General features: G+C 41.9%; 2 protein-coding genes, 1 non-coding gene and 1 pseudogene across 6 annotated transcripts; 3 read left to right on the top strand and 1 right to left on the bottom strand.

Annotated features, from left to right (window-relative positions):
* Window positions 1-14,526: 14,526 nt before the first annotated feature.
* Window positions 14,527-20,838, top strand: LOC116554909 (annotated as a pseudogene).
* Window positions 20,839-42,516: 21,678 nt separating this feature from the next.
* On the bottom strand, window positions 42,517-42,588 carry TRNAD-GUC. The gene has a single exon. It is a non-coding gene; the product is annotated as a tRNA-Asp (tRNA).
* Window positions 42,589-42,965: 377 nt separating this feature from the next.
* Window positions 42,966-79,012, top strand: LTA4H (leukotriene A4 hydrolase). Of its 3 annotated transcripts, XM_032298559.1 has the most exons (19): window positions 42,966-43,271; window positions 49,355-49,485; window positions 51,314-51,434; window positions 54,176-54,244; window positions 56,141-56,245; window positions 57,281-57,333; window positions 58,836-58,908; window positions 59,170-59,310; window positions 60,855-60,878; window positions 61,315-61,385; window positions 62,448-62,559; window positions 63,155-63,299; window positions 64,284-64,387; window positions 65,097-65,167; window positions 69,515-69,569; window positions 73,921-74,016; window positions 76,404-76,486; window positions 77,148-77,252; window positions 78,735-79,012. In XM_032298559.1, the coding sequence occupies exons 1-19, from the start codon at window positions 43,113-43,115 to the stop codon at window positions 78,850-78,852; spliced, it is 1,836 nt and encodes a 611-aa protein (XP_032154450.1). In that variant the 5' UTR covers window positions 42,966-43,112; the 3' UTR covers window positions 78,853-79,012. The 3 variants fall into 3 exon arrangements, with proteins under 3 accessions (XP_032154450.1, XP_032154458.1, XP_032154465.1); XM_032298567.1 differs by lacking the exon at window positions 76,404-76,486; XM_032298574.1 differs by lacking the exons at window positions 77,148-77,252; window positions 78,735-79,012 and having other exon boundaries at window positions 76,343-76,965.
* Window positions 79,013-83,726: 4,714 nt separating this feature from the next.
* On the top strand, window positions 83,727-110,032 carry HAL (histidine ammonia-lyase). Of its 2 annotated transcripts, none has more exons than XM_032298545.1 (20): window positions 83,727-84,056; window positions 84,729-84,789; window positions 84,896-84,923; window positions 85,566-85,640; window positions 85,731-85,803; window positions 85,890-85,956; window positions 86,241-86,278; window positions 86,904-87,029; window positions 89,456-89,595; window positions 90,008-90,055; window positions 90,832-90,979; window positions 91,872-91,967; window positions 92,064-92,122; window positions 94,323-94,403; window positions 97,842-97,907; window positions 97,984-98,149; window positions 100,945-101,079; window positions 108,007-108,098; window positions 108,215-108,284; window positions 109,631-110,032. In XM_032298545.1, the coding sequence occupies exons 1-20, from the start codon at window positions 83,810-83,812 to the stop codon at window positions 109,657-109,659; spliced, it is 1,845 nt and encodes a 614-aa protein (XP_032154436.1). In that variant the 5' UTR covers window positions 83,727-83,809; the 3' UTR covers window positions 109,660-110,032. The 2 variants fall into 2 exon arrangements, with proteins under 2 accessions (XP_032154436.1, XP_032154429.1); XM_032298538.1 differs by having other exon boundaries at window positions 108,007-108,115; window positions 109,631-110,031.
* The last annotated feature ends 464 nt before the right edge of the window (window positions 110,033-110,496 follow it).

Here is a 110,496-nt window from a genome sequence, read left to right as displayed (position 1 = left end):
CTTCCTTCCTTCCTTCCTTCTTCCTTCCTTCCTTCTTCCTTCCTTCCTTCCTTCTTCCTTCTTCCTTCCTTCCTTCCTTCTTCCTTCCTTCCTTCCTTCCTCCCTTCCTTCCTTCCTTCCTTCCTTCTTTCTTTCTCTGTTTCTCTGTTTCTCTCTTTCTCTCTTTCTTTTTCTTCTTTCTTGTCTCGCTCTGTCGCCAGGCTGGAGTACAGTGTCATGATTTCAGCTTGCTGCAACCTCTCCCCATGGGTTCAAGCAATTCTCCTGCCTCAGCCTCTCTAGTAGCTGGGACTACAGGCATGCACCACCACGCCCAGCTAATTTTTTTTTTTTTTTTGCATTTTTAGTAGAGATGGGGTTTCACCATGTTAGCCAGGATGGTCTTGATCTCTTGACCTCGTGATATGACCACCTTGGTCTCCGGAAGTTCTGGGATTACATGAGTGAACCACCATGCCCAGCTTGCCTCCAGAAGTTTCTACTGAAGGCAGAGGCGAAAGGAAACCCGCTGCGAATGCTAAGGTCTTGTTCACTAATTAGTCTTTGAACTCTTCTGGGGGCTGGCTGTCAGAATCAAAGCATTGTTTGCTTATGGGATGAGCATCCTAATGCAGGGAACCTGAATGGCCAGTTGTCATCAACCTGGCCAAAGAGACTCCGCAAAAAAAGGAATGTTGTTATTCTGTAATAGGTAAATGTCAGGTAGTTCTATTCTTAATGGCAAGCTGGTGAAGCCCACCCCAGTCCATCCACTTTCTCCCCTGTTCAAAATCTGCTGCCGTCTCAGCCTCTGCACTGGGGCTGTGAGGAGCCCAAACCTCATCAGCTCTTGGTATTTCCTCATTCCTCCATTCAGAGTACTTCCCTGAACCTGTTTGCCTGAGCATCCCGGCCAATATTTGGTGGGGAAAGTGATTTAATTGTTTTAACTGAGGTGAAATTCACATAACATAAACTTTTTTTTTTTTTTTTTTTTTTTTTTTTTGAGACAGAGTCTCACTCACTCTGTCGCCCAGGTCGGAGTGCAGTGCTGCGATCTTGCCTCACTACAACTCTGCCTCCTGGGTTCCAGTGATTCTCCTGCCTCAGCCTCCCAAGTGGCTGGGATTGCAGGCATGTGCCACCACATCAGGCTAATTTTCATATTTTTAGTAGAGATGGGGTTTTACCATGTTGGCCAGTCTGATCTTGAACTCCTGACCTCAAGCAATACACCTGCCTTGACCTCTCAACGTTCTAGGATTACAGGCATGAGCCACCATGCCTGGCCAAATTAACCATTTTAAAGTGTAGAATTCATTGGCATGTAGTACATTCACAATATTGTGCAACTTCCACCTCTACTCAGTTACAAAGTGTTTCCTTCACTCCCAGAGAAAACCCTGTACCCTTAAGCAGTTGGACACCAGCAATTTAAATTTAATTTTAAGTTTTCCCATTTTTAATTAAGCAAATTTAATTTCAAATTTCTCTCTTTAAAGAGCCCCCCTCAAGCCTCCCCCTGTGAGGCTGAAGTGAGGGGAATGAGAGAAATGGAAGATCAACTCTTGGGTTGAGTCAGTGGACAGGACTGGTTTCCAAACCTAATTGCAGATCTCCTGCTGGTTTATAGGATTGAAGGCTGTGGATTAAAAGTCTCCAGAAAGACAGGTGAGTACATGAAACGAGTCCCTGTTGGTTGACAGAAGAGGGTTCACTTTAAGGCAGGGCTTACCAGGGAAAGTGGCAGAAGGTGCCAAACTATGCAAACAATGGAAAGGGAGGCGCAGGGCACGAAAGGGTCTCATGAAGGGCGGAACCTGCTCATATAGCACATTCTGGGAAACCAGAGTAAAAGAAGAGACTCCAAAAAGGTGCACAATGGGATGCACTTGAGCTTCTGGGTTCAGAGGGAGCCGATGAATCCCCGCGGGGAGGTGTCCCATTGCCCCTTGGCCAGTGAGAGCCTGCGGCTTCCTGATTTACAGGGGTGAGTTCCTTTTCAGAGGAACACTTGACTCCTCTGGAGAGACTAGTCCTCCTTATTGTATAGAAAATCTGGTGCAACTGCATTTTTGGAGACCACTGGTACTTCCTGCAGTGACTTGCTTGCAGCAGTTTCTTCTCCAGCTGATTCCAGCTTCCTTTAATCTCTTGCTGTTGACAGCAGTCCCTAGCTTACCACAAAGCCAGAAGCTTCCCAGCTTGGAACAGAGTTGCAAGGGGATAAAATCCCCTTTGTTCAAGATTCAGGAGTTAACTGTTGTGCCCCCTTTATTGCAAAGATTGCAAGAAAAGAACAAACGAAGAGGAAGATCTGCCAGGACAGTTGGAGCTGCCAGGGGGCACAGAGTTGTAGAGTCCTTCATTGAACAAACGTCTGTTGAGTGCATGCTGGCACAGGGCACTGCTCCAGAAGACGCTGGTGGTTACAGCTCACCCTGAGCGATTGCATTTTATGTGGCAGGCACTGTTTTTGGGGCTTTGCTTATATTCACTGATATTGAAGGACAACAGCCCAGTGATTATCTATGGGAAAGTGAGCTTTTCTCAGCCTTGCCTCTGGGTGGGGGTTGCCCAAAAGTGGGGTTCATCCTGTGTCCAGGCCTCCTCACCTGCCATCTCAACCGCCAAGAGGAACTGAAACTCCCCTGCTACCCTAGCTCATGTGCAATAATCACAGGACACAAGGAAGTTGTGGTAACAAGAGCAGAAAAGTGGGCTGGGTGAGATGGCTCGCGCCTGTAATCTCAGCACTCTGGGTGGCCGAGGCGGGCAGATCATGAGGTGAAGAGATTAAGACCATCCTGGTCAACATGGTGAAACCCCGTCTCTACTAAAAATACAAAAATTACCTGGGCATGGTGGCACGCGCCTGCAGTCCCAGCTATTCAGAAGGCTGAGGCAGGAGAATCACTTGAACCCAGGAGGCAGAGGTTGCAGTGAGCTGAGATCACACCACTGCACACCAGCCTGGCAGCGACAGAGTGAAACTCTGTCTCAAAAAAAAAAAAAAAAAAAAAATGCAGAGCAGTGGAAAAACACAAATACCTCTACCCCTCTGCACAGATGCTGTGTCTGCCCCACAACTATCTTTAACCTCCATCATCTCGTCATTGCTCTCTTGCTCCATGGCTGGAAGCAGTTGTGTCCTGTGTCTAGCTTTACAGACACTTTGCTCAAGCATCAGAGAAGATACAGTATTCAAATGGGATGCCCTGAATAATATGTCTTCTTTAGGCAGCAGGCAGGAATGTATGAAGGTGAGAAGCCCTAAAACAAGTGCACAAGGGTCTTGTTGATGTTTCTAAGAATAGCCCTGGAAGGATCTCCTTGGCCTAGCCTGGAAGGTCATCATTCATCCTGTGTTGGGGGATGGAGAATCCTGCCAGTATCGTTATATATTCTCTTTTCTGATGAAGACACGTTGTCAAATGTAACTCAATGTAATTTGATGTTATACCCTTAAAAGATTTCTTTCATTAGAACAAATCCACAAAGTAAAAAAAAAGTTTTGGCGGGATATGGTGGCTGATGCCTGCAATCCCAGTACTTTGGGAGGCTGAGGTGGGTGGATCACCTGAGGTCAGGAGTTCCAGACCAGCCTGGCCAACATAGCAAAAACCTGACTCTACTAAAAATACAAAAATTAGCCGGATGTGGTACTGAGTGCCTGTAATCCCAGTTACTGAAGAGGCTGAGGCAGGAGAATCATGAACCTGGAAGTCGGAGGTTGCAGTGAGCCGAGATTTCACCACTACACTCCAGCCTGGGTGACAGAGTGAGACTCCATCTCAAAATAAAAAAAAAAATTTTTATTTAATTAAAAAAAATGTTTTTGAGACGGAGTCTCACTTTGTCACCCAGGCTGGAGTGACAGAGTGACTCACTGCAAACTCCAACTCCTAGGTTTAAGTGATTCTCCTGCCTCAGCCTGCCGGGTAGCTGGGATTATAGGCACAGGCCACCACGCCCAGCTAATTTTTGTATTTTTAGTAGAGACAGGGTTTTGCCATGTTGGCCAGGATTGTCTTGATCTCCTGACCTCGTGATCCACCCACCTTGGCCTCCCAAAATGCTGGGATTACAGGCGTGAGCCACCATGCCCGGCCTTAAAAAAAATTTTTTTATTGTGTCCTCAGTGGGGATCAGAAAATATAGTTACTGTGTTTTTCCTTCTGCATTCCATCTGAAATTATGTCTTACTTTTAAATTTATTCTTCAATGCTGCATACCATTATTTTGTTTCCTATCTTGGATCAGATTGTAGGTACCCTGTGAGTGTGGGTGTGTATGTGTGTGTGTTTGAGAGAGACAGAAAGAGAGAGAGAATGTTGAATTGAGGTCTTTCAAGGAAGGGTTAAAGAGCCATGTGTGAATGAGATTCTGTTCCGTGGTGGGCATTTAGAATCACAGCACTTAGAAGAAATGGGATGATGATGGGCTGCTGGTGATGAAATTGCTTCCCTGGGAGGCTTCAGGAAGGGTGAGGAGACTAATTGGCTGGTCTGGCAAACAATTCAAGATGAGACCAAAAGGAGGAGCCATCTGCTGGCAGGAAGTAAATAGAAATGCACCTTACCGCTGGCCCTTCCGCAGTGGGTGCACAGATGGTGACAGGCGGAACCCTTAGGGAGAGAGCAAAGGCCCTCATCTGCCACGAGAGGAACAAAGGGGATTTGAGATTGCCTCCAGGGAACAGCCTCTGCTTTCATGTTGAGATCATCTAAGGAGTTTGCCCACATCATAAACCTGTTAGTATGAGCTTGCTGGCCTTGGGGAGTTTCCAGGCAGTGTTACTGTGTAGAACTAAGAGTGAGGCTTTAGAGGAAGCAATGGAGATGGAAGTAATTGGTTTAAGATCTTGGACATGGGCACCCTCTAATCTGGGATGACCTCATGTGGCTGTGCAGCACAGAACAGCAAGGGGGCACCAGTGACATGCAAAAGGCATTTCCTCGACACTCCCCCTCGCCGACTGCTGCAGAGCCCAGCCTGAACATTGCATCCTACTCCTGCCTTCTTGGAAGCTGAGCCTTCGATTCAACTTTATTCCACCTGCTCCACATAGTCCTTCAAGTCTCCAAGCAGGAAGCATTACAAGGGTGAGTAGCTGCTGCAATAAGCCCTCGTTTTTGCAAAGGAGTGGTAGTGTATGTTTTCCCAGTGTACCCACCTCAGATAGAATAGTTTCTAAACATCACTCTAATGTAATTTTATCACAATGGAAATAGAGTAAAACCTCTCAGATGCAAATTATCTTGGTTGCAGAGTAGGGAGTAGGGGGAGAAGCGATATGAGTTAATAAAAGAACTGAACATACTTAAAATGACATGCAATTTTTTTTCTCTAATTCCACGAGAGGTTAGACACATAATTTCTATACAGTTGAGTACATTGAGAGAATCAGTTAGGATAGGACTATTTTTTTAATTTTAATTTTCTGTCCGAAAGCCATCACTGTAAGGACTATTACTGAAAATTTAAAGGTCAAATATTTAAATGATATGAAAAATTTACCATCTTGCTTAATAAGAAGTCATGAGAGAGAACAGATGCAAAGTTTGTCAATTCAATGGCTCAACAAGGTTAAGAAAGATTTGGGCTGTTTGGAAAGGCCAAAGAATGGCCTTTCCATGCCATTCTCACTTAGTAGGGCAGTTTTGAATCACCAGCCACCTCCCCTCAAGGTCACAAGATAGCAGCCATGGTTCCAGCCATCCCACACAAATCCTACAACATCTACATCCTTTAGATGAATAGTCCCTCCTTGTGTGTGTGTGTGTGTGTGTGTGTGTGTGAATGTGTGTGTGTGTGTGTGTGTGTGTGTGTGTGATCACAGAGGAAAACCTTCCCCAGGAGTGCCTCATATACATACAGCTTAAACTGCTAAATAAAAAATAAAAACAAAACCCAAAAAATTTGATGATTCAAAAAGAAAGCAATTTATTTTCTTTTCATGTATCGGTCCCAATGTACGTAAGTCTTTCTGTCTTGCTCTGTCATTCCCTGGGGTCATGCGCTTGCTTGAAGCTGGCTTAGCAGTACCACCTCCCAGTTTGCAGAAAGGTTAAGAGAGAGAGTAAAGAATAAACATTCTTCTTAAAAACATGGTCTAGAAATTAGACTCATCATTTTTTCTCACATCCCATTAGCCAAAACTTGGCCATACCTTGCAGCCACGGAGGCTGGGAATTATAATCTGTAATTGGGCATGTGCCTAGCCAACACTGATTGTAACTTCCTTTTTTTCTTTTAATTTTTTTTTAAAGATGGGGTTTCACCATGATGGCCAGGCTGGTCTTGAACTTCTGACCTCAGGTGATCCACCCACCTTGGCCTCCCAAAGTGCTAGGATTACAGGCATGAGCCACTGAGCCCGGCCTGTGACTTCTTTAGAAAAGAAAGGTGAAGTGAATGTGGGAAGAAATTAACATTCTCTGCCATGCTCCCCTTGTCAGTTTCTGCTCATGTCTCATTGATCAGAATTACTTAACATGATGAGATCTAAACCACTAACAGCTAGGGAATGAGACCACCATGATTGTTTTAGATCAGGGTTCTCAACCTCAGAACCACTGACATTTTGGACTGGATGCCTCTCTTTGCTGTGAGGGCTGTCCTGTGCATTGCAGAATGTTTAGCAGCACTCCCGCCCTCTACCCACTAGATGACAGTAGCATAATGCCATCCCGCTATGACAACAAAAACTGTCTCCAAATATTGCCAAATCACCTTCAGTTGAAAATCACTACCTTATGCAACCAGGATTTTGCTGTGGAGCAGGAGTAGGATGCCCCTTTCCCTGAGTCAAGTTTTTAAAAGATGGATGCTACCCGGTGTGGTAGCTCATACCTGTAATCCCAGTGCTTGAGGGGTTTAAGTGGGAGGATCACTTGAGTCCAGGAATTTGAGAGAAGCCTGGGAAATGAAGTGAGATTTCATCTCTGCAAAAAATAAAATAATTAGCCTGGCATGGTGGTGCGCACCTCTAGTACCAGCTACTCAGGAGGCTGAAGTGGGAGGATCACTTGAGCGCAGGCATTCCAAGCTGCAGTGAGCTATGATCACGCCACTGCATTGTGCCTGGGTGACAGAGTGAGACTCTGTCTATAAAATAAAATAACAAGCACAAAATCAGGGTTATTCTAACAGGAGTGATGGGAGCAATGGCTGCTGGGCAGGCAACCAACAGTCATCGATGTACAATGATAAAACAAATGTCAAATAGCATGTTATTCAGTGAAGACTGGATGTGGTGGCTCACTCTTGTAATCTCAGCACTTTGAGAAACTGAGGTGGGAGGATCACTTTAGCCCAGGAATTCAAGACCAGCATGGGCAACACTGTGAGACCCTCTCTTATTAAAAAAAACAAAAACAAAAACAAAAAAAAGGAAAAGAAAGAATAATGTTATCCAATGAAGGTTCTGTCAGATGATCTTTCAGTCATTTATTTATTCAATATATATGTAATTAATAGCATACCTAGTAGTCTGGGTGCTGTGACTGTCACCTGTAATCTCAACACTTTGGGAGGCTGAGGCAGGAGAATTGCTTGAACCCAGGTGTTCAAGGCCAGCCTGGGCAATACAGCAAGACCCTGTCTCTATAAAAAATACAAAAAGCAGCTGGGTGTGGTGAGGCATACCTGTAGTCCCAGCTACTCAGGAGGCTGAGGCGGGAGGACAGCTTGAGCCCAGGAGTTTAAGGCTCTACTGAGAGATGATCACATCACCGCACTCCAGCCTGGGTGACAAAGGGAGGCCCTGTCCCTAAAAAGTAAAATAAAAAATTTGGCTGCTGAGGCTTAGCCAAAAGAAGAAGAAAAAGAAAGAAATACTTTTTAAAAAGAAAAAAATTTGTAATTAAAAAAATGATTTATGAGTAAATTGCTAATATCAAAGGTTTTTAAGTGCTTAAAAGCCATTCGACTTCTTCAATAGATTATTTACATTACTTTCCTAGTAAACCCTTTCCCCCATTGACTGGAAAAATAAACTTTAAACCAATTCATATCTAAATCATGGGAAATATGGGTAAGAGCCAAATGAATTTATTTGGGTTGTAATTTTTTTTTTTTTTTTTAGAGACAGAGTTTTGCTTTTGTCACCCAAGATGGAGTGCAATGATGCGATCTTGGCTCACTGCAACCTCTGCCTCCTGGGTTCAAGTTATTGTCTTGCCTCAGCTTCCTGAGTAGCTGGGATTACAGGCACTCACCACCACACCTGGCTAATTTTTGTATTTTTAGTAGAGACAGGGTTTCACCATGTTGGCCAGTCTGGTCTCGAACTCCTGACCTCAGGCCATCTGCCTGCCTCGGCCTCCCAAAGTACCAGGATTACAGTACCCGGCTAAGTTTAAATTTTTTAAAGTTATCATGTTAAATTCATAGACTTCATCTATAAAAATAGATTTGAATTTGTTTAGAACTTACTTTGGCTAAAGAAGTGGAAACAGAGTATAACAAACAATAATTAAACAAACTCAAACAAATTATTGGTGGCACCATTGGCCATTCTTCCAATTTGTTTATAATTATTCTATTCTGACTTCTTTTCTTTAGGTAATTGAGCTCTTTTCACTTAGATAACCTCGGGCTCTCCGAATGTAGATGTATTTGATATAAATTGGGGGGCAACTGAAAAGTTTGAGAGAAAACAGAGGTCCAATTTAATGTCATGCTGTCGGGTAGAGCTCTAGGGGCTGTTATCACATGCCTCATTTCTGCAAAATGTTTCACTTGAATCTGGGAAAATGAAAAGGCACAGTGTTTGTTAAATGCCTGAGGGCAGAGATGGGAAAAGCAAAGGTAAACTCTGTAGAGAAGTAAGGTTGGCAGGAAATTGCATGATGAGATTTGGCTTGAAACTAGAAGCTTATTTATCAAGACGAAAACTATAAAGAGATCAAAATACCCAATTCTCCTTGCACATTCTCCCAAAGGATCCTGTATATGGTTAACCACTACTGTATTAAAACTAGGGAAACTTGATATTCTCCTGTTGCTACTTTGCCTGAAAAAGTGGGTCATTGACCTAACATGGGCAGGACTCACCTTATAGCTTTTATCAATTAGCTAGGCTTTTGCACATATAGATAATTGCATTTCTTTTTATATCCTGTGATCCAATTATATGTTTTTCCCTTTAAAATATCTGTTGAGGCTGGGCGAGGTGGCTCACGCCTGTAATCTCAGCACTTTGGGAGGCCAAGGCGGGTGGATCATGAGGTCAAGAGATGGAGACCATGGTGAAACCCTGTCTCTACTAAAAAATACAAAAATTAGCTAGACATGGTGGTGTGCGCCTGTAGTTCCAGCTACTCGGGAGGCTGAGGCAGGAGAATTCCTTGAACTTGGGAGGCCGAGGTTACAGTGAGCCGAGATCGTGTCACTGTACTCCAGCCTGGCAACACAGCGAGACTCTGTCTAAAAAAAAAAAAGAAATAAAATATCTGTTGAAATAAGAAGCATCAGTCATAATCCCTAAAAGCATTTTTACATATTCAAGACAAAGTAAAATCTAGAACAAGAATCGAAGACACACCAACAAGTAGGTATATTCAAGTTCCTTCTTCTTGAATTAAGTCAGCTGCTAATATTTTCTGGTTTGACCTCTGAAATTCAGTGAGGAAGTCATTATGAATATTTTCTTAGAGGCAAAAGTCCTTTATAATTTTTTTCTTTTTGAGACAGGGTCTCGCTCTGTTACCCAGGCTGGAGTACAGTGGCATGAATTCAGCTCACTGCAGCCTCAACCTCCCAGGTTCAAGTGATCCTCCTACCTCAGCCTCCCAAGTAGCTGGGACTGCAGGTGCCAGCTACCACACCTGACTGATTTTTAAAATTTTTAGTAGAGATGGTGTTTCGCCATGTTGCCCAGGCTGGTCTTTAACTCCTGGGCTCAAGCAATCCGCCCACTGTGACCTCGCAAAGTGCTGGGATTACAGGTGCAAGCCATTGTGCCCGGCCCTTTATAAATTATTTTCCCCATTGGAATTTACTGTGCATAACAGACACCTTTGGGTGATCTGTTCAACCCACAGTCCCACCTTTGTGGTCACTACTGTACTTCCATTGGGTGGCCTCTGGCATGACTTCTCTCACTGGTCTCCAGTAACACCATTCCTTTCCTTTTGCTCTTCGAGCCTCAGGGAGGTGCTGGTTCACTGCTGCTGCTAATGCCTTGGTGGTTTTTCATCCTGTATGTGTGCCTTTAACCCTGCCTGGGCCTCGGTAAGACACAGTGTCTCATTAAACTTTTGTCAGTTACGTCCTATATGTGCGCCGCTTGTTCCCCACAGGGACCCTGTCACACTCTCTGTATTATTTCCTGTTGCTTCTCTAACAAATTACTACACATTTGATGGCTTTAAAAAAAAACTAGTATTTTATAGGCCTGCAGGTCAGAAGTCCAAAATGAATTTAAATTAGCTAAAATCAAGAAGTCAGCTGGGATTCATTCCTAGGGAGGTTCTAGGGGACAATCTATTTCCTTGCCTTTTCCAGCTTCTAGAAGCTGCATTCTTTGGCTCAGGGCCCCTTCCTCCCTCTTTAAGGCCCACAGTGTAGCATCTTCTCTCTCTCCTTTGCTTCCACCATCACACTGTCTTATCTGGCTCTCGCTTTCCCACCTTCATCTTTCCCTTAGAGAGCCCCCTGAGATTTGGTGGGGTCCACCCAGATCATCCAGGACAATCTGCCCATCTCAACTTCCTTACTTTAAGCACATCTTCAAAGTCCCATGTGCCAAGTAAAGTAACATGCTCATAGTCCCAGGAATAAGGACTTGGACGTCTTTGGGAGGCCAGGGTGGACATTATTCCACCTGCCATCCTTCCTTCAAGGCAAGGGGTCCTTCTGTGTTCTTTCCCAATGCTCTGTTCCCCCAAATAGAAATACAATCATGTATCACTTAACAACAGGGATATGTTCTGAAATATGTGTCACTTGTCAATTTGACCATTGTGTAAACATCATAGACTGTATAGTACTTACACAAACCTCGACAGTAGAGCCTACTACACACCTAGGCTATACGCTGTAGCCTATTGCTCTGGGCTACAAACCTGTACAGCACGTTACTGTACTGAATACTGCAGGTAATTGCAACACAGTGGTATTTGTGTATCTAAACATATACAAACATAGAAAAAGCACAGTAAAACCATGGTATCAAAGGTTTTTTTTCTTAAAAAAAGGGTACCCCTCTCTAGGACACTTAGCATGATTGGTTGCAGGATGGGAAGTTGCCCTGGGTGAGTAGTGAGTGGGTGGGGAGTGAGTGTGAAGCTTCCTTCTAGTGGTTGCTCTGCCCTTCCCCAGCTTCCTGTCCTCACCCTCCTGGTCAAAGCCGGCTCAGTACACCCCTATCCCTGTCCCACCTAGGAACAAGATAAAAGAGGACATAGAGGGCAAGCAGCTTCCTTTGAAGGACGGAACTCGGAAATTGCAGACATCGTTTCCACTCACATGCAGGTGTCTAGCATGTAGTCACGTGACCACATCAAATTGCAAAGGAGGCTGAGAAATGTAGACCCTCCCTGGGCAGCCATGGGCCCAGCCAAAATTCATGAGCTCCTGTTACTTAAATAAAGGAAAAGAAAATGGAAGTTAGGAAACAAGGAGGCGTCTGCCACATTCTCTGCAGCTTAGTTTTCTCATCTACAAAATGCCAAGTCAGTTTTGATGATTAAATGTCATGCATAGAGAGGGATGAAAACTGTGTGTAGCACCCAAGGGTTCAATAAACATTAGTTTATGTTACTGGATTACATTCTCTTCTCTTCTCCTCCATGCTGGAGTCTTAATATCTGTTACAAGATAAATGAAGACCACGAATGATCCAAGGATGTTAGAGGCACATTCCATTGACTATTGACCGCTAGGGTGTAAATGGGCTGATTCCTTTAAAGGTGCAAGAATAGGGGGAACCATCTGGCACCCACAGAGGGCCTGGCCCAACAAAAGTACTGGATGACTGTGTGGCACAATGAATTAAATCATCTATTTATGGACGTGGAGCAGGTGCAGCCTGAAGAGGAGAGTTAGGAAAGGGAGAAGCTGAAGAAAGAGAATGATGAGGAGGAGGAAAGGAAAACAACAGAGGGAAATGAAGGGGCAGCACCCCTGAGTGAATGAAAGACTCCCCTTCCTCCAGACATGTTGCTACCATCAGCCTCAACATTGTCATAACACAGATGCAAACCTATGCTGACTATGGTATGAATGGTGCCCCCTGGAGTTGTTCAGTTTACAGCTAGCCCTAGAAAAGCCATACAAAGACTGAAGGGTGGCAGATGGGGTGGGGGGGGTTGGGAGGGGAATAATAGAGAGTAAGAAAGAAAAACTACATTGGTAGGAAATGTGAGAATTAGGGATTGAAAAATAAAAGGTGCGTGTTATAAACTGAAACATGTCCCTTCCAGATTCACACAATGAAGTCCTAACTCCTGGTTTGACTGTATAAGAAGACAGGGTCTTCAGGGAGGTCATTAAGGTTAAATGAGGTAACTTGGGTGTGGATAATACCATAGGACTAGTGTCCTTATAAGAAAACGCACCAGATCTCCCTCTCTCTCTCCCTCCCTAAAAACCCTATTTGCAAATACAGTCAAACTGGCGGTTAGGGCTTCATTGTGTGAATCTAACATCTCTCCCTCTCCCACTCCCTCTCTTTCTCCCTCTCTCTGTGTGGTACCCCGTGAGAATAGCAGTGGGAAGGTGGACATCTACAAGCCAGGAAGAGAAGCCTCACCAGAAACCAGCCTGGACGGCGCTTTGATCATGGACTTCCAACCTCCAGAACTGTGACACATTAAATATCTGTTGTTTAAACTACTGAGTCTGTGGTATTTTGTTGTGGCAGCCCAAACTGACTAATATGTATTAAGTGGGAAAGAAAGAAGTGGTTCATTACAGCAGAGAGTGAGCAGAGATGGGAGAGAAAGGAAGGACAAGAGAGAAGAGGAACTTCGCTTCAAGGCCTAAATGAGGGTCAGTGCTTGTTTGTTTTTTTACAGTGTATATCCGGACATAAGAGTCCAGTGTTTGGGCACTGCCTTTATAAGTGAGGCTCTTCTGCCACCTGGTGGCAACATGCTTAATCCAGTCATTCATTCATTCATCATTCATTCATTTATTCAAGAAACACCTGTTTCGTGCCTGCTCTGTGCAAGGTTTTGTGCTAAGCAAATGATATAACAATGGTGAACACGGCTTAACACCTACTCTGTGCTGAGCTCTGTCCTATGTGTTTACCTCTGGGCTAAATACTATTATCTGTGCTCTATAGAGACACCAAAAATTTAAAAACTTGCCCAAAGGCCTATAGACAGTGAGCAAGTGAGATCAGGAAGGATCCCAGGTCTAGAAGGCTTTACAGACATACTCCCTGCCCTGAGGACCTTACAGTTTCCTTTTAAAAAGAGGTAAATAGCTGGGCGCGGTGGCTCAAGCCTGTAATCCCAGCACTTTGGGAGGCCGAGGCGGGTGGATCACGAGGTCAAGAGATCGAGACCATCCTGGTCAACATGGTGAAACCCCGTCTCTACTAAAAAAAAATACAAAAAAAAATTAGCTGGGCATGGTGGTGCATGCCTGTAATCCCAGCTACTCAGGAGGCTGAGGCAGGAGAATTGCCTGAACCCAGGAGGCGGAGGTTGCGGTGAGCCGAGATCGCGCCATTGCACTCCAGCCTGGGTAACAAGAGCGAAACTCTGTCTCAAAAAATAAAATAAAATAAAAAATAAAAATAAAGAGATAAAGAACCAGTTTAAAGGATTTGTATTTACAAGAAAAAAAAGAATAACGTGAAATGGCAGCGTACCATTTTATTCCATATTGACAGGGACAGGAGGCAGAACAATTCTGGGCAGAAGAGGGTGGGGCCCCAGCGAGGGCCTTACCCTCAAGCTGAAAAGCCTAAAATACCTCAGCCCAAATGGAAAACTTACATCCCTGTTTTCCTGCTCCAGTGTTGCCTTTTCCAAGACCATCCATGGCCTGCCCAGCCCCCCGTCCTATGTCTATAGAAACCCCAGAACTCAGCCCGCAGAGAGGAGAAGCAGCTTGACTTCAGAAGGACAGCTTGAGGTTAGCTTTGGAGAGGAGTCCAGCAGGACTTCTGGACTTCAGGGGAAGATTACTTTCTTGCTCCATCCCCTTTTCAGCTCCCCTTTCTGCTGAGAGCAACTTTCACTGGCAATAAAATCCCCCATATATGCCATCTCCAATTTGTTAGTGTGACCTCATTCCTCCTGGATGCTGGATGAGAATTTCGGTGCTGATGCAAAAGGCTGTACACTGACTTTCCCCTGAGTTGTTAACACTTAAGCCATCCACAGAGGGCAATGATAAAAGAGCGCTGTAACAGTCTCTCTGAGGCTTCAGGGGTCACTGGCACCCTCCTAGACACTGCTGCAGGGCTGCATGGAGTTTTGCTCCTGCTGGTACCCAAAAGCAGTTGCCCCAGATCCTACACCCACTCACCTGCACTCCCCCTCCTCCAAGGGGTCAGGGAAAATTTCCTGCTTCAGTATGAATTCTAGTTTTGATTAACTGTCAAGAATCTTGGGGTCTTCATCCCAGCTGAGGAGATCTGGCAGCCACAGATCTCATCAGCACTCAGAGATTTTAGAACGTCAGCTATAAAAATGGACAGAATTTTCCTTGATCATATTGGTGGTACCCATCTGTGTTCTTGTGCAAACTGACATGATCCTGACCAACTGCTCAGAACTCATCTCCCCTCAGTTCACAGGCACCACTGGCCTTTTAAGAAGGTAGTTAACTTGCTGTGCAGTGAACTTTAAGATCTGGTCATGCTCACTGGTGGCCATAGGGTTCAAGATGTGAGCTGCAAAAATTGCAATAGCAAACTGGGATGGATTTATGAATTTGCCACTGAAGATAGCCAGTGTTATAAAGAAGGCCATGTGATCCTGGAGACTGCTCTAGTTCAAGAGAGTGAGGGCTTTGAGGAGCACGTGCCAACTGATAACTCTCGAAGAAAAAGAGATGAATTCATCTTTTCCCAGGTCACCCTTACTGAAAACAAAACAGGCTACATTCACTGCCATCTTAGCATCAGAGTCAGATTCATGACCTGCAGAACAAGAGGTTGTGAGAATCTAAGATGGAAACTTTTTTTTTTTGAGATGGAGTCTAGCTCTGTCATCCAGGCTGGAGTACAGTGGCACGATCTCGGCTCACTGCAACCTCTGCCTCTCAGGTTCGAGCAATTCTCCTGCCTCAGCCTCCCAAGTAGCTGGGATTACAGGCGCCCACCACCACGCCCAGCTATAGGGAACATTTCTTAAAAAAATGTTTGTATTTTCCATCCAACAGCAGTGTACAGAGAGAATACTAGACAGATGCCATTCATTTTTTCCCCTATGTTTACATCTTGAGGTAGAAGAGTCTGTCCACAGCTACAAGGTGGGTTATGTAAGAAAAAAAAACCATCTGGGCTGCTAGCATGAAAAATGTGTTTTAAGTGAATTTTGAAAGGAAAATATGACAAGAGTATGGTTTTTTTTTGTTTTTTTTTGTTTTTTTTTTTTTTGAGACAGAGTTTCGCTCTCGTTACCCAGGCTGGAGTGCAATGGCGCGATCTCGGCTCACCGCAACCTCCGCCTCCTGGGTTCAGGCAATTCTCCTGCCTCAGCCTCCTGAGTAGCTGGGATTACAGGCACACGCCACCATGCCCAGCTGAATTTTTGTATTTGTAGTAGAGACGGGGTTTCACTATGTTGACCAGGATGGTCTCGATCTCTTGACCTCGTGATCCACCCGCCTCGGCCTCCCAAAGTGCTGGGATTACAGGCTTGAGCCACCACGCCCGGCCTAAGAGTATGGTTTTTAAACTTATCTGGGCTTCATTTTAAGCTTAAAAAAAGTTCTAGCCATTTCACTTGATTTGCCAACTTCAGAAAGTTGATCTGAATCTGTACCCGGCGCTGAAGGCACAGTGTTAGCATGGCCGTGCTGGCCGGTGTGCCACGTTCTTGTTGGAGACGAACGGTAGTACTACCAGAACCTCCTTGTTGGTCTTGACCCAAAGTTGTCACCATTCCTGGTTATAAGTTTCATAATTGAAACTTTTTCTGAAACGGGCAGAACAGCTTAGTTGTCTTTTTTCATGTAACGTAAACATAAAGTAATAATTGGAACAAAAAAGAAAGAATCTTTCCCTTCGACTAAAAGAGGCCACATTCAACTGGTTCATTACGCATCCACTAGGTTAGGGCCCTGGCCCAGACTGGGAGGAGTTTTAAAACATAGGAAGTTGGCCAGCACAGTGGTTCACACCTGTAATCCCAGCACTTTGGGAGGCTGAGGTGGCAGGATCACTTGAACCCAGGGGTTTGAGACCAACATGGGCAATATAGCAAGACCCCAGTTGTTCAAGACCAACCTGGGCAACATATGGAGGCCATAGGAGTTCAAGAGCAAAACAGAGCAAGATCCTCCTCTTTACAAAACACTAAAAAATTAGCTGAGTGCAGTGGCTTGCACTTGTGGTCCCAGCTACTCTGGAGGCTGAGGTGGGAGGATTGCTTGAGTCCAGGAGTTCAAGGCTTCAGAGAGCTATGATCAAGCCACTGCACTCCAGCCTGGGTGACAGAGTGAAACCTCCATCTCTTAAAAAGAAAAAAAGTAAGCTGGCTGAGCTTGGTGGCTCATACCTGTAATCCCAGGACTTTAGGGGTTCGAGGTGGGCGGATCGTGTGAGGTCAGGAGGTCGAGACCAGCCTGGCCAACATGATGAGACCCCGTCTCTACTGAAAATACAAAAATTAGCTGGGCATGATAGCGCATCCCTGTAATCCCAGCTACTCGGGAGGCCGAGGCATGAGAATCACTTGAACCTGGAAGGCGGAGGTTGCAGTGAGCCGAGATAGTGCACTCCAGCCTGGACGACAAGAGTGAGGGTCTGTCTCAAAAAAAAAAAAAAATTACATTCCACAAGAGCATTTCTGCAAGAGGGGTGGTAAATACGTAGAAGGCAGAGCAGGAAAGGGAGGAGAGCAGGAAAGAAGCCATCGAGCTACACTATCCAATATGGTAGCAACCGTTAATTAATTTTTTAAAATACAAAGTCAGAGGGCAGAAGTGCGACAACCCTGGAGTAAAGCACATGGTGCCTCTTCTCCTGGCCTGTCTCAGGGACGGGCTGAGGGCGAGAGGTTGAGCTTGATTGGGACTTAGTCCTTTTCTATGTGAGGTGATAGGATTTGAAGAGGGACCTTATTCCTCTCTTCCACTGAGTCCTGGAGCTGGCTGTTGGGTGCTACTGCTCACACCTTCCAAGTGTCCTCTTGGCTGGTGGTTAGAAAAAGGAAGGACAACGTCCTCTTCCAGTCTCCATTTCACTTGGGACTGTTGCTGGTCTTTCATGCTCCATTAAGTTGCCCAGGAACAGCCTTTACTGCAAACTGAGTTATGTGGGTCTCTGAACTTCCACCCCTATTCTTATGAAGACCTGAAGGTATCGTTTAATGAAAGCTATTTCTTGTAAATATCATGCTTATTTGCTCATATGTGAGTCTCTGATTCTCTATCATTAATTTTTTCAGTTGTGCAAACTAGCAGAGACAGGCAATACTCAGCCAGTAGAATAAAATTTTAATTTAGGCTGGCTGCTAAAGAGACACTTACCAAAACACACAAATATGCAGAACAGGGTAGCACTCAGGCTTTAATGTAACTATTGTTCCACCCCATTCTGTATCACTGCCTTGTGAAATCTGTCTTTGGTATTTGTCCCTTCCCTTTCAATCCCACTCTTCAAATTGGTTGAGTCCCATGACCATATCTTGCACTGACTAAGTTCATTAGCCTCCATAAAGTTGTCCCTTCCCTAGGGTCAGTCTCCTTCAAAACAGCCTTCAGCTAAATTCATTTGACAAATATTGAGCATCTACTGCCCTCAAAGAATTATGGTTAGTAGGGAGACACTTTGGTAAAATGTAATACATATAGATATATAGACACAGATATATAGTGAAATGTATGTATTGTTAATGTTCCTTTGGTTGCAAATGACAAAAAACTCAAGCAGGCTTAAGCTCCAAAAGGGAATTTGTTAATGCACAGAGTCCAAGAATATATCTTAAATTTAAGCGAGGCATGATTCAGAGGATCAAAGATCGCCAGCAGACTCTGTCTCACTCTCATTCCTTTCACTCTCTTTATTTTTGCTTCATGCTCAGGCAGTATGCGAAGTCTGCTGGTAGCTCCAGGCTTGTAATAAAAACTTCTGTGTTTCTTCCCTGCTCAGTCCCAGGATTCACTCTAGTTGGATGGACCTGGGTCACATGATCACCTCTGAACTGTAGCTCCTTAGAGCTCTGATTGGCTAGACTTAAATCACATGGGCTACCCCTAAAGTAGGTGGGTGTAGGATGGGTTGCAGAACTGTTGTGAGAGAAGGGAGAATAAAAGCTAGTGTTAAAACGCTTTAGACAAATTAAATTTAACAGAGTTTATCTGGGCAAAGGATGATTCATGAATCAGGCAGCACTCAGAACCAGAAGAGGTTCAGAAAACTCCACTAGGCGGTGTGAGCAGTGAGCTTTTCTAGGCTGAACACAAAAGCAATGTAGAGAAACCACTTGATTGGCTACAGCTAGGCATCTGCCTTATTGGGCATGGCCTCATCACTTGGCTGCTTATCATTGGCTGAAGCTCCTTTGTGATTGGCTGAAACCAGGCTATATGTTACAAAAATATAGTCCTATATTAGGTTTCAGTTTATTTACATCCTTTAGGTTGCTGTTTGTTCCACAGAAACTCAAAATATGGAGAGAGCCTCTGGCCAATGCCTCATGCTTATTTAATTTAACACTACGTAGATAAAAAACAACAAATATCTCGATAGTAAGAGTAAGACATACTGAGAACACAATAAACAGGTGCCTAAATCTGTATGTGAGTCAAATACTTCATAGTAGAGGGTAAATCCCAGTTGATGCTTGAAAAAGGAGCATGAGTTTGCTGACAGGCAGGGAAAACCATGAGGATTGGGAGGGAAGGGGGTCCCAGTGGCAAGAATGGGCTATGCAGAGTCACAGAAGAGAATAAACTATGTGTCCATCAGACACAATTTGGGTGTGTGTCCCCATCAAATCCGTGTTGAACTGTAGACCCCAGTGTTGGAGGTGGAGCCTGGTGGGAGGTGATTGGATCATGGGGGTGGATTTCTCCACCCATCACCTTGGTGCTCTTCTCGTGATAGTGAATGAGTTCTTGTGAGATTTGGTTTTTAAGTGTGCAGCACCTCCACCCTAGCTCTCTCTTGCTCCTGCTCCCTCCCACAATGTAAGGCACCTCGCACCCTCTTTGCCTTCTGCCATGATTGGAACCTTCCTGAGGCCTCCCCAGAAGCAAAAGCCACCATGATTTCTGTGAAGCCTGCAGAACCATGAGCCAATTCAACCTCCTTTCTTTATAAATTACCCACTCTCGGGTCTTTGTTTATAGCAGTGTGAGAACGGACTAACTCACCATCTTTTTGCACAAGGCAGAGAGCCTGATTAAAAAGGTTGGTTCTGGAGCCAGAATGCCTGGTTTGAATCCCAGTTGAATCTTGGCTGGTTACTTAATTGCTCCATGCTTCAGTTTCCCCATCTGTAAAATGGGAATAGTAATCGTACCTACCTCCCAGGCTGTTGCCAGGATTAACTGAAATGTGTTAATACGTTAACAGTGCTTAGAAGAGGACCTGGGATATAGGAAGTACTGAAAACAGTTGTTAAATAAATACAATGAGGCAAAATAAAATTGGTGTGATTATTAATTCATGACGTGCTACAGCCTACTTTAAAATAATGGCCTACAATTGTTTGGTGCAATGCTCTATAAATTTGGTTTAAAAGATCACAACAAGAGAACAACATGACTTTCTCTTTCTCATGATCATTTATACAGGTGACATACAATCCAGTTCCTTCTCATATATAAATTTCCCCTTTGTAGTCATAGTGTTGTAACACTGTTATCCCACAGTTCCACATTTTATAGGAAATGTAGTTTCTCTTTCCGGCTTTTGTTGCCTAAGGTCTAATCTTGCAGACTTATTATAGCAAAACGTTGCTCAATTTAGCCCACCCAGTCTCATGAGACAACAGACTGACCCAAACAACCCCAAAGGAGAGAAACATAACGGAATGCACACGCCACCCACACTGCCTTGCGTTCATTTGGTAAACGTCAAGCCCTGAAATTGGGTCAATGGTCTTGTTATCCCTTGTCTGTGTGTTACATTTTCTGAATTGTATATGTGTTAGGAACTTTGGTTGGATATTCTCTGCATATTTTATTCTTTGGAAATGCTCCAACCTCCACCCTTAAGTAACAATGACTTTTGAAATGGTCTAAGCAAAAGGAAAAATCTCATTTGCAATGTTTTGTGCGATGAGGGGAAGAGAGGAAGTTAGAAAAAAAAGGCCGTGGTGAGGCCAGAGTATAGGGCAGTGCTCTGAAGGGATGTGTTCTGGGGCCTCATTGTCTGGGTTTAAACCCCAGCCCTCCTTGTTCCAAGTTGAGTGACTTGAGCAATTATTTGTTGGAGCTCCTGTTTCTCCTCTGTAAAACAGAGATAAGGATAATGCCTGCCTCATGGTAGCAGCCGGCTTCCAAGGAGTCTCCCAGTGATCACCCCTCCTGGTACTCATGGCTATGTGGAATGTCCTCCTATTGCATTGGGGTTGCTCTGTGTGACCAGTGGAATATGACAAAAGTAGTTGTATATTATTGTCAAGGCTCTATTGTGTTAGCAAAAGGCAGTTTTCCCATGGCTGCCATTTCCTCCGCTTTCAGAGAATGGGAAACTTCAGTGACTCCCGGGCCTGATCACCAGGCCAGGGCAGACTAGACGACCCCAGTGCACACATGCATCTTGCGTAAAATGTGATGCATTTATTCTTTGGAAAAACACATGGGGGTTCAAGAAGTATGTCTTAGTCCATTTACCATAGACTGGGTAGCTTATACACATCAGTAATTTATTTCTCATAATTCTGGAGGTGAGAAGTTCAAGATAAAGATGCCAGCAGATGTGATGTCTAGTGAGGGCCCATTTTCTGGTTCACAGATGGTGCCTTCTTGCTGTGTCTTCACATGGTAGAAGGGCAAACAAGCTCTCTGGAGTTTCCACTCCATACCCCCCGCCTTTTTTTTTTTTTTTGCTTTTTTTTTTTTTTGAGATGGAGTCTTGCTCTGTCACCAGGCTGGAGTGCAGTGGCGTGATCTTGGCTCACTGCAACCTCTGCCTCCCGGGCTCAAGCAGTTCTCCTGCCTCAGCCTCCCGAGTAGCTGGGACTATAGGCACATACCACCATGCCCAGCTAAGTTTTGTATTTTTAGTAGAGATGGGGTTTCACCATGCTGGCCAGGCTGGTCTCGATCTCCTGACCTCATGATCTGCCCACAATGCACAACCTCCGCCTCCCAGGTTCAAGGGATTCTCCTGCCTCAGCCTCCCGAGTAGCTGGGATTACAGGCATGCACCACCATGCCCGGCTAATTTTGTATTTTCAGTAGAGACGGGGTTTTGCCATGTTGGACAGGCTGGTTTCAAACTCCTGACCTCAAGTAATCCACCCGCCTCGGCCTCCCAAAGTGCTGGGATTACAGGTGTGTGCCACCTCGCCCGGTCTTGAGCCCCTTTTGTAAGAGCACTAATTCCATCCACCAGGGCTCTGCCCTCATGACCTAATCACTTCCCAAAGGCCCCATCTGTCAATACCATCACCTTGGGGGTTAGGATTTCAACATATAAATCTTGGGGGTGACACAAACATTTAGACCATAACAAAATATGAGTTATTTTTCAGAATTTGCTTTTTGTTCCTAACTTTGCTTATAACTGTCAAGCTCATAAGAAGTATTTTCCCTCTCAGTTACCCATCCAAACTTTACACATTCATTCATTAGGGGTTTCCAGAGTAGTATGGACATAGGCACACGGCAATTATTTGGATGCAGGCGGAAACGATTACATCTTTAAGATTTTTTTTTTCGGCGGGGCATGGTGGCTCATGCCTATAATCCCAGAACTTTGGGAGGCCGAGGCGGGTGGATCACTTGAGGTCAGGAGTTTGAAACCAGCCTGTCCAACATGACAAAACCCCGTCTCTATTGAAAATACAAAATTAGCTGGGCATGGTGGTACATGCCTGTAATCCCAGCTACTTGGGAGGCTGAGGCAGGAGAATCGCTTGAACCTGGGAGGCGGAGGTTGTGCAGTGAGCCAAGATCGTGCCACTGCACTCCAGCCTGGGCAACAAGAGCAAAACTCCATCTCAAAAAAAAAAAAAAAAAAAAAGATTCTTTTTTTTTTTGTATTTCATTGTTGGTTTTTTTCTTTAAGGTTATTTATATAACTGGTTTCACAAGCATGATTTGTAAGACTGAATTATAAACAATTATATTTTGTTCTTCTACTGTCCCTTTTGATTTTTCTCAGTGAACTGGTATTTCCTCTGCCCCTTGATAAACCTTGTGCAGGTTCATGATTTTTCTGGACCCTCAGATAATTACAGGTTCTATGATCATATTTCATACATTGCAGCCTCAATTTAGTAGGTAGAATGTAAGCATAAGTGAGTGCCTGAGTCAGCTAATGCTGCCAAAACAAAATATTATAGACCGGGTGGCTTAAACAACAAATTCAATTCTCATAGTTCCGGAGGCTGACAAGTTCAAGTTCAGACTGCTGGCAGATTCAGTGCTTGGTGTGGCCCCTTTTCCTGGCTTGTGGATGGCCACCTTCTCGCTGGATCTTCACATGGCAGAGAGAGGAAGCTCTAATCTCTCTTCTTATAAGAGCACTGATTCCATCACAAAAAATCTACCCTCATGACCTCATCTAAACCTAATTACCGCCCAAAGATCTCACCTCCTAATACCCTCACGCTAGGGGCTAGAACTTCAATATATGAATTTGGGGGAGACTTAAACATTCAGTTCATAATATTCTGCCCTTTGCCCCTCTCAAAATTCACCCCCTTCTTGCATTTAAAATACATTCATTCCGTCTTAGTAAAAGATGTCTCAAAAGTCAACTCGTTCCAGCATCAACTCTAAAGTTTAAAGTCTCATCTAAATATCATCTAAATCCAATATGAGCAGGACTCAAAATTCACCCTAAGGCAAAATTCCTTTGCAACTGTGGATCTGTGAAATCAGACAAATTATGTGCTTCCAAAATACAATGATGGAACAGGCTTAGGATAGATATTCCTATTCCAAAAGGGAAAAGTAGAAACGTAGAAAAGGACAAGGACCGGGGAAATCTGAAACCTAGAAAGGCAATCTTCATTAGGCCTTAAAACTGAAATACAATCCTCTTTCGCTCCATGAATGCTCTGCCCCGTAGGCCCGCTGGGGTGGTGGTCTCTACTTCCAGAACCACTGGAAGGTATCACCCCCATATTTCAGTGGGGTGGTCCTGCTTCTTCAGCTCAGTGTAGCACTGCCCACATGGCTCTCTGTGAGGGCCCCACTCTCATGACTGCTGAGTAGCAGACCCACTCTTTGAAACCAAGATGGAGGCAGTCTTGTTCCCAGGGGCCTGTGCACTCTGGGCCTGTGGTGGGAGTAGCAGCTCTGATGATGTCCGAATTGCCTTTGAGATCCTTCCTCTCTTTTCCTGAAGGATAATGCATATTGGCAGCCTTACTTAATTCCATCTTGTTTTCTCTTTTCCTTTTAGTCCCAACTGGCAGGGGACTAAAGCATCATTTCTTCTGGAATAATTCCATCTCTATTTCTGGCTTCTGCTGAGACAGCTGATTAGGTCCATAGTTTATACCCTACTCTCCCTCTTAAATGGTTGACCACACTCTTAATAATCTCTTTTTTTTTTTTTCTATTTTTATTTTTTTAAATAGACATGAGGTCTCACCATGTTTCCCAGGCTGGTCTTGAATTCCTGAGCTCAAGTGATCTGCCTGCCTTGGCATCCCAAAATACTGTGATTATAGGTGCCAGCCACCATGCCCAGCTGAATTCTTCTGAACATGGTTTCTAATTTTTTTTTTTCAATAAAGACAGGCTAATAATTTTCCAAATCTTTAAGTGCTGGTTCTTTTTTTGTTTTTGTTTTTTTGTTTTGTTTTCTTTTGTTGAGACGGAGTCTTACTCTATTGCCAGGCTGGAGTGCAGTGGCGCGTTCTCAGCTCACTGCAGCCTCGGACTCCCTGGTTCAAGCGATTCTCCTGCCTCATCCTCCTGAGTAGCTGGGATTACAGGCACATGCCACCATGCTCAGCTAATTTCTGTATTTTTTGTAGAGACAGGGTTTCACCATGTTGGCTAGGATGGTCTTGATATTCTGATCTCGTGATCTGCCTGCCTAGGCCTCCCAAGGTGCTGGGCTTATAGGCGTGAGCCACTGCACCCGGCCGAGTGCTGGTTCTTTTTTGATTAACAATTTCTTCTTCAGTTCTTCGATTTTACTATCAAGAGAGAGACAGTAAAATTCTCTCTTCTTGAATTTTACTATCAGTAGTCAAGAGGAACCAAGCTACTCTTTCAACACTGTTTAGAAATGGCCTCAGCCAACTATCCAATTTCATTGCTTGAAAGTTCTACCTTCCACAAAACACTAGAGCATGAACACAATCCAGGAAGTTCTTTACCACTTTATAAAAAGGATTTTCTCCATTGTCCAATAACATGTTTCTCATTTCTGAGGCCTCACAGAATGGCCTTTGCCACCTATATTTCTGCCAACATTCTGTTCATGATTATTTATGCATTCTCAAAGAATGAAGATGGAAGCTCTTTTCGAGTCTTCACCAGAATCATCTTTGGCAATTCTTTCACAGTAACCTTGGCTTTTTCTAGCATGTATCTCAAAACTCTTCTAGCCTTCACCCATCCACCCATCACCCTGCACCATGACTGCTTCCACATTTTTAGAATTTATTTTAACTAAAAAAATGTATATAAGGTAATTCAGAAGATCCCAAGATATCCATTATGCACTGTATGGATGTCAATTTCACTATGCAAGTTTCACCATGCAAATTATTCCTCCCTCTGAAATACTTTAGTCTTTTAAACATTTTTTTTTTAATTTGACATTCAGGAGATACAGGTACAGGTTTGTTATGCGAATATATTGTGTAATGCTGAGGTTTGGGCTTCTCTTGAACTGCCACCCAAATGGTGAACATGGTGCCCAATAGGTAGTTCTTTAACTCTTTCCTCCCTCCTTCCCTTTCCCCTTTTGGAGTTCCCAGTGTCTGTTGTTTCTATCTTTATGCCTGTGTGTGTTCCGTGTTTATCTCCCTCCCATTTATAAGTGAAAACGGCTAGTATTTAATTTTGTTTCTGTGTTAATTCACTTAAGATGATGGCTTCTAGCTCCATCCATGTTACTGCAAAGGACATCTTTTTTATGGCTGTATAGTATTCCATGGTGCATATGTATCACATTTTCTTTTCCAATCCATCATTGATGGGCACATATGTTGATTCCACGTCTTTGCTTTTTCATAGATTTGTTATAGCAGCACCCATCCTGGCTCCAATTTCTGTCTCAGCTTGAGCTGCCATAGCAAAACAACAATGAGCAACAGGAAAGATTAGCAGATTTAATAATTCTCCTACTCCAAGATAAGATGAGTGCATTAACAAACAAAACAAAATAATGATGACAAACAGGATCTGACAAAAGCTGCCCCCCCCATGCAAATCATAATTATAAGATGCTTACTTAAAGGAAGGATTGACATTCACCATTGTTAAGAGTAAACCTTGCTCTCAACGTTTCTTGTGTCTTGAGATATGATTAATTAGCACATGTAAAGAATTAGCACATGTAAAGAACATTTATTGAGGGTGTGCACACATTTTTTGCGGATATTGGTGAACAATAACAAAAATTAGAAACCTTTGTTTTTTTATTTCTATGCAAGCCTCGCTGCTTCCAGGAAGATGCCTACTGAGGTCTCCATTGAGCTCATACAGCGTTTGTGACTGGTCCCCCTAGATATCCTTTAATTAGGTCTCCATACTGATCTTTGGTGGGTTCGTTTTATAGTCCCCATTTTCCCAGTATGTTTGCAAACTTTCTAGGGACAAGTGGGCATCCCTGCTATTTAATACCCACAAAAAGTATCTGATAATTCTCCATAGGTATGTTTATGCCTGCCATGAGTGCCCGCTTCCTTTTGGCCTAGAGTTTGGGAATCCTAGAATTGTTCCTCTCCAAGTGAAGACCAAGGAGTAGAGGATGAGGACAGGGAGAAGAAAAAGTTGAAAAAAAAAAAAATCAAAGAACCTAGAAGGTTTATTCTGTTGGATTTTGCAAAGAGCAGCAAGAAAAGCCAAATCTATCACAAAATATAACTTGATTTCTGATTTTATATTTAGTTCAGTGTTTCAATGAAATAAAAAGGAAGCATTTAAGGAATAAGAGACTGAGAAGTTCTAGGAAGCCATGCCCGCCTAGATAAGCAGCACCCTCAGCATCCGTGGTGCGTCTTTTCATGCTGCCATATTTCCTTCTTTTGTTCCTTCCTTTCTCCACTCCTGTCTTTTATTTCTTTTGAATCTTTTGAGGACCTACTGTGTTGTTTGTACTGAGCTGGGTGCTGTTTTAGAGACAACAGAATTGTAAGGTATACCTAGAAGAAACTGCCCCCTCCACTTCTTTGGGAACAGAGTGAGACAGGAATAAAGAAACAAATACAAACTAACCAGAAGGATCAGAAATTTATACAGTCGATCTCATGATTTGCACTAACTATTTCCTAGAAAGTTGCCATAAACATTGCATTAGTGAATTCTAAACCTTCACTCCCAGGGGAAACATAGTAGGTTCCCGAGAGCCTCTGTTTACATTTTTTTCAATCAATCAATACAAAATCTCATTTTATATGTTTTCCTGTTTAAAGACACTTTTGTAATATATAGCTGATTCATTAACATTGAACTCGCAGCCAACAGCACTGTAACTCATGCTTGATGCAGCTTATCCAACACACATGCTTTCTCCCTAAAGCACACTGCAGTCTTCCTGAGCTTAACCCTAGGCAGCGCTTAGCACTCACTTGGGGAACATTTTAACCCGCAAAATCACCAAAGAAAAGCATACAAATGTGAAAAAAAGGTGACACTAGACTGTAAAAAGGACGCTCGTTTACAGTGTAAGTGCAGAAACAAGACGGTGGTGTGTGACTTTGTTTAACCTCAGTTGACACTGTGTGCCTCTGGAGACTCAAACTTTTCACAGCTCTGAGTGTGTCCAAGAGTGACCACAAAAGCTCTGTGAATATTGATTTTGGGACAACACATAAATTTTGGCAAGTAGGCAAATTTGTAAATGCCAAATCCATGAATAATGAGGATCAACTGCATATATACATATATGTATGTACGTATACATACACATACATACATACATAGATATGTGAAGTTCATGTTCAGAAGAATTAACTACCAAAATAGAGAAAAATTGCCAAGTCTGTCCCACAGACTCTGGCTGAGCAACGGATGAACGGAGTACGCAGATGCAGGTGTTTTTGCCTGTGAGCACAGCTAGGGGACCGCACGGCTTAGCACAGCTGACAACGAGTAAGTGTGCCCCACCTCAGAAGCTGGAGACACTTGCAATAATTTAGTACAGATTTAATGACAAAGGCCTAGAGCAAACATCATTTGTGGGTAATTAACATTGTCGACCCCCAAGTAGAGGGCAGTCCTGCGCTTGGATAAACAAACCTATCTAGATAAATGCCTTTGCACTCCCTTGATATCTGCCCTTTGCCATTTGTCTCAGGGTAAGAACAGCTGCCTGCAGCTCATTCCCCAGCCCCACCCCACTCCCGCCACCCCACCCAAGCTTTGCAAAACCTCCCAGCCTTCCAAGAAGGTTTGCATCTTTCCTATAATTGTTCCTTCCACCCTGACTGATATCCTATATCTCCCCCTTTTCTGTTTTTTGCATCAGGTTTTGTAGATTGAAGAACACAGATGTGAGCAGCAACAGGTTTGTCAGGCGCAGCAGTTATAAGTTGTTTTCTGGCTTTGTATCCTAGAATTAGTAAATAACATGAGATAAACATGAGTATAATCGGCAACATTTTTTTTCCAATCAAGGAGTGATACACAGTGTTTCTTGCCACCTCAGTCTAATGTGTGTCATTACTGAGGGACCCACTGGGGGTATGTCAATTCCTCCTAGTCAAGCAGTGCGTCATTAGAGGCTGGGAGGGCAGTGTCTGCCTAAGTAACAGGGTGGAAAAAAGGCAAATTTAGAAGATGGGCTCAATAGAGTGTAGCAGACAAAGTGAGAGAATGAAAAAGGAACAAATTGTCTTGAGTGAATGGTGTTTTGTTTGGAGCAGAATTCACTTAGCCTTCTGAGTTGTCTTCTTGGGCATTCCCCGGGTAATGTCCGGGACTTGTGTCGTCTGAAGAAGCCACATCGTCTGGGGCTGTGGGTCCTGCAGGGTCATTTCTTTAATTTCTGGTAATGGGTTGAGTCCTAGCCACGCCATAGTGTGGTTTGATGTATTGTGCTGAAATCCAAAGAGAGCCTGAAGGGGTGTGAACACAAGCATATCCTCTTCCCCATGTTAGCAAATCATTTGGACCACACCATAGATTACTATTCACATCTTCCCATAAAACAGCAGGAAGGTCATGTTCTATCTGGCCTGCATAATATGCTATCTGAAGATCTAGAGATAGAAGCAATACTGCTTCCAATTGCTTTTTACTCAAAGGAATTCTTATGACATCAGGGTCATAACCTAGCAACAAATTACATCGTCTTCAGCCTGTATAGATGACTTTACTAACTAGCTGGATATAGGGAGATAGTGTTTTAGTCCCGGTATGTGAGCTAAAAACCTATTCTGGGGAACATAGCACTGGGGCTCTCTGTCCTAGTAATCACGTTGGGGGAATGTTTAGTAGGAAAAATAAACAACTGGACTGAATATTTTGGGTCTATGCAATCTAGTTGCCTCTGAGAAATAGCTTGCTCTATTTCCTCAGTTTCCTTTTTTGTTGCAGTGGTTAAACACCTGGGAATATCTAGGCCTGTATTACTCTTTAGGATAGAAAAGAGGTTTTGCAATTTATTAGTAGTTATGCCCAAGGTGGGGCAAAGCCAGTTAATATCACCCAGTAATTTTTGATAATCATTTAAGGTATATAAGTTGCTAGTATTTAATTTAACCTTCTGGGGTCTTACTGACTGGAAAGTTATATTTCCAAGGAGCGGATATTTGTACTTTTTCAGGTGCTATGATTAAGCTTCTTAACTGTGTATTCCTTTGGACAGAGGCACATAAAAGTACTGGCTCTGTTGGGGCTGCTATAAAATATCATCCGTAAAATGAATAATCTTGCAATGAGGAAATTCTTCTCTACTGGGGAGCAAAGCCTGATTTACATGATACTGACCCATGGTAGGACTATTCAGCATTCCGTGAGGAAGCACTTTCCAGTGAAATTGGTGAGCTGGCCTTTCATTATTGATAGCTGGTATTGTAAACGCAAATTTTTCTCTGCCCTGCTCTGCAAGGGGAATGGTATAAAAGCAATCTTTTAAATCAATAATGACTACAGGCCAATCTCAAGGAATCTCGATGGGGGAAGGCAGCCCCAGATGAAGAGGCCCTGTAGGTTGCAGATTAGCATTAATAGCCCATAACTCATACAAAAGTGTCCATTTGCCAGAGGTTATGGGAATGATGAAAATGGGTGAATTCTGAGGGCTGTTAGATGGTTCTATACGGCCGGCTTTTAATTGCTTCTCAACTAATTCATGGGCTTGTTTTAATTTCTCTCCCTTTAAAGGCTACTGTTCTATCCAAATAAAATTTTGAGAGAGTCATATTAGGGGTAAGGGAGGAATAACAGTGGCCATTATCAGAAAAGGGTTTGCTGTTCACATAATTCATCAAATTCTGCCCTCCACAAGAGGTACTGACTGGCGTCTAAAGTTGTTTTAGCTTGTACTGGCCAGTCCCATGGAGTCATACAGAAGTTGTCTGCTATGGCTTCAATTGATCCTTTCGTAAATGGGCTAGCAGCTCCATTTTCTCTAATGCTTTTTCTTATTTCTTTATAAGTGTCAAAATAAATGGGTTCATATACCTGATTTCCTTTTGCTCTTGCATTACTGGGCAGGCCAAGAGGTTCCCTCCTAATGCGCTTGCCTAAGACAGGGTCCCATAGCTGTAGCACATCCCTTGTCTTTTTCACAATTTGTTGGGGGAGGGGGCGCAGGGGAAACCTCCCTTTCCTCTGTGGCACTTTTATGCAGTAATTGGGGGCTGAGGGAGAAGGAGGAGGCAGTAAAGTAGGTGACAGTTCCTCCTTCCTTCCCTTTTTAGGCTCTTCTGTGTAAAGCGGGGCCAAAGCAGCCCTAACTAAGGCCCATAATGTTAAAGATGTTACTGGGATCCGTTGCCCTTTTGTATGATGTCATTTAAGATTTCTCCCCACTTGTTCCCAGAGCTCTGTCTAGCATGCCTTCTTCCGGGAACCAGGGGTTATGGGAAACGACAGTCTGCATTAGGTCCCTTAACTGAACCTGCGAAACTGAGGCTCCGCTAGCTTTAAGCTTCTGTTTCTAGACTTCTATATGCTGTTTCTGTTGTGCTGATAACTGTTGTCCCATGATGAAACCATAGCTTAAACAATTGCCTTGAACTTGGAAATCCTGAGCAGGCACCAGTGACTTACTGACTGTGCAGTGTCTTCACCTTCATTTTCGAGTGTTCCATCATGATCCATTGCAGCGCTCCTCACACAAAGGCACCAGCTGCTGCGTCTGTCCCACAGACTCTGGCCAAGTAATGGATGAACGACCTATGCAGACACAGGTGTTTTTGCCTGTGAGTGTGGCTAGAGAACTGCACAGCTTAGCACAGTCGACGAGAAAGTGTGGCCCCAATAAGTCGGAGACATTAATTTAGTACAGATATAATGACAAAGGCCTAGAGCAAACACCATTTGTTGGTAATTAACATTGTTGGATCTCCCCGCCCCCCCTCGACCCCCCAAATAGGGGGCAGTCCTGTGGGCAGATGATCAAAGGCTGGTTTCCTGGAAAAAATGTCAACAAACTTAGCTAGATAAATTCCTTTGCACTCCCTTGTTATTTGTCCTTCGTCAATTGCCTCAGGGTAAGAACAGCCGCCTTCAGCTCATTCTTCCCCAGAGCTTTGCAAAACCTCCCAGCCTTCCAAGGAGGCTGAGTCTTTCCTATAATTTTCCCCACCACCCTGACCATTCTCCTACAAAAAGTACACTGAGGATATATCTATGGAGAAAGGGGACAGTGAGTAGCAGTAAGAGAAGTGGGTATGGAGGGCCTTCCAGGACCGTGCATTGGCTGGATAGAGCTGAGTCCGGTGCAGGGTATGTGTGAGGATGAAAGGAGAAGGGGGCTGCTTTGGAAGCCAAGGGGAAGCAGCTTGGAAGGGAGGAGGAGGCCAGGTCTGGGAGGTATGTGGAAGTGCTCGTCTGGGTTTAAGAAATCCTGAGACACATGCACAGGAGAGGGCAGAGAGTGGGTCAACCATGAGTCTCTTCCACGGGTTTGCTCAACTCTGAATTTCAAATAAAAGAAGTTTTGTGTAAGAAATGACAAAATAATAGTTCCTCAAACAGGGATTTGTAGATGAGAAGAACGTTTAGGAGGAAAGCATTTTAGGTTGGTCTTTTCTCATGAAAATGTTATTTGTAAGCGCAAATAGGGATAACCTGCTCTGTTGGCAGAACATGAGAAACTGGGCTCAAAGCCAATGAATATGACACAGAACTAGGACTGTTGAAAATGAAACACTGCAAACACTTATCAAAACCTACTTGTGCTTTAAGCTATCAGAACAAAAGGTGTAAGTACCTGCTATGATGAAATATCACTGGCTACTTAGTAGGAAAAACGTAAGTGGAGCCGGAATCTCTGAGTCACACAAAAAACTGGTATAGCAAAGCTTTCAATCAGGCTTACCTGGAAATGCAACGGAAGTGAGTGAGGGAAAATAAAATATGATTAAGGCCAGCAGTTGTAAAGAACTTTTTCTCATAACTTGAAAACCACTTCCCTCCCTACTTCATCCACTTTTTAATTATTTTTATTTATTATTTATTTATTTCCCCCCCAGATTAGCTATACTGCATTATACTTCATCTACTTTTAACCCCTACATGGAACACTATACAGCAGTGAGAATGCACACACAGCCCAGACGTACACAGAACATCATAGAGGAATCTCACAAAAGTAATGTTGAGCCAAGGAGCCAGGCATGACAGTAGATACTCTATGTGTCTGTTTATGCAAAGGAAAGATAAATAGCCAAACAGGTCAAGGTAATATGCTATTGGAAGCCAGGCAGTGGTTACCCCTAGGAAGCAGGATTTATAGAGACTGAAAGGGAACTTAAGGGAGGCATCTAGTGGGATGGTGGTAATGTTCTGTTTTTGATCTGGGTGCTGATTGCACTGGTATGCTCAATTTGTAAAGCTCAGTGAGCTATACGCTTATATGTGTACTTTTATGAATAATGGAGAGTATGCTTCAATAACAATGTTTTTAACAGGGTTTACCACTGTGAGGGTGGGGCGGTGGGCAAGGGCATTCTATATCACAAAGAAACATATTGCCTGTTGGCATCAGAGGACAACGGTGGGTGCAGAAGGTGGCATTTTCTTTGCCCCAAAGTCAACACAGAGTGAAACACTGAATAAAAGGATGCCTGGAACCTCATGTGAAATCTCATTGGCTCGTTTACACATTTGTTCATTCATACAACAGACATGTGCAGAGAGGGAGAACAGACAGTCTACAAGATACACCGTCTAGCAGGGAAGGCTGAGAAGTAAACTGACAGTGATGCAGTGTGGTAAATGCTTTGTTGGGGATAACACTAGGGTATTAAGAGAGTACTGATTTGGGGGTCTGGGGCAGTGGACACCAAGAGAAGGAGTCCTGACAGGTTTGATTAACACTTGAATGAATTTTCTCCAATGCCAAAAGTATTTCTTGAGCCTCTAAGGCAGTGATCTCATTTAAAATGTACACAGATCACCTGGGGATCTGGATAAAATGTGGATTCTGATCCAGTAGGTCAGGGCAGGCCTGAGATCTACATTTTGTTTTTGAGATGGAGTCTGGCTCTGTCACTCAGGCTGGAGTGCAGTGGTGTGATCTCGGCTCACTGCAAGCTCCACCTCCTGGGTTCAAGCAATTCTCCTGCCTCAGCCTCCCAAGGAGCTGGGATTACAGGTGTGTGCCATGCCTCAGACTCAGCCTCCCAAGTAGCTGTGATTACAGGCGTGCACACCATGATGCCCAGCTAATTTTTGTATTTTTAGTACAGACAGGGTTTCGCCATGTTGGTCAGGCTGGTCTCAAACTCCTGACTTCAAGTGATCTGCCCACCACGGCCCCTCAAAGTGTTGGGATTACAGGTGTGAGCCACCGCGCCCAGCCAAGATCTGCATTTCTGATGAGGTTTCTAGGAGGTGCAGATGCTGCCGAACTTCAGACACACTCTGTGAGGCCTAGGAGAGAAGGCCACGTGCCGGGGGCACTGTCTCCAACTCGGGACAGACCAACAGCCTATTTGGTTCAGGCCAGTTCCTCCCAAGGACACAAGCAGAGAACCTGCATGGGAGGAGACACGGGTGGCTGGGGAGGCTTTCCAGACTCTGTCTGCGGTCAACCACAGGGTGGGGTGGGGCACCAGAAAGGCATCTGGGAGGAGATCACTTACACTGTTTTACAAAATTGGCAGAACTTTGTCCTTCCTTCATCTCTGGCCTTCCCAGCTGCCTAAAACCTTTTCTTGACATGAAGAACAGACTGGAGATGTGAATATAAACATAGAATTCACGTACATAGTTGCACAAGGAAGAAGAAATTTCATAGAAGATAGAGAAACTGGTCAGGGTTGCCTCAACCATGTTGTCAGGTGAACATAAAAAAGGTGTCCGAAATCATTTCTTCTATTTGCCCACACATCGAAGGGAGGAAGAGATGGGTGTCACGCGCACCTTGTTCCCTTAGGGAGGGAGATTCTACTAGACTCTACACAGACTGAATGATGTGGGGGCTGAGTACTGAAGGGCAGGAGGAGAAACCTGGCAAGGTTGCGGGGAGGAAGAGTGGGGGCAGGAAGGGTGTGCAGGCTCAAGGAAGGGCAAGAGAGTGCGGAGAGCTTGGACACCTTGGTTTAGCACTGCTGATGCAGGGTGTGTAAAGCCATTTAAGTAGAGGCTGCAGAGCCCCGCGGGGCCCATGGTAGACAGTATGACATCCATAGGAAGTTAGCAAGTGCTGTTTTTGTTTGTGGTGTGGGGTTCCAGTAACCTTTATTTTTTTCATATCAATAAATAACCTTTGGACCCAGAAATATATTCACATTAAAATTCAAAAGGCTTTCAAGATGATTGAGTTGAAATATCTACTTCTCACCCCTGTTCCTTGGCCTTCCTTCTTCTCCATCCCCACAGGCAAACAATACCATGAGTTTCTTGAAAATCCTACCAGAAATATTATATGTAGATATGAACAATTTTTTTTTTTTTTTTGAGACGGAGTCTTGCTCTGTCACTCAGGCTGGAGTGTAGTGGCACAATCTTGGCTCACTGCAACCTCCACCTCTTGGGTTCAAGTGATTCTCCTGCCTCAGCCTAGTAGCTGGAACTACAGGCATATGCCACCACACCCAACTAATTTCTGCATTTTTAGTAGAGATGGAGTTTCACCATGTTGGCCAGGCTGGTCTCGAACTACTGACCTCAGGTGATCCCTCCGCCTCAGCCACCCAGAGTGCTGGGATTACAAGCATGAGCCCCTGCGCCTGGCCTATATGAACAATTTTTTAGAATAAATTCTCTTCCCCCTTTCTGCACAAAACAGTGAGTCATCCATAGTCAGAATTTTGTCAGGCTCCCTGACCATGCTGCTCCTTTATTTTTCCAGTTGTCACTTGTCATCCAAGACTTGGACTTCCTTGGTTTTCCTTCTTCATCAAGGCCATTCCTTTCCAGTCTCCATGGCTAGTGTCTTTTCTTCCCCCTGTGCCATCCACATGCTGAACTCTGAAATGTGTATCTCCAGCCCAGTTCTAGCTTTTCTTTTGGACTCATACTCATATGTCCAACTACCTACTCGGTACCTCCACTTGAATCACAGACACCTGAAATTTAATACCTCAAAGACTGACAGTGGACACAGTGGCTCACACCTGTAATCCCACCACTTTGGGAGGCTGAGGCAGGAGGATGGTTTGAGGCCAGAAGTTCATGACCAGCCTGGGAAACAGTGTAGACCCCGGTCTCTAAATAAATAAATAACTAAAATAAGAGAGAGGAAAAAAAAGATTGAACTCCTGAACATACTCTCCCCCACTCCGGTGTGCTTCGCCCACAATCTCCCCTTCTCAGCTGATCCTACTTCACTTTCCTGGTTTATCAGGTCAAAAGTCTTGGCATCATCCTTGACTCCTCTCTTTCCTTTATACTCCATATCTAAATTGCCAAAAAATCCTAGTAGCTCTGCCTTCAAAATTTATGTTGAATTTGATCACTTTTTACTAATGCTACTGCGGACTCCTGGATCAAAGCCACCACCATCTCTCACCTGAGAATCATTCTCCCAGCTGTTTCCTATAATAATTATCAGTAAAACTCTCTAAATGGAAAAGACCTACTTGTTTGTCTTTTAAAACAAGGGAAGAAGGCAAGAGAGTGCATAGGCTTGGGAATTTATTCTCTCTCCTCCTGTCTATACCACCTCTGATCTGTCTCTCATGCTACCACAGATAAATCTTTCTAAGAGACAAGTACCGACCATGCATATCCTGGTTAAGACCTGGGTGACTTCTTGAAGTCTTGAAGGTAAGTTCCAAGCTCATTCCAAAGGCATGTGAGGTTCTTTGGAGTTGCGTCCCTCCTTCCCCTTCAGGTCGCCTTCTGGGTCTACCCGACCTGTCCTCACTTTACTAACTACTGCAGGTTGCCAGTCAGGGCATTTTCCAGGAAGAAGGTGGAGAAAGCAGAGAGGAGCAACATGTTTCTGGAGAAATAATGCATAAAGGAAGAAGTGGAGTTGTGAGATAGGCTGATGTGAAGGTGCAGTCTGAGGACAGAGTGCTTTGGGGGAAGAATGAAGTATGAGATGGGAACGGTAAGCAGAGTCAAGATCCTGACAGACCTGGTGGCCACAATAAGACTGGTCACTTATCAATCATGAACACTGCTATGGACGAATATATAGAAATAAGTTTGATTTAGCTGGACGTGGTGTCTCACTTCTGTAATCCCAGTGTTCCCAGAACAAACTGTGGGTTGGACTGCTATTTCTCGTGGCCCAACTGAGATGCAGATGAACTGGGGAGGAAGAGCATTTTTATTTCTGTAACCAGTTACAGAGAAAAGGCCTGGCAATTATCAACAGACCCACTCAAATTTACAATGTTTGCCAGAGCTTATATACCTTCTAAGCTATATGTCTAGATGTAAGTGTGCATTCAACTAAAGACATCAATAATTAACTTAATCTGTAACTAAGGTCTGAGTCTTGAAGACTTTCCTGTGGCGCCTCAGTAAATTTACTTAATTTAAATGGGTGCAGGTGCTGGGGTGACTGTCTTTATCTTGTCTCCTGCTAAATCATGAAGGTTTGGGGAGTTCCTTCAGACTCCCAATAAACTTGTTTAATCATGGTTTAAGGTTCAGGAAAGGCCTAGGCAAAATTCTTGGTGGGCTTTTGTTACACTTCAGACTTTGTATAAAGGTACTGGCTTTTAATATTTAATTGACCCACTCAGTCAGTACTGAAACAGTTGTTATGGAGACCTATGTTAGTGAGACCTGGCCTGCCATACCAGTACTTTGGGAGGCTGAGATGGGCAGATTGCTTGAGCTCAGGAGCTCAAGACCAGCCTGGACACAGTGGCTCATGCCTATAATCCCACCACTTTGGGAGGCTGAGACAGGAGGATGATTTGAGGCCAGGAGTTCATGACCAGCCTGGGAAACAGTGAAACACTGTCTCTACAAAAAAAAAAAAAAGTAGCTGGGCGTGGTGGCTCGTGCCTGTAGTCCCAGCTACTTAGGAGGCTCAGGTGGAGAATCACTTGAGCCTAGGAGGCAGAGGTTGCAATGATCTGAGATCGCACCACTGCACTTCAGCCTGGTGGGTGACAGAGCAAGACCCAGTCAAAAACAAACAAAAAAACAAAAAGACATATTTGATTTAAAACTGGGGGCGTATTCTGCTTTGGAGGTATTAAGCTGAGTGACTTAACGGTGTAAAGCAGGATACACATTTCTCTTATGTTTTTTTTAATTGACATAAAATTGCACATATTTATGGGGTATAGTGTGATGTTTTGATGCATGCAGAAGATACACATTTCTGCAAAAAAGAGGCAAGAGGCAGAGTTTAATCAGGAGCTAGCTAGACCACATAAGCAGGCAGAGCGAAGGGAGAAAGCCATTCTGTTTAAGTGGCAACATGTCTCGAAGCGCACCCAACTATGGAGACCAGAGGTACTGCTGCAGTTGTCCATGTCATTTCTCAGAAAATTAGGATTCTCAACTCTTACAAACATCAAGTGCTAAAATAACAACAACAAAAACGTGAACTTATACAAGAAATGAGACTCATCTTTCATTTTAATACAATTTCAGATTTAAAAAACCATAAAAGCATACAAATATAGTATTATTATATATTGTGAATAACTGGTTATTTAAAAATTTTTGCCAAAGCTTTCTTTAAACGAAAAAGCCCATATTTATCTTGAGACGGAGTTTCACTCATGTTACCCAGGCTAGAGTGCAATGGCACGATCTCGGCTCACCGCAACCTCCACCTCCTGGGTTCAGGCAATTCTCCTGCCTCAGCCTCCTGAGTAGCTGGGATTACAGGCACGCACCACCATGCCCGGCCACATATTTATCTTTTAATCCCTTGGATTGCATGCCAAAAATTCTACTATTTAAAAATGGGCCTTAAATCAAAAAAGGCAGATAGTATCAACTGGCAGCTGGTAAGACCTTGAAGGATTTTAAACAGGGTAGTGAGATGATTACATTAGAAAGAATACTCTAGAAGATAACACAAGAAGGAGGAAGAAAGATTTGACCACAATAATGTGGTGGAAAACCAGCAGATAAGGCAAGTATCTGGGGCAAAACTGATAAACTCACCCAACTGAGACCAGGAGTCTTGGTAAAGATTGAGTTGCCTGTGGAGGACAGAAAACCCAAGAAACACTGCCTTAAAGTAGAAGTTTATTTCTTTCTCAAAGATAAGAAATTCAGAGCAGTCCACATGGGGGTTCCATGATCCTCAGGGACCTGGCTATTTCCAGCTCATGGGTCCTCCTACTCTGCTGCTCCAACACCCTCAGCACACGGCTCCAACCTCATGATACAACATGGTAGTTAGAGCTCCAGCCATCCATGTATCTTATATACATTCCAGATAAGAGAATAGAGAAAAGGTTAAAAAGAAAATAAAGTTAACTGTTAAGGACACTTTCTAGAGGTCATAACTGACAATTTCATTGAGATCCCATTGGACAGAACTTAATGGCATGGCCCAACTGCAAAGAAGGTTGGGAAATGTCTGCTTCCGGGTGGCCATGTGTCCAGCTAAACATGGTTTTACTTCTAAGGATGAAAAGATACATAGGTATTAGGAAACAACTAATGATCTCTGTCATGCCAGATGTATAACCTGGAGAGGAAAGAAGAAAGGCAGATTACTGAGGAGTGTGTGAGGACGCTGTATTAACTTGGAGGATTTTGTACCTTCAGAATTGTTCTTTTCTGGCCGGGCACGGTGGCTCACGCCTGTAATCCTAGCATTTTGGGAGGCTGAGGTGGGTGGATCACCTGAACAGGAGTTCAAGACCAGCCTGGCCATCACGGTGAAACCCCATCTTTAAAAAAAAGAATTGTTCTTTCCCAAACAGATCTCTAGTTCTGGCCCATGCCTTGATTCCTGCGAAGTCCAACTGAAAATCTGCCGACCTCCCATTCTCCATGCTCAGTCCCACCATTTTTCCTAATAATATTCTGCTCATCCTTCAAATCCCATCTCAAATGCTGTATCAGTCGTGACGTTATTCTTGACCTTCCTCAAATAGAACTTGTTCCTCTAGAACTTCATGTAGAGTTTTCCTTGGGTCTTGATCTCCTTTTAACACCACGTTGCTTTAGGTCATTAGTATAGCTGGGTACTAGAGTATAAATTATCCAAGAGGTAGAACAGAGCCTTTCCCAATTATCTTCTCAGTAGCACAATGTAGTAGAATGCATTTAATAAATATCTGCAAATTACATTGAATATTTCAAGAAAGGAAAGGCATATGTAAAGGAAGGGGAGAAAATGTGCAGTCTTTTTGCCCTTTTAAGGGAAGTATCTGTGCAACAATTGAAATTTCCTGTAAATGCATTTCAAAACATGATCTTTGTTAATGTTGCCATTCCTTTTTAGAGGCCTAATTTGGTGTGACTGGTTTTGCTGTACAAACGATGGTTGCTTCTCATTTCCCAGGTTGTCCTAAAAGCACCTGCTAACACAACAAGGAAGAGTAACGCTAAAGTGATTAAAATAGACAAAATAAAAGCCGACAGCAATAATCATATTAGCTAACATGTAACAAATGCTCAATCTGTGCCAATCACAGTGCCAAGCAGTTCCCATATTTTATCTCATTTTATCTTTTCAGCAACTCCACGGGCCACAGGTACCTCAATTATCCTGAGGGGATTGAGGGACTAATTAACTTTTCCAGGGGAACAGCAGGACTGGAATTCTTCTTGTTCATATGACTCTATAAATACAGGAATTAATTCTTTTCATAATATTTTATATAGATCATCTTTTTCATCTTAAAGTCTCCTTTGGTAGCTAGACCCTGATATTACCCTTCTTTTGTTATCATTATTACTATTATTTGTAGAGACAGGGATTCACCATGTTGCCCAGGCTGAACTGCCTGCCTCAGCTCCCCAAAGTGCTGGGATTACAGGTGTGGGCCATTCTGCCCAGCCTTACCCTTCTTTTATAGATGGAGTGGAAAGCCTCACTTTTTGAAGCACTCTCAATTCACCATTGGATATCAATAATACTCCAAATGATTGTAAATTGTGAATTTTGTACATTCTATATTTGGGGTGAGTGGTAGCTTAGAAAACAATTCCTGCTGTATATTTATTTTTTGATGAATATATTAATGGAGGAATTTATTTGTGGTTGTCTGTGGATATTTTTATTTAAACACAAGTGGCATAAACTCTGTGGGTTCCTGGTAATCAATAATAGAAGATGATGATATTGACATTCTTTTTATTAAAACAAACTGTCCTTCTCCATACTAGATAAAGAAGATGATTTGATTGTGTATTATTTGAGTAAACGAATTCTATGGTATCTATTGTATTTGTCATCCTAGATTTGGTGACCTCAAAAAATGTTTGCAGCTCTGGGTAGTGACTCACACACGTAATCCCAGCACTTTGGGAAGCCAAGGCAGGTGGATCCCTTGAGCTCAGAAGTTTGAGACCAGCCTGGGCAATATGGCTAAACTGCGTCTCTACAAAAAATATAAAAATTAGCTGGGTGTGGTGATGGGCGCCTGTAGTCCCAGCTGCTTGGGAGGCTAAGGCACAAGAATCACTTGAGTCCAAGAGGTTGAACGTGCAGTTAGCTGTGACTGAACCACTACATCTAGCCTGGGCAACAGAGCAAAACCTTGTAAAAAAAAAAAAAAAAAAAAACCAAAATGCAAATGTTGATCACAGATTCTTATACCCTATGAATTAGGACCTATGCATATGTAAGGTATTAGATTTCATAGTTTGGAATATTTTTATTTTGTTTTCCTTTGGCCTGCAGGGGCCAACACAAGGATATGCAGAAATACAGCAGCTTTCTAATTGTTATTGCTGGAGCCAAATTTCATCACCTTTGATAGAGAATTGAACCATACTGGCATGCTCAATCCATCAACTATCCCTCACACCTCTGAAATCTTTACTTTCTTCTTCTTCACTACCTTTTTACCTCCAGGTCGGTCCTTCTGCAGAAACTTTCCTTTTCTCCAGAAGCCCTTTCACCTCTGTATCTAAACATGTTAAAGTTTCTCTTGCCCTAAAAAGCAAAAATTAAAAAACACTTTCCCAATGCTGCATTCCTTTCTAGCTACCCCTTAATCTTCCCATCTCACATTGGCCAAGCAACTTGACAGTGGTTTATGCTCCACCTCCCTCTTCTCTTCATTGCTCAGTCCACTGCTCTCTAGCTTTCTTCAACCAAATCACAACAGTCAACAAAACCACCACCATCCCCACTCTCATCCCACTGCCAAAATCTAGAGAATTTTCACTTCTTACTTCAGTGGTCCTCTGGACTGCATCTGGCGTTGTTGGTTGGATCTTTCTGGTTTATTTCATGGGTTTCTCTTCTAGCCCTTTTTAAAAAATTAAATTCTGGTGTTTTCCCAGCTTCCAACTTGTTTTCCTTGCCCTTCTCTTTACACACTCATCTTGGGTTGAGCTTACCCATTGTCATAATTCCATCCACCACATTATGTGACGCCGTCATGTCTACCTGACACCTCCCCAGAGCTATGGACTTAGATATCCAAGTGATTCATGGACATTTCCACTTCAACTCCCGTAGGTTCTCAAATTTTGTATGTTCAAAATTGAATTTAGCATCTTCCCCTTAAATCTGTTGGATTTAGTTGAATATATGTCCCTACGAAATCTCATGTTGAATTATAATCTTCACTGTTGGAGGTGGAGCCTGGTGGGAGGTGTTTGGGTCATGTGGGGCAGATGCCTTGTGGCCTGGTGCTGTCCTCACCACAGTGAGGTCTTGAGATCTGACTGTTTAAGTGTGTGGCGCTGGCCCTCCACTCTCTCTCTGTCTCTTGCTTCTCCTTGGGCCATGTAGAGGCCTGCACCGCCTTTACCTTTTGCCATGATTGTAAGCTTTCCTGAGGCCTACCCAGAAGCAGATACCCGAGCTATGCTTCTTGTACAGCCTGCGTAACTGTAAGCCAATTAAGCCTCTTTTCTTATAAATTACCCAGTCTCAGGTATTTATAGCAATGCCAAGTACAGCCTAACATACTGTCCTCTTCATACAGAGTACTATCTCTGGTTAATGACTACCCAGTCACTGAAGCTGGGCCCCCTTAGGCTCCTCTCAATCTGTGAATCCACCTACCTAAGTTTCCTTCCATTCATTCCTTCCTTTCTATCCTAACTTACCTATGTCAGGCCTCCAGCATTTTCTGATTGAGCCATTTTAATAGTTTCCTAAATCTCCTGCTTCCGGTTTTGATACTGCATTTTATAACATGAGTCTGACCACATATATCAGTCCCCTGATGAAAAGTCTTCAATGGGTCCCCCACTGATGCACCCAGGATTTAAGGGCCAGCTGTTTAATAGACACTGAAACTGACAAAGCAGCTCTTTAAATCTTGAATTACAGCTGAAAGAAAATGACTCTAGCGTCTCCCCGTCGGGGAATCGAACCCCGGTCTCCCGCGTGACAGGCGGGGATACTCACCACTATACTAACGAGGAACTGCATGGGAGAAGCGCTTCTTAAAGACCTTTTCTACGTTTTCGCTCCGCTCCGCCCCGCCCCACCCTTGCTAAACGCAACGACCAATGAATTTGATTTTCTTATGTTTGCCACTACATCTTTCACCGAAGTTGAACAGAGCCAAAATGGTACTGTTCAGTTTTATCTCCCTCTCTATGTCTTATCATTCCCCTCAGGCCACCCTTCTAACTGCCCTGACTCCCCTCGTCTTCTCCAGCTCCAGGAGCACCCTCAGTCCCTCTCAGCACCCCTAACTGACACGCTCCCAGGTAGCCAAGCGCACGCTTGCCGCGCTGCACCATGGAACTTGTAGTTCCTTCGCTGCCATCACCACAGGTTCCTCTGACTTTAAGAAACTTCCTTTCCCGGCGTACACCGCGAATCCCTCCTCTTTTTTTTTTTTTTTTTTTCTTTATTTTTCTTTTTAATCTTACTCCCTCAGGTTCTCTCAATCGACTAGTCTTCAGGTGTGGGTCGCTGTGCGGCGTGATACCCCAGAGCCATGCCCGAGGTAGTGGATACTTGTTCGTTGGCCTCTCCGGCTTCCGTCTGCCGGACCAAGCATCTGCATCTGCGCTGCAGCGTCGACTTTACTCGCCGGACGCTGACCGGGACTGCAGCGCTCACGGTTCAGTCTCAGGAGGACAATCTGCGCAGCCTGGTATGGTGGGGCGCCTGCCCAGTGCCCGCCTCTCCCGGGCCCCCCCGCCCCTCGCCCATCGCCCTTCGTCCTTGCGGGCTCCCGGATCTCCGGCTCACCCTGCCGCGGCCCCTGCCCAGCCGCACGTCTCCATCTGCTCTTCTGTAGCCTCCACCCAACTCATGTTCGGCACTTCGTTTTCAGTCCTCAGCTCTTCCACAGCAATCCCCTCTCAACCCAACTCACGCCTCTGCATCCCTCCCCTCACCCTCCCATTTGTACTTAAGTCTCCTTAGCTCCTCGCCGGAATCCTCTCTCCAGTGCCTAGGCACATCCGAGCGCCTCGTCCACTCCTCTCAGCTCACCCAGCCCTTAGGTGTCATCTTTGCGATATCCCCCATAATCCTAGTTCCCGGCTCTAATTACTCCATGGCCTCCTCATTGCCTCGGCCTGCGGCCCACAACCCCCTTCTCAGGCCCAGGAAAACCCAGCCCCCTGCGCACCTTCTCGGTCAACAGTCTCACCCAAACCTCAGATCCCTTGTACTGTCGATCCCTGATCCCACGGTTCCCTCCCTGGAACCCTTATTTCAATCCACAGTTATGCAGGGCGGCACCTATCCGTCTCCTTCCTAGTTCCCTGGATCTCCCTGCTAGTCGTTCTCAAGCCCCTTAGGATTCCCAGCCCCGGGCAGGCCTCTTCTCTCCGCTCTGCTTTGAAACTTCCAGTTCCTGCTTGCCAACTTCAGGGAGCAACTCCTTCTTTTCAGAGTCCTTTCTACCTTTGAATCTTATGAACTTTCTTATCTTCGGATAATTTAAGGACGGGTGGGACATTCAAGTTTTCTAAGGATGATTCAATACGCTTTATTAATAGTTGGTTCCAAGGAGCCAAGTAGTTATTTCACTTAGAAAACACGTCTTTTTACAAACTCTCCAACCATTGGAATGAAGAAAGAGTGTAGGTTCATGGAATGTTATTCAGTCATTTTACCTGTATCATTTAACCTGTATTTAATATTCCTGCTCAAATTGTATTTGGTTTATACCTTTCACCTGAAGAATTTCATAGAAGAGCATTTTAGAAATAAGAGGGTCATGAAAAGATAGCCACGTTCGGCTTCTTCACCAGGGCAGGATGCTACACGTGTATTTTACACAGTGTAGCGTGGTGAAATCTACTAAAGCACATCAATAAGCAATCAGATCAGGTCAGGCAGATAAGAATTGGTGGGTTTCAGGCCTCTTTTTCCTATTTGTGTAATAGATCTGCATTTCGATTTCAATAATATGAACTAATAAGTACTTAGCTTTCTTACTCTTTGTCCTTTAACATTTTGCTAAACTCATTGATTTGAAAAATAGGTCGATTCCTCTATGTACTGATATGTAATCACCAAAAGTACTATACAAAAGAAAATAAAGGTATTATAAATAAGAAGGTATCTATTTCCTTGTACATTGCACTTTGGTCTTCTTGAACTACCAGCTATCTTTAATTGCAGTAGCAACTTTGGGCAAGACTGAAGTCCTATTTCAGTGCAGTTTCTCCTCATTAAACGAACGAACATTTTTATAGCTGTTTACTGCTTAATATGGGCTCACACTCACCTCTGTTTTGTAAAATAAAAACCTTAAAAAAATTATTTGAAGTTCAGGTGTACATGTGCAGGTTTGTTATATAGGTAAACTTGTGTCATGAGGGTTTGTTGTACAGATTATTTTGTCATCCAGGTATTAAGCCTAGTACCCATTAGTTATATTTCCTTATCCTCTCCCTTCTTCCACCCTCCAACCTCCAATAGGCCCTAGAGTGTGTGTTCCCCACTGTGTGTCCATGTGTTCTCATCACTTTTGTAAAATAAAAACTTTCTCTCTGTTCTATAAGTAAGCAAGAATCAGGATGTTTAAATTTTGAAAAGAATATCCCAATCTAAAATCCTGCTCATTGTTTTAACATTCCCCAAATCTAGAGAAAAGTAATATTTTAAAATTATGATTTTTGGTTGGCATGTCTGTTTAGCAAATTGGAGCTTGGAATTATAATAAGTTAGATTTTATACAAGGAAGGCAGTTTATAGTACAAAAATGACATCTGTTTATAATTGTTTGCTTATTTATGACAAAAATCTTAGACCAGGAGCTTATCCTTATTAATTAATATTTATTTAAAGTTAACTTGTTTCTTTCCTCCAGTAAACTGTGGACTCTTGAATGTAGGGACTGTTTTTCATACTCTTTGTATCTCATATTCCTGCTGTAGTCTATTTCTGGCATGTAGAGGACATTCAGAAGTTTGATTAATGGAGGAATTCAATTAGAAAACAGTGCTTAAGCTTAACATGGGCTACACTGATAATAGTGCAAGCTGTATTTCAGAGGTGAGATGGGAAGACCCATGCAGTGCCAGTGCTGAGTGAAGAGAGAGACGTCATGTTTTCTTTTCCTCTCCATCCTTGGAGTCTGTGATGTTGAGAAATTGCTTAATCAGACAAATTCTCAGCTTTCTAAAATTCTTTTCAAATTTTGGTTTATTTACACTGACATTTGATCCTCCAAATTGATGATGACTTTCAAACATTTGTTTCTTTTCATTGAAACTTTCAGAAATATGTAGGTATTCTTTTGGTTTGTGGCTCAAAGAGGTTTTAGTGTCACGGCCAAGGCAGAAGCCAGCAGTTGAACAATAGATATTTCTGACTGCAAACCGTCTTGTCTTCACTAAGTAAGTGGCTGAATGGGAATCAAATCAAGGTGGTTTTTTAGTTTTAGTTTTGTATTTCACCCATAAACCCATGTTTCCCCGCCCCATCACATCCCTGTGGATAGAAAGTAAAAAATGTAAATACAGACATCAAAATGCGGCATAAAGCTTTTTTTTTAAAAAACTCTGCTTTGTTCTAGAAAGAATGGAGACTGCTTGAAGCAACATATATAGTATAAGATTAAAAATAATTTGGAGGAAGAGAGAATAAGGATAGGAGAAACAAAATCCACATCATAAAAGCCCTCTATACATTAAAAGAAGTGGGCCACAGGGTTGACATGGAGCTTCCTACTGGCCTGTGCAAAAAAGGAATCAGATATATATTCCATCTGAACTGATCAGCTGCCAAGAAGTAGAACTGATTTTTGGAAGGTTTAGGGGTGGCATTGTTCAAAGAGTATCCTGTGAAATATAGCAAATTATATCCCATCAATAGTAGAGCTTTTTCTTTTAACTATATATCAGCATCTTGGTCTTGCACGTAGTTGATGTTTAACAAATGTTTCTTAAAAAGTACCAAACTTGTCCACACTCTAGTTTTCTTTATTTTTCTTTCTTATTATAATTTTTGACCAATTTTTAAAAAATAATGTCACTGAAATTTGAAGGGGAATTTTCAAAAGTAATTTGCAAATGATAGTTGAGGCTTAGGACTTGAGATATACAGCTTAAACATTGCATTTTTTGTTTTCTCTTGGTCTAGGACCTGCTTCATGCATTAATTGACACCTAGTGTTTTTGAGACACAGTGCTAAAGCCTGAGAATACAGACCTAAGTAACATTCTCTGTTTTAGAAGCCTCAGTCTAATGGAAAAAGAAATCATTATAATGCAGTACAATAAGTCTTATAGGAAAGGGTAGGGCCAACTGCTATAACAAACACAGGGATATCAAAGGTTTCACAAAAAAAATAGTTGTCCCTATGACACTGTGACACTTCTGATTCTGAACAGATTTGGAAAGTTTAGGCAACATAGAAAACACAATATGTTCCACTAGGAAATGACTAAGGTAATTCATCTATATAAGCATGAGTTATAAACACAATGTACTCAAGTTTTTAAAACAAATTAGCTATTTTGAATAGCTATTCAGAACTAGGTATGAAGAGACAAGAGAGGTACTAGAATATGAGGGAGTAACCCTATTATTTTTAATAAGCTATAAACCATATCCTCTACTAATTTATAGTAAGGATAACAGATGCAGTACCCCAAAAGAAAGTGTCCTGAAATAAATAATTGCCCATTAGGAGGGAAACAGATGGTACTCTCATATCAAATTCAGCTCTCTTAAAAAAATAAAGGAAAACAAACCAGGGTGGAAATTTCTTCCCAAGCAAAAATTGTTGACTCCAGAGAGGTGGGAATCAGGTTTAGTGATTGTCCTTGTGACAATTTCTGAGCTTATTATGCCTGGCTAGCTAATATAAAAGAGGGTAAAAGAGGGGCAGCTTGGAAATGGTGGGTTCTTGGCCTTGTAGCCAGGCCAGATCTCAGAAAAGGAAAAAAAAAAATGCCAGAGGTAGGGAGATCTGATGGAAAGCAGTTCTACCAGTCCAGGGCCTGATCTGGGATAGTAGTGGAAGGAAAGGAAAAGTTATGAAGACATTGTGAAAGAACAAATTCTAAGTGGCTGTGTGGGATTAGGAACTGGGATCAAACCTTAGGTGACTGAAAGAATTCTTTTAACAGAATCAAGAAATCTGGGGAGGAAGCTGATTTAGGGAGTATAAAAGTCATGTTTGGAATTTTTAGGAGCCTATTCAGTATAAGGTGCTATGTCCCATGGAAATCTTGTGTAGACAATTAGACTGAGGTCCTGGGAGGGAATACAACTGTAGAAATAGAATGGCAGGCATCTTCACAGAGATACTAGTTGAAGATGTGGGCATGAGTAAGATCTAGGGAGTGAAGGATATGGCAAGAAAATCAAAGGACCGGGCCTGAAACATTGGGATATAGCCATGTTTGGGAGTTGGAATAAATAAGGGGAAAGGAAAAAAATTAGATAAAAAAACCATTTGTGATTTATGTGTACAGGCAAAGAAGCGAAGGAAGGGGTTTTAACCAGATGACATGGTCCATAAGGGCTGTGAGTAGACAGAGGTCAACGTTATCGGACAGAAAACACTTTGTTGATTGGGGTGGGGGCTGCCCTTTCCCTAGCAAAGGAGCTAGAAGCCAGATTGAAGAAGGGGAGAGGGAGAATGATTGGTGAGGAAGTAGAAGTAGCAGCCATAGATTGTCCTTGGCGGTTAAGAAAGGAAGGAGGGGCTGGGCGTAGTGGCTCATGCCTGTAATCCCAGCACTTTGGGAGGCAAAGTTGGTGGATCACCTGAGGTCTGGAGTTTTAAGACTAGCCTGGTCAACATGGTGAAACTCCCTCTCTACTAAAAATACAAAAATTAGTTGGGCATAGTGGTGCGTTCCTGTGATCTCAGCTACTTGGGAGGCTGAGGCAGGTGAATCGCTTGAGCCCAGGAGACGGAGGTTGCAGTGAGCCGAGTTTGTGCCATTGCACTCCAGCCTGAGCAACACAGCGAGACTCCCATCTCAAAAAAGGAAGGGGGAAAACTAGAATAGTTAGTGGGTAGATCCATCAAGTAGAATTTGGTTTATGGTTAGGAACTTCGGTCTTGTGGCATAGGAAGGTTCAAGATTCTAGGATAGGAGATTAGTTGAGAAATAATTAAAGGTTGTGATTTCTAGGGCTCAGGATTTAGGGGATAGAAAATACTCCGACACTTGTTGCCACTACTGCCCAAAGCAGTTAGTTGTCCTTAATTGTGCATGGCAAGTAGATATGGCCCCCCAACCCTCTGCAGAATCATTTGGTCCAAGTTGCCATACCAGGTTGGGCTTTTTCCAGATATACAACAACAGTGATACACAGTCTGCTGATTTGCTTAATGAATGCAAAGGTTGAAAGTAAACGGAAGTTGGACTACTTGAGCTCTAGGAAGAAATATATTGTGTAGTATATTGAGGAGCCAGAGTGAAAGAAACTTAAGTTATTGGTAAAGTTTTTCATAATAGAGAAAATTTTAGGAGACAGAAGCAAACATATTTTGATTTAGATTTGACTATTACTTTAAAGCCCCAAATTTGTGTGACTGTCCTAGGGTTACTTAACAATATATATGCAAATCTTAGAACCCCAAAATTTTCAGGACGCTTAGAGCCCGAAAAAATGAGACCTAGACTAACTTTTGACTCCTTTAATTCTTGTAATTTCACTCTGTATTTTACTTTCCACAAGCAACTAGTTGTTGTAATCTATAATAGTTTTTTTTCTGGTAAATAAAACAATTTTCTTACTATTTACTAATTTTAGGTTTTGGATACAAAGGACCTTACAATAGAAAAAGTAGTGATCAATGGACAAGAAGTCAAATATGCTCTTGGTGAAAGACAAAGTTACAAGGGATCGCCAATGGAAATCTCTCTTCCTATCGCTTTGAGCAAGTATGCATGTTGTGATCTTTCTCTTTTATAGCTAAATAGTGGGGGAAAATATTTTTAACTAATATAGATGTTTTTCCTTTTTAAAATTTAGTTTGTAAATATGTAATGATTGGTATACTATTTCTGATCTTCTGTTCAGATTGAAGTTGGTACAGCAGTTATAATTTTATGTACTTAGGATACTAAAAACATTGTTTGTAGATAATCCTCACAACAAGGACTTTGGGAATTGTTAGTTTTTAAATGATTCATCCTTTCAATAATATCTAGAGTGATGGTGGGGGCATTCCATCATAAGGAGGCATTTCAAGATAACCTGGGTAGCTTTTACAAGCTGCACATTCCTTGCCCTTGCCCCAGAGGCCAGCTGCATTTATTAATGGGACAACGATAATGCCAAAGGTAGAACTGTTATGGTGTTGCAATCTTGGGATAAGTGCTTTAAATGCATTCTTTTATCTGAGTCTTACAGTGACCCTGTTGGTATGATCTACACTTAAAGATGAGGAAAGGGAACCTTACAGAAATAACTTACTCAAGAAAGTGGCAACCAGAATTGTCCTGTTGGGAGTATATGCCACTTCCTGATATATTGGGGAAGGGAAAAAGGGTGAAAACTATTAGCCTAGAACAAGGGTGATCTACCCCAGTTATTCAGTGGCCAGTGTTTTCATGCCTTCTCTTTCCCTTTAAGAGAAGGGAAACCCTTAAGTCTAACTTGTGAGGTAGATGTTATTCACCCCATTCCACAAGGAAACTGTGGCATAGGGAGGTCAAATAATTTGCCCAAGTTTATAATGCCAGTGAGTGGTAGAGTCAGGATTCCAACATGGGCAGGGCTGCTGGTCTCTAAAGCGCTTACTGTTACCTTATTATCAGTGCTTCTCAAGCTATCTGAGATAAAAGACTAGTTTTTATCCTCTTCAATCTGCCATAGACTGATACTTTTGTAAAATGCAATAAAAAATGAAATAGGAGGAAGAGATGAAATGCAAGCACACATTTTTTTATTATTAGATTCAACAGACATAAAAATGACTGAAAGTTTTGCAATGCTGACTCTCACTTGAATCAGTCCGGTCCTGTCTTGTCCTGGGCCAGTAACACTTTGCAGACTAGCACTGCTCTCTGTCATGCTGTGGCACCTGCTGCTGTGGTAGTTGAAACTCCAAAATGATTTCTTTCCCTTTTCCACTCTAATAAAAGATTAAATGAGGCTGGGTGTGGTGGCTCACACCTGTAACCCCAGCACTTTGGGAGGCTGAGGCAGGCAGATCACAAGGTCAGGAAATCAAGACCATCCTGGCCAACATGGTGAAACCCTGTCTCTACTAAAAAAAAAAAAAAAATACAAAAATTAGCTGGGCTTAGTGGTACGCATGTGTAGTCCCAGCTACTCAGGAAGCTGAGGCAAATGAATCACTTGAACCCAGGAGGCGGAGACTGCAGTGAGCCAAGTTTGTGCCACTGCATTCCAGCCTGGGCAACAGAGTGAGACTTAGTCTACCAAAAAAAAAAAAAAAAGATTAAATGATATCACAGATGCAAAATACGTGACACACAATGGGGCACTCAACCCACGTTAGTTGCCGTTACGCCTTTGCTAACAGTTAGCATGGGAGAAGTCAGAGGACCCAAAGGCAGGGATTTGGGAAGGAAAACTGAGAGGAGACTTACCTACTGAGGATGCGGCATTCCTAGAGCTTACTGTCAGTCAGTGATGAGAATGCATACTCTGTGACTTATAGTATTCAGTGTATGTATTATGAGTTTAAATTTTAACTAGATGGAATTATACTCTACTAATACAGTTATTTGTTTCATACAGAAATCAAGAAATTGTTATAGAAATCTCCTTTGAGACCTCTCCAAAATCTTCTGCTCTTCAGTGGCTCACTCCTGAACAGACTTCTGGGAAGGAACACCCATACCTCTTTAGTCAGTGCCAGGTAAAAAGGATTCCAGAATGATTTCTGATGCAGAAAATTCCCAGCACATAGGGTTGAATGAAGCAAAATGAACAGTGGTTTTATGATATGTGGGTTTTACCTAATGTAATGTTTTAATTTATCTTACAGAAACATAGACAAATTATATATCGTTCACTATGAATACACTGATGCATTACTTTAAAAAAGAAGCTTCTTTCAGTTTGCAAATATGTCCACCTAGATTGGACTTTCTAGGTCTGCTTAGAACTTGGCAGAGAGTAGGTATTCAGTAAATAGTCAGAAAATGGAAGGAAAAAAATTAATAAATAACATGTACTGGTTATGAAAAATACTAATTGTAAAGAAATGGAAAGTGAAAGATTTAATTTCCAAACCTTTGCCAGATGCCATTGCCCAGAGGTAACCACCATTGAATGTAGTGGTGAATATAGTAGCCACCATTGAATATGGAAAGCTATGGAATGTAGCTTTTCCATATTTTTCTTAAACTTTTACAAACATATGTATTATATAAATATATTAGTTGTACCTTTAAAATTACATGACTTGAACTACTTCTATTTTCTGTTTTAAAACTAAGGGTAAAGAGCCATACAATTAAAGACAACCTGTCACAAGGATAATGCATTTCAGAGTGCCTTCTGAAAGAAAAAGACCTACTTTTCATAACAATCAAATAATTTATAATTAAAGGAACTGACTTCATTAAACATTTGCTATATTTCCAAGCATTGTGCTAGGCTCTTTGTATGTTTCATCCTCCCAACATTCCTGTGTGTTAGGCTCAAATTTGAATACAAGTCCATTTTAAAAAGGAATTAGCCAGAGTGAGACTCCATCTAAAAAAAAAAAAAAAAAAAAAAAGGAATTAGCAAATGAATCAGACCCGTTTACTTTCTGTGGCCACTTGAAACATCTTTTTAATCGAAGAAACCCTCAGTTTAATAATCTAAAATAGATATAATGTTCTACACAAGATTGCACAAATTGCACAATCTCTATCTCATGAATATCTGATTTTCAGGCAGTGTTTCTTAATAGAATGTCTATTAACTAAAGTTGGCAAGAAATGCAAGGTTTGTGAGTCATAAAAATGTTAATTTTGAATATATTCCATTTCTTATTGGCAGCAATGTTGGGAATATGGGAAACAGATTTCAGCTCAATTAATAAATTATTATAGCTGATAGGAAACATGTGGACATGATTTTGTTTGACGAATTTGCTTACAGTTGTTCTGTATGCTATTTGCCTGGGTTTGGTCTTATCCAATGAGATACATTTAAAAACCCCTTTGGTATTGCCATGTCACCTAACTAGAGACCATTAAGGAACTCTAGAGGCATGGTCTTGGAACTTTATTTTGGGAGAGAGAACCAGGTGGCTCTTCTAGTCCTACTTAATCCATCTAGAGGTTCTTTGGGAGCCTGTATCTTTGGAGAATTTTCTAGAACCGAAACAAAAAGACCTGGAGTTTGGGGGTTTTAAGAAAGTTTGTGGTAGAATGAAGTATGTTTAGGATTTGTAATAGCTTCAGAGAAGGGAGTTAATATCAGAATTCCTTTAAGTTTAGTAGACTATCTCAATTTAAACTTAAATTCCTTTAAGTTTAGTAGACTGACTTAATTTGGTAGAGTGTCTCAATGGATTTCCATTGCTTACCAGCAGTAGACAGACTTATTTATAAATAGCCCGGGTATAAAATTATAGGTGCTCTTTTATTTTTTTGAGACATGGTCTTACTGTGTTGCCCAGGCTATAGTGCATTGGTGGGAACTTGGGTCACTGCAGCCTATAACTCCTGGGCTCAAACTGTCCTTCCACCTCAGCCTCCTGACCACCATGCCTAGCTAATTTTTTTTGTGTAGAGGTAGGGTCTCACTATGTTCCCCAGGCTGGTCTCAAACTCTGGAGCTCAAGCAATTCTCTCATCTGAGCCTCCCACAGTGCTGGGATCATAGGAGTGAGCCATGGTACCTGGCCTCTGGCCATACTGGATGGAACCAATGTTAATAACAGATTAGTATGGCAGCAGAGAAACACTTTGCCTATGATATGAATGAATATGTCTAGATAGTATTGAGAGAGACTGTTCTTTCTGCCTTCTTTGCATCTTTGTTTTTGCTTTCAAGATTTGCTGCAAGATTGAAGTGTCACGACTATAGCAACATTTTTCAGGCTGTGTTCATTAGGACGCTGGCATCCCATTAGATGTTAAACCAGAGAGAAATGGGTTTTGTGTTAAAGTAAGTGTAAGAAACAGGTTTCTTTATTGTAGGTCTTTTCAGAGCCTTCTGGAGTGTAATGTTCAGTGGCTCTGCAAGACATCGGTGCAGTATGCCATGCTTCTCAGGTCTGTTTCACTACAGAGCCCCTTTTTCTCAGGTTTCTAAAAGCTTCTCACTGGGCACTACCGTCACCCAGAGCATAGAGTAGGAAACAGTGCTTAATAATTTCTCCATGCTTCAGCTGAAATGTGAGAGTTAACCATAGATTAAAGTGGAAAATCTGATTTTGTAAAAGTCCAAGAATCTATTTTTGGACTTTAAAGATCCCAAGAAATGAGACCTATTTTAAATAAATAAATAAATAAATCTGTGTGTGTGTGTGTGTGTGTGTGTGTGTGTGTGTGTGTGTGTGTGTGTGTAAGAACAATGCTGCAATTTTTAATGATTTCTTAATGACTTGATTTATAAGATAGAGAAATAACTATTTCTTCTTGTTTCTCCCTCTTTCAGGCCATCCACTGCAGAGCAGTCCTTCCTTGTCAGGACACTCCTTCTGTGAAATTAACCTATACTGCAGAGGTAATTATTACAAATTATTAGCTGAATTAAATGATGCAAATCAGCAAATACAGTATAAATGATAAGCAGAGATATTAATTGAATTCTTAGAGCTAGAATTATTTATTTATTTATTTTTCTATTTTCCTCCTCTTAGAATTATTTTTCTTAATGAAATTCTACTGAAATATATAAAAAAGAGGCTGTGGCAGTCATTCTGAATCTCTACTTTAAAAGCAGTTTTAAACATTTTAACTGTGGAAAAAAAGGAAATGGAAACCAATCTGACATTTAAAAAGGAATTCAAGATCTTGGATCTAAAAATAAGAACTTAGGAACAATTTTTATTTAACTTTTAAAAATTGACATTTGCAGGATTCAGGTTTCTATAAATGCATTCTGTAGCCATATAAACCTAGTGGGCATATATTCCAGACTTGTCTGTATACAATTCCAACTTACTCCTTTGGTAGGTACCGCTAATCCTTTTTGGAAAAAGTGGACTGTAATTACTAAATAATCCGTATACCAGAGGCTAGACCTACTTAGACCAAGCAAATAGAATGAGTACTAGCCCGTATTTACGGGGCCTTCTTACTTCCCAAATCATCCCACAACCAAATTACACCTAGGATAGTGCAGTGATGTATTATACTTGGAGGCAAAAAATTCCAGGGCTCTGGTTCTTCTCTACCACTTAATAACTGTGTGAAGTCCCAGCTACTCGGGCGGCTGAGGTGGGAAGATCACTTGAACTCAGAAGTTCAAGGCCAGCCTGGGCAACATAGCAAGACTCCATTTCTAAAAAAATAAATAAATAATGATGTGACCCGTGAGCAAGTTTTATGACCTCACAACCTAAGTTGGCTCATGTATATAAGTATCACCACCTAAATGAAGGAAGGTGGCTAAACCACATTATTTCCTGAATGCTTTTGTGCTTTAGAATCTAGAATTGTTGTAGCACTGGTTCAGGAGCTCCTAATTCTGTGCCTGCCTCATCAGAAATTCTGTGCTTTGCCTCCTGAGCCATGCAAGAAGAACATGAAACTCTAGCCCCTGCTGGAATGTATTCTTGCTTGATCATTAATACTTGGCAGAGTTCTTTATTCTGGCATTCGTCAGAAATTAAACTTTCAGAATCACGGAGCTAGGATACACAGTTAAATGACCCATAAGGGTCTTTTCCATACAGATTTCCAGAGAAAATTGTTTGACAATTTTTGGCAATAAATTTTAATTTTTCACAGCTACTACTTTTAAAAGGTTCCTCTATTTGTAACTCCAAGTGTCAAAACAAAGCTGTTCAAAACTATTCTGTCCTACAGTGAGTATAATGTCCTTTTGAATCTGTTTTGTGAGTGTCAGGGGAGCAGGGATGGTGGCTGCCATTGCCAGGCATGGTGCTGGACTCTTATTTATTTCTTGCAACAAGCCTTTGAAGTTTTACACTTACTTGATGGGGAAACTGAGGCTCAGGGGATATATTTATTTGCCCAAGTTTGTTCAGTTAGTTAGTAGATGGCAGAACTGGGATTTTAATCCAGTTTCTACCAAAACTCTGCTCTTAATGTACATGGGTGAATGGATAGAAATTCACGTTCGCTTTTAAAGAAGCCAGTTTTCCATATTGCTAATTTTATTTATAAAACTGATATGTGTATATATATATACTTTTTGTATAGATATATAAACTTTATATATATTTATATATACTTATAAATTTATATATATTTATATATACTTTTATATATATATTTATATACTTACACATTTATATATATTTATATATATATACTTTCTGTGTTCATAGTCTGTTTATCAGTCAAGGGCAGGAAAAGGTTATTTTACATATGTAGTTTAAGACACATAGAAGCTTTTATTTATGACTAGAAATGATTTGTCTCCTTGATTTAGGTGTCTGTCCCTAAAGAACTGGTGGCACTTATGAGTGCTATTCGTGATGGAGAAGCACCTGACCCAGAAGACCCAAGCAGGAAAATATACAAATTCATCCAAAAAGTAAGGTCCTAGGGTCTAGATTTTTGTTTTCATTGGCAGTAAACTACAGTTGGCTTGTACACATCCAGAGGGCAAAATTACTTTTGAAATATTTCAGAATTTTGAGAACAGCTTTTGGTTTTTATTTTCTTCATTTCTTTTTCTTTTGTGCTTTTAAAGGATTTTGTCCTGCTTACAGAGTGTTGCGTTGAAGAGAGGGTTTGTTGTAGAGACAGTAGGGACCGTGCCTGTTTTCATTTTCCCTCACTCCAGTCAGGGGCTGGCTTCCTGTTTTTTTGTGTTCTTACGCTTTCACCTACCCTGGTACTATGGTGTGGGCAAGTGGCTGTTGAGAGTGTCTGCAGATGGAGGAGTCAAGACCGAAAAAGCACTCAGTTACGGTCCTGGTAATTAGACAGGTATCTTTGAGCTTTAATGAACAGCATGTGTATGGATGCGTGAGAGAGAGAGAGAGAACGAGAGAGTGAGAGAGAGAGAGAGAGTGTGTGTGTGTGTGTGTGTGTGTGTGTGTGTGTGTGTGTGTGTTTTCTTAATTGACCTCACAATGCATAATTTGGCTTCCACTGCAGCTTCTGTGGTTCCAAGCTCCCATAACTTTGGCATCTACTTATTGTCAAGTTACTCTGTCTCTACAACATGCCAATAGTGCTTTGAAACAACAAAACATTTTAAAAATCAGAAGGAAAAAGACAAACACACAAGAAAAGCACAGTTGCTTTCTGTGGAGTGCTTTTTGAGACAAGCTTAAAATGCACCTTTTAATAGTATGCGTGATCTTGTTTTTCACATGTGAGAAGCTTTTGTTCCAAGTAGAATAAGAGGAAAATACATGTTTTGAACAATGTTTTGTATCACCATTTCAAGCTATATGTTGCAAATGAGAACTATATGAGAAATATAAAAGGAAAGTTATCCCTACTAATATTAGGAGATTTGAAAGGGAATTTACTTACTTTTAAATCTGAATTGACTTACCACGTGACACTTGTGAACACTAATGGAAGCCCGGCGTGTGCGTTTGTTTGCCCTCTTTAGGTGCCGATTCCCTGCTACCTGATTGCTTTAGTTGTTGGAGCTTTAGAAAGCAGGTGAGCTTTTGGAAAAATTTTCAGGTTTGTGAAAAGATCAAAACTTAGGTGTCTTGAACGTCTCTCAAGGTTAATTGGTTGATGATTTGCCTATTTCTTCAGATAATCAAGCCGACAGTTCTAGAAAAATTCAAATCTAAATATAAAATGTAGGCAGCAAATTAATTTTACATTTAAAAATCTTGACCAGTTACCCCTTAGATTTTTCAAGTATTGTAAAATGAGCATGCTTTTACCTTTAAAGATCTGAATTCTCTTGTAAGCTTGAACAAGTCACTTTTAATCTCTGTTTCTTATCCTAGATATGATAATGTCTTACATTCCTACCTCATAGGGTGGTTATGTGAAACAAATGAGATAAAATATATTAAAGCACTTGGAAGCCTACAAATATTACAGATACGTAAGATATTTTATTAATGTTTTACCAATAGCTAGAGTGCCCTTCCTTCTTAATTTTTTGTTTGTTCTTAGTTTTAAATACACTTAACTGTTTTTCAGTGTGCTGTTCAGTAGTAAGTATATTCACCTTGTTGTGAAATAGATCTTCAGAAATTTTTTACTTTGCAAAACTGAAACTCTGTAGCATTAGATAATAGCTCCTCTCCCCCACCTCCACCGCCAGCCCCTGACTGCCCGTTCTATTTTCTGTTCCTGTGAATTTGACTACTTTAGATAACTTACATAAGTAGAATAGTACAGTATGATTTGTGTCTGGCTTATTTCATCTGGTGTAATGACTTTAAGGTTTATCCAAGTTATAGCATCTGACAGGATTTCCTTCCTTTTCTATTTATTTCTTCTTATAGAAGAGTATTCAACCTTTAAGTGCATATCAAAGTTTATACCCCTTCCTTTTCTAGAATAGTCTTGTAGGCTGGGCTCAGTGGCTCATACCTGTATTCCCATGACTTTGGGAGGCCAAGGTGGGAGGATTGCTTGAGCCCAGGAATTCGAGACCAGCCTGGGCAATATAAGTGAGCCCATGTCTCTACAAAAAAATCAAAAATTAGTCGGGCATGGTGGTGTATGCCTGTAGTCCCAGCGGCTCAGGAGGCTGAGGTAGGAGGACTGCTTGAGCCCAGGAGGCAGAGGCTGCAGTAAGCTGTGATGGTGCCACTACACTCAGCCTGGGAAACAGAGTGAGACCCTGTATCCAATAGTTTCTTATGAGTTGTGACTAGATTTCTATAATTGTGAGATTGAGGGATGAAATGAGACTCCCAAGAGGTCTTTTAAGAGGCAACAAACTAATTGGGGACACTTTGCCTCTTGATTTTCCTATGGCCTAGCCTGTACCTCCTTAGAGAGCTGCATATCTATTGCTGCATATACAACAGCAGGTTTGCAGCTCATGCCATTTAACCTCATCCCTTTCCCAGAAGCACATGATAAATGTACTCTCACTGTAAGGTTTTGTCTGTAAGATGTTAAATACCTTTTAGAATCAGATGAACCATTTGCTGTGAATTTCTTTTTTATTAAGCTTTTTAATCTTGCAGGCAAATTGGCCCAAGAACTTTGGTGTGGTCTGAGAAAGAGCAGGTGGAAAAGTCTGCTTACGAGTTTTCTGAGGTTGGTCATGTAGTTTTTCTTTGTAATCGTTGTGATAGACAGTAGATTGAAGATTTTCAGTGTGAAATGTGATAGTTTTAAGTGATACAGGGAAAAAATCAGATTGTCTTTTATGTAGATTTGCAGTTGCTACACTCTTTTTATCCTTTTCATTTAAAGTAAGCATCAACTTGTAACCTTCATAGAAAGCAGTATACGATTTTAAGAAATGTACAATGCTGATAATTAAGAGATACAAACATATATGTGTTCATTTTTCAGACTGAATCTATGCTTAAAATTGCAGAAGATCTGGGAGGACCATATGTATGGGGACAATATGACCTATTGGTCCTGCCACCGTCCTTCCCTTATGGTGGCATGGAGAATCCTTGCCTTACTTTTGTAACCCCCACTCTACTGGTAAGTGTAAATATTTCTTCATTTGAAATTGCCATCTTTCAAAAATACACTTAGCTAGAATGAACCTTAAGAGTCCTAATAATATGTGTGTGTGTGTGTGTGTGTGTGTGTGTGTGTGTGTGTATATGTATGTAAAGAACCCTAGAGTCCTAATAATGTATATACATATAAAAATCTTCTCTTGTTCATGTAACCCTTGTTTCTAATTTTATTGTTTATTGTGGTTATCACAATCTCGTTTCTTTTTTGTTTTTGTTTTGAGATGGAGTCTGGCTCTGTTGCGCAGGCTGGAGTGCAGTGGCATGATCTTGGCTCACTGCAGCCTCTGCCTCCCGGGTTCAAGTGACTCTCCTGCCTGAGCCTCCTAAGTAGCTGGGACTGTACGCGCACATCACCACGCCCAACTAATTTTTGTACCTTTAGTAGAGACGAGGTTTCACCATGTTGGCCAGGATGGTCTCGATCTCATGACCTCATGTTCCACCCGCCTCAGCCTCCCAAAGTGCTAGGCTCATAGGCACGAGCCACCACGCCTGGCCTCAATCTCGTTTTTTTTTTCTTTTTTTTTTTTTGAGACGGAGTTTCGCTCTTGTTACCCAGGCTGGAGTACAATGGCGCGATCTCGGCTCACCGCAACCTCTGCCTCCTGGGTTCAGGCAATTCTCCTGCCTCAGCCTCCTGAGTAGCTGGGATTACAGGCACACGCCACCATGCCCAGCTAATTTTTTGTATTTTTAGTAGAGACGGGGTTTCACCATGTTGACCAGGATGGTCTCGATGTCTTGACCTTGTGATCCACCCGCCTCGGCCTCCCAAAGTGCTGGGATTACAGGCTTGAGCCACCGCGCCCGGCCTTCAATCTCGTTTTTGAAAGGAAAATAATCTGGCCATTTAGGGAAGGAGAATATTATGTTCATGGTATTTGGGGATGTTGGGTGTGGGGGTGCTGTGTAACAACAATTCATTGATAAATTATGTATCCAGACAAACAAACTAAACCATTTACACTTGGTAAATTTAAAAAAATTTAGGTACAGTGAAAAAAAAATCAGTACACCATGTATAGGAAAGGATTAGGCCCATGGTACACTGCTATGCCTGTGAGCTACTTTAAATTCTTCCTAGAACCAAATGAGTGATGAATTAGCAATAAAATAAGTAAAATACACCACAGGACACATAGGACACTCTAAAGTTTTATTTAATATATTTTGGGTAATAGGAGAGAAAGAAAGTGATGGGTAAATAAGAGCAGATATAAAAATGGAAGTAGAAGGAATGTTTCATGGAAGTTAGACACAAATAGACTGGCTCTCATTGTATTGCAAAAATTCCCTAGAATTAGGGCAAGAAAAAATGATGCTAATTTTTACTTCTGTATTTTTTTGTGTTTTCAATTAATGTCTCTTTTAACCTCTTTGACGTGCTGTAGTAGAAATGCAGTGAACCACCAGTGCCAGTATACTAGGTGTTTAGGTAGGCAATGTTTTAGATAGTCTGTAATTTGATTACTAAAATACTAACATAATTTTCTTTTTTTGTAGGCAGGAGACAAGTCACTCTCCAATGTAAGTTTAACTTTTTCATTATGGCTTTACTGTCAAGAAGTGTTACAATCAACTGATTTTAAAACGCTCTTTGCATTTTTACGTTAAAGATATAGTTATAAAAGACAATTTGGGGACTCTTGTCACATTATTATATTAACAATTAGATTTAGTAGATTTAAGGACATTTTATGGTTTGATCTTTTCATATATTTATGAAACATGTTTAATGCAGTGATTTATCTAGTATTTTCTAAGTAATTTGTGTTTTCTAATTACTTGATATCGTATTTGTATGTGTGTCTTTGGTTAAATTAAAGATTTTTGCTGAACTAACTCCCTGAAAGTCTCAGCTAATATTTTTTAACAATTGAGTAACACAGAGTGTTTACAGAATGGGTTATTTTAGGTTAAGATAATCAGTCTTACTATTAATCACTTGCACTGTTTTCTGTAGGTCATTGCACATGAAATATCTCATAGCTGGACAGGGAATTTAGTGACCAACAAAACTTGGGATCACTTTTGGTAAGATTTTTGTTATGGTTTATTTATTGGCTCTTGTTACTGATTTTTTTTTCCCCTGCCTCCTACCACTCAGAATTGTTTTGTGTATATCTCTTGTTTTTCTTCATTGCCATCTCTTTTGTAGGCAGGGATTTTTTTTTTTTAATTGGAGACAAGGTCTCACTCTGTTGCCCAGGCTGTAGTGGAGTGGTGTGATCTCCGCTAACTGCAACTCCAGGGTTGCAGTCCTCCCTTCTCAGCCTCCCAAGTGGCTGAGACTACAGGCACATGCTACTGTGCCTGGCTAATTTTTGTATTTTTTGTAGAGACAGGATTTTACCATGTTGCCCAGGCTGGTCTCGAACTCCTTAGCTCAAGTAATCTGCCCACCTCTGCCTCCCAAAGTGCTAAGATTACAGACATAAGCCACCATGCCCAGCCAACAGGATTTTTTTTTTTTTTTTTTTTTTTTTTTTTTAGGTGGAATCTCACTCTGTTGCCCAGGCTGGAGTGCAGTAGCATGATCTCGGCTCACTGCAACGCCTGCCTCCCAGTTCAAGCGATTCTTGTGCCTCAGCCTCCTGAGTACCTGGGACTACAGGTGCATGCCACCATGCCCAGCTAATTTTTGTATTTTTAGTAGAAATGGGTTTTGCCGTGTTGGCCAGGCTGGTCTCGAACTCCTGACCTTGATTGGCCTCCCAAAGTGTTAGGCTTACAGATGTGGACCACCGTGCCCAGACAACAAGGATATTAAAAAAAAATTCTGTAACACTTATTATAGTGTTAGGTTCACTCTAGGTGTTAAGTTTATGTTTGTCTAGTTCCTGATACAGTCACACTTTTAACATGTGGGCATGCAAGAGCAGAACCAGGGCTTAACTTTCCCTGCTGCCATCTGCTGGGCTGGGCTTCCCATTGGTCTGGATTGACTGCCTGGGAGCCAGATTTGGCTTAGACTGTAGTGGTCATGCCTTACAACTGCTTTCCTCTGTAGAAAAGCCAAAAAGAAAATATCTTCTTGATTGAAATGCCTTTTCTTCTCTGCCGTGTCCGTGCTTTTATTAAAACACTTTTTTTCAGGTTAAATGAGGGACATACTGTGTACTTGGAACGCCACATTTGCGGACGATTGTTTGGTGAAAAGTTCAGACATTTTAATGCTCTGGGAGGATGGGGAGAACTACAGAATTCGGTAAAGGAGTCAAAGTTTTAAAAACCTTCATCTGAAGTTGTATAGGTGTTAAAAACTGAGTTTTTGTAAAAGCACCTTTACTATGTAGCAACCAAAAAGTCATTTTTACAAATGTGGAAAGTGAAGTCGATGCTGGTATAACATTGTATTGATCCCATGCCATTCATTTTTCTGTGTAAGGTAGTTTTGATGACCTGGTCTAAACTGGGAGCTATGGGACCTCGCTGGTCTTTGCTATTAATATAGCTGTTTATTGTGTTTGAATTTTATTTGGTACATTTATGTCATTTTTTAAATGCTGTCTCCTGAAAGCCGAATTTGCTGACCAGGCATTAAATCATTTTTCTAGTCTTTGTATAAGAATAAAGCCTATATTATTGAGCAAGAAATATCAGAGAACATTACATAAGTAAGCATTCTATTAATAGATTTCCAGAAGTGTATGCCAACATACCCTAGTATTCCAATCTCCAAGTTTAAGTTCTAGATTCCCCTAAAGTTACACCACTGAGTGAAGTAATACTTCCTTATTAGCTTATTTGTGTGGTGATACAGTCTTTCTATACGAATATCCATCTAATTTCATGTCTTGCAGGTGAAGACATTTGGGGAGACACATCCTTTCACCAAACTTGTGGTTGATCTGACAGATGTAGACCCTGATGTAGCTTATTCTTCAGTTCCCTATGAGAAGGGCTTTGCTTTACTTTTTTACCTTGAGCAACTGCTTGGAGGACCAGGTGAGTAGTGGGTATTTTATAATTTTTTTATTTTTATTTTTATTTTTGAGGGTAACAATTAGGAAGAATTGTAAACTATTGTTTTGTGCCATTTAATACTTCCAATTCATTCTGCATGTAGCTGCTGAAGAAATCTGTATTGTTTTCTAATGTTTCTCTCAATTTAAAACCATTAATAACCCCTAAGGTTTAAATTATGCTGCTTCATTTAAAAAAAAAAAAATCTCATTAGTTTTTGAAATTAGGATAGTAGTACTCCCTGAAAACATTTCTATGGTACAGAAGTTTATAAGAGTAACAAGTGAGAGTCCATCAACCCCTTTCCACTCCCCAGGGGTAACCACTGTTAGCGGTTTGGTGTGTATGGCTCCAGATCTTTTTCTAGGTGTAAATTAACAAGCAGACAAATAAATACATATAATTATTTTAATTACAAAAAAAGGATCATACTGTACATTGGTTCTGCATTTGTGTTTTGTTTTGCTCAATATTTCACATACATCCTATGTCAGTACATACAAATCTGTCTGATACTTTTTAATGCCATCATGCTATTTCATTACAAAGATATGCTGAGTTATGTACCCATCCCCTGTTGGACATTGAGGTGTTCTCCTGGTTAATTGACTTGGAAGGCTGTCTGTCACCTGGATCCATTCCACCTGTCCAGTCTTATTTTTCTCCTTTCTAGTCATATGAGGGTTAATTGCTTTTAAAGCTTGGGTTGTACATTCCTTTTTTGTGTTACCCCCTTATCTATAATTAGAAGTTCTCTTCTCCCTTCCACTGAATTACATATATTCTTCAAGGCCCAACTTAAGTCCCACCTCCTTTTCTGAACATCCTTTCACTCTGAAAATTTTCATAGATTTCCTTATTCTCTGAATGTTCTCTGTTCTCTGTAGTTAATAGTACAATGCCAAACACACAAAATGTCACATAACTACCTTTCATGAATTGATTTCTTTTCTTTTTTACTCTTAGAGGTTTTCCTAGGATTCTTAAAAGCTTATGTTGAGAAATTTTCCTATAAGAGCATAACTACTGATGACTGGAAGGATTTCCTGTATTCCCATTTTAAAGATAAGGTTGGATTTTAAAACCTTTTCTATTTTTCATGCTCAGTATAATCTATTTATTGACTGATTAGGTTAACTTGAATTATCTAATAATAGTATTGGTTCAGAACTTGTTATAGAACTCGATCTCTCATTGCATATTTTTTCTATCTTAAATGTGATCGCAACCACGTGAACTAACTGTAGAATTTTCCTACTTCAGAGAGATCGTCAATAATAGGTTCAGAATTTGATTTTCTATAAGTGCTTAATTTTTCTATTTTATTTAACAGCATACTAGTGATGAATATAAATTTTAGAAGATAGATGACGTGATGGATATATTAATTAGCTTGACTTAGTCCACGTTGAATACATATATCAAAACAGTGCATTGTGTCACATAAGTATACACAATTATGATCTATCAATTTAAAATATTTTTATTTTTTATTACTTTTTTTTTTTTAAGATGGGGTTTCTCCATGTTGGTCAGGCTGGTCTTGAACTCCTGACCTCAGGTGATCTGCCAACCTTTGGCTTCCCAAAGTGCTGGGATTACAGGCATGAGCCACCATGCTTGGCCTAAAATATTAATTTTTAAAAGAAATTTAGAAATTATTTTGATATGGCAGAGTAGACAAAATTATATATCTAAGGACTTAGAAGTTTGTTTAAATTTTTTTTTTCAACAGGAAAGGGTATTCTGTTGTAAACTGTGAATTCTTACTATTCACAGGTTGATGTTCTCAATCAAGTTGATTGGAATGCCTGGCTCTACTCTCCTGGACTGCCTCCTATAAAACCCAAGTACGTACTTGCCTGCTAATGCTTCCTTCTCATTCTCCTAAATCCTAGAGCCCCTCAAAATATCAGAAAGAATAATATGCGTTCTTGAAACTGTTACTAGTTAATGATGAGAGCAGAGTTCTTAAGGTGTTTTGGCCTTAGCCCTGAGGCCAAAAGAATAATTCCCGCAGTTTACAAGTATGGTTTTTCACTTCAAGTAATTATTGATTGGCTCTTTTCTGCACAAGCATGGTGAGGGATTTAGAAAAGAATAAGCTATTGTCTCTTCCTTCAAACTTTTGCAATAAAAATATTTTGTAAGTATTATGTTAATTACAACACTGTTGTAAGTTATTATCCCCATTTCCCAAGGAGGTACGTTAGATTTAGCTAGGTAAAGTATCTTGCCCTAGGTTGCATAGCTAGTAAGTAGTAAAAGTTGGGACTCAAACCCTGGCAATTTTATTGCCTCCAATAACCTTCCTTCTTCGCTCCTCCCCACCCCATCACTCTGTGGCCCAGGCTGGCATGCAGTGGTGTGGTCTTAGCTCACTGCAACCTCTGCCTCCTGGGCTCACATGATCCTCCCACCTCAGCCTTGCAAGTAGCTGGGATCACAGATGCGCACTATCATACCCAGCTAAGTTTTTGTATTTTTGTGAGAGGCAGGGTTTTACCATGTTGCCCAGGCTGGTCTCGAACTCCTGAGCTCAAGTGATCTGCCTGCCTTCGCCTCTCAGAGTGCTAGGATTACAGGCATGAGCCACCATGCCTGGCCTCAATATACTGCTTTTTATACTGAACCTTCTCCTTAAATCGGACCTGAACCCTGGTCTTTCACAAGTTATGTGAGAATACTGACTATTGCATGTTCCAGCCTCTTGTTGCCTTTCTTCTGGTTTACTGACATTGCCTATCAGCTTCTCTTAAACAGGCCAGTGTTTAATTGATGTGCAGGGGAGCAGCAGGAGAGAAGCTAGGAAACAAGGCCTAGTTATGCTTGTTTGTAAAGCACTTTAAATAGCCAGGCTGAGAAGGGTTTGGTTGATAAGTTATTGGGAGTTTTGAGTATAGAAGAGATGTGGTCAGAGTTGCCCACTAACTGGGCAGTCCTGGTTATCACAGACTCTGGTGGGAAACAGGAGCTCAGTCAGGGAGGGGTGATTACAATAGAATGTTTCGAGTTTTGTTTTGGAAACAGACAGGTGGCACAAATTATCAGTAAACCCTTTTAACATCTATAAAAGGTATCAGCAAAAATAATACTCTAGATTTTTTTTTCTAGCACTTACAGTGTTGAAGAAGTGCTGTACATTATCTTGTTAATTCTTACAACAGCCTTACCAGAGATTATGAGGACCTGAAGTAATACAAAGGCAGTGGGAAAAGAAAGGAGTAATTGAGAGAAGAGATGTCTGGGGGTTAGAATCTATTGGCAACTGATTGGCTGTGGGGAGAAAAGAAGAAATTAAAAATGACTGAGCAGAGATGTTGTAAAGATTCAGCTCAATCCAGCATACATTTGTTGTCAGGCACTAATATGATGAATAAGGAATTCACAGAGCGAACATGTATGTATCAGGTAATTATTAATATAAAGAAAAGTATTTAAAAAAATACCGAGTAAGTGTTGCAGTTGAGGAAACTATTAATTTTAATGGTTATGGATTTGGATATCGTCTTGGAGATGACTAACAAAGAAGAATACAAGAAGTAAAGTTTAGAACCTTAGAGGTTCTCCATTGAGAGCTAGGACAGAGGAAAGATACTAGTGAAATAAATGGAAAATTAAAAAGAGCTTTCAAAGGTTAGTTCATTATTAAGAAAGCTGTGGGAAGAAATACTTTAAAAGCGGTACGGAGAGTGGTCAGCAGTGCAGTGTGCTGTATAATTATGAGGAGGCTGAGAATAAAAGCATAGAACTTGGAGTTTGGAGTCTTTTCAAAGACTCTAACTTCAGGGACCTGATAAGGGCAAAAGACAGTTCCTGGAAGTTTAAGAGTGGGGAAGGCTTTGACCATTGCTTTTAAAATTAGAGAAATCTGGGTAGAAAATTAGTTCTTGGAAAGGGCTTCTTTGATATTACCACTGCTAAGGAATCCTTTTTGGGCCTTGGTTCATTCTAGATTCCTTAAGATTGCTTTCAAGTAATACCAAAGTGCTGGAGGAACCCTGGAATCATTCCTGTGCCCAGGAATGCCCAGGAATTCTGTAAAGAGAGAGTATCTTAGAAAATCTCAAACCACAGAAAATACTTTGATCCATTGCACGGAATCTTGGCTTCCATGATCCTCTTTTTATAATGCTCTCATCATTTGTACATGTATTTAAATATCTCTTGAGTCTATCCACATCTCTCCATTTCTACCACCACAGTTCAAGTTCAGTCTCATGTCTTCACATCCTGGAAGACTGTTCTGGCACCCAAACTGGGCACTTGTATCTTTTCTGACTTCTCCCAGCCACTCCACATTAAAGCTAGAGTAAACCTTTAAAAGCACAAACGTGTCATGGTGTCCTCCTGCTTAGCATTCTCCACTGATGTCTCCTTGTTCTTGGGCTAAGACAAAATCCTTTAATGGGGATTCTAAGCTACTAACAGTCTAGTTCCCTTTGCATCAGTCACACTGGCAGTTTTGTGATTTCTCGAACTCTCCGTGTGTCCTCCAACATAGTACATGAGCGTGCTGTTCCCTCTACCTAGAGCCCTTTGCCCAGTTAATTCCAATCTCAGCTCAAGAACCACTTCCTCATGGAAGCATTTCTTGACATCCCTGCCCAGGTCAAATCTTCCATTCTAGGGCTTCTTAGTGCTCTTTCCTCTCTTCGCAGCATTTGCACAGTTCTAACTGTACATTTATTTGTGTGATTAAAGTATTTCCCCTTTGCTATACTGTAAGCACCATGAGAACAAGGTACATATCTGGTTTTGCTCTTTACTTTTCTTAAGACTTTGCCGTAAGTAGGGTCCTTTGCCAGGCTAATTCTTAACTTAGTACTTTTAATTACACTTATAAGGAAGTTTCAGGACACTAAGAAACAGACCAGCCAAAAGTTTTCTACTTGCCCATTTTTTTCTTTTTTGAGACATAGTCTAGCTCTGTCACCCAGGGTGGAGAGCAGTGGCATGATCTTGGCTCACTGCAACCTTTGCCTCCCGGGTTCAAGCAATTCTCCTGCCTTGCCTCCTGAGTAGCTGGGACTACAGATGCATGCCACCACGGCTGGCTAATTTTTTGTATTTTTAGTAGAGATGGGGTTTCACTGTGTTAGCCAGGATGGTCTCAATCTCCTGACCTCATGATCTGCCTGCCTTGGCCTCCCAAAGTGCTGGGATTACAAGCGTGAACCACTGCGTCCAGCCTTTTCTACTGTTTTTTAAGAAATCAATGCTGTTGTTTTAGTTGAAGGCAGTGTACTGCCTGAGCAGCCAAGGACCTCTGATCCCACCTGTTCTTGAGGACAAAATGGCATGCCTGCAGTCTACAATCTGACACTTCATGTAATAAACTGGCAGCTGCTTCGAGGTGGGAGCTGTGTTGGCTCCTTTATTATCTCCTCTAGGGAACAAATGGGGAGTACTAGTCACAACTCTCTTAAAGGGAGGTTCAGTGGTAACTTCTAATCAGAACTTACTTCATTTAGGCCTTAAGGGGAAGGTGCCTCTCTGTTCTCTAATACAAGCATTTCAGAGTAAGCAAGCACGATTTATAGATAAAGAGGGAAGTTTTGCAAGAATTTTGCGCATACTACATGTTCTTTTCCATTGTTGCAAACTATATGACTTCTAAGCTGAGAACACACAAATGTTGATATAATTTGCTTTGGTTAACAATTACAATGTGTTAATTTTATTTTCTTCTGAAAAGAAAGGAATGGAATCATTACACATGGTATCAGACTCTCTCAAAGGTCTAGAATCTAGAACAGTGCCAGTTATGTAGCAGGTGCTTGCAGGTTTGTTAGATGATTAGATGTTTGGAACAACAAAGTAAAATCCATGAGAACAAGGACTTTGTGTTGTTCATCATGTTGTCTTTTGAGTGCCATATTTACTGCCATACACTAAATATGTGCAACTGATTTCAACTACTTTAACATATACTACTTGAGCACATGACAGTCTTTTACTGAGGTGCTTTGGCATTCTCTCTAAAAGTTAGACAGGTGTTTCATTAGTGTGGATTAATCCACTTGGATTTGTGAGTATGTAAGTTAGGTAAAATATTTCCTATTTTCATCACTTTGGAGTTTGTTTTCCTTATTTAAAAGGGACTTTGAAATTTATGTACTGTAGCTTTAAAACTGCATTTCTGCAAAAGCATGGGCATTTTTATACAATTTAATCTTTAACTTTTATCTTTGCAGTTATGATATGACTCTGACAAATGCCTGTATTGCCTTAAGTCAAAAATGGATTACTGTAAGTAATAATGTGTGGTTTTTTTTATTCCTTTTTGAATTGTGAAATATGTCTTTACTCATGAAGGGGGAAGGGTAATTTAAATCACAAAAAATTGTATTTGGAAAGGCTATTTGAAAGTCAGATTTATATAAGGTGATACTATATCTATTCTCAACGTAGAAGATTAAGAGTTTGTTTTGAGACAGGGTCTTGCTCTGTTGCCCAGGCTGGAGTGCAGTGGCACGATCATGGCTCTTGCAGCCTCAACCTCCTGGGCTCAGTCAGTCACCCCCACCTCCACCTCCCAAGTAGCTGGGACTACAGGTGTGAGCCACCATGCCTGGCTAATTTAAAACTTTTTGTACAAACAGGGTCTATGTTGTACAGGCTGGTCTCAAACTCCCAGTCTCCAGCGATTCTCCCACTGTGCTAGAATTACAGGCACAAGCCGCTGTGCCCAGAAAATTAAGTTTTATGGGGGGGAAAAAACAGATGTTGAGGGCATTAATCCTGATGTTTCTTGCTGCTTAACTCTTAAAGTATGCAAAAGTATTTGTATCTTACCTTTCTTCTTTTCCTTTTAAATAATTTATAAGATACTGCTTCCAATATGGCAATTACACATACCACCTAAATGTAAAATGATCTTGGGTGACTAACTGCTAATGCTCTTAGTGATGGGAAGAATCGAGGCACTTTTGCTTTGTCAGTAACTTTGTTCACTTTCTATGAAGCTTCTTAAAGAGAAGCTTCTTCATATACGTACTAAAATATAACCCTTTCTGAAGCCAAAGTAAGGACATGCCCTGGATAATCCTTTAATGAAAAAATGACAGAAAATTTAGGAATAATTTCATTCCTATTAATTTGCAACAGATATATAACTTTTTAATTTCAACTTTTAAGTTCGGGGGCATATGTGCAGGTTTGTTACATGTGCACATTGTATGATGCTGAGGTTTGGGGTATGTTTGATCCCATCACCCAGGTACTGAGCATAGTACCCAATAGTTTTGCAATCCTTGCCCCCCTCCCAGTAGTCCCCAGTGTCTGTTGTTGCCACTTTTATGTCCATGAGTACCTAGTCGTTTAGCTCTCTTATATGTGAGAACATGCTGTATTTGGTTTTCTGTTCCTGTGTTAATTCACTTAGGATAATGGCCTCCAGCTGTGCAACCAATGTAGCTGTTGCCTTTTGAAACTTGTTTCTAAAGCTTACTTGGCCAGTATTTCTTCACATATTACTACGTACAAAATGCTGCATCACACACTATGAAAAATAGAGATGGATTTACTTTTGAAGCATCTATGGTTTAATTAAGACATTAGATAGATTCATGCAGGAATAATAAACGCTAAGCAGTAAGTGATGAGCAGCATGAAGATGATACAGGTGAAGTAAGAGGTCGACAGAAGGAGCCATTACAGAACTTCCACCTGGGGCTGGGGGAGTTTGAACTGGCTGCAGCCTCAGAGAGCACTTCTTACAAAAGCCAGATTTGAAGATGGTTAGGTCACGGATGAGGTGCTGGAGGACCTTCCGGTGAGAAGAACAGTGTTTAAGCAAAGGATTCTATTGAAAGCAGCAACAAAACTTAGTATTAGAAATTTTTCTTTTGGCACCCCTCTTTCATTGGTTTGCCTATGATTTGATAAGGTAAGATTTCATAATTAGAGACACAACTGACATAAACACATTTGGAACAATGCAGCTGACTTAGTGCAGGAATGAACAAGTGGGAGCAGAAGAGCCACAGACACCAGAGGGCAGCCTACCTGCTCTGAGGGTCAGCTGATTACACAGAGGAATGGAGAGGAGGGGTTTATCTGATGAGTCTGTTTTTAGGTTCGTTTAAGAAAGCTTTCACTGTATTTGTTTCCTTGTTTCTTCTACCAGACCATAAGCTTCTTGAGAGCAAGAGTTGTTTTTATTCACCTCTGCATCCTCAGGGCCATCCATGTTTATTCATTGTTGGATGAATACATGAATTAGTAGAGGGAAAACAAGGTTGGAAAGATAAAGTAGCTCCCTATCAGAGGATTTTGTCAAGCTGAGGAATTTAAAATGTAATGCATAGGCAGCAGTGGATCCTTTAAAGGTTTTTGAATTGCAAATGAAATGATCAGAGTTGTGTAGTAGGACCATTAGTCTGGCGGTATAGCATATAGGATCAATTAAGATGGAACAAATACAAAAATTAGACAGGTGTGGTGGTACACAATCTCAGCTACTCCAGAGGCTGAGTCACGAGGATAGCTTGAACCCGGGAGGCAGAGGTAGGCTGCAGTGAGCCAAGATCGTACCATTGTACTCCAGCCTGGGTGACAGAGCAAGACTTTGTCTTTAAAAAAAAAAAAGTTGAATGATTATTGAGGTTTAATTTTATAACTATTTAAGAACCTGAGAACTGATTAGACTTGGAGAAGAAGAAAGGGGAGAGAAAGCTCCAGGTATTGACAGAACATCCTTAGAGCCAGAAGAAGGAAGAAAAACCAAATCAGGAGTAAGGCAAATCAGGAAAAAGGGAACCAGAAACCAAGAGAAGCAACACTCCAATTTCAAATAAAATATAAACATCTTTTTGGAGACTTTTCTAACATCACAACAAAGAACATTACCAATTACTATTTGGATCTAGGGTCAAGTCTGATTGTTGCTGGGTTTTTTTCCTTTTTGGAAGGAAGGAATAAGATCTTCTAGCAGCCACCTATCGGAGAGTAGGCTGGTTGTGCCCATAGATGACTCGCCTGTCAATACTCAGCCTGGAGTAGTGCTGAGCTCACGTTGGAGGAATGGTTTCATTGTATGCTCTTTCAACTAAGGCTTAATTATTTCTGTCTAAGAGAGGAGTCTGGTAACACATCTTGCCACAGACAATGCTTTGTTCTTCTATAATACTTGCTTCTTGAACTTTGTTTTCTGTAGTTCACAAACTTGTCACAAAGAAAAGTATTAGAGATTTCTGTGCGAAAGAGGATTTCTTAACAGTGTGAGTGTATTAGAATCTCTGTTTCAGCTTGAAAAATGTATTCCAGCTTGTTTGGTGCTAGTAAAGCTGCTACTAATTTCTGCGCAAATACTCCTTTAGGCCCCGCAGTTAAGGTAGATAATGAGCAACTCTTCAATATTAGTAGAAACAGGCAGTTAGGAACAGACTCAGGACATTGTGTTCACTAGTGCACTCTTTTCCTTCTGTATCTTATTTCTCAATGAATTTGTCTTAAATAGTAAATAAATGTAAAAGAATATTTAGATTCATAAGATGTAAAAAACAATTCTGAAACAATGCCTGTGTGACCCACCACTAGCATAAGTAGTAAAACCTTACTGGTACCTTTGTAGCATCCCTCCCCATCTGACCCCTTCCCTCTCCACCCTCCTTGCCAGCCCATCCAGGTAACCATTGTCCTGAATTTTGTTTTATCATTCTCTTGCTTTTTATGTTTTTACCACATAAATACATCCTTAATTAATATATAGTTTAGATTTGCAGGTTTTTGCACAGAAAATGAGCGGGAGTTGTAGGTTCTCACATTAAGGAGAAGTTAAGGGGATAGAAGTTTTGCTATTAAGGAGAGTTCTGAAAGTCGGGGGAGGGGGGAGATGGAAAATATTTCTTTAATACAGTATATACATATGCATTAGATTTCGTGGAAGGATATACAGAAACTACTAATACTGGTTACTCAGGAGTAGGACTTGGAGACAGGGAACAAAACCAAATCTGTCCAATTTTATTTTTTTATTATTTGCATATATTTCTTTTAAAGTAACAAAAGCCCTAATTTAAAAGAATGTAAAACTAGTTTTAAAAGATTTAAAAATCCTTATTTTGATAAGCTTTATTGAATATTACCTAATCAAGCTTTCAAAGATTTTTGAGAATAAATCCAAATTTGAAAAGTACAGACTCATTTTTCGTAGGTGGTTTCTAAGATTAAGTGGGAGAAACAGAATATGTGGGCATGGAGGAAAACATTAGTTTATAGCCTTACCAATTTATTAATGTAATATTTAAAAATATACAATTTCATTCTTTACCTACATTTTTGAATCGGTCTGTAAATTAGTCGACATGCATACATTTTGAAATATTTCTTTGCTTTGGAAATTTCTATACCTCGAATGGTACAATGGATGTCAAAACTTTCTTCCACTCTTCCTACCCACAGTCTGCTTTTTCGTAAGTAATATAGATTCTAAGAGTCCTATCAGCTATTTAAATTACAGTAACTCAATCTCAGGATTACTTAGGCTTAAATTAATTTTGAATAATCTTGTACATTCATATGGTTCTTAATTTTTACTTTTATGTCAGATTTATTAAATTGTAAATGAACAAAAATAACTAGGTAACATTTATTTTAGGCCAAAGAAGATGATTTAAATTCATTCAATGCCACAGACCTGAAAGACCTCTCCTCTCATCAGTTGAATGAGTTTTTAGCACAGATGCTCCAGAAGGTAAGTACTAGCTCAAAACCTTATAAATTAAAATGGATAGAAAGGCACAGCATTTATGTTCTACCCAACTTGGCAAAAGAGTATTCATGTGGAAACTAATGGGGAAGAAATAATTTATAAAATTCATTCATTTCTTTTAAAAAAGCACTGAATGCTTACTATATTCTGTATTGTGCTAAATATAAAAATATGTAAGAATATAGCTTATCTTCAAATAGTTTATAATGTAATAGGAAGGGGAACACATGTACAATTTATCAATAAGCCAGGCGTGGTGGCTCACATCTGTAATCCCAGCAGTTTGGGAGGCTGAGGCAGGCAGATCACTTGAAGTCAAGAGTTTGAGACCAGTCTGGCCAACATGGTGAAACTCCGTCTCTACCAAAAATACAAAAATTAGCTGGGCATGGTGGTGGGCACCTGTAATCCCAGCTACTTGGGAGGTTAAGGCAGGAGAATCACTTGAACTGGGAGGCAGAGGTTGCAGTGAGCTGAGATCACGCTCCTGTACCCCAGCCTGGGCAACAGAGCGAGACTCTGTCTGATAAAATTTTTTTTTTTTAAATTAGCAATAAAAGGAGATATACTTTAGGTATCATTTGGAAAAACTGAAAGACTGTCTTCCAGCTGGGGGCATCAGAGAGGGAATTTTGGAGGAGACTTGATTTGCACCCCCAGGGCCAGCAGGGAGGAAGAAATTCAAGATGGAGGGAGCAGCAAGGGCTGGAACTCCTCTGCAGCGTTACGAGAGTAAACAGTGGCACTGGGTGAGGAAGTCAGTGAAGATAACACTAGAAAAGCTGGTAGGATCAGATGTGATGATTCTTGAATGCTAAGCTAAGAAATTTTAGATCTTATCCTGGTCAGTAGGAAAGGATTTTAAAAATCCAGCAGGAGAGTTAGGGGATGAAATGCTGGGCTGTGACAACGAATCTGGGACCACGAAAGCTGTGTGGTGGTGAAGTTATTAATTGGGAGACTCGCAGGAATACAGGACTTGAAGTGAGCTGCCGGGAGAGGAGAGAACAGGACAAATGAAAAAGAGGTTGCACAGGGTGAAAGCACAGAGTTCTGTGACTGACTGATTATAAGGGTTAACAGAAAAGAATCCAAGCAGATGTTAAGGTTTCAAATCCAGGCAATTGAAAAAATATATGAAACAGAAAGGAGATGCTGTATTTTGAGATAAACCAATGAGTGGATTCTTAAGACTTCCCTTTCATGGAAGTCTTCAGGCTAAGGATCTTGAGAAGGAAGGAAAAGATTTGGAAAAGAATTTCCTGTGGAATTGATGCAAAAATTAGGAATAGGATTTTGAGGCAACAAGGGAAGCCCTGTCAAAGTAAGAGAATCTATTTTTAGTGCATCAGGTCATCATGGTTTCATAAATTGCTCTACCACTGCTGGGTGGCCTAGGGCCACAGAGAGAGAGAACATGGTAGGGTGATTCCAGAATGGGTATGGTAAAACTTGGGGAAAGTCAGGGAGCCTTGGCAATGACCTTAACCAGTTGGTCTACCAGCGTGGACTTGGAGTTGCATGTGTCCATAAGGGGCTAATGGACGAAATTATTTGCAGCAGGGCTAGTAGTTGATGAGAGCAGAGATGGTTAATGAGTGTGGAGTCCTGTAAGGTAAGGAGGTCGTGGCTGGAGGGGAGACTTACTGTCTACCTAGAGGCACCTCTGCCTCTACTCAACGGCACTGCAAACTCTCTGCTTGTTCAAACTGAACTCATCTTTTTTCTTTCCTTCACTCAAACTTGTCTTCCCTTTTAGGGTGAGTTAAGATAGGGATAGGATGCTTATGAACCCCCTGAAATTGTATACAGAAGTTTGTATTCATGTAGGTGTATGTTCCCCGCTAGGGAAAGAGTTCACATTATTCATCAGATTCCCAAAGAGATCTATAATACATCCAAGAACTGCTATTATGTAAGGATGTAGATAATTTAAGAGGGATTTCAGAAGAAATATATAAAAATAAAGCTAGGGGGAATCAGTGAGGCAAAAATAAAGGAACTATGACTTAATCTGGAGAAGGGAATGTATTTAAGGTATAGAGAATAACTAGAAAAACTCTAGGAAAGGTCTGAAAGATAATATTTATACATGCTGAAAAGCCTAAGAAGAGCAATTCTCATTTAATTAAATTATCTGAGTACTTCACAAAGTAAATTATCCCTGTGCTTTCCCAGTAGAATATCCTCATCCAGAATAAGTCTGCACAGAATTTACTTTAGTGTGCAATTTGTTTCGTTTATTTTTATCTTATTTCTATATGATAAAATATTTAGGATTTTAATCTGGCTATGCATTTCTCTCCAGCTCCTTTCTTCCAAGGAATCCTGTTGAAATGATACGGTATACTTCTTTATTTTGCTCTTAGGCACCTCTTCCATTGGGGCACATAAAGCGAATGCAAGAGGTGTACAACTTCAATGCCATTAACAATTCTGAAATACGATTCAGGTACATCATTTTAACTTGTCTCTGTGGAAGAAAGCAGAAAACCCCTTTGAAAGGTGGAGAAAGGGAATGCAGAGTATGAGACATACTTGAGTCTTGAGAAGTCCTTGTCAAACTGACTGCTTCTATATAAATACTTAGAGTGGTATTTAAGGAATAGTTGCAATGTATAAGGTGATAGTATTAATCTTTGTTACACTTTGCTCTAAACCTCGCTTGCCTTAAAAGAAAAAAAAAATTAGCATGAAGGATTCTGTGGTAAATAGGCTTTCTCCACAACCAACTAAATCTACCTTGAAATGGGAATAGTTAGAAATATTTTATTCTATGCTAAACTTTCTTAATTCAAATTTATAATCTGAGGCTTTAACCAAAGTTTAATTCCTTCAGAAACTGCATTTATAAGGTACATGAGCACCTACCTGATCCAGACCTTTTATGATCTTTTTCAAGAACCAGCTCTTCTTCCTTCTCTTCACCAATTGTTAAATTGTAGATATAAGGATTTAAGTGTCTCAGAATCAGGACATACCGTAAAGTGGTGTAGAGTATAATTATAGTGCAGTTATTCATCACTACAGAAATAATATCCAGATACACCTGTCATAGCCTACCCCTTCTTCCTCACTTTCTACCCCGTGCTCCCCCAAAACCCGCCTTTTAGATGGCTGCGGCTCTGCATTCAATCCAAGTGGGAGGATGCAATTCCTTTGGCGCTAAAGATGGCAACTGAACAAGGAAGAATGAAGTTTACCCGGCCTTTGTTCAAGTAAGAACCCACCCACACTGTGGTTTGAATTCATCTAAGAAATAGGAAGAAAACTCGCAAATGTTTTTGTTAAAATACATTGTAAAACATAATCTATGTGATACATATTTTTTAATTTGTTAAAGTTCATCAATATAATTTTGGAATAGGGATTCACACTTCTAAATATTTAAAATTTGAAATAATTTCATTCTTTTTTCAGAAGCATTATATATGGATTACCTATTATGGGTCAAATAGAGTTAGACACTGATGAAATGGAAATAAAGATAGTCTTACAGACTTACACAGTAGAAGATAATTGGTGGGTTGGTATGGACAAGAAAACGAGTCTGAAGTTAAATGTAAGGCGAAATAAGCAGAGAACACCAACTCTTGTGTTCAGTGTTGCAAAGAGGTCAAGGATAGGTTGCTGCTGCACATATAATAAGGAATTGTTGGTGAGAGGGGATAAGTTGTTTCTTGGCAGCAAAATAATATAGGTTAAGAATATCTCAGTGAAGTTTTTTATCTGTGAATTTTGCCTAAATTCTGGGGGGAAAAAGTCATACCATAAACATCCATGATAACTTCTGTTTGCTTTCCATTTACTTCACAAGTATTTAGGTTGGTGCAAAAGTAATTGTGGTTTTTTGCCATTAAAAGTGATGGCAATATAATATCATAAAACTTGGCAAAATAAGTCATTGTCTCTTTTGATGTGACCACAAAATTAATTTTTAAATATGTTTTATATGCTTTCCATAATTAAAACCCATCTAGCTTTCAATTGAGTAAAGTATACTTTAGGTTTTAAATAAGTGGATACCCTTTGTTGGAAAAATAAATATTTCTGTCTTATTTGTAAATAGTAGTTACATCAAAAATGACTAATCCTACTTTGTATGGTAGGTCCTATTTATTTAGTATAACATTATTATTATTTCACTGTGGTCAGGATTTTCACTTCCTATTTGAAGTTTTCAGAAATTCTATTTATAAATTTAGTGTTTTCATACTCTTAAAATCGTGATTAAAATTTTTATTTTAAAAAGTAGTTTTTAAAAAGAAAGCTTTTGAGGCACACTCTCACATACAGGGCTGATATTTAGGCAATAGATTAGAGGTCACTGTTCAAATAATAAAATACTTCCATGCTGCTTGCTAAATTAGCCACTGGTCCCAGCCACTCTAGCCCTTCCCTGTAACTCCCGCAAAATGTCTGATCTGCCAGTATAAGAGCCAGTCTCTGGTACAGGAGGAGGCCTCTAGGACCCTGCAGCAGGACCATATCCATCTGATTGGCTGGGACTGCTGCCTTATTTTGGTGACATTGGCTGTTACCCCTACTGACATCCTTTAATTTAGTTTTGGGTATTGACTTATGTTCTTACACTCTTTCTCCTTCCCCTTTCCCCTCTTCTCTCCCTCCCTCTGTTTCTCCTCCTCTGTCTTTTTCTCATCTCTTTCTCTTTCTTTTCATTTTTTTCCTTTTTTTTGCAGGGATCTTGCTGCCTTTGACAAGTCCCACGATCAAGCTGTCCGAACCTACCAAGAGCACAAAGCAAGCATGCACCCCGTGACTGCAATGCTGGTGGGGAAAGACTTGAAAGTGGATTAGAGATCTGCCTATTGATGGTTTTAAAGATTTCTCTTTTTTTAAATGGAATTCATAAAGAAATATAAAACTTCAGATCACAATTAAAATTCTTTTTAGTTTTGACTTTTTATTGTTTTGTTGGTGATTTTACTAAAATAAAGCTGATCTTCTTATAGTGGCATGTTCTTTGTAAATTTTAACAAAGTTTAATCTTTTGGTTTACCAATTTAAAAATTTTAAGCTAGGTTTATATTAATTTTTCTCCCAGCATGATCACAAAATATGTCAAGGTACTATTTTACCTGATATTTGATTTAAATTCATTAATTTGAATCTACTGCAGACCAAAAATTCAACATGATTAGGATTTTGCTTTGCTTTTAAAATTAACCTTAAACATGAGGCTGGGCATGGTGGCTCATGCCTGTAATACCAACACTTTGAGGGGCTGAGGTGGGTGGATCACCTGAGGTCAGGAGTTTGAGACCAGCCTGGCCAACATAGTGAAACCCTGACTCTACTAAAAATACAAAAATTACCTGGACGTGGTGGCATGTACCTATAATACCAGCTACTTGGGAGGCTGAGGCAGGGGAATTGCTTTAACCCAGGAGGCGGAGGTTGTATTGAGCCGAGATGGCACCATTGCACTCCAGCTTGGGCAACAGAGGGAGACCCTGCCTCAAAAAAATTTAAAAAAAAAACCTTAAAGCCAAACACTTAGTTGGATTTGTACACCACCTACCTGGTGGACAGCAGATGAACTCCTTACCAGCATGTGTCAACCTTAGCGGAAGCTCTCAGCTCCCTCCTCCTGGACCCCTCTGGCTCATCCAGTGGGCTTGTCCTGGTCTCCTGTCCATGAGGGGTCAGATGGCCACCTGGAGCATCAGTCCTTCCCATCCCTGACAGTCTGTTCAAAAACACCACAACAACTTGAACCAAATAAAAGACAAATATAACAAAGTGCCCTTGCCAATGCAACATAGTGTCCCAGGGCACCTCAGCACACATAGCTGTATTAAGTAGAATCAGTTGTTCATTAATGTATTAGCTGTATTAGTTAGAATTAATTAGAACCATAGCTGTCTTGGAATTCTTTGATTGCAACTGACAGTAATCTAAGTGACCGAAAGTCAAAAAAGGGAAAAGGAAGATTAAGGATACAAGGCATGGGGAGATTATCAGAACCTGGGATGGACAGAAGGGGTCTGACAACCCAGGACTGCAGCACCATCAGTGCCCTTGTTCCTCACCTCTGCCTCTCTAGTCCACGATGGACAGGCTGGCCACCCTCCAGCTTTACTATTGCGAATAGCTCTTACCACATGGGGAGGCTATCACAGTTCCAGATTCCCAGAGGTGAGATTCTAATCCAGGTTGGGTCCACCTCTGGCTAAATAAACTCTAAGAGGAATGGTGTCAGACTATAAGTGTCAGTATGGGGTGGGGGTGGGGGTGTCATGACCAAATAAACCCTCAAAGTGCTAATGCAGTGACCAAAGTTACAATAGGAGCAAATACCCACAGTGGGGAAGGTATGGAAGAGATGACATACTCCTTCCTGTTCCTGGAATCCTGACTTCTTCCTGGCTCTCACTCTCCCTAGCAGTCATTTTTTTTTTTTTTTTTTTAAGGTCTCACTCTGTTGCCCAGGCTAGAGGGGAGGGGCATGATCACAGCTCACTACAGCATAGGCCTCCCAGGTTCAAGTCATCCTCCCACCTCAGCCTCTGGGGTAGCTGAGACTACAGGCATACACCACCATGCCTGGCTATTTTTTGTTTTATAGAGACAGAATTTTGCCATGTTGCCCAGGCTGGTTTCGAACTCCTGGGCTCAAGCAATCTGCCTGCCTCATTCTGTCCTCTTGGTCACTTACCTACACTGCAGTGTGATTTTTTTTCTCCAGGCTCTGGAGTTCAGTTCCAATCACTGGCATATGATCCCAGTCTAGGTGATTAGACTTTAGCAAATCTATGCACCCAAATACTGCTTTTTAAGGCTTCTGCTCTATGAGCTTATGAGACAAGCTCTAAGTTAATGCCATTTTTAGTTGTCACTTAGAGATACTGAAAGTGAATTGGGACAAGGGATGCTTGAAGGGTGGTGTGGAAGGGTGCTGTGAAGAAGGTAGAGGGCGCTAAAGACAAACCATCCTGCTTGCGGTTTGCCTCGGGGCCAGCTCAGTGCAGTTCACATTTCTTCAGTGCCGCTAGTAAGCATATGCCGAGTGTCTTTGTGGCAGGTCGGATATGTACATAATTATGGAGGAACGCAGACAGATACTTTCTAAGTAATACTAAAGAAGAGGTATGCTAAAGCATCCCAGAGAAGGTCCACTTAACCCAACCGAAGAGTTTAGGGAATGCTTCCTGGAGAAGAAAAGGCCTAAACAGGCTTAAGGAGTAAGAAAGATCTAGCCAGGCAAAGGAAGTTGGAAAGTGTGTTCCTGGAGAAAGAACAGCCAGGAAGTCTCTGCTTCACAATGCGAGGAGCCCGAGTCTAAAATCCTCAGGCTGCTGGGGGTGACTTCCATGGCTAGGAGCTGGTATCATCTGGAAGCTTCTCCCCTCACATGTCTGATGTCTGGGCTGGAATTACTCAGAAGCTGGGCTCAGCAGGGACTGTCAACCAGAGCACGAAGTTTGGGTTTTCTTGCAGCATGAGGATAGTTAGACCTCTTATTCATCATCTTTATACAGCTTTATCCATCACCAGACAGTAAGCACCATGAAGGTAGAGCGTGTTTATTTCATTCCCAGCACCTCACATAGAGCTTGTTACATAACAGGTGTTGAGAAAATGTTTCTTAAATGAATCAATGAATGAATGGAGCAGGGCAGAAAGTTAAGGTGGTTCACATTTGGGGGCCTCAGTGTTCTCACAGATGTAAGGAGGAAAGATCTCCCTTTGAGAATTAGAGGAGGTAAATGTTGCAAAGGTCCTGGCAGAGGCTGAAAGTTCTGGAAAGTCACTGTGGGTTGGAGGGAATAAAAGGGCAATCTATGTGATCACAGGATTTTCTCTAGCAGTGTCTTCTGCCTGGGTGAACAGAGAGGGCAGTCCCCCTCCGTTTTTGTTTTTAAATTTTAAGCAGGGTCATGATCTCGCCCAGGCTGGAGTGCAGTACCGACCTCCTAGGCTCAAGCAATCCTCCCAAGAGATAGTTTTTTTGTGACGACCAAGGGGATGGGTATTACTCCAAGTGTAGACACAGGTTTAGGGATGCAAAGAAATCTCAGAGTGCTTAAGGGAGAATGGTCCAGTGAGCAACTAGGGAAGCAGCTTCCTAGGAAAGTAAGTGAGGATGCTGGTGGGAAGGAGAGGGATGGAGAGACTGACTGGAGATCAGGTCCAAGGCTGGCGGTGAGTGAAGTAAGGGGAGAGCGGGAAGGTCATGGTCAGAAGGTGGAATGTTGAAATTTCAGATTTCTTAAGTGTATCAAATTAAGGTCATGACAAATTCCAGGGTGCAGTTTGGGTGTGGGTAGCTGAAGAGCAAGTTTCAATAAAGGTTGAGGAAGGATAGCTATTCGTATGCTTCATGGGAAGCTGTCAGAGGATGAGATGGACTCTGGGTCTGGGTATGTGCCTTTTTCATGAGCAACCATGTCTCTCTTCCCAACCAATGTCAGGTTTAGTGGAAATAGACTTTTTGGGATTTTTCTAGTGCAATAATCAAATCTCTAAAAACTGGCTTACGATGAAAATGCTGCTTAGTCAAAATAGCATCCGCATTTCTTTGATGCCTTAGTCATGCTATCCAGAGTTCCTTAATACCAATGGTAATGAGGTGGGTACAGGGAGCAGTTACCTGTGGTGAAGAAGCTTAATTGGATGAGGGATATCCATGTGCCAAGATGAAAGACTATGTATGGAACATTACAGCTTTTTAATTCACGCGAACATTTATAAGGCATTATAGTTACACGGAGTGCTAGCGCCCAGATACTAGTAATCACAGACACTTCTATAACATTTCCACCATGCCAGGTGCTGTGTTGAGGGCTTTCCATATACGAACTGACTTAATCCTCCCCATAGCCCTTTGACATAGATACTATCATTATCATTATCTTCATTTTACAGATGAGGCAACTGAAGCCCAGAGAAGTCGAATCACTTGCCTACAGGTCACACACTTAGCAAATGGCAGAGCGAGGATCTGATCCTAGGTAAATCCTGCACATGCTGGAGGGAGGCAGTCAGTCCCTGCACCTTCTGATAAGGAGATGGAGGGTAATACTCACCTGATCAAGGCTAACAAGTAGTGGAGCTGGTGCCTCATCCACAGCTGTCGGAGCCCCTGATCGCCAAGCCACGGTGGCTCATTTGTTCAGATGATGACCTTTGGTTGTGAAAATGATCTCTGGCCTTTGAAGTCTTCCCTGGTGGAGAGAAGGCTTCAGGAAACCTTACTGGTGACAGGGAGTAGTTGCTCAATACATACTTGTGGAATAAACAAATGAGTGATGATTGCTACACTCCCGGTGTCACATTTGGCCAGCAGGACACATTTTACAGTTGAGTAATTCCAGATAAAGACAGGAACATGGTGTTTATAAGCTGCCCTTAATGAAGGAGAACACAGACAGAAACAAGAGCAGAGGGAGAAATTGGGGGCCCTGAAGAAAGGGGCCAGCAGCAGTTAGGTGCCATCAGGGACAAGAACGGCACCTCCCAAGGTGGGAGACCCCAGGTCTTTCTGGCAGCAGGGCTGGATGGCAGGTGGACAGGAAGCTCACCCCCCTGCATCCTCTGTTCCTGCCCCCACTGGGCTGCAAAAACCAAAGGGACACTGGGGGCCTCGATAAATATTTGTCCAGTGCATGAATGAGTAAAAGCAAAGGAGGGGGAGTGTTTTGAAAGTCTACCCTTGTCCTTTCAGCTGACCACACCCCGGTAGTAGCTCCTACATAAAGCTCTCCCCTCCCGTGACTGCTACCAGCTGAGGACCTCAGGCTGCAGTGGAGCCATGCCCAGGTACACAGTGCACGTCCGTGGGGAATGGCTGGCCGTGCCCTGCCAGGAGGCACAGCTCACCGTGGGCTGGCTGGGCCGCGAGGCCGTGAGGCGCTATATCAAGAACAAGCCCGACAATGGTGGCTTCGCCTCCATTGATGATGTGCACTTCCTCGTGCGCCGGTGCAAGGGCCTGGGCCTGCTGGACAACGAGGACCTGCTCGAGGTGGCCCTAGAGGACAACGAGTTCGTGGAAGTGGGTGAGTGGCCACAGGAGAAGGCCGCAAGCAGGTGCACTTTGGCCTGGCTTAGTCCTTGCATACATTGAATCCCCACTTCAGAGAAAATGATGAGCAGAACTCAAGCTTTGCCAAGGCTGGCTCTGGGCAGGGGCGTGCCATGCCTCTGGGGATTTTAAGTCCTCACACAACCCTGTGAGATGGATAGGATTCTCTCCCACCTTTGACAGCCATGGAGAAATCAGAGAGGAGGTAACTTACCCAGACTCCAGCAGCTAGTAAGTAACAAAGACTAGACTCGTATTCACAGCTGCAGGTCTGAATCCCCTTGCAGTGACTAAATCATTTTGAAGGTCCTTTTGCCTTTCAAAAAAACCCCCCACCCCATCCCAGACTGGAGGCCAGCAGCATAGATGCATCAGTTCAGATTTAAAAGAAAATAAAGCTGGGAATGGGGATGGAAGTGGCAGCTCCATCTTGAACTTTCATCTAAACCCATTCTCTGCCCTGACACCTACCTCTCTGCTCTCCTGCATAAAGATGCTAAGACCACAGGAATCCATCTGAAGTGGCTTTCAAGCAGCCCTTTCTATAGAATTCATGGGCCATTGATGGGCCCTTTCTTGGTTTAACAGGGGGAGTGCAGCTGTACAATGTGGTCTGTAATGAGTCTCCGGTGTATTCTTGTTTTAGTCATAGAGGGTGATGCCATGTCTCCCGACTTCATTCCATCTCAGCCAGAAGGAGTTTACCTGTATCCTTTCCCACAGGCTCCTTGATCTGCTCTGGGGGCGGCTCCTGCAGATGGTGGGGCTGGGGTTTTTCCACACCACCCTAGATATTCCTTTACCTGGATACAGATACAGCAAGTACCGGGAACCTGAAAAGGTAAACTTCAAACCATTTTTTTTTTCTTAAGAAAATTCAGGCCCCTTATTTTAGAGGGAGGCAGGCCAGTAAAACCTCTGAGTAAACACTGTCAATTAGAACAGGGCTGGCCTGGCACGGTGGCTCATGCCTGTAGTCCTGGCACTTTGGGCGGCTGAGGTAGGCAGTTCACTTGAGGTCAGCAGTTTGAGACCAGCCTGGCCAACATGATAAAACCCCGTCTCTACTAAAAATACAACAATTAGCCAGGTATGGTGGCAACACCTGTAATCCCAGCTACTCGGGAGGCTGAGGCACAAGAATCGCTTGAACCTGGGAGGCAGAGGTTGCAGTGAGCTGCAATTGTGCCACTGCACTCCAGCCTGGGCTGAAGACTGTCTCAAAACAAACAAAAACAAACAAGCTCACAAACACCACAGGGCTTTATCCAGCTCTGTAGTAGGGAAAGGGGGCTGGGAAAGGCATTATGCTTTTGTACCACTCAGCCTCCTCTTATGCAAGCTGGCTTTTTATTTAGCACATTCACGTTTCCCCCAGTGATCAGGTCTCTGAAGCATCAGTTTGGTTCTGCGGGAGGTGTCCCTACTCTGGTTAGAATAATCAAGCTGTTCAGTCTCACTGAGATCTCCTTCTTTCGTGCAGTACATCGCCTTAGATGGAGACAGTCTGACCACAGAGGATCTGGTCAACTTGGGAAAGGGATGCTACAAAATAAAGGTATAGGAGGGAAGGGTGGAGTGTCCTCTGGCCATTTTTGCTGCCTGTGGAAGTCTTTAACCTGCTCAGTTCTGACCAACATGTTCCTAGCTCACCCCAACTGCTGAGAAGAGGGTGCAGAAATCCAGGGAGGTCATAGATAGCATCATAAAAGAGAAAACAGGTATCCTTCTATTTTTATGTTATAATTTTTTAATAAACAAACAAAAATCCCTGCATCTAACTGTATAATGTCTGCTTTTATCCTAGTCGTTTACGGTATTACTACTGGTTTTGGGAAATTTGCCAGAACTGTAATTCCCATCAATAAGCTACAGTAAGTTTGAAACACACATACGTTTGCGTTCCACCAACCCCCATCTTTAAAATATTTTTCAACAAGGGAAATAATTCACATTTGCCCCAATTTACAGATCAGCAGGATGAGGCTTGGGTTAACTTGCATGTGAGTTGACGTTGAAAACCCAGGTTGGCTGATTTCTTCCATTGCCTTCCTACTGTCCCTCCAGGGATTTGACCATGATTCCCTTCATTTTCCCAGCTGAGGGAACATTTTCTCACTGCAAGATATTTAAGAGGGTTTTTACCTTTCTCTTGCAGGGAGCTTCAGGTCAACTTAGTACGCTCACATTCTTCAGGTAAGTCAAAGCGCTGGGTGCCTCATGATCTTGTGTGATGAGATGAATAAAGCACAGCACAGTATGAGTCATCCAGTAATAGTCACAAACAGCTCGTTTCCTGAAACAGCATTTCAAGAGCTCAGGGCTGAGGTGGGAAAGGATGCAGAAAGAATCAGCTGAGCCTCAGAAAAAGGAATGGGCCAGGTGGAGGGATGGTTGGGACGAGAACACGTGTTCCATCCCGTGGAGAGAGTGGTGCATTCAGGAAAGGAAATAAAGCTTGGAGTTCAGAGAATGACTTAGGATGGGCATAGTGAGATGGGAAAGACTGTCACCAATCCGCGCCCATCAAATGGTAAAGAAGTTGTGCTAATGACGCTGGATGCTAAAGGTGGGTGGGAGGTCAGGGGTTCACCGAAGCTTCCCAAAAAGGGGGCTTGATAAGGCGAAACTGAGGTCTTAACTTCTGTCAGGAAGATGGGTCTAAGACAAGCCAGACAGGCAGGAGGGAGAGCAGTCCAACTACCTGAGCTGAGAGAAGGTGACAGAGTCTGGACTGCATCTGGGGAAGATTTGAGGAAGGGAGGTTGTCAGGAGACAGGAGTTTGCTTTTCTTGGAGAAAACATCAATTCTATTTTGTAGGTGTTGGGAAACCACTAATTCCTGAGAGGTGTCGGATGCTCCTGGCTCTAAGGATCAATGTCTTAGCCAAAGGATACAGTGGCATTTCCCTGGAGACCCTGAAGCAAGTTATCGAAATGTTTAATGGTAATGCAATGGCTCCGCACACGGAACCTCTGTGGGGGCTGGGCATGTACCACAGGGCAGACTTGGCTGACCAGATGCTGAGGAATCATCCCGGATTATAAGGCGTGGAACAATTGAAATGAGTGGGAAATGTGCTTGGGGAAAATAAGGCTAGTTAGATGGGGGAAGAGGAGAAGGTTGATAAGAGATGCTTACTCCTGTGAACTTTAACTTATTTGACAAGACCTTTTCCCTAGCTTTTGTCGTCTTCAAGACTAGAACAGGACCTTAAGTCTGCCCTTACGTTCAAGCCTGACTAGAACCTTGGATTCGGTGGTGCACAAATATGGTTAAAAAATTGCTTAATGATTTTGATGTCCATCTCAAAGACCAATTCAATAGTTCTCGCTGGTGCCAGAAAATCTGAAATCGTATGCGCCCCAGGTGATCAAAGAGCCAGACTTGCGCACTAAAATCCAACCTGCAAGGGTAGAACAGCAGTGCAAAGGGGTTAATGACTCACTTGTAATCATGAAGCCGTGTAGTGGCAGGATATGATGGAACTCACCTCTTTAGAGCTTTCTTCTGGTATAGGAAAATTCTAATGTGGAGACCAGATTTACAGTGGTTGGAGGTAGTGTCCCTTCTCACAGATAAGGGCAAGCTTCTAGGTCAGTGGAGACTCAGAACTCTTTGCGGGGGAGGAGGAGGAGAAGCAGAGCTGAGGCAGTCACAAAGAACAAAGCACATTCTTGAGTTCCCATGTTATGGACACAAGTGACACATAATAGGATATGCCAAGGAGTGGAGAGCAATTTGAATGAACAATCTATTATCTATAGGGCTGTGCTGAACAGACCATAGTGATTCCAACACCTATGTCTATTCCTGCCTTGGTCTGCCATACTACATAGCCCTAAAATCCCAGACGGTAGCACTCCAACCTTGAACCCACCTGCATTTATGGGTGAGTCTATGGCACCTCTGAGAATTCCCCAAGGTGAACTATGAGCCAGAAGCTGGTTTGTGGATGACACTACCACACCCTACTGACATTATTTAACAGTTGGAAAAAACACCACTGTCAGGAATCTGATTTTAGTTCAGAAGAATGAAGCCTCTTTTTTGGTAGCTTTTTGGGAATTTCTTAGAAAACAGTATGTGTTCACTGATAAGGGGCAGTGGGGTGGTAGACTGGGTGACTGGCAAAACGAAAAGAGTGGTTGTCCATAACTTCTCTTTTCCTGTTAATGCTTTGGTCTCACCACTTTCTTCTGGAACATCTGCTATTACTTTTCCAATGTCTCCAAACATTTTCCAATAGCTTTGAATGGCTAAATTTGGTCAAATGAGTGTCCTTTAATTTTATGTTTAGAGAATTTCTAACTTTTTGTTCCTATCGTGAACAAATGAACTATTACAAAAAACAGCTAGGCCGGGCGCGGTGGCTCATGCCTGTAATCCCAGCACTTTGGGAGGCCGAGGCGGGGGGATCACGAGGTCAAGAGATCGAGACCATCCTGGTCAACATACTGAAACCTCGTCTCTACTAAAATACAAAAAATTAGTTGGGTGTGGTGGCGCGTGCCTGTAGTCCCAGCTACTCGGGAGTCTGAGGCAGGAGGATTGGTTGAACCCGGGAGGCGGAGTTTGCAGTGAGCCGAGATCACGCCGCTGCACTCCAGCCTGGTGACAGAGCAAGACTCTGTCTGACAAAAACACAAAAAACAAACCAAAAAAACAGCTAGTTCCTGATAGCATCTTTAAGATACATTGCTAAAATTTCCACAAGTGGAAGTAATAGGGCAGATTAGAACATGCATATGTTGAGGGCTTTGCTTCCAGAAGTGTCCTCCTCCCTTCTACTTACTTATTTAGGAGATAGGGTCCTGCTCTGTGGCCCAGGCCGGAGTGCAGTGATGCAATCTCAGCTCACTGCAACCTCTGCCTCCTGGGTTCAAATGATTCTCCCACCTCAGCCTTCCCAGTAGTTGGGACTATAGGCACATACCACCACACTTGGTTAATTTTTGTATTTTTCTGTAGAGATAGGGTTTCGCCATGTTGCCCAGGCTGGTCTTGAACCCCTGAGCTCAAGCAATCTGCCGCCTCGGCCTCCCAAAGTGCTGAGATTACAGTCATGAGCCACTGCGTCCGGCCCTTCTTTCCTTCTTGCCATCTCTCCCTCCAGCCCTTCCTTCCTCCCTCTCTCCTCTTTTCCTTCCTCTCTTCCTCCTCTCCACCCCCACTCCTCTTTTTCTTTCTATAGCAATTCATCCAGGTCCCTTATACATTAGCTGGGTCCGAGGAATTATCTTTCCCCAGGTATTTATGCCATCAAGTGATAGATACTGGAGGCAGGGCAGAGGGTGGGGGGCGCTCACTGGCAAAGCGAGGAGAGTCAGAGTGCAGTTCTCTTGAACTAACTGCTGCCTACTTCTCTCCAGCTTCCTGCCTGCCCTATGTTCCAGAGAAAGGAACCGTCGGTGCCAGTGGAGACCTTGCCCCACTCTCTCATCTTGCTCTCGGGCTAATTGGAGAAGGGAAGATGTGGTCTCCAAAGAGTGGCTGGGCTGATGCTAAATACGTAAGACTTACCACAGCTTCCATCGGCAGCGATTGCCCGAGGCTGGACACCAGCTGTGCTTGTGGCACAGATGCATGTATGTGTGTCGGCAGGCAGCAGTAGAGAAGGTGAAACGCTAAGGTGGCAGCTGAACACAAAGGACCTAGAAACCAAAAATTTTGGGTTGATTCTGTAGACAATGGAGTCCCTGATTTCAGTACAGAAATTAATTGAAAGATAAGTCTGCTTTCATGACTCAAGAACAGAACTAGAGAATAGACAAGAGAACATAAATAGAGCCAGTTCCTACAGGTCTCATCTTTTATAAGATGGATTTTTGGATGTAAAGAGCTATTATTGGATTCCATATGATATTGGAAATAAGTCCGTATTTCATTTGATACCCATTTTCATATTTTCAATCACGCTATAGGTCCTGGAAGCCCACGGATTGAAACCAGTTATTTTAAAACCAAAAGAGGTACGGAAACTCAAGGAAAATATGTTCATAGTGCATACATCTTTATTTATGCACAATTTTCAGTTTTAATGTCAGTCTCAGTGGTTTAAATGCAGCTTGCATGTTTAAAATTGATCACTGAAGAAGGGGCACCTCCACCATGAGAATTTAAGATTCTTTATGGCAGGCATGGTGGTGGATGCCTGTAATCTCAGCACTTTGGAAAGCCGAGATGGGTAGATCGCTTGAGCTCAGGAGTCTACACTCCAGCCTGGGCAACAAACTAAGACCCTGTCTCAAAAAAGAAAAAAGATTCTTCATGCCACAACACATAGGGCATCTCTTAGGAACTTGAAACTTCAAATCAAGTTCTGTTAGGATCTCTAAGAGGTAGATGTTCTCAGCCAAAATTCCTTAGAATGCTCTAAGCTAAGAGTCTTGGACCAGAATTGGGTTTTTTGGATATCTCATCTATCCCAGTGAGAATTTAAAGAAGAAATGCAACCTAATGAACTAAAGATTTTATGTGCCGTCTACACTCCAGAGCTGCATGGCTGCTTTGTGAATGGGGATACTTAATGAATATTTCGCTTGCCAGATTTATGCTAACAAGTTCACATATGATGGTACTTATGCTTCAAGGGCTTCAAAAAGCATTACTGTCCTGTACTTTAGAAAACATAAACATTAGCTGACTGGCTAATTTTTCTCTTATGAAAGCAAAAGACACAAAATCCACTGGTATGTAGGTTTGTTACAATAACCACAGCAGGAAACTTTGCTCTCTACCCCAACAGGGCCTGGCACTCATCAATGGGACACAGATGATCACGTCCCTGGGCTGCGAGGCTGTAGAGAGAGCCAGTGCTATTGCGCGGCAGGCTGACATTGTGGCAGCCCTGACCCTGGAGGTGCTGAAGGGTACCACCAAAGCCTTTGACACTGGTCAGCACGGTTCTTCCTTTCGGTTGTTATTCATTCAACCAGAGCTGGTGGGGTGGGGTGGTTGAGGTCTTTAGACACAGGAGTGGTGGGGGCAGGTGGTAGGGAAGGAAAAAACCCAAGTGCCTATGGCATACCCAGTGTGCTGCATCTTCATCTAAGCTATGGCTGATAGCTTAGATCCTTGAAAGAACCGCAATTTACAGACAGACTCTGGGAGGAGTTGAGTGACCTGCCTCAGATCACTCGGGGATCTGGGTGTGTCAAGCTCTGTGTTGCCTTAGGAATCTTTTCACAGGACTTTAGAGCTAGAGTAGGATTAGGGTTTGTCCCGACTAGAAAATTAAGAAAGAAAAACTATTGAATTCGTAGCTTATTTAGAAAGTAGTGAATTTCAACAACCCCCCAACTATAATACGAAAAGGGCAGAACATGGTCTAAAAGTGACTGAGTTAAATTAGGCCACTGTAGGCTTCCCTTCTATCATTGGCCCCATTCCCTTAAGTAGGCCCAGTGTCTTGAGTGGAATTCCCAGTGGGCTCAACATGTAGTTTGCTCTCAGATATTTAAAGTAGAAAGAATCAAGTCAATAAGGAAAAGTGTGCTTTTGGAGTTAAGTTTCTAATCCTGAGTGGTGGCTAAGGACCCTTGGGAATTTTGAGGGTTGTGTCAGCACTGTAGATGGTTCAGAGTCACTGATGGTCATTTATTCTAATATCAGAATTACTCAACCTGGTATGGTGACTCATGTCTGTAATCCCAGCACTTTGGGAGGCCAAGGTAGGAGGATCACTTGAGCCCAGCAGTTGAAACCAGCCTGGGCAACATAGTGAGACCCCCTTCTTTAAAAAATAAATGAATGGAATTATTCAGAGTTTTTCTCCATCAATTTTAGACATTCATGCTCTTCGTCCTCACCGTGGGCAAATTGAAGTCGCTTTTCGGTTTCGGTCACTTTTGGACTCAGATCACCACCCATCAGAAATAGCAGGTCTGGGCATGTTTATGGGAGTGACCTATTTGGTTATGGGTTTTGTGGAAAGAATCAGTAACATGATCTGTCTCCTCCCTTCCACCTCTTCCACAGAGAGTCACAGGTTCTGTGATCGTGTTCAGGATGCATACACCTTGCGCTGCTGTCCCCAGGTAAAAACAAATCAATAAAAAAAAAATGCCAGTAAAGTTTCTTTTCTTTCGCCAGGTTCAGGATAAAAAATTTTAAAGCAGGAAAGTGTTAGAAAAACAGTTAACTATAGTCCAAATTTCTTACGTCTCTATGGAAAGTTATGTATATTTTACCTTTATGTGTGCAATTATTGTAAAGTTTTTATTCTCTATGGTGAACTATTTGTTTTCTTTTGATTGCTCAACCTACTTTCAGAGGACAACCTTTTTTTTTTTTTGGTGGGACAGACAACCAACAGAGAACCTCTTGTTTTGGAGACAGAGTCTCACTCTGTCACCCAGGCTGGAGTGCAGTGGCATGATCTCAGCTCACTGCAACCTCCACCTCCCAAGTTCAAGTGATTCTCCTGCCTCAACCTCCCGAGTAGCTGGGACTACCGGTGTATGTACCATGCCCAATTTTTGTATTTTTAGTAGAGATAGGGTCTCATCATGTTGGTCAGGCCGGTCTCAAACTACTGACCTCAAATGATCCACCACCTCAGCCTCCCAGGTGCTGGGATTATAACAGGTGTGAGCCACCTCACCCGGCCCAGTCAACCTCTTACGTTGATTCAGTGCCCTAACTTTAAAAAATTCTTAGTAATGAAATTACCATAACAATAGGGTTGTACTTGTTCTTCCTGTTAAAACTTTAACCAGATAGTCAGAGGTGTTTATAGGAAAGTCTAATTATATCATTTTGCAACTCAAGTGCATAGTAATGGTTACACCTTACTTGCATTTTATGGGCAATGTAATCAATTATAAATGAACTTGTGATGCTTAAGTTTAAATTAAAAATGCAGATGACCTGGGCTGGCGTTAGGCATTCTGTATTGCAGATGTATAATTTATATATGACTAATTGCCATATGTAATTAGCAATAAACAGTATTTCAGTCTGTGCCAAATTTCAGTCTATGGTGTAATACAGAGTCCTCCCTAGAATAAATACCCTTCTCTCCCTTTACTCAGAAGTTATCTTTCTAGCTAGCTTATTAAACAATAGATCAAAAACATCTATGGGAAAGAATTGCCAAATTAGACCTGCTAGAAGAATAACTCCTGATGTAAGAGTTCCCTGATATTTTAATAATGATAGCAGATTCCAGGTGACAGGTACCATTATCACTCTTTTATTTATTAATTCATTTAATCTTCCCAACTATGAGAAAGATCCTCTTTCTCCCATTTTGCAATGGGAAAACTGAGGCACAGAGTTAAGTACCTTCCCCAAGATCACATAGCTACAGTATTACTTCCTTGATTTCTGGGAGAAGCCAGAAGGCAGGTGCTGCTTTAAAGCACTGTGGGTGTCTTTGAGCTTGGTAGAGGGTAGCTGCCTTATATGTGAGCATTTTCTATGTGAGACCTTCATGCTTCATGAACTTTTCCTCCTTGGATAATAGCTACCATTTGAGTAATCCGTGAGTCACATCTAAGAATTTATTTGCATTATTTTATGTACTTCTCAAAAGCCATAAGTGCTATTGGCTGTTTTCTACGTCGTCTTCTATTTTTTTATTTTTTGAAATGGAGTTTCACTCTTGCTGCCCAGGCTGGAGTGCAATGGCTCAATCTCGGCTCACCGAAACCTCTGCTTCCTGGGTTCAAGCGATTCTCCTTCCTTATCCTCCCAAGTAGCTGGGTTTACAGGCATGCGCCACCACATCCAGCTAATTTTGTATTTCTAGTAGAGACGGGGTTTCTCCATGTTGGTCAGGCTGGTCTCAAACTCCCGACCTCAGGTGATTCACCCACATCAGCCTCCCGAATTGTTGGGATTACAGGCGTGAGCCACCATGCCCGGCCTACTTTTTTAACTATAAAAATAAGGAATTGCCTAAGTCCTACCACTAATCTGGAAATGAATCCGCCTGTGTCTAGAGTTGGCATTCTGCCTCCCACACCATGCTGCCTTTTATAGATTGATCTAATGTGAATACAAACGATCATGAATTTATTCTAATTAATTTCAGTGAAAACCCAAAAGATTTGTAACAAAATTATCTTCACGTTCGAAATGAACAGAGTGTAATTTCCATGGTTATAACTTTAAGATAAGATCTTCTATATTCTTTTAAGACAAGATTTGTCCCCACTTTCCCAGGAAAGACAGAATATTGACACTCTCCAGGGAATCAAATGGGTCATATATCTTATTTTGATTGTATTTCAGGTCCATGGTGTGGTGAATGATACAATAGCGTTTGTGAAGGACATCATTACCATAGAACTGAACAGCGCAACAGATAATCCTGTATCTTTTGATGGTCTACTAACCCGCAATTATAGAATTGCAGTTGGTAATTTTAGGATCTACTGAAGCAATCATTTTGTGTAGCTTCTCAGTTCCATTGCTCCATTTCACAGAGTAAACGAATCAGTACCTGAGGCCCAGAGGTTAAGTGACTTTCTTCAGGTCAGAGCTGGTAAGTGGCAGAGGTGGGCCTGGGAACTTACTCTCAGGTTCCAAGTCTAACATGCTGTATTTTTTTTTTTTTTTAAATTGTACTTTAGGTTCTGGGGTACATGTGTAGATCATGCAGGATTGTTGCATAGGTACACACATGGCAAGGTGGTTTGCTGCCTTCATCCCCCCATCACCTATATCTGGTATTTCTCCCCCCATTATCCCTCCCCACCCTCATGCTGTACTTTCAAAATGGACCCATTCAAGATTCAAGAAGCTACTTCCAGCACTGGCTGACATATTTCCTGAAGACACTTGCCCTAAGACCCACTGCCGAGGTTGCTGGTGGAAGGATGAAGATCTAGGTCACAAATGTAACTGCAGAGGCGCTGGACAGTTTATGCAGGCCTCTCTGCTTCCAGTGAGGGCAGTTTGTGCTACACAGAGGTCAGCCTTTAAACACTTACCAAAGTATTGATTAAAGAGTTATGGCTTCCCCATCCTGAGGCTTTGGCATTTATTTTTTTTTTTGAGAGAAGTCTCACTCTGTCTCCCAGATTGCTCAGTGGCACAATCTCAGCTCTGCAACCTCTGCCTCACAGGTTCTCAAGAGATTCTCCTGCCTCAGCCCCCTGAGTAGCTGGGATTACAGGTATGCACTACCAGGCAGAGCTAATATTTGTATTTTTAGTAGAGATGGGGTTTTGCCATGTTGGCCAGGCTGGTCTCGAACTCCTGACCTCCAGTGATTCACACCCGCCCCGGCCTCCCAAAGTGCTGGGATTACAGGTGTGAGCCACCACACCCGGTTCCCATCCTGAGCTTTTATTTTTCACTTTACTCAAATTAGTCCTTTTGCATTTGTACAGAGAAATAGTAAGACTGTTTCCATTTCTCAAGAATGGAGCTTCTGTCTTCCTAATGGTGTGGCTGATCTCAGAGCCGTCTGGTTTTTGCTATGGAAAGTTCCATGATGGCTTAGTTCCCCAGATGTTCAGGTGATCAGTCAGGAGTCACACTGGCAAAGTTTTCACGGAGACAGCACTGCTTCAGAAGACAAGCCTCTTTGGAATCTATTTTTCCTATTCCACATCCCTCAGTTTGAATCCCTGAGAAAGTGCTGAATCAGCAGCCCTGAAAGCAGGTCACGCCTTGGGCTAGCAGAGGGTTATGTGACAGCTGTGTAAGGTTTCCCATGAGATGGTTTTCGTACATCTCGTGGGAAAAGTAAGCTTTCACACAAGCTTACTTCAGAAAGTGTGTTTTATGTTCTCTCAAGCCTCAGGAATTGTGGGTCTCTCCGTTTACCTCAACACCACCCTATCCCCCAAATGGAATAGTAGTTTTTATGAACTCTGTGTAGACTTATCTCACGTACGAGTCTTTTCACTATAGGGAAGAGGTATCCATTCTTCACCGACATGTCTTTAAAGGGTATGTCATAGTGTTTTTAGAAATTACCATTCAATTACTGGATATGGGGGAGGGGATAAATAATTCCCCACTGAATTCTTCTGCTACCACTTGCCTCAGCAAGAATTTCAAACAAAAGTCCTTTATTTTTTCAATTAAAGATTGCTAATTATTGGCTATGCACAGTGGCTCATGCCTGTAATCCCAATACTTTGGGAAGCTGAGGCAGGTGGGTCACAAGGTCAGGAGTTCGAGACCAGCCTGGCCAACATGGTGAAACCCGTCTCTACTAAAAATACAAAAATTAGCCAGGTGTGGTGGCACGAGCTTGTAGTTCCAGCTACTCAGGAGGCTGAGGTGGGAGAATCGCTTGGATCCGGGACACGGAGGTTGCTGTGAGTCGAGATCGTGCCACTATACTCCAGCCTGGATGACAGAGCAAGACTGTCTCAAAAAAAATGCTAATTATTGATAAATTTCCAATAGGTTAACATTTGGGAGTTCTCCTGCAATAGTGGCGTTACCTGGAAGAATATGCTTCTCAATTTTCTATTGCAGATACAGAGCCCCATCACACATGATGAATATTATGGGAGTTAAATTCTAATTGTTTTAGTCTAATAGCCAACAAACAAACTTGGAACAACCTGAGGACAATAAAACATATTTAAGTTCTAAATTGATGCAGAATTCCATTGCCACAGGGATTCAGAGAATGGAGAGGAGCCTGGGTCCAAGGAGCCAGGCCCAGTGGGCTCAAGTTAGACGTGAAGAACAGAGTAATCCACACCTGATGAGATTAATGTAACACATACATCTTCAATTCTTTCAAAGTCAGAACCTTTCTTGCACACAGTAAGTTCTCAGTTAATAAGTAATGAGTATTCTTTAGCCCAGGAAACAAAAATTAGTTCTTTAGAACCAGGAAGGAGGATCTGTTACTGCCTTTGCCTGGGTGCTTGCTGGTTTAATTAAAGTGCATGGTAGAATAGAATTATCTCAGGCTGGGTTTGGTGGCTCACACCCGTAAATCCAGCACTTTGGGAGGCTGAGGCAGGGGGATCGCTTGAGACCAGGAGTTCAAGACCAGCCTGGTCAATATGGCAAAACCCTGTCTCTACTAAAAATACAAAATTAGCCAGGCGTGGTGGCACACATCTGTAATCCCAGCTACTCAGGAGGCTGAGGCATAAGAATTGCTTGAACCCGAGATGGTGCCAATGCACTCCAGCCTGGGCAAGAGTAATACAGAAAATTTTAAAAAATAATTATCTCTGAGAATAATAATATTCAGGGAATCTAAACTCGTCATTTACTTAAAATGGATTCATGAGGACATATTGCCGCCATCTGCTGTTGAACGCTGCCACCAGATTACTGAATAAGGAATTTGAAAATTTTCCCAAAATTGATCATTCCAGACATTTGGTAGTTGCTCATCAGCAGAGTTTTCCATTCAACAGATTCTTCTATGGAACCCAAGTTTGCAGTGCCCATTGAAGTAGAATTTGTTTTCAAACAGATTTTTTGGTCTCTGTTTTCAGTTTCAGGTTATACACTTTTTGAGGGCAGGTACTAACCACCAGGTCAGTACATTTATGGTGCTTGAGAATCTAATCTCAACAGAAAACATCATTTTAAGGTTCACGTTCTTTCTGCTTCCAATTGGGTGTACATAATCCGCCTTTAAGGCTTTTTTTTTTTTTTTTTGCTTTTGTGCCCCTTTATGTCTCTTGCAGGAAGACTTGTTTCTTTCCCTCCACCCCACATTTGTACATGGACTGCCACCCCCACGTTAAAATGAGGGCAGGAAGGGGTTGTACTTGAATGGGCCGGCAAATGTTATCTTCAAGCCTTAACCTCTTTTGAAAGATGGTCTTCGCCAGTAGGGGAGAGACAATTTCTGGAGGAAACTTCCATGGTGAATACCCAGCCAAAGTAAGCTTTTTAGAACTGCTCTTGACCCAGAAAGCACATTCCAATACAGGCTGACTGAATGGAGACCCTCTTTCAGGCCCTAGACTACTTAGCCATTGGCATCCATGAACTTGCTGCAATCAGCGAGAGAAGAATCGAACGGCTCTGCAATCCCTCCCTCAGTGAGCTGCCTGCCTTCCTGGTGGCCGACGGTGGTCTGAACTCTGGGTTCATGATAGCCCACTGCACAGCAGCAGCCCTTGGTAAGGACACCACCCTTGTCCCAGAACACATGTCTGTCCATCTAAGGGTCTTTCCGTTTCGCCCACAAGTATCAAATGTGGTCTGTGACGAGATCTAACTTTTCATCACTTCTATTTGCATCCTAGCTCTCTCAGTGCAAAGGTAACAGGTTAACGCTCATATTTTTCAGAAAAAATTTTAAAACTTTAATACTGTTATACCAAAATATAATTCAATAATTATATTTATTGGATTATTATATTTCATATAATAATGGTAATGGATAATAAGGCTGTAATGGATAATTTCTCTGTGGAATGCAATTTGACATTGCATATGAGCTTCACCTCTATAGCTTTTTTTCAAATCTCATTTGAAGACTACCAGAAAAAGACTAAGATGCTTACAGTTAATGGTGAAACTTGAACCAACCTATAATTAAACTTTGGATACATTTCACTAAAAACAAAAAGATACTATTGCAACATATGAAAATGCTTATAAGAAGTGAGATAACCTCTATGAAGATTGAGCTTCAATATAGATGATTTCTGACTCACAATTGTAAGAGACAGATTAACACATCAGAACAGTGCCTGCACTAAGGGCCTCATTTAAGTTCATTCACTTGTCACAGCTGTCACCTGAGATAAGTGCCATTACTGTAATTATAGATTAGTATCTGAAGATCTGAGAGTTAAGTGACTTGCCCAATCTTGTACAGCTAGCAAGATGTAAAGCAGAATTCAAACCCATGAATTTTGGCATGCAAAAATGTGCTCTTACTTCAATTAATGAGGATCTCATTTTAATCAACACTTAATCCTAAAATAGGGTTGTCAAATTTAACAAACAAAAACACAGGATGACCAGTTAAATTTGAATTATTTGGGACACACTTATACTACAAAAATTAGGCTTTTTATCTAAAATCAAAATGTAACTGGGCATTCTGTACTTTTATCAAACAACCCGACGCTGAAAGGCAGGATAGCGTGAGTCATTATGTGCAAAGACACTGGATCAGAAGCCCAGTGCTGTCACTTACTAGCTGTGTGAGCCTCTTTAGCCTGTTGATCCTCAGTTTACCCCTGCATAAAATGGAGATGATACATTTACTTAAGGGGATTGTTTGGAGGATTAAATGAATTGATGCATATAAAGCCTGGCACATTGTAAGCACTCAATAAATACTAGTTGCTATTAATATTATTCCCAACCAACACTAATAGCCAACAAAGAGCCACTAAATTCACCTCCTCTGACCCAGTATCTTCCATTTCCTCACTTGCTTATTAATAAAATACTCCTTGAAGAGGTAGAAACTTCTCACAATAACATGGTAGTAGGGGAGTAGTCACTGATTTCCAGAGAACATGATGGACATTGGGAAGACTCATTTGAATATGTTTTAATTTCCCAAGCTGCCTATTGAGGTTGTGTGGCTCACTTTCATTGCAGTAAAATTAGTTGTTGTTTTTTTTTTTTTTGGCCCCTGTAAGTTATCTTTCTGAACAAACCTCACCACAGGTTGCCTATCCACATAGTCCTCAGTTTAGGGTCCGAGGACTTGGGACTTACAGTGCTGAAACCTGGAAAGTCCTTGGGAAAGCAGCATGACCATGACAAACTAGCATGGCCCTAGTTTAAAGCGAGATCATCTTAGGATACAATCCCATACAGCATAGAAAACAACTGAAGCTTCACTCACGACCACTCCTAAAGCCTGAGAAAGGAGAAAAGCCCTTGAGTCTGACCTTTCCTGACTTCTAAGCTAGGGCGAGGGAACTTCGTAACCTAAGTCCTTGCTACTTAGAGTGTAGTCCTCAGACCAACAATATGGCCATCACCTGAGAGTTTGTTAGAACAGCAAAATCTCAGACCCCACCCAAAGCTCAGTAGCTTCATTATAACAAGGTCCCCGTGTGATTCATGTGCACAGGAAAGCTTAAGAGTCCCGAGTCTTTGTCCTCCCTAGAATTCCCCCACCTCCCAGATATTTCTGGCAGTCATCGAGCCCCTGTTTAAACCCAGAACATCCATGTACAACATCCTCGAACAGTCTAACGTGTTAAATCTTCTTGCCCAAGATTTGTGGGTCCAGCCCCAGTCCCTAAATGCCGTGCCTGAATTCTGGTGACAACAACAAAATTGATCTCAAGCTCCTGAAAATGGCCATCATGTCTCTTTCTCCCCGAGTCTCCCTGGATGTTAGATGCCTCCCAGGTTTTTAGCTCGGCTTTTTTAGAGTTCCCAGCTACCCCATCCTGGTCTTACCTCAGAACTCACTATTGCTTTAGAGTCCTCACTTGGGGTAAAAAAACGACCTTCTCCTTTTCCCAAAGCAACTTTCCACCATCGGTGCTTGGATAATGGCCAGGATCTTCTGAAGAGGGTTTCCCAGGCTGTGGAGATTCTGTGGAAGCCACGGGTCCTTTTGGCAGCTCTTCCCATGACAAACGCTTCTTTTTTTTTTTTTTTTTTTTTTTTTTTTGTGAGACGGAGTTTCACTCTTGTTACCCAGGCTAGAGTGCAATGGCGCGATCTCGGCTCACCGCAACCTCCGCCTCCTTGGTTCAGGCAATTCTCCTGCCTCAGCCTCCTGAGTAGCTGGGATTACAGGCACGCACCACCATGCCCAGCTAATTTTTTGTATTTTTAGTAGAGACGGCGTTTCACCATGTTCACCAGGATGGTCTCGATCTCTTGACCTCGTGATCCACCCGCCTCGGCCTCCCAAAGTGCTGGGATTACAGGCTTGAGCCACCGCGCCCGGCCTGACGAACGCTTTTTAACTGGCACTGGTCTCTTGCAGTTTCTGAGAACAAGGCTCTATGCCATCCCTCGTCTGTTGACTCCCTCTCCACCAGCGCGGCCACGGAGGACCACGTCTCCATGGGAGGATGGGCAGCGAGGAAGGCCCTCAGGGTCATTGAGCACGTGGAGCAAGGTAATGCTGATGAGTCAGGGATGGTGGGCCTCCCTGATAGACCACTCTGCCGGTGGTTCTCGAGTGGGATCTCCCGCCAGCAACATCAGCATCACCTGGGAACTTGTTAGGAAGGCAGACTCTCAGGCCTCCTTCCAGATCGGCTAATTCAGAAACTCCAGGACCAGAGGGGAGCAACCTGTGTTTAACCAACCCTCCAGGTGATTCTGATCTTCACTAAAGATTAAGAAACAGCCATGCAAAACTTAGCTGGTCCCTTGGCTGGCATTTTTTGGAGTTTTTTCTTTTTTGTACAGGATTTCTATCTGCCACCCAGGCTGGAGTGCAGTGATGCGACTATAGCTCACTGCAGCCTTGAACTCCTGGGCTCAAGTGATCCTCCTTCCTTAGCCTCCTAAATAACTGAGCCCACAGGCAGGTACCACCACACCTGGCTAATTTTTTAATTATTTGTAAAGATGGGGTCTTGCTGTGTTGTCTCAGCTGGTCTCAAAATCTTGGCCTCAAGCAATCCCCTGACCTCACCCTCCCAAAATCCAAAGTGTTTTTGTTTTTTTTAAATGAGACTTTTAAAACATCCTCCATGTGGAGAGAAGCATACCATGAACTCTCACACACCCCACCTTGATTTGACAGCACGTTTGCTTAATTTTTTTCTTTTTCTTTTCTCAAATTACTTTCAAGCAAATCCTCAACATTCTATCATTTTATTTCTACATATTTTCTCTCTTAAGTACGAATGCTTTCTAATCTATCATGATGACATTATCACACCCAACAAAATTCAACAATAAATCCTACGATCACCACTAAACACATATTCGAATGTTCCTCATTAATGTCTTTACAGTGAGTTTGTTCAAATCAGGATTCAAGGCCCATGTTTTAAATTTGATTGTCATGGTTTTAAGAGTCTTTTAATCTAGAATATTCCCCCCTCTCTCTTATTTTTTTATTTTTTATGTCATTGACTAGTTAGAAAACTAGGTTAGTTTTTCTGGAGAAAGACTGATATTCTGGATTGACCTGTTAGTTTCCTTGTGATACCACTTTTAACTTGTTCTTTGTCCCATGCATTTTATGTACATTGCAGCTGACCCTAAGAACATGGTAAGATTTAGATCCAACCCTTTTAGCAAAGATACTTCATAAAGAAAATTGTGGTAGGCCAGCCTCTCTCTGCTATGCTATCTTAATTGCTGTTTATTTTGTGGAATTTTTTTTTCTTTCTGGAGACAGGGTTTCACTCTGTCACCCAGGCTGGAGTGCAGTGGTGTGACCTCGGCTCACTGCAACCTCTGCCTACCAGGCTCAAGCGATTCTCCTGTCTCAGCCTCCCAAGTAGTTGGTACTACGGGTGCACAACACCAAGCCAATTTTTGATTTTTAGTAGAGACAGGGTTTTACCAGTTGGCCAGGCTGGTCTTGAACTGCTGACCTCAATTGATCCGCCCACCTCAGCCTCCCAAAGTGTTGGGATTACGGCATGAGCCACCACGCCGGTCCTGTTTATTTTGTTTTTTAAGGAAAGAGAAATGGCTTTCCTTTAGGCATTTTTCTCTAAGTTTATCCAATAATATTGGAGGCAGATGGCTGATAAAAGAATATCTCAATTTGAAGATAAATGTGAGAGTTGAGTCCTTTTTTTGGTAATGGTTGTATTGAGATATAATTCACCCACTTAAAGTGTACAGTTTAATGGTTTTAGTATATTGACAGAGTTGTGCATCCATCGCCACAATCAATTTTAGAACATTTGCATAGGCCCACAAGGAAACCTATGTTTCAGCTCTGACCTCCCTGTCCTCCCTACTCCCCCAGTCCTAGTCCTCGTCCGAATCTACTTTCTGTCTCTGGCTTTGTTTTTGTCTGTTTTCCTATTCTGGACATTTCAGGTGAATGGAATCCCTTGGTCTTTTGTGTCTGGCTTTTTTCAGCTAGTAAAATGTTTTCCTTTTCTAATTTTTCATATAGTCTTGCTCCTTCTAATGGTAAAACGTGTTCAAGGCTCATTCATGTTGTAGCATGTATCAGTTCGTATTCCTTTTTACACCCGAATAATATTCCATTGTGTGAAGATGCCACATTTTGTTTATCCCGTCATGTAGCTGATTTGTTTCCACCTTTTGGCTAATAGGAATAGTCCTCTATGAATATGTACAAGTTTCTGTGTGGACGTATGTTTTCATTTCTCTAGGGTGGAATTGCTAGGTCATATGGTAACTCTATGTTTATCTTTTTAGGAGCTTCCAGACTGTTTTTCAACGTGATTACACCATGTTATGTTCCCAGCAGCAGTATTCGAGGGTTGTGATTTCTCCACATCCTTGCCAGCACTTTTTTATTTTTTTGAGACAGGGTCTCCTTCTGTCACCCAGGCTGGAGTGCAGTGGCATGAACACGGCCCACTGAAGCCTTGATCTGGTATTAAACAGTCATCCCACCTCAGCCTCCTGAGTAACTGGGACCACAGGCATGGGCCACCATGCCCAGCTAATATTTTTATTTTTTGTAGAGATGGGGTCTTGCTGTTGCCCAGGCTAGTCTCAAACTCCAAATGATCCTCCTACCTCAGCTCCCAAAGTTCTGGGATTACAGTAAGGAGCCACCGCGCCTGGCCTGGCACTCATTATTATCAGTCTACCACAATGTGTTCCTTATGCTTACTCTTCACTTGGATTCTCTATTGAACATGCTGCTCTGGTCTAAAGCTTAGCTTCACCCTTATCTGTTGATTATCTTGTATCCAGTTCATTAGCAAATCAATCCTGCCTTCAAAAGACACCAAATCCAGCCTCTGCCATCTCCTTCTGATAGGTCCCCTTGTTTTCTTAAAATAATTTTTTAAATGGCTCTTGGTTACTCTCATTTAAAATTTTTTTTCTTTTTCTTTTTAGTTGGATCTTAGTCCCCTTCTTTTCACGACTGTTTCTCTCTAGTCACCACATACAATAAAGCAGAGTGAGCTTTTGAAAGGACGATTTAGACCACAGCATTCTCCTATGGAAAACTACCAGTTACTTTCTATTGCTCAAGACAACATCCAGCCCCCTTACTGAAGCCAAGGGTAACATGGCTGGCTACATGATCCAGCTTCTGCTTCTCACTGCAACCTCTCTCCATTCCATTTTCAATCCTGGAACCCCAGTGTTGTTCTTGTATCTGCCAACAAATGCATCCCTACCTCAGCACCTTGCTGGACTGCTTGCCTGCAGCACTGGTCCCAAGGACTTCACTCGTTCTGTCTATGGAACTGCCTAGATTTCATCTGAGATGCCTTCCCTGTCTACCCCAGCTAAAGCAGCGGTCATTCTTTCCTCTGTTTCTTGTTGTTTTCCTAACAGCACTTGGTATAATACCTGTGATACACTGAGGCTTGTCTTTCCCAGTAAAATATAAGGTCTATGGGGCAGGGATCTTGTCCGTCTTGATCACATTCCTAGATGGACCTAGAACATCTAGAACAGTGCCTGGCCCAAATGTTTGGATGACAATAAAGTTGGCACTGTAGGTCCAAATTATAGATCCAGCTTGTCTAACGTAGTTCTCTACTTTTAGAGAAGTGCCGTTGGCAAGTATGTTTATTGTTACTTAAGTATGCTTTGTCTGCAGATATTAAACAAATAACCTATAAATCTTGGAATCCGGCAATGCTGGATATAGAGCATAAGTACGTGCTTATTACAGTGCCTAGTGATTCTGTGTCGCATAGGTAACTAGTATGGGAACACAGAAAGAATAATTCCACCTGATTGGGCTGGAAAGACATCTAGCACTTGGGCACAGTGGATTAAACGGTGACTGAGATGTACTTGGCCTCTGCCCTCTTAGAAAGGTAAGTCTAGCCAGAGAAGTAGATATTGGACAACACAGTAACTTTTCATAGCACTTAACAAAATTATAAGAACAGTTCTAGGAGGAAATAACTAAACCTGATCTAGGCTGAAGGAACCAGAAAAGGTATTTCTGAAGGAGTATTTAAGATTAAGGCCTAAACAGAAAGTAGAGCCCCCTAGTGTGTGTGTGTGTGTGTGCGCACGCACGCACGTGCGCATGAGTAAAAGTGCCATATTAGTTTTGTAAGGAAAAGGAAAGGGGGTGTGCACAAAATAAATTGTCTTGGGATATATTGAGATGGGAAATCCAAGTACAGTTGCCAGAGCTCAGGAAAGTCCTGAGATCTCTCCTCCCCTCCCTTCCCCTCCCCTCCCCTCCCCTCCTCTCCCCTCTCCTCTTTTTGTTTGCACTTTTTTGTCACTCTGTCATCCAGGCTGAAGGGCAGTGGTGCAATCTCAGATCACTGCAGCCTCCGCCTCCTGGGCTCAAGCAATCCTCTTGCCTTCAGAGTAGCTGGACTACAGGCATGTGCCACCAGTGGGCCCAGCTAATTTTTATATTTTTGGTAGAGATGGGGTTTTGCCATGCTGCCCAGGCTGGTCTCGAACTCCTGAGCTCAAGTGAACCACCCGCCTTGGCTTTCCAAAATCCTGGGATTGCAAGCATGAGCCACCGCACCCAGCCATGTTCTGGGATTACTGGTGAAGGTCAGCGGTCTCTGCACAGAGGCAGCCGAAAACTACTAGACATAAGGAGAGAATACCAGGGATGGAACCCTGCATTCCGGAAAAAAGGCATTACCTAATAGCCTACGGAAGGAAGGAGGGAAACCTTTTCAAAGGGAATAGCTTCAAGAGCTCAGGGTAGCAGAGGTCTGCAAGGTCAAGAAAAGCATCTTTTTTTTAGAGAAAGGAACACAGGTATAAATTAGTCTCAGAGATAGATAAAATGAATAGTGTTCAAATTTTAAAACTTTGAGAACATATTTGTAATACATCTAAGTAGAACATATGTTTGCAATATATCTAAGTGGTACCATTATTTGTTTGCTTAGGATTGTTTTAATTCATGTGAATTCTACTCTGTTAAGGTGAAGAAAATAATCATATAAAACTAGAAGGTGTTTCCATGGTTCTTCTGATATGTGTTTTCATTGTGTTCAAGGATTTTTTTTGGAGGATTGAAGATGGTTATTAGGCCACAGAATATCAGCCTATTTCAAAATAAATGAGAGCCATTTGAAATATATCCAGCAAAATCAAGATGCATCACACCCCTTGAATTTGTAACAAAAAATTGTCAGTTTTTAAAATTCCAGTTGATGGATTCAGGGAGAACTGCTGGTTATAGATAGCAACAAAGAGCATTTAACCAAATGTTGCAGAGGTAGCCACATAAGGTTTTCCTGACAGGTTTTACATTTATCTTGCAGTTTTTTCTGGTCTTTGACATTACTTGTCAGAGCATGCTTCTCTTGAGGTAACATCATATCACCAACACATATTGAATATTTATTGTGTGCATTCAGTCTTTCAATTCATTTAACCTGAACAATAACCCAAAAAGGTATGTACTATTATTCCATTTTATAACAGGAAACCAAGGCAGAAGTTAAATAATGTGCTCAAGGTTATGCAGCTAGTAAATGGCAATGCTAGAATTGAATCTCAGGCAGTTGGTTCAAGTTCACTGTCTTAACCACTCTGCTCTGCTGCCATATTAATTCCAAAAACTGAACTAGCATCTTCATGATTTATTGGACTTATCTGCAAGATTGCTTCATATGTCCTTCTGTGGAAGTTATGTCAAAATGAAACCTCTGTGAGTTGAGAGTATGCTACTTTAGTCAGATCTCTATAATACCTGTAAAGTTTGGGACTGGGGAATAGGGCCATTGTTTGGCAATAAGCCAGGATTTATTCTAGTCATTGAAGTGGCTTTACATGAATAATATCTCTTCTCACCCACCAACTCCTCACTCAACTTCTTTGATCAAGATGGGTGACAACTGTTTCCTATTTCCACCTTTATGTAAATTTCAAGTTGCTTTGAGTTTTGCTCTTCTCTTTGGCTTGAAATACTTGGCACGTAGACCTCTGTCAAGGATTTGAAGGAGTCAGTGAATGATCAAGTGAGTCTTTAGTTGCCCGGGAACTAACTCTGTAATGTCCGTTTCGAGCCTTCAAGCTTAAAGGCTCTCAAGTCCACTAAAGCAGAAGTTCTAGAAGTTAGGTATCTGTGTATTGTCTTTCTTTAGCTAAGAATACTTATTAAATCTGCCATACCTGTAATAAATTCTGAATATTGAAGTCTGTATTTCTCTATATTTGTCCCAGTCTAGGTTATGAAGAGGTTTTTATTGAAATACAATTCAAGGTTAAACCACTTTGGATTCCATGATTTGACAAGAAAATTCATTTAGAAGCTTAAAGTTGATCAGACTGTCTGGGTGGTTAACTCAAATACAGTATTAAAAACATTTGACTTGTTTTTCAATTTATGAAGTACATTACGAGCTCTGGTGAGTACAGACAGGTCGCAATGGGAGAGAATGAACTTGTGGAATTCACTGTGGATCTGGAAGTAATTTTTCATCTTCTAGTCCAATATCCCCACCCCGTGATTCATATGGAATTGGAAACCACGAGAAGTAAGGCACTTTGATGAAATGCATACAATTATACAATAGAGCTGTGGCTCAAGATGAGGATCAGCTATTCTTTCTGACTTCCTTCCCTACCCACATGACCCAAACTTGGCTGGCAAACCTTGGTTAGAGGATGTTAACAGGGGACATGGAAGACTTTGCTAGCACAGATGAATGTGCAGCTTCCTGGGTAGGTGTGCAGGTCTGGTAATTATTCAGGTAAATGTCTCAATTCTCCCCTTCTCAGCATTAAAGATACAGTCAGGGGTTAGAAAACAGATGAAAATGGCGACTAAATACCAAAGCAACTTCATTCTACCCATAGACAGAGAACAAACCGTCTGTTAGTTGGCTGGTGATGGCTGTCAACTTTGGGAAATCCACATTCTTCAAGCATGAAGTCAGACTTTCATCAGCTACCCTCTTGGAATTTCTTGTTTCAGTGCTGGCCATAGAGCTTCTTGCAGCCTGCCAGGGCATAGAGTTTCTACGTCCCCTGAAAACAACCACTCCGCTGGAGAAGGTCTATGACCTGGTACGCTCTGTTGTAAGGTAAACTCAAACAGGTCTCTGAAATTTACATCATTTCAGCACTGTGAACCTTGGCAGGGCTTACTGTTTGGCTGATGGGTGGCTGTGCTCTCTCTGCAGGCCCTGGATAAAAGATCGCTTCATGGCCCCGGACATCGAGGCAGCACACAGGCTGCTCCTGGAGCAGAAGGCAAGCTGGCCCTTTGGCTTGTTTTTTAATTTTTAATTGTTACGTAATCCCAGCACTTTGGGAGGCTGAGGCGGGTGGATCACCTGAGGTCAGGAGGTCAAGACCAACCTGGCCAACATGGTAAAACCCCGTCTCTACTAAAAATACAAAACAAAAAATTAGCCAGCTCTGGTGGGCAGTCACCTGTAATCTCAGCTACTCAGGAGGCTGAGGCATGAGAATCGCTTGAATCCGGAAGGCGGAGGTTGCAGTGAGCCAAGATTGTGCCACTGCACTCCAGCCTGGGGGATAGAGTAAGACTCTGTCTCAATAAATAAATAAATAAATAAATAAATAAATAAATAAAAAACAAAGGGGTTGGTGAGTGGGAGGTAAAAAGTAACCAAGGACCTGAGGCAGTGTCTCTCTAACATTAATGTGGATATGAATCTGCTGGGCATCTTTTTAAAATGCAGGTGTGAATTCAGTGGGTCTGGGGTGAAGGCCAAGATTCTGACTTGTCCCAGGAGATGCTGATACTTCAGGGGCACAGGCCACGCTTTGAGTAGCAGGGACAAAGGAACAGAGCACCTGTGGCATGGAAATAGGACAACAGGGAAATTCAGTTCACTGCCTTTTATCGTTTAAGGCTTGCTTTAGAAAATGCACAGGTCCAGGCCATGCATGGTGGCTCACACCTGTAATCCCAGCACTTTGGGAAGCCGAGGTGGGCAGATCACTTAAGGCCAGGAGTTCGAGACCAGCCTGGCCAACATGGTGAAACTCCACCTCTACTAAAAATACAAAAATTAGCCGGGCCTGGTGGCACGCACCTGTAATCCCAGCTACTCAGGAGGCTGAGGCACAAGAATTGCTTGAACCTGGGAGGCGGAGGTTGCAGTGAGCTGAGATCATGCTACTGCATACCAGCCTTGGTGACAGAGTAAGACTCCGTCTCACAAAAAAAGAAAACACACACACAGACACACACACACACACACACACACACACACACACACACACACATCCTGTTAGACCCTGGAGCAATGATCCTTCACTATGTCCACACTGAATTCCCTGGGTTTTGTTTGTTATTTGCTTGCTGGCTTGTTTTGCTTTGGAAAAGTATGCAGCTTAAAATCTTTATGATGACTTTAGAAAGTTTTGTATATTTAAAATCTTTAAGGCAACCAAAGACTAATTGACACAGGTCATGTGTCAAATGGCTTAGAATAAAAGCAAGCAAACAGCAGCTGTGTGTCCAGTTATATAGAGAGGAAGTTTTGACTTCGGATGAAGTTGATGTTTAATAGCATGTGGAAACAAGGTTGTCGATATTTCAACTTTGCTTTGTCCTTGTTTTTCAGGTTTGGGAAGTAGCTGCACCCTACATTGAAAAATACAGAATGGAGCATATTCCAGAATCCAGACCTCTTTCTCCAACAGCCTTTTCACTGCAATCTCTGCGCAAGAAATCCACCAAAATCCCAGAGTCTGAGGATCTTTAACGGGCTTTGTCGTGGAGTGGCAGATCAGAGGGCAGTTTGTTTAGCACAAACCAATACTAGGCTGAAGGAGAGACCTGAGAACTTTCCTAGGTAGATCAATCCATTGTATAATTCGGTTCTTTTAACACCTGCTTTGGCTAGGCTGATGGTAGCATTACAGTTGCTAAATTCAGCACTGTGTTCTTGTCATGGTTCGAGACACACCAGGTATTTTCAGATTTTAGGAGTTTTTTTTCTTTCTTAACAATTTCAATAGGCTACTCACTCTTTTTTTTTTTTTTTTTTTTAAGACGGGGTTTCACCACGTTGGTCAGGCTGGTCTTGAACTCCCGACCTCAGGTGATCCGCCCGCCTTGGCCTCCAAAGTGCTTGGATTACAGGTGTGAGCCACCATGCCCGGCCTAGGCCACTCACTCTTAAGGGTGAGAAGAATAACCACACTTGTATGTGTCTGTTTTTTGCCCTTAGCATTAGATGAATTCATATTTGGAAACAGATTGATAGTATTTTTTTTCTAAAAAATTAGACGTTAGTTAACCTTATTATTATTTTTTAAATTTGCTTCAACAAGCTTTCCACCAGTTGATTTGCTTTGGCTGATTTTACGTTGCATGATATGCCTTAATATGCCTTCATAAATCACCATTTCAAGTCAGAATTTGTCCTCAAGCTGCTTTTTTCTTCTATTAATTGGATCATAGTAAAGAGTAGTCAGTAGGTCTTAA

Source organism: Sapajus apella, unplaced genomic scaffold (genome assembly GCF_009761245.1).
Source record: "Sapajus apella isolate SASKATOON/1434 unplaced genomic scaffold, GSC_monkey_1.0 scaffold2, whole genome shotgun sequence".
In the NCBI taxonomy this organism is placed as follows: domain Eukaryota; kingdom Metazoa; phylum Chordata; class Mammalia; order Primates; family Cebidae; genus Sapajus; species Sapajus apella.
The sequence above is the reverse complement of the archived record's forward strand: the minus strand, read 5'-3'. Positions and strand labels throughout refer to the sequence as shown.

Coding starts and splice junctions, on each gene's coding strand:
- LTA4H (XM_032298559.1), top strand. CDS start 43,113: ATGCCCGAGGTAGTGGATACTTGTTCGTTGGCCTCTCCGGCTTCCGTC. Junction 62,560..63,154: donor GGGGAGAACTACAGAATTCG/GTAAAGGAGTCA, acceptor CATGTCTTGCAG/GTGAAGACATTTGGGGAGAC. Junction 64,388..65,096: donor ATTCCCATTTTAAAGATAAG/GTTGGATTTTAA, acceptor TACTATTCACAG/GTTGATGTTCTCAATCAAGT.
- HAL (XM_032298538.1), top strand. CDS start 83,810: ATGCCCAGGTACACAGTGCACGTCCGTGGGGAATGGCTGGCCGTGCCC. Junction 89,596..90,007: donor GCTGGGCTGATGCTAAATAC/GTAAGACTTACC, acceptor ATCACGCTATAG/GTCCTGGAAGCCCACGGATT. Junction 90,980..91,871: donor CACCAAAGCCTTTGACACTG/GTCAGCACGGTT, acceptor CATCAATTTTAG/ACATTCATGCTCTTCGTCCT.